The 144,179-nt window shown below is 44.6% G+C and overlaps 2 protein-coding genes and 1 long non-coding RNA gene across 6 annotated transcripts; 2 read left to right on the forward strand and 1 right to left on the reverse strand.

The window, feature by feature from the left end:
* The first annotated feature begins 38,336 nt into the window (after nucleotides 1-38,336).
* On the forward strand, nucleotides 38,337-62,265 carry LOC115153636 (adhesive plaque matrix protein-like). The gene is made up of 6 exons (XM_029699274.1): nucleotides 38,337-38,418; nucleotides 45,385-45,496; nucleotides 49,445-49,507; nucleotides 59,903-60,750; nucleotides 60,894-61,492; nucleotides 61,603-62,265. Exons 1-6 carry the CDS (start codon nucleotides 38,337-38,339, stop codon nucleotides 62,263-62,265), a joined length of 2,367 nt encoding a protein of 788 aa, XP_029555134.1.
* Nucleotides 62,266-62,515: 250 nt separating this feature from the next.
* LOC115152832 (protein phosphatase 1B) lies at nucleotides 62,516-113,557 on the reverse strand. 4 transcript variants are annotated; one of them, XM_029697685.1, is made up of 7 exons: nucleotides 112,802-113,556; nucleotides 94,161-94,290; nucleotides 81,851-82,714; nucleotides 75,923-76,040; nucleotides 73,174-73,285; nucleotides 67,637-67,694; nucleotides 62,516-62,763 (listed from the first exon to the last, which is right to left on the reverse strand). In XM_029697685.1, the coding sequence occupies exons 3-7, from the start codon at nucleotides 82,697-82,699 to the stop codon at nucleotides 62,734-62,736; spliced, it is 1,167 nt and encodes a 388-aa protein (XP_029553545.1). In that variant the 5' UTR covers nucleotides 82,700-82,714; nucleotides 94,161-94,290; nucleotides 112,802-113,556; the 3' UTR covers nucleotides 62,516-62,733. The 4 variants fall into 4 exon arrangements, with proteins under 4 accessions (XP_029553545.1, XP_029553546.1, XP_029553544.1 ...); XM_029697686.1 differs by lacking the exon at nucleotides 94,161-94,290 and having other exon boundaries at nucleotides 113,281-113,556; XM_029697684.1 differs by lacking the exon at nucleotides 94,161-94,290.
* A 9,219-nt stretch (nucleotides 113,558-122,776) lies between these two features.
* LOC115152628 (uncharacterized) lies at nucleotides 122,777-123,650 on the forward strand. The gene is made up of 2 exons (XR_003867538.1): nucleotides 122,777-123,055; nucleotides 123,281-123,650. It is a non-coding gene; the product is annotated as an uncharacterized LOC115152628 (long non-coding RNA).
* Nucleotides 123,651-144,179: the final 20,529 nt, after the last annotated feature.

Consider the following 144,179-nt stretch of genomic DNA (forward strand, 5'->3'; position numbering starts at 1 on the left):
GGGCAATTCTCTGGACGGACCAAGTAAAGGGGGCAAGGCTTAGATTTGGCTAAAAATCCGATTTTAGACACTAACTTCACATTTCATCTTTATCAAAACATTCTGTTTGATTTGGATATTTTCCAAACAGCGTACAATGTATAAACATCAGGCATATACTGGGAAAACTCTTAAAGGTACAATGTTTTCATAATAACGTCATCTCTTAACCTTTAAAAACAAATACAAAAGTTACATACATTTTAATATTCCACTTTTCGTCATAACCACCATTGTGGCTGACGGAAACCATTGTTCCAAAGTCCCTTTATTGCATGTTTAATGTTCTGAGGCCAGTTCTCCATTGTTAGGACAAAGGAATTTCTCTGTATTATGGGCATGAGGTGTCATAAAACCCCCACATCTTCAGACCCCTAGATCTCTCCTCCTCTGTTGGGGGTTTGGGAGATAATCTGTAGGGTGGTGGTCTCCTGTACCCTGACCTGATCTGGACAGTCATGACACTCTGTAGCAGAGGGAACTCTGGGTCTTCCATTCCTGTGGCGGTCCTCATGAGAGCCAGTTTCATCATAGTGCTTGATGGTTTTTGCGACTGCACTTGAAGAAACTTTCAAAGTTCTTGAAACGTTCCTGATTGACTGACCTTCATGTCTTAATGTAATGATGGACTGTTATTTCTCTGCTCAATTGAGCTGTTCTTGCCATAATACGGACTTGGTCTTTTACCAAATAAGGCTATCTTCTGTATACTCCCCCTCCCCACACACTTTGTCACAACACAACTGATTGGCTCAAATACATTAAGAAGGAAAGAAATTCCATGAAGTAACTTTTAAGAAAGCACACCTGTTAATTGAAATGCATTCCAGGTGACGACCTCATGAAGCTGGTTGAGAAAATGCCAATTGTGTGCAAAGCTGTCATCAAGGCAAAGGGTGGCTACTTGAAGAATCTCAAATATAAATTATATATTTTGATTTGTATAATTAACAGTTTTTTGGTTACTACATAATTCCATGTGTTATTTCATAGTTTTGATGTCTTCACGATTATTCTACATTGTTGAAAATAGTAAAAATAAAATCCCTGGAATGAGTATGTGTTCTAAAACTTTTGACCTGTAGTGTATATACACACTGTGATATTAAGTGGAACATGTACAATGATGACTTCACTGTACTCCTCCTGTTCCTCACTGCACGCGTCCTGCTCTTCACTGTACGCCTCCTGCTCTTCACTGTACTAGTCTTGTTCTTCACTGTACTAGTCTTGTACTTCACTGCACTCCTCCTGTTCTTCACTGTACTCCTGTTCTTCACTGCACTTCTGTTCTTCACTGCACTTCTGTTCTTCACTGCACTCCTCCTGTTCTTCATTGTACTCCTCCTGTTCTTCACTGTACTCCTGACAGTAAGACAGTAAGACTAGTTGTGTTAAATGAAAAGGTGTGTAGAATAGAGGAAGCACGTGAAAGACCAGGAAAGTAGTGTAGAGAGGGAGGGAGGGAGGGCATAATGGGAATTTGGTGGTGAGACTTAGTCTATGCTATAGCCTCACAGCCCAGCTAGCTATCTCTCAGTAGTTCACATTGACCGTGTTCCCTGTGTCGTCCTACAGCCTAATTACTACTTCGTTTGGAAATTGAACACAGGCCTGAAGGGAAGTTTGTATACAGTATTTTCTTCTCTGTTGCACAGGCCTCTGTAGGGGGACATTATGGTCACATTTTCAACAACACTCCCAAACAATGGTTTTATTTGCCATATGACTTGCACTCAATATTTTTTGTAATTAGTATGCAAATCAGGAATGATATTACAGCCGGAGCATGGGTGGACCCCATGCTATTCCCCAGGCAGCCAGCTGGGCAGGCAGGGAAGGAGGGAGGCAGGCAGGCAGGAACACTGCGGCTGCTGCAGCAGCTGCCTGGATCTCAGTCCAGCAACACCACTGGAGACAGTACACAGGACAACACACACAATCACTACACTACACTACATACACACAATGACTCCACCACACACACAATGACTACACTACACACAAAAACATAACCTTGAACTCATATGCATACACAGAGCTGCACATACTGTACACAGTGCAGTACATCAATACACACACACACACACACACACCTCACATTCAGTAGGGGACAGGACAGAGATATTCCATTTAAAGTGTGCAGGGGTGAAGGACTTGACTTGTTTTCCCTGTAATCTGAAGTGGTCTGTAGTGGCTGTGCCATTTGTTTCTGAGATGTTGAATTCAGGTGGACCCTCGTTCAGCTCTCTCAGCTGCTATTCAAACAACACAACGCTGCCTACAACACACAAACAAAAGAGACACAAACACAAGGCTAAAAGTACTCCCTCTCTTTCAATTTAAGGGGATTTATTGGCATGGGAAACGTATGTTTACATTGCCAAAGCAAATGAAATATCAAATCAAATCCAATCAAATTTATTTATATAGCCCTTCGTATATCAGCTGAAATCTCAAAGTGCTGTACAGAAACCCAGCCTAAAACCCCAAACAGCAAGCAATGCATGTGAAAGAGGCACGGTGGCTAGGAAAAACTCCCTAGGAAAAACTCCCTAGAAAGGCCAAAAACCTAGGAAGAAACCTAGAGAGGAACCAGGCTATGAGGGGTGGCCAGTCCTCTTCTGGCTGTGCCGGGTGGATATTATAACAGAACATGGTCAAGATGTTAAAATGTTCATAAATGACCAGCATGGTCAAATAATAATAATCATTGTAGTTGTCGAGGGTGCAACAAGCACGTCCGGTGAACAGGTCAGGGTTCCGTAGCCGCAGGCAGAACAGTTGAAACTGGAGCAGCAGCATGGCCAGGTGGACTGGGGACAGCAAGGAGTCATCATGCCAGGTAGTCCCGAGGCATGGTCCTAGGGCTCAGGTCCTCCGAGAGAAAGAAAGAAAGAGAGAATTAGAGAGAGCATATTTAAATTGACACAGGACACCGGATAAGACAAGAGAATACTCCAGATGAAACAGACTGACCCTAGCCCCCCGGCACAAAAACTACTGCAGCATAAATACTGGAGGCTGAGACAGGAGGGATCAGAAGACACTGTGGCCCCATCCGATGATACCCCCGGACAGGGCCAAACAGGCAGGATATAACCCCACCCACTTTGCCAAAGCACAGCCCCCACACCACTAGAGGGATGTCTACAACCACCAACTTACCGTCCGAAGACAAGGCCGAGTATAGCCCACAAAAATCTCCGCCATGGCACAACCCAAGGGGGGGGCGCCAACCCAGACAGGAAGACCACGTCAGTGACTCAACCCACTCAAGTGACGCACCCCTCCCATGGACGGCATGGAAGAACACCAGTAAGTCAGTGACTCAGCCCCTGTAATAGGGTTAGAGGCAGAGAATCCCAGTGGAAAGAGGGGAACCGGCAAGGCAGAGACAGCAAGGGCGGTTCATTGCTCCAGCCTTTCCGTTCACCTTCACACTCCTGGGCCAGACTACACTTAATCATAGGACCTACTGAAGAGATAAGTCTTCAGTAAAGACTTAAAGGTTGAGACTGAGTCTGCGTCTCTCACATGGGTAGGCAGACTATTCCATAAAAATGGAGCTCTATAGGAGAAAGCCCTACCTCCAGCCGTTTGCTTAGAAATTCTAGGGACAATTAGGAGGCCTGCGTCTTGTGACCGTAGCGTACGTGTAGGTATGTATGGCAGGACCAAATCGGAAAGATAGGTAGGAGCAAGCCCATGTAATGCTTTGTAGGTTAGCAGTAAAACCTTGAAATCAGCCCTTGCCTTAACAGGAAGCCAGTGTAGGGAGGCTAGCACTGGAGTAATATGATTACATTTTTTGGTTCTAGTCAGGATTCTAGAAAATAGAAAATAAACAAAAGTGAAATAAACAATGTACAGTAAACGTCATATTATGTCTATATACAGTGTTGCAACAATGTTCAAATAGTTAAAGTACAAAAGGGAAAATAAAAGGATCGGACTCTTTTTTTTCAATGTTCGCCTAAAATGACATACCCAAATCTAACTACCTGAAGCAAGGATATGCATATTCTTGATACCATTTGAAAGTAAACACTTTGAAGTTTGTGGAAATGTGAAGTTAATGTGGGAGAATATAACACATTATATCTAGTAAAAGAAAATACAAAGAAAAAAATGTTTTTTTTTTAATTTTTGTTCCATCATCTTTGAAATGCAAGAGAAAAACCACAATGTATTATTCCAGTTTAGGCGCAATTTAGATTTAGGCCACTAGATGGCAGCATTGTATGTGCAAAGTTTTAGACTGATCCAACAAACCATTGCATTTCTGTTCAAAATGTTTTGTCAAGTCTGCCCCAATGTACCTAATTGGTTTATTAATAAATGTTCATGTTCGTAACTGTGCACTCTCCTCAAACAATTGCATGGTATTCTTTCACTGTAATAGCTACTGTAAATTGGACAGTGCAGTTAGATTAACAAGAATTTAAACTTTCTAATCAAATTACCGCATGTTAGATCAACCGTCCCACGGGGGGGACAACGATCCGGTAGAGGATAAATCAACATAAATATGGGTTGCAATTACAATGTTTTTTGTTCTTCACTGGTTGCCCTTTTCTTGTGGAAACATCTTGCTGCTGTGATTGCACACGGTGGTATTTCACCCAAAAGATATGGGAGTTTTTCAAAATTGGTTTTGTATTCAAATTCTTTGTGGGTCTGTGTAATCTGAGGGAAATATGTGTCTCTAATCCTGCCAAATGTATGACCAAGAGCAGCTCAGTTTCCAACTCATTTTGGGGGCAGTGTGCACATAGCCTGCCAGGTCTGCCTATGGCGGCCTTTGTCAATAAAGGCTATGCTCACCGAGTCTGTACATAGTCAAAGCTTTCTTTAATTTTGGGTTAGTCACAGCGGTCAGGTATTCTAACACTGTATACTCTCTGTTTAGGGCCAAATAGCATTCTTGTTCGCACAGTATTTTTGTTGATTCTTTCCAACGTGTCAAGTAATTCTCTTTTTGTTTTCTCAGGATTTGGTTGGATATAATTGTGTTGCTGTACTGGGGATCTGTGGGGTCTGTTTGTGAACAGATCCCCAGGACAAGCTTGTTTAAGGGACTCTTCTCCAGGTTCAACTCTCTGTAGGTGATGGCTTTGTTATGGAAGGTTGGGGAATCACTTCATTTAAGGTGGTTGTAGAATTGAATGTCTCTTTTCTGGATTTTGATAATTAGCGGGTATCGGCCTAATTCTGCTATGCATGGATTATTTGGTGTTTTACCTTGGACATTGGGGATATTTTTTTAGAATTCTGCACGCAGAGTTTCAATTTGGTGTTTGTCCCATTTTGTGAATACTTGGTTGGTGAGCGGACCCCAGACATCACAACCATAAAGGGCAGTGGATTCTAGAACTGAATCAAGAATTTGTAGCCAGATCCTAATTGATATGTCAAATTTGATATTCCTTTTGATGGCATAGAAGGCCCTTCTTGCCTTTGTTCACAGCTTTGTGGAAGTTACCTATGGCACTGATGTTTAGGCTGAGGTATGTATAGTTTTTTGTGTGTTCAATGGCAATGGTGTCTGGGTGGAATTTGTATTTGTGGTCCTGGCAACTGGAACTTTTTTGGAAGACCATTATTTTTGTCTTACTGCGATGTACTGTCAGGGCCCAGGTCTGACAGAATCTGTGCAGAAGATCTAGGTGCTGCTGTAGGCCCTCTTTGGTTGGTGACAGAAGCACCAGATCATCAGCAAACATAGACATTTGACGTCAGATTCTAGTAGAGTGAGGCCGAGTGCTGCAGACTGTTCTAGTGCCCTCGCCAATTCATATATATATATATATATATATATATATATATATATATATATATATATATATATATATATATACACAGTGGGGGAAAAAAGTATTTGATCCCCTGCTGATTTTGTACGTTTGCCCATATACAAAGAAATGATCAGTCTATAATTTTAATGGTAGGTGTATATGAAATGTGAGACAGAATAACAAAAATATCCAGAAAAACGCATGTCAAAAATGTTATAAATTGATTTGCATTTTAATGAGGGAAATAAGTATTTAACCCCTCTGCAAAACAAGACTTAGTACTTGGTGGCAAAACCCTTGTTGGCAATCACAGAGGTCAGACGTTTCTTGTAGTTGGCCACCAGGTTTGCACACATCTCAGGAGGGACTTTGTCCCACTCCTCTTTGCTGATCTTCTCCAAGTCATTAAGGTTTTGAGGCTGACGTTTGGCAACTCAAACCTTCAGCTCCCTCCACAGATTTTCTATGGGATTAAGGTCTGGAGACTGGCTAGGCCACTCCAGGACCTTAATGTGCTTCTTCTTGAGCTACTCCTTTGTTGCCTTGGCCATATGATTTGGGTCATTGTTATGCTGGAATACCCATCCACGACTCATTTTCAATGCCCTGGCTGAGGGAAGGAGGTTCTCACCAAAGATTTGACAGTACATGGCCCAGTCGAATGATGCGGTGAAGTTGTCCTGTCCCCTTAGCAGAAAAACACCTCCAATGCATAATGTTTCCACCTCCATGTTTGACGGTGGAGATGTTGTTCTTGGGGTCATAGGCAGCATTCCTCCTCCTCCAAACACGGCGAGTTGAGTTGATGCCAAAGAGCTCCATTTTGGTCTCATCTGACCACAACACTTTCACCAGTTGTCCTCTGAATCATTCAGATGTTCATTGGCAAACTTCAGACAGGCATGCATATGTATTCTTGAGCAGGGGGACCTTGCGGGCGCTGCAGGATTTCAGTCCTTCATGGCGTAGTGTGTTACCAATTGTTTTCTTGGTGACAATGGTCCCAGCTGCCTTGAGATCATTGACAAGATCCTCCCGTGTAGTTCTGGGCTGATTCCTCACCGTTTTCATGGTCATTGCAACCCTACGAGGTGAGATCTTGCATGGAGCCCCAGGCCGAGGGATATTGACAGTTCTTTTGTGTTTCTTCCATTTGCGAATAATCGCACCAAATGTTGTCACCTTCTCACCAAGCTGCTTGACGATGGTCTTGTAGCCCATTCCAGCCTTGTGTAGGTCTGCAATCTTGTCCCTGACATCCTTGGAGAGCTCTTTGGTCTTGGCCATGGTGGAGAGTTTGGAATCTGATTGATTGATTGCTTCTGTGGACAGGTGTCTTTTTTACAGGTAACAAGCTGCGGTTAGGAGCACCCCTTTAAGAGTGTGCTCCTAATCTCAGCTCGTTACCTGTATAAAAGACACCTGGGAGCCAGAAATCTTTCTCATTGAGAGGGGGTCAAATACTTATTTCCCTCATTAAAATGCAAATCAATTTATAACATTTTTCACATGCGTTTTTCTGGATATCTTTGTTGTTATTCTGTCTCTCACTGTTCAAATAAACCTGCCATTAAAATTATACATACAAACATACAAAATCAGCAGGGGATCAAATACTTTTTTCCCCCCACTGTGTGTGTGTATATATATATATATATATATATATATATATATATATATATATATATATATATATATATATATATATATATATATATATATATATATATATATATATATAGAATAAGGTGGGGCTTAAGCTGCATCCCTGTCTCACCACACGGCCCTGTGGAAAGAAATGTGTTTTTTGCCAATTTTAACCGCACACTTGTTTGTGTTAATGGATTTTATAATGTCATGTGTTTTTCCCACAACACCACTTTCCATCAATTTGTATAGCAGACCCTCATGCCAAATTGAGTCAAAGCTTTTTTAAATCAACAAAACATGAGAAGACTTTGCCTTTGTTTTGGTTTGTTTGTTTGTCAATTAGGGTGTGCAGGGAGAAAACAGTCTGTCGTACAGTAATTTGGTAATAAGCCAATTTAACATTTGCTGTTAATTATAATGCAGAAGATTTTTCCCAAGGTTGCTGTTGAAGCATATCTCACAGTAGTTATTGGGGTAAAATTTGTCTCCACTTTTGTGGATTGGGGTAATCAGTCCTTGGTTCCAAATATTGGGGAAGATGCCAGAGCTAAGGATGATGTTAAAGAGCTTAAGTATAGCCAATTGGAATTTGGGGTCTGTATATTTTATAATTTAATTGAGGATACCATCAAAACCACAGGCTTTCTTGAGTTGGAGGGTCTGTATTTTGTCCCGTAGTTCATTCAATTAAATTGGAGAATCCAGTGGGTTCTGGTAGTCTAATAGTTGATTCTAAGATTTGTATTTGATCATGTATATGTTTTTGCTCTTTGTTATAGGGCCAAAAATATTGGAGAAGTAGTTCATCAATACACTTCTTTGTGTTGTTATTTGTTTAGTGTTTTCCATTTTTCCCAGAAGAGGCTTTAGATTCCATGGATTCTTCATAAATCAGCTCAATATAATTGAAGTGCTGTTCCTTCTTTTCCCATAGTGTATTTCCGTATTGTTTTAGTGATTCACCATAGTGAAGGCTCAGGTTTTCTGGGTTTCTATGTCTTTGGATGGACATGTTTCTCAATTTCTTTCTTAGGTTTTTCTATTCTTTATCAAACCATTTGTCATTGTTTTTAATTTTCTTAGGTTGTCTGCTCAAATGTTTTAGATTTTATAAGAAAGCTGAGAGGTCAAATATCCAGGTTAGGTTTTTTACTGCCAAGTTTACACCTTCACTATTACAGTGAAACATTTTGTCCAGGAAGTTGTCTAAAAGGGATTGAATTTGTTGTTGCCTAATTGTTTTTTGGTATATTTCCACACTACTTTCCTTCAATCTAAAGCATTTCTTAATATTATTCAGTTCCTTTGGATTTGATGCCTCATGATGGAGGATTGCTCTGTTCAATATACATACCCAGTGTGCCACAGAGCTGCAGGAGTTGTGACCTGTTTTTCAAATCAAATCAAATTTTATTTGTCACTTGCGCCGAATACAACAGTTATTGAAATGCTTACTTACAAGCCCTTAGGGATCGGCGTCCCGTCAACGGGACAGTTGTAAATCATGCAGCGTCTTTTGGCACCATCGCAGATTTTAGAGAAACAAATAACGGTACATATAAGTGTCTTATATCGGCTGTAAGCTTAAATTCTTGTTAATATAACTGCACTGTCCAATTTACAGTAGCTATTAATGCAAAAAAATGCCATGCTATTGTTTGAGAGCTCCTAACAACAAAACACTTTTTTCACCGCAATAGGTTTGATAAATTCACCTCTGAAGGTAAAATGTGTACTTACATTCTGAAATCTTGCTCTGATTTATCATCCAAAAGGGTTCCAGAGATAACATGAAGTGTCATTTTGTTAGATAAAATATTTTTTTATATCCTAAAAAAGGTCTATATATAGCATGCACGATCGATTTTGTATTTCCACTTGTTAAAACTGCAAAGGAATCTGAAAATCTAACCCTAAACGTTTTTTCAACCAGGCAAATCTTGTTTGTATGTATTCCTCAGAGACACTAGAACGTAACCAGACTTCACTATATCATTAGGGGTGTAGTATATCCTATAGGACACCAAATTTGGTCAGAGAGCGACGCCTTCATGGCACGCCGATGACGCGGCCAGTCTCATTTGATTGACTGTATCTTTGTCAAATAAGCACCAATCAGGGTCAAACAAAACTAGTTAGATAGCCAATGAGCTGGGCTTTACGTGAGTATCAGGAAACCCTGTGTCTGTTGCAACATGTAGGTGCTAACCTTTTGCGAAAGCATGCCTTTTCCTTTGGGACAAAAATTATAACAATATTCAGAGTTATGAAGTTCTGAAAACAGTTTTTTGCAAATGTTGAACTTATAATATGGCTACTAATACTGTAAAAGCTAAATCAAAGTCCAAGTATACAGATTTTACGATATTCTTGCAGAAAAATGTAATATGAATGCAAATGTCTCCTTCACGATTTGCCCAAATGTACTTGGGTGCCTTACACTGAATGTCATGTAGTTCACTCATACTTCAAGATATCCATCTGAAACTTTGCACGTACACTGCTGCCATCTTGTGGACACCAACATAATTACAACCAGAGTGATGGTTAGAACTCATTTGACGGTTGGTTTCTTCATTGTATTTTTATTCTACCAGATCTACTGTGTTATATTCTCTGACATTCAATTCACATTTCCACAAACTTCAAAGTGTTTCCTTTCAAATGGTACCAAGAATATGCATATCCGTGCTACAGGCAGTTAGATTTGGTATGTCATTTTAGGCGAATATTTTAAAAAAGGGGGCTATCTATAATTAACCAACAATGTAGTTTTAAGAAAAATAGATAAGTTTAAAATGCAAATCTTCTCCTGAGTGGCACAGTCTAAGACACTGCATCTCAGTGCTAGAGGCGTCTCTACAGACACCCTGGTTTGAATCCAGCTGTATCACAACTGGCCGTGATTGGGAGGCACACAATTGGCCCAGCATCGCCTGGGTTTGGATGGTGTAGGCAGTCATTGTAAATAAGAATTTGTTCTTAACTGACTTGCCTAGTTAAATAAAATAAAGGTTAAATAAAAATAATAAAAAAATATATCAATAATTAAAGAACAGCAGTAAAATAACAGTAAGCGAGGCTATATACAGGTGGTACTGGTACAGTGTCAATGTGCGGGGGCACCGGTAAGTCGAGGTAATATGTACATGTAGGTAGAGTTAAAGTGACTATGCATAGATAATAAACAAGTAGCAGCAGCGTGGGGGGTGGGGGCAATGCAAATAGTCTGGGTAGCCATTTGATTAGCTGTTCAGGAGACTTATGGCTTGGGGGTTGAATCTGTTAAGAAGCTTTTTGGACCTAGACTTGGCCCTCCGGTACCACTTGCCGTGCGGTAGCAGAGAGAACAGTCTATGACTCTTGTGGCTGGAGTCTTTGACAATTTTTAGGGCCTTCCTCTGACACCGCCTGGTATAGAGGTCCTGGATGGCAGGAAGCTTGGCCCCAGTGATGTACTGGGCCGTACACATTACTCTCTGTAGTGCCTTGTGGTCGGAGACCAAGTGGTTGCCATACCAGTCAGTGATGCAACCAGTCAGGATGCTCTCGATGGTGCAGCTGTAGAACTTTGAGGATCTGAGGACCCATGACAAATCGTTTCAGTCTCCTGAGGGGGAATAGGCTTTGTAATGCCCTCTTCACAACTGTCTTGGTGTGTTTGGACCATGATAGTTTGTTGGTGATGTGGGCACCAAGGAACTTGAATTCTCAACCTGCTCCACTACAGCCCCGTTGATGAGAATAGGGACGTGCTCAGTCCTCCCTTTCCTGTAGTCCACAGTCATATTATATGTCTTGATCACCTTGAGGGAGAGGTTGTTTTGTTGGTTATGTTGTCGTAGTTGTGCCTAGTGGGCCTTATGGGGGAGGGAACCCTGTCACATCTAGGTAGGTGTTTGTCCGCCTGTGTGCTGAGGGTGTCAGGTTCTTGTCCAGTTCTGGCATTTAAATCGCCACAGACTAGTACATGTCCCTGGGCCTGGAAATGATTGATTTCCCCCTTTAGGATGGAGAAGCTGTCTTCATTAAAGTATGGGGATAACTATTGGGGAGATTAAGGTAGCAAACATGAGGACAGAGGTCTCTCTGTTGAGATCATTTCATTTTGAATTTCTAGCCAAATGTAAAATGTTACTGTTTTGATTAATTTAATAGGATGAGCTAGGTCTGCTCTGTACCAAATTAGCATACCCCCTGAGTCCCTTCCCTGTTTCACATCTGGTAGTTTGGTGGATGGGACTATCAGCTCTCTGTAACCTAGAGGGCAACCGGTGGGTCCATCTCTTCTATACCATGTTTCTTGTTGGATGACAATTTCTGTATTTCAGATATATTTGATGAAGTCCAGGTTCCTGCTCTTTAGGCCAAAGGCAGATGACCTTAGACCTTGGATATTTCAGGATGAGATAGTGAAGGCTTTGTGTTCCATAAAGTGGCCAATGTTGTTAGTCATGTGGTTTGACCTCAGACCAGTAAGTGTGAGCAGAGCCTGCTGAGCATCTGGTAAATGCCATTGACTTGGCCTACTGTAAGAGTGGGGATTGGGCCTGTTTGCCTGCTCACGGCCTGGGCGTACGTGTGACTTTCATGTTGAGGCCCTTTTTGTGGGAATGGGGGGCATGGGGTGGGCAGGAAGGGCATAGGTCTGATCTGAGGGGGCCTATATGTGGTGTTGACATCGTTGGTTTGGGGGTGTATTGATTGGTTGGGGTGGGGGTGCGATGTAGCTGGTGGTGCTGTGGAAGCAGGTCCTCACAGCGTGGGTCCCCTATGTATAGGTCCTTGGGGGAGGGGGGGTCCCACCGGTCTGGGAGAGTGTCCCACCGGTCTGGGAGAGTGTCTCGCTGGTCTGGGTGGCTGTCTGTTGATCTGTTGCTGCTGTGTGAATTTTTGGGCTGCGGTTGAGGGAGATGTCTTTAGGGTCCTGGCGAAGGTGAGCACTGCTGCCTTGTAGAGGTGGATCTGGTTCTAAAGTATGTTCAAGTCCAGGGTGGAGTGGTGGGCCAGGGAAACATTTGGTTTTGAGGCACAGTAACAGGAAATACTTGCGTTTACCCACTGTATGGAGGCATTGTGAAAGTATTTTTCGTAGTAACAGGAACAACTTGGGGAAAGCTTTTTCAATCACTCCCTTGAGTGATGTGGCCACCATTTCCTGCTCTGCTCTCAGGTCGTCTGTGCCTGTGTGTATAATTATGTGGCCGGGTGACCCTAGTTGGTCCGCAAACAGAAGATCTTGGGCATGCTGGCTGTTTGGACACCAGAGTTTAGACACTGTTTTGGAAAAAGGTTATTTTATTAAACAGTGCATTTGGAAAGTATTCCGACCCCTTGACTTTTTCCACATTTTGTTACATTGCAGCCTTATTCTATAAATGTATACTATAAATCTACACACAATACCCCAAAATGACAAAGCAAAACAGGTTTTTAGACATTGTTGTACAAATCAAAAACAAAAATACCTTATTTACATAAGTATTCAGACCCTTTGTTATGAGACCAGAAATTGAGCTGTTTCCACAACTTGGAGTCCACCTGTGGTGAATTCAATTGATTGGACATGATTTGGAAAGGCATATACATGTCTATATAAGGTCCCACAGTTAACAGTGCATGTCAGAGCAAAAACCAAGCCATGAGGTTGGTTGAACTGTCCGTAGAGCTCAGAGACAGGATTGTGCCAAGGCACAGATCTGGGGAACATTTCTGCAGCATTGAAGGTTCCCAAGAACACAGTGGCTTCCATCATTGTTAAATGGAAGAAGTTTGGAACCACCAATACTCTTCCTAGAGATGGCCGCCCGGCCAAACTGAGCAAGCGGGGGAGAAGGGCCTTTGTCAGGAAGGTGACCAAGAACCAGATGGTCACTCTGACAGAGCTCCAGAGTTCCTCTGTAGAGATGGGAGAACCTTCCAGAAGGACAAACATCTCTGCAGCTGTCCACCAAATCAGGCCTTTATGGTAGAGTGGCCAGACGGAAGCCACTCCTCAGTAAAAGGCTGGAGAGACCTGAAAATAGCTGTGCAGCGACTATCCCCATCCAACCTGACAGAGCTTGAGAGGATCTGCAGAGAAGAATGGGAAAAACTCCCCAGATACAGCTGTGCCAAGCTTGTAGTGTCATACCCAAGAAGACTCGAGGCTGTAATCGCTGCCAAAGGTGCTTCAACAAAGTTTTTATTTTTATTTTTTTATTTCACTTTTATTTAGCCAGGTAGGCTAGTTGAGAACAAGTTCTCATTTGCAACTGCGACCTGGCCAAGATAAAGCATAGCAATTTGACACATACAACAACACAGAGTTACACATGGAATAAACAAAACATACAGTCAATAATACAGTAGAACAAAAGGAAACAAAAAGTCTATTTACAGAGAGTGCAAATGAGGTAAGATAAGGGAGTTAAGGCAATAAATAGGCCATGGTGGCGAAGTAATTACAATATAGCAACTAAACACTGGAATGGGAGATGTGCAGAAGATGAATGTGCAAGTAGGGATACTGGGGTGCAAAGGAGCAAGATAAATAAATAAATAAATAAATACAGTATGGGATGAGGTAGGTAGATAGATGGGCTATGTACAGGTGCAGTGATCTCTGAGCTGCTCTGACAGCTGGTGCTTAAAGCTAGTGAGGGAGATATGAGTCTCCAGCTTCAGAGATTTTTGCAGTTCGTTCCAGTCATTGGCAGCAGAGAACTGGAACGAAAGACGACCAAAGGAGGAATTGGCTTTGGTGGTGACCAGTGAGATATACCTGCTGGAGCGCGTGCTAAGAGTGGGTGCTGCTATGGTGACCAGTGAGCTGAGATAAGGTGGGGCTTTACCTAGCAGAGACTTGTAGATAACCTGTAGCCAGTGGGTTTGGCGACGAGTATGAAGCGAGAGCCAACCAACAAGAGCATACAGGTCGCAATGGTGGGTAGTGTATGGGGCTTTGGTGACAAAACAGATGGTACTGTGATAGACTGCATCCAATTTGTTGAGTAGAGTGTTTGAGGCTATTTTATAGATGACATCACCGAAGTCGAGGATCGGTAGGATGGTCAGTTTTACGAGGGTATGTTTGGCAGCATGAGTGAAGGACGCTTTGTTGCGATATAGGAAGCCGATTCTAGATTTAATTTTGGATTGGAGATGCTTAATGTGAGTCTGGAAGGAGAGTTTACAGTCTAACCAGACACCCAGGTATTTGTAGTTGTCCACGTATTCTAAGTCAGAGCCGTCCAGAGTAGTGATGCTGGATGGGCGAGCAGGTGTGGGCAGTGATCGATTGAATAGCATGCATTTAGTTTTACTTGTGTTTAAGAGCAGTTGGAGGCCACGGAAGGAGAGTTGTATGGCATTGAAGCTCATCTGGAGGTTAGTTAACACAGTGCCCAAAGAGGGGCTCAGAAGTATACAGAATGGTGTCGTCTGCGTAGAGGTGGATCAGAGAATCACCAGCAGCAAGAGCAACATCATTGATGTTTACAGAGAAGAGAGTCGGCCCGAGAACTGAACCCTGTGGAACCCCCATAGAGACCGCCAGAGGTCCGGACAACAGGCCCTCCGATTTGACACACTGAACTATATCAGAGAAGTAGTTGGTGAACCAGGCGAGGCAATCATTTAAGAAACCAAGGCTGTCGAGTCTGCCAATAAGAATGTTGTGATTGACAGAGTCGAAAACCTTGGCCAGGTCGATGAATACGGCTGCATAGTAATGTCTCTTATCGATGGCGGTTATGATGTTGTTTAGGACCTTGAGCATGGCAGAGGTGCACCCATGATCAGCACGGAAACCAGATTGCATAGCGGAGAAGGTACGGTGGGGTTCGAAATGGTCGGTAATCTGTTTGATAACTTGGCTTTCGAAGAGCTTAGAAAGACAGAGTAGGATAGATATACAGTGGGGGGAAAAAGTATTTGATCCCCTGCTGATTTTGTACGTTTGCCCACTGATAAAGAAAGGATCATTCTATAATTTTTATGGTAGGTTTATTTGAACAGTGAGAGAAAGAATAACAACAAAAATATCCAGAAAAACGCATGTCAAAAATGTTATAAATTGATTTGCATTTTAATGAGGGAAATAAGTATTTGCCCCCTCTCAATCAGAAAGATTTCTGGCTCCCAGGTGTCTTTTATACAGGTATCGAGCTGAGATTAGGAGCACACTCTTAAAGGGAGTGCTCCTAACAGCAGCTTGCTACCTGTATAAAAGACACCTGTCCACAGAAGCAATAAATCAATCAGTTTCCAAACTCTCCACCATGGCCAAGACCAAAGAGCTCTCCAAGGATGTCAAGGACAAGATTGTAGACCTACACAAGGCTTGAATGGGCTACAAGACCATCGCCAAGCAGCTTGGTGAGAAGGTGACAACATTTGGTGTGATTATTCGCAAATGGAAGAAACACAAAAGAACTGTCAATATCCCTCGGCCTGGGGTTCCATGCAATATCTCACCTCGTGGGGTTGCAATGATCATGAGAACGGTGAGGAATCAGCCCAGAACTACACAGGAGGATCTTGTCAATGATCTCAAGGCAGCTGGGACCATAGTCACCAAGAAAATAATTGGTAACACACTACGCCGTGAAGGACTGAAATCCTGCAGCGCCCGCAATGTCCCCTTGCTCAAGAATACATATACATGCCCGTCTGAAGTTTGCCAATGAACATCTGAATGATTCAGAGGACAACTGGTGAAAGTGTTGTGGTCAGATGAGACCAAAATGGAGCTCTTTGGCATCAACTTAACTCGCCGTGTTTGGAGGAGGAGGAATGCTGCCTATGACCCCAAGAACACCATCTCCACCATCAAACATGGAGGTGGAAACATTATGCATTGGAGGTGTTTTTCTGCTAAGGGGACAGGACAACTTCACCGCATCAAAGGGATGATAGACGGGGCCATGTACCGTCAAATGTTTGGTGATAACCTCCTTCCCTCAGCCAGGGCATTGAAAATGGGTTATGGATGGGTATTCCAGCATAACAATGACCCAAAACTCACGGCCAAGGCAACAAAGGAGTGGCTCAAGAAGAAGCACATTAAGGTCCTGGAGTGGCCTAGCCAGTCTCCAGACCTTAATCCCATAGAAAATCTGTGGAGGGAGCTGAAGGTCCGAGTTGCCAAACGTCAGCCTCGAAACCTTGACTTGGAGAAGATCTGAAAAGAGGAGTGGGACAAAATCCCTCCTGAGATGTGTGCAAACCTGGTGGCCAACTACAAGAAACGTCTGACCTCTGTGATTGCCAACCAGGGTTTTGCCACCAGGTACTATGTCATGTTTTGCAGAGGTATTAAATACTTATTTCCCTCATTAAAATGGGAATTTTGTTGTTGTTATTGTTGTTATTCTGTCTCTCACTGTTAAAAAAACCTACCATTAAAATTATAGACTGGTCATTTCTTTGTATGTGGGCAAATGTACAAAATCAGCAGTGGATCAAATACTTTTCCCCCCCACTGTAGGTCTGTAGCAGTTTGGGTCTAGAGTGTCACCCCCTTTGAAGAGGGGGATGACCACGGCAGCTTTCCAATCTTTGGGAATCTCAGACGATACGAAAGAGAGGTCGAATAGGCTAGTAATAGGGGTTGCAACAATTTCAGCAGATAATTTTAGAAAGAGAGGGTCCAGATTGTCCAGCCCGGCTGATTTGTAGGCGTCCAGATTTCGCAGCTCTTTCAGAACAGCTATCTGGATTTGGGTGTAGGAGAAGTGGTGGGAGCTTTGGCGGGTTGCTGTGGAGGGTGCCGGGCAGTTGACCGGGGTAGGGTTGGCCAGGTGGAAAGCATGGCCAGCCGTAGAGAAATGCTTATTGAAATTCTCAATTAAAGGGTCTAAATACTTATGTAAATGTGATATTTCAGTTAAAAAATATATATAAATTTGCAAATGATTTTTCTTTTGTCATTTTGGGTTATTGTGTGTTGATTGATGAGGGACAAAAAACAATTTCATCTATTTTAGAATACGGCTGTAACGTAACAAAACGTGGAAAAAGTCAAGGGATCTGAATCCTTTCCAACGCACTGTATATATTTCCTGTTTGAGTCTATAAGGAGTACCATCTGTGGCTTCTGTATGTCCTCAGTGGGTGTGTGTGTGGGGGGGGGGGGGGGGGGGTGGGGGTGTCAGGAGGTCTATCAGAGGGGCTGACAGGGGGGGTGCTCAGAGGGGCTGACAGGGGGAGTGCTCAGATGGGGTGGGCACCCCTGGGCTTTTTCATTTATCTGTCCTGCTGTGATGTCGAGGCTATGGTTAGGATCTGAGGTGGGCTGTTCTGCTGACTTCTCTGTGGGTGCGGCCAGCTCTCTAATGGACTGTTTTCTGTCACACGTCATGTTTCTCACCTTCTCCTCCAGCACTCTCACCTTCTCCTCTAGTGCTTTGTTCTTCTCCTGCGGCTGGGCCTTCTTCCGCTCAAGCTCTTTCTCCTGTTGAAGTTGTCTCACCACCATCTCGCTCTCTCTCAGCAATTCAGAATGCTTTGGTAAACTCCCATTCAACTGAATTTGAAACAAAAAGGTGTGTGGGAGTCTGTGTGTGATTATGTAAATTTGAGTATGCTGTGTGTGAAAGGGGAGAGAGAGTGGAGGGTGGACCATGAATAATAGTGTGTTTCCAGACCCCTATATCTCTGTATTTGCGTCAATGTATGTCTGAGCCACACCAATCAATTAGGTGCATGTCTGCTATATACTGTATGTAGGTGTGTGTGTGAGTGTGTGTGTGTGTAACAAGCTCTCACAGTCTCACTGCAGAATCCGATGTTTGTCCATAAACGTCCAAAGGAAATTACAAGAGCGATAGGTAGGCTCTGTTAATAGCCGCGGATATGCAGCCATTCTCAGTGGTTGAGAATATGAGGTTACGCGCCACGTTATGAGCTTCCCTCTTGCACATATTTCAGCAAACAGGTAGTACCCGCTCTATATAAGCAAGCCAAAGCCAAAGTTTTCAATGAATTGGCCATCGCACCCTGTGTTGCGCTTAGTGACAGCCCATCACATTACCCTGGAGTGGGAGATGTACCGTGCTACCGACAGAGCCCCTTTATAAGCGCCACAAGTGCGCATCTGCAACTGAAGGAGGCAGTGTCATGGTGCGTTCGTAACCAAGTGGGAAGTGGGAATTTACCATATGGGAAAAACCCACTTGAACAGCCCTCCAACTGGTAATTACAGGTGGGAAAATATTCTATGATCCTGAGCACCCACTTCTCAAACATTTATAAAAAGCAATCTATTATTGTGGTAAATTAACTCTATAATTTGTTTACAAGCATGATAGTTGTACTTTTAATTAATGGTTGACACAGTTTATTGGCTATTAGCCAATCTCCATTTCTCAATGAGTTAAAATCACATGAATGCATCCAACTGGTAATTAAGACTTCAAAACTGGTCAATTCTACATGGTCAGAGTGGAACCTGGAGAGGCCCAACATCACAATCCTGTGACAACAAACAATGCCAGGAACATTGTGAACGCTGTCACAACAGACAATGCCATGAACATTGTGAACGCTGTCACAACAGACAATGCCAGGAACATTGTGAACGCTGTCACAACAGACAATGCCATGAACATTGTGAACGCTGTCACAACAGACAATGCCATGAACATTGTGAACGCTGTCACAACAGACAATGCCAGGAACATTGTGAACGCTGTCACAACAGACAATGCCAGGAACATTGTGAACGCTGTCACAACAGACAATGCCAGGAACATTGTGAACGCTGTCACAACAGACAATGGCATCAAATGTTCCCACTGTACCGAAACTGAACATTGACCCCAAAACCGCATTATGTACCGAACCGTGAGTTTGATGAACCGTTACACCCCACGTGTGTGTGTGTGTGTCTCCAGACCCTCTCCCTCTCCCAGTGTGTGTGAGATGGTCCCTAGGCCGTGCTCCATCAGCGGAACATTAAGCTTTAGTGCTCCATGGCTCTGCCTGGGTATCGATGTGATGCCATGGCACTGCCACCACCCTTAGGGCAGACCATCCCACCCCACTGCCCTGCCTGGGACTGCCGCTGTGTGTGTGTGTGACCTCTGACCCCAGGCTGTTCGTTGAAGCGGGGATCTCAGTGGTGGGCCGGCTGTCATTGATCTGTCAGACAACAGGACAGCACTTAACACTCTGACTGGAGAGAGTGCTACACCCACACCCTCCATTAGTTCTCAACTGGAACTACAGCAGCAGAGACATCCCTCTGTCTTTCTGTCTTTATGTCAGGCTGTGACCAGCTCCCCTGTCCTCTTGCAAACCATGCATTGCACTAAACTGGTAGCCTAAATATGAAACATTAGCAAGCATCACCCTTCCTTCTCCTTTAACCCTCTACTTAGGCTGTTATATCCAACTGTACTCCCTGTGTTGCAGCTGTACCCATTGTGTTGCAGCTGTACTCCCCGTGTTCCAGCTGTACTCCCCGTTGTTCCAGCTGTACTCCCCGTTGTTCCAGCTGTACTCCCCGTTGTTCCAGCTGTACTCCCCGTTGTTCCAGCTGTACTCCCCGTTGTTCCAGCTGTACTCCCCGTTGTTCCAGCTGTACTCCCCGTTGTTCCAGCTGTACTCCCCGTGTTCCAGCTGTACTCCCCGTGTTCCAGCTGTACTCCCCGTTGTTCCAGCTGTACTCCCCGTTGTTCCAGCTGTACTCCCCGTTGTTCCAGCTGTACTCCCCGTTGTTCCAGCTGTACTCCCAGTTGTTCCAGCTGTACTCCCCGTTGTTCCAGCTGTACTCCCCGTTGTTCCAGCTGTACTCCCCGTTGTTCCAGCTGTACTCCCCGTTGTTCCAGCTGTTCTCCCCGTTGTTCCAGCTGTACTCCCCGTTGTTCCAGCTGTACTCCCCGTTGTTCCAGCTGTACTCCCCGTGTTCCAGCTGTACTCCCCGTGTTCCAGCTGTACTCCCCGTTGTTCCAGCTGTACTCCCCGTTGTTCCAGCTGTACTCCCCGTTGTTCCAGCTGTACTCCCCGTTGTTCCAGCTGTACTCCCCGTTGTTCCAGCTGTACTGCCCGTTGTTCCAGCTGTACTCCCCGTTGTTCCAGCTGTACTCCCCGTTGTTCCAGCTGTACTCCCCGTTGTTCCAGCTGTACTCCCCGTTGTTCCAGCTGTACTCCCCGTTGTTCCAGCTGTACTCCCCGTTGTTCCAGCTGTACTCCCCGTGTTCCAACTGTACGCGTATCGTATATACACACGTTGTGCTGAGTCTCACTCAAAGTCCTGTTTGCTGACTTTCATCGAAATGATCTCCTCGTCGGTTTCTTAAGTCCATGGTTAATTTAAATGGAGGTTTGATCTCTTACATCCTTACAAAGAGCCTAACAGAAATAGCCCACCTTCTTTGATGAGGATGCCACACACACTCACGCAGCCAGGTACTGTTTGTGTGTAAGTAAGTAAGGCTCTCACTATATGCCACTAGCTGCGTCTCTGAGTTGGTCTGTCTGTCAGTGGCCATATCTCCTGGCCAGAGAGAGAGACAGCTCTTGATTATCCTCTGTTATAGACTGTCAAAGCAGCTCACTAACGGAACCTAAATAATGCACATACAAAATTGGGCAATGTGCATTACCACTGGGATTGGAAGTATTCTCTATGGCCGCCCAGGGCTAATGTCTAAATGAGATGGTTCACTTGAACTGAATCGGAATCATTTTTATATCTGAGCGACCTTGTCCTTTTTTCCGCTGTGGAGGTGAAGGACGGGGGGTGGGAAAGGGGGAGGAGTCTGGCCCGAGGGCCGGTGGGGGTGTTTTATGGCCATAGAGAGGGGCAGAGAGAGAATGTGCGCGTGAGAAAGAGAGATTGCTTAATATCATTCACCTGCTTTGGCAATGGACAAATGTTTCCCATGCCAATAAAGCCATTGGAATTGAATTTTGAGTGAGTGAGTGAGTGAGTGAGTGAGTGAGTGAGAGAGACCATTCTCTATGCCTGCAGGCCAGGAGGTAAGGAGGCACTTATGTGATCTGATTGCCTGTTCGTAGAAAGGTTACTACTAACATATCCCCCATTTACATGGCTGACCCTGCTCCCTGCCTGAGAAAGGTCCAGACAAAGCCTGAACAGTCCTTGATGAAGCATGAACTCCTGTCTCGACACTGATAAATTGCTTCTACTTAAATGACTTCCACTTTTTAACGGCCAAGATGACTTCCCTCCACACCATTACTACCACAATGAAGCAGGAACAGGCTTGTCAGGACGTTGGGAGACAGAGAGAGAGAAGAGAGGGAGAGAGGAAGCAAGGAGATTCTGCCTGCTACAATGTCTCCTCCCCTGTCCACCTCCTCTGTCCTTCTATCCTGTCCTCCTACCCTGTCCTTCTATCCTGTCCTTCTATCCTGTCATCCTACCCTGTCGTTCTATCCTGTCCTCCTACCATGTCCTTCTATCCTGTCCTCCTACCCTGTCCTTCTATCCTGTCCTTCTATCCTGTCTTCCTACCCTGTCCTTCTATCCTGTGCTCCTACCCCATCTCCTACCCTGTACACCCCTTTGACCACAGAGCCAGGGAACAGGTGGGGCTGGAAACACCAGACCAAACCACACCACACCAGACCCGACCAGACCAGACCACACCTCAACACCTCAGACCAGACCACACAACACACCACACCAGACCAGACTCGACCAGACCACACCTCAACACCTCAGACCAGACCACACAACACACCACACCAGACCAGACTCGACCAGACCACACCTCAACACCTCAGACCAGACCACACAACACACCACACCAGACCAGACCACACCTCAACACCTCAGACCAGACCACACAACACACCACACTCGACCAGACCACACCTCAACACCTCAGACCAGACCACACAACACACCACACCAGACCAGACCCGACCAGACCACACCTCAACACACCACACCAGACCCCAAACAGGTTGCTACACCATAGAACTAAGTCACTAACTATACTATATTCCAGATAAAGCAACATCTGCAAAGTGGATCAAGTGGAGATACCTGTGGAGGAAATCAGATGGGTGAAAAGATGGAGGAAGAGAGGGAGTTGAGAGTAGAAGACAGACATAAAAATGGTTGTAGAAGAGTAGAAGAGGGATGAAGGGAGGGGAAATACGAGTGAGTGGTCACAGAGAAAGAGCAAGCGACAGAGGTAGAGAGCGATGAATAAGGAGGGGATTGAGTTAGAGAGCAAAGGAGAGAGAAAGAGATGAGGAAGAAAGAAAGAGAGAGAGAGAGAGAGGGAGAAAGCCAGAGCGGGCTGTGGAGACGCTTCAGCACATATGAAACAGTGAGCAGAACAATGGACCCGGCTCTGTAACCGGACCCCGTGTGCGTAATCTCTCCGTCACAAAAGAAAAGAGCAAAAGAAAGAGGGAGGACCGGCGAGAAGGGATGGAGGACTGAATGGAGGACAGGGGAGGAGGGATGGAGAACAGGGGGGAGGGATGGAGAACAGGGGGGAGGGATGGAGGACAGGGGAGGAGGGATGGAGGACTGAATGGAGGACAGGGGAGGAGGGATGGAGAAAAGGGGGGAGGGATGGAGGACTGAATGGAGGACAGGGGAGGAGGGATGGAGAACAGGGGGGGAGGGATGGAGAACAGGGGGGAGGGATGGAGAACAGGGGAGGAGGGATGGAGAACAGGGGGGGAGGGATGGAGGACTGAATGGAGGACAGGGGAGGAGGGATGGAGAACAGGGGGGAGGGATGGAGGACTGAATGGAGGACAGGGGAGGAGGGATGGAGAACAGGGGGGAGGGATGGAGGACTGAATGGAGGACAGGGGAGGAGGGATGGAGAACAGGGGGGGAGGGATGGAGAACAGGGGGAGGGATGGAGGACTGGGGAGGAGGGATGGAGGACTGAATGGAGGACAGGGGAGGAGGGATGGAGAACAGGGGGGAGGGATGGAGGACAGGGGAGGAGGGATGGAGGACTGAATGGAGGACAGGGGAGGAGGGATGGAGAACAGGGGGGGAGGGATGGAGGACTGAATGGAGGACAGGGGAGGAGGGATGGAGAACAGGGGGGGAGGGATGGAGGACAGGGGGGGAGGGATGGAGGACTGAATGGAGGACAGGGGAGGAGGGATGGAGAACAGGGGGGGAGGGATGGAGGACTGAATGGAGGACAGGGGAGGAGGGATGGAGAACAGGGGGGTAGGGATGGAGGACAGGGGGGGAGGGATGGAGGACTGAATGGAGAACAGGGGGGGAGGGATGGAGGACAGGGGAGGAGGGATGGAGGACTGAATGGAGGACAGGGGAGGAGGGATGGAGAACAGGGGAGGAGGGATGGAGGACAGGGGAGGAGGGATGGAGGACAGGGGAGGAGGGATGGAGGACAGGGGAGGAGGGATGGAGGACAGGGGAGGAAGGATGGAGGACAGGGGAGGAAGGATGGAGGACAGGGGAGGAAGGATGGAGAACAGGGGAGGAGGGATGGAGAACAGGGGAGGAGCAAGGGAGGACCGGGGAGGAGAGAGGACCGGGGTAGTAGAGAGGAAGGACAGGGAAGGAAGGATGGAGGACAGGGGAGGAGGGAGGGAGGACAGGGGAGGAGGGAGGGAGGACAGGGGAGGAGGGAGGACCGGGTAGGAGGACATGGGAGGAGGGAGGGAGGACAGGGGAGGAGGGAGGACCGGGTAGACGGGAGGGAGGACAGGGGAGGAGGGAGGGAGGACCGGGTAGGAGGGAGGGAGGACAGGGGAGGAGGGAGGGAGGACCGGGTAGGAGGGAGGGAGGACAGGGGAGGACGGAGGGAGGACAGGGGAGGAGGGAGGGAGGACAGGGGAGGAGGGAGGACCGGGTAGAAGGGAGGGAGGAAAGGGTAGGAGGGAGGGAGGACCAGGTAGGAGGGAGGGAGAACAGCGGGCTCGGCCGTCTTAATCTTGCATGTCATGGCGGGGTTGGAGCCCAGAGGTGTCATGTTCCAATTCGCTCTTGCAAACATTCCTGCTTTTTCACTTGAATTGGCAGTGTTTTGTAGCGAGCGGAACCATAATTAACACAGGGATCTTCAGAACTCAATGACTGAACATAATTACTACTCTCCTTTTCTTCTCTCCCTTTCTGGGGCCTGGGCTCTCCCGGCGAGCAGCCCCCGGGGCCAGGGTTTAGGCCTGACTGGCCAAACACAAAGGCTGGCCCAGCCATCACCCGCTGTGGAGAGAGGGAGAGAGAAAGAGGAGGTAGAGGAGAAAGGGAGGAGGAGGAAGAGGAATGGACCGGCTCCAGCCTGCTAGGGCTGCTGGATCAGCTGTCAGTGAGACACTGGCCCAGTCAGCACTATTGAGAGAGTACGCTTTGACCTTAAAACACTGCTGCAATGGCCCGTAGCCTGCACTCTGCTTGGCCCACAATTAGAGAGAGAGAGAGAGAAAGACAGACAGAGGGGGGACACACAAACAGAGACAAACTGAGACATACAGACAGAGAGAGTAAGTAAAGAAAAAGATGGAGACAAACAAAATAATATGTTAATTGTTGTCAACCATTAGCACATTTCCAAGTTTCCCTGACAAAAACAAACAGTCCTAAAGAGCCCACTTACCATCCACATACAATAAGTCAGTCAGTCAGTCACTAAACAAACAGTGCCACTGTGCTTTCTGGTACTTGGCAGGCTGTGAGTATGTTCTCCTGGGGTTGACAGAGTGACTGGCACACTTGGCAGCCACTAAATTCACAGGAAAATGGTCCCAGCGGGCCCAGAGCCCCCAAAATGGCTCCTCCATCTGCACAGCTCCCTTTGAGGGCTAGTTAAAGACATGTGCAACTGTAGGCTACATCAGAGCCTGCGCTAGCTACATTAATGTTAGCACCTCCATTAGCACCACAACACTAACTGACAGGCCACTCTGGGGTTTGGGGCCTCAGGAGAATGCCAGTGTGAGCATAACCACACTTAAGAAATGTAATGGGGTTTCATTCTAGCTGATGCTAGCTAATGGGTATGTACCTCACTGACAAACACAAAAACAACATCAAAGACAAGGTTATAAACTGATGTCAAAAATCCATGTATTTTTCTCCTCACTCAAATGTAGAGTGGAGATACACTAAAAATAAAAGTACGCTGATGGATTCCTCTGTGTGACATGATGTCATGGATTCCTCTGTGTGACATGATGTCATGGATTCCTCTGTGTGACATGTAATAGATTCCTCTGTGTGACATGATGTCATAGATTCCTCTGTGTGACATGATGTCATAGATTCCTCTGTGTGACATGATGTCATGGATTCCTCTGTGTGACATGATGTCATGGATTCCTCTGTGTGACATGATGTCATGGATTCCTCTGTGTGAAACGATGTCATGGATTCCTCTGTGTGACATGTCATAGATTCCTCTGTGTGAAACGATGCCATAGATTCCTGTGTGACATGATGTCATAGATTCCTCTGTGTGACATGATGTCATGGATTCCTCTGTGTGACATGATGTCATGGATTCCTCTGTGTGACATGATGTCATGGATTCCTCTGTGTGACATGCATTTCTCCTGAATTACAGAACATAAAACAGACATAAGTCAATAAATTAGAAAACACACAGTTGAAAGAACACACTAAGTTCAGTGTAAAAATTCATCTAAACACAAAAACTAAGACAGAAAGAACACATGAAACAAGTACACAAACATTATTTTCACAAACACATGATTAGTGGTTCCTTTCTGCTGATGCTGTTTTTGGAGGGGTGCCCAAAGCGTGCTACACAGGGTGGCCATTTATCAGCTGCACTCCCAACCAAGACACTAATCAGATAATCATCTATTTGTTCTAAAACATCATCAAGCAGCCTACATTAGGCCCGGAGGACTCCTCACCAGCCCTGTGCTCGTTGCTAGGCAAACAGCGTTGTCGAGTATTTTGAGGTGAAAAGGGACCAATAGGATGATGCGGCATGGCACTCCAGGACGTAGAACAAAGAGACACTAATTAACCACCATGCTCTAATCACTTATCTCTCTAATGGGAGGACACACACAGACAATGTGAATATACACATTACACACACACGCCCACAATGTGAATATACACATTACACACACACACAATGTGAATATACACATTACACACACACAATGTGAATATACACATTACACGCACACACACACACACACACACACACACAATGTGAATATACACATTACACACACACACACACACGTGAATATACACATTACACACACACACGTGAATATACACATTACACACACATAATGTAATTATACACATACACACACACAATGTAAATATACACACACACACACACACACACACACACACACACACACACACACACACACACACACACACACACAATGTGAATATACATATTACACACTCACGCACACAGACACAATGTGAATATACACATTACACACACACAAACACACACAATGTGAATATACACATTACACACACACACTCACACATGCCCACACACAAAATGTGCATATACACGTTACACACACACAATGTGAATATGCACATTACACACACACACACACACACACAATGTGCAGGCAGACATTTCCAGGCATCACGTATAATATGGAGAACAACTTTGCATCTCATTCCATTCATGTTGGTCATATAGTGACTACTGACTATGGCTCGCAATAGAATTGGCAGCATAGAGTTCACAGAGTATTTTAGGTATGGGTTAACACGCCAGGCCAGGTTGGAATTAAAAACCTGATGAGAAGGAAAGGAAGGGAGGGTTGGCTTCTGGGGAGGGTGACTAAAGTCGTGAAAAATCCACTAATTGTGCCAGTCAGGGGTGTGTGCTTTTAGGAGGGGTGGTATTACTCTTTCATTTTCCCTCTAATACCTTTGCAACAGAAGAAAGGAGGACTGGGTGTGTGTGGGGGGAGGGGGGGGGCTAAAGTATGTAGTCTTTGTAATTACCACAGTATTACTGGTCTAACAATGCAGGGCTCTTGGCAGCTCTGACTGGGCCACCATCATTTCCTCTCTAATCCTCCTGCTCATTGGCAACACTCAGGTTTCACCACCCCCATCTCATACCACCTACTGACCAATACCCGACCAACCATAGAATACACCAGGGGCTTTACTTCACTAGCCATTCTATTCATTGGCTATTTACCACAGGGGTACGTCTATAGTGTGTGTGTCTCTGAGAATATATATTTTTTCTAAACAGGGTTAAGACAGTTGCCTGGACACAACCCCTGAGCTCTTAACAGCCTAACATTTGTAGAAGGCAAAGCCATTTCCTCAAGGAATGAGACCAAACCAATTAACTTCAATTAAGTCAACTGGCAACTCTTCCCCACTTCTCCTCCTGAGCTACAAGGAGCCCCTCAGCTAATCATCACAGCCAACACCTCCCCCAGCAAACAGACATGCCCAGGGGTACTCACATCGCACTACACTCACAAACCATTTACTTTGCTTTTACTACAATTTACTAGATTAACTCGAGACTATGAATATAATTGGGTAAATCAATGCAGTTGTCATGTAGTCATGTAGTACTAGACACAATCAAAAAAAGCAACTTCCCATTCACAGTGACACATCCTAAGCAGCCTTACTGTGGCCCAAGCAGGAATATAAACCTGAACCCTAGTGGTGCTGGTAGCACCACGCTCTCTAACTGAATCAGTGGTTGTGTGTAGCAGTGCTGGTAGCACCACGCTCTCTAACTGGATCAGTGGTTGTGTGTAGCAGTGCTGGTAGCACCATGTTCTCTAACTGGAACAGTGGTTGTGTGTAGCAATACTGGTAGCACCATGTTCTCTAACTGGATCAGTGGTTGTGTGTAGCAGTGCTGGTAGCACCACGCTCTCTAACTGGATCAGTGGTTGTGTGTAGCAGTGCTGGTAGCACCACGCTCTCTAACTGGATCAGTGGTTGTGTGTAGCAATGCTGGTAGCACCATGTTCTCTAACTGGATCAGTGGTTGTGTGTAGCAATACTGGTAGCTCCACCAGTAGAGTGTTACACTGAGGGCTACAGAGCCTAGCCTGTTCAAGCTACAGGCTTGTCACAGAGCCTGGCCTGTTAACACACACAGGGGAGCACTAAATAACTATCACCAACGCAAGAGTTAAGAGTTGCAGTGTCAGAGAGTGTCAGAGTTACAGCCCCCAGAACCGCATGCAGTCCCCCGGGCCCTAGCCCTCCGCAATTGTCAAACGGGATACAATTAAATAGCATTCTGGCAGAGCGAATTAGCATAGTTATACAAACAGTGGCTGCTAAAGGATTGGCACAAGAGAGGACAAAAGGGGCCCCCTTAAAGCACAGTATTACACACACAGACACACAATTACACATAAACACACACTTATACATAAACACATCACTTATAAATAATCACACACTTACACATAAACACACACACACTTATACATGAACACACACACTTACACAAAGTTGATGGTATAGACGGTATAGATGGTAAAAATGATGGTATAGTTGATGGTATAGCCGATGGTGTAGATGGTATAGCCGATGGTATAGCCTTCCCTGTAGCTCAGTTGGTAGAGCATGGTGTTTGCAACACCAGGGTTGTGGGTTCGATTCCCACGGGGGGCCAGCACAGGAAAAAAAAAAAAAACACGTATGAAATTGTATGAAATGTATGCATTCACTACTGTAAGTCGCTCTGGATAAGAGCGTCTGCTAAATGACTAAAATGTAAATGTAATGGTATAAATGATGGTATAAATGATGGTATAGATTGTATAGATGGTATAAATGATGGTATAGCTGATGGTATAGAGGATATAGATGATGAAATTGATGGTATAGCTTATGGTATAGATGGTATAGCTGATGGTAAAGCTTATTGTATAGCTGGTATAGATGATGGTGCAGATGGTATAGCTAATGGCATAGATGATGGTATAGACAGTTTAGATAATGAAATAGATGGTACAGATGATGGTATAGCTGATGGTATAGACGGTCTAAATTATTGTATAGATGGTATATATTATGGTGTAGCCAATGGTATAGCTGATGGAGTAGTTAAAGGTATAGATGATGGTAGAGATGGTATTTAAAGTATAGCTGGTGGTATAGATGGTAAAGCTGGCAGTATAGCTGATGGTATAGATGGTGGTATAGATGCTATAGCTGATTGTATAGATTGTGTAGATTATGGTATAGCTGATGGTATATATGGTAAAGCTGCTGGTACAGAAGGTATAGATGATGTATAGATGATGGTATAGATGTTATAGCCAATGGTATAGTTGGAAAAGCCAATTGTACAGATGATAAAGCTAATTGTGTAGCTGATGGTATACAGTGAGGGAAAAAAGTATTTGATTCCCTGCTGATTTTGTACGTTTGCCCACTGACAAAGACGTTTCTTGTAGTTGGCCACTGGCTAGGCCACTCCAGGACCTTAATGTGCTTCTTCTTGAGCCACTCCTTTGTTGCCTTGGCCGTGTGTTTTGGGTCATTGTCATGCTGGAATACCCATCCACGACCCATTTTCAATGCCCTGGCTGAGGGAAGGAGGTTCTCACCCAAGATTTGACGGTACATGGCCCCGTCCATCGTCCCTTTGATGCGGTGAAGTTGTCCTGTCCCCTTAGCAGAAAAACAAAGCATAATGTTTCCACCTCCATGTTTGACGGTGGGGATGGTGTTCTTGGGGTCATATGCAGCATTCCTCCTCCTCCAAACACGGCGAGTTGAGTTGATGCCAAAGAGCTCCATTTTGGTCTCATCTGACCACAACACTTTCACCAGTTGTCCTCTGAATCATTCAGATGTTCATTGGCAAACTTCAGACGGGCATGTATATGTGCTTTCTTGAGCAGGGGGACCTTGCGGGCACTGCAGGATTTCAGTCCTTCACGGCGTAGTGTGTTACCAATTGTTTTCTTGGTGACTATGGTCCCAGCTGCCTTGAGATCATTGACAAGATCCTCCCGTGTAGATCTGGGCTGATTCCTCACCGTTCTCATGATCATTGCAACTCCACGAGGTGAGATCTTGCATGGAGCCCCAGGCCGAGGGATATTGACAGTTCTTTTATGTTTCTTCCATTTGCGAATAATCGCACCAACTGTTGTCACCTTCTCACCAAGCTGCTTGGCGATGGTCTTGTAGCCCATTCCAGCCTTGTGTAGGTCTACAATCTTGTCCCTGATATCCTTGGAGAGGTCTTTGGTCTTGGCCATGGTGGAGAGTTTGGAATCTGATTGATTGATTGCTTCTGTGGACAGGTGTCCCTTTAAGAGTGTGCTCCTAATCTCAGCTCGTTACCTGTATAAAAGACACCTGGGAGCGAGAAATATTTGAGATGGGGTGAAATACTTATTTCCCCCATTAAAATGCAAATCAATTTATCAAGTTTTTCTGGATTTTGTTGTTGTTATTCTGTCTCTCACTGTTCAAATAAACCTACCATTAAATTATAGACTGATAATTTCTTTGTCAGTGGGCAAACGTACAAAATCAGCAGGGGATCAAATAGTTTTTTCCCTCACTGTAGATGGTAAAGCCAATGGTATAGCTGATGGTATAACCGATGGTATAGTCAATGGTATAAATGGTGCATCTGATGCAACAGCTGATGTTATTGATGGATAGACGGTGTTGCTGAGAGTATAGCTGATGGTATAGACGATGGCATAGATGGTATAGCCGATGGGATAGTTGATGGTATAGCTGATGGTATAGCTGATGGTATAGAGGGTATAGCTGATGGTATAGAGGGTATAGCTGACGGTATAGAGGGTATAGCTGACGGTATAGAGGGTATAGCTGACGGTATATTTGATGGTATAGATAGTATAACCAATGGTAGAGATGGTATAGCTGACGGTATAGCCAACGGTATAGATGGTAAACATGATGGTATAGCCAATGGCAAAGATGGTATGACACACAGCTGTACATTTCAATGAAACATGGTGAAGCCCCAAAATTGCCCTCGCTAGAAGCCTGTGTTTCAGACATAAGGAAGTGGATGGCTGCAAACTTTCTACTTTTAAACTTGGACAAAACAGAGATGCTTGTTCGAGGTCCCAAAAATCAAAGAGATCTTCTGTTGAATCTGACAATTAATCTGGATGGTTGTACAGTCGTCTCAAATAAAACTGTGAAGGACCTCGCCGTTACTCTGGACCCTGATCTCTCTTTTGAAGAACATATCAAGACTGTTTCAAGGACAGCTTTTTTCCATCTACGTAACATTGCAAAAATCTGAAAATTTCTGTCCAAAAATGATGCAGAAAAATGAATCCATGCTTTTGTTACTTCTCGGGTGGACTACTGCAATGCTCTACTTTCCGGCTACCCGGATAAAGCACTAAATAAACTTCAGTTAGTGCTAAATACGGCTGCTAGAATCCTGACTAGAACCAAAAAATGTGATCATATTACTCCAGTGCTAGCCTCCCTACACTGGCTTCCTGTTAAGGCAAGAACTGATTTCAAGGTTTTACTGCTAACCTACAAAGCATTACATGGGCTTGCTCCTACCTATCTTTCCAATTTGGTCCTGCCGTACATACCTACACGTACGCTACGGTCACAAGACGAGGGCCTCCTAATTGTCCCTAGAATTTCTAAGCAAACAGCTTGAGGCAGGGCTTTCTCCTATAGAGCTCCATTTTTATGGAATGGTCTGCCTACCCATGTGAGAGACGCAGACTCAGTCTCAAACTTTAAGTCTTTACTGAAGACTCATCTCTTCAGTAGGTCCTATGATTAAGTGTAGTCTGGCCCAGGGGTGTGAAGGTGAACGGAAAGGCTGGAGCAACGAACCGCCCTTGCTGTCTCTGCCTGGCCGGTTCCCCTCTCTCCACTGGGATTCTCTGCCTCTAACCCTATTACAGGGGCTGAGTCACTGGCTTACTGGTGTTCTTCCATGCCGTCCCTAGGAGGGGTGCGTCACTTGAGTGGGTTGAATCACTGACGTGGTCTTCCTGTCTGGGTTGGCGCCCCCCCTTGGGTTGTGCCGTGGTGGAGATCTTTGTGAGCTATACTCGGTCTTGTCTCAGGATGGTAAGTTGGTGGTTGGAGATATCCCTCCAGTGGTGTGGGGGCTGTGCTTTGGCAAAGTGGATGGGGTTATATCCTGCCTGTTTGGCCCTGTCCGGGGGTTTCAACGGATGGGGCCACAGTGTCTCCTGACCCCTCCTGTCTCAACCTCCAGTATTTATGCTGCAGTAGTTTATGTGTCGGGGGGCTAGGGTCAGTCTGTTACATCTGGAGTATTTCTCTTGTCTTATCCGGTGTCCTGTGTGAATTTAAATATCCTCTCTCTAATTCTCTCTTTCTCTCTCTCAGAGGACCTGAGCCCTATGACCATGCCTCAGGACTACCTGGCATGATGACTCCTTGCTGTCCCCAGTCCACCTGGCCGTGCTGCTGCTCCAGTTTCAACTGTTCTGCCTGCAGCTATGGAACCCTGACCTGTTCACCGGATGTGCTACCTGTCCCAGCCTTGCTGTCCCAGACCTGCTGGAACCCTGACCTGTTCACCGGACGTGCTACCTGTCCCAGACCTGCGGTTTTCAACTCTCTAGAGACAGCAGGAGCGGTAGAGATACTCTCAAATATCAGCTATGAAAAAGCCAACTGACACTTACTCTTGAGTTTCTGACTTGTTGCACCCTCGACAACTACGGTGATTATTATTATTTGACCATGCTGGTCATTTATGAACATTTGAACATCTTGGCCATGTGCTGTTATAATCTCCACCCGGCACAGCCAGGTTCCTCTCTAGCCTGGTTCCTCTCTAGGTTTCTTCCTAGGTTTTGGCCTTTCTAGGGAGTTTTTCCTAGCCACCGTGCTTCTACACCTGCATTGCTTGCTGTTTGGGGTTTTAGGCTGGGTTTCTGTACAGCACTTTGAGATATCAGCTGATGTAAGAAGGACTATATAAATACATTTGATTTGATTTTGATTTGGTATAGCCGATGGAATAGACAATGGTATAGCCGATGGTATGGATAGAATAGTTGATGGCATAGCCGATTGTATAGCCAGCCGATGGTATAGCAGATTGTATAGATGGTATACCCAATGGTATAGTCGATGGTGTAGATGGTATAGCTGATGGTGTTGCTGATGGTGTTGCTGATGGTATGAATTGTGTAGCTGATGGTATTGACGGTATATTGGCGATGGTACAGATGGTATAGCTGATGGTATAGATGGTACAGTCTACGGTGTACCTGGTATAGCTGATGGTATAGATGGTAGAGCTGATGGAATAGATGGTAGGGCTTATGGTATAGCTGATGGTATAGATGGTAAAGCCAATGGTATAGCTGACGGTAAAGATGGTATAGCTGATGGTATAGATGGTACAGTTGATGGTGTAGCTGGTATAGCTGATGGTATAGATGGTAGGGCTTATGGTATAGCTGACAGTAAAGATGGTATAGCTGATTGTATAGATGGTATAGTCAATGGTATAGCTGATGGTATAACTGGTATAGCTGATAGTATAGTCGAAGGTATAGCTTATGGTATAGCCGATGTTATCGACAATGGTATATATAGCCGATGGTATAGTCAATGGTATAGATGGTAGAGCTGATGGTATAGCTGATGGTATAGCTGATGGAATAGCTGGTATACCAGATGGAATAGCTGGTATAGCTGATGGTATAGCCTATGGTATAGATGGAATAGATGATGGTATAGCCAATGGTATATCTGATATTATAGCCAAGTGTATAGCTAATGGTATAGCTGATGGTATAAATTGTATAGTTGATGGTATAGATAGCATAGCCGATGGTATTGATGGACCAGATAAAATAGACGATGGTTTTGCCAGTGGTATAGTCAATGATATTGACAATGATATTGACGATGGTATAGTCGATGGTGCAGCCGATTGTATAGTTGGTATAGATTGTATAGCCAATAGTATAGCCTATGGTATAGTCTATGGTATAGCAAATGGTATTTCATTTTTTTTTATTTCACCTTGATTTAACCAGGTAGGCCAGTTGAGAACAAGTTCTCATTTACAACTGCGACCTGGCCAAGATAAAGCATAGCAGATCAACAAAAACAACAACATAAACAAACGTACAGTCAATAACACAAAATAAAATAAAAATAGAAAGATCTATGTACAGTGTATGCAAATGTAGAAGAGTAGGGAGGTTGGCAATAAATAGGCCAGAGGCGGAAAAAATTACAATTTAGCATTAATACTAGAGTGATGTATGTGCAGATGATGATGTGCAAGTAGAGATATTGGGGTGCAAAAGAGCAAGAGGGTAAGTAATAATATGGGGATGAGGTAGTCGGGTGTGCTATTTACAGATTGGCTGTGTACTGACAGCTGATGCTTAAAGTTAGAGAGGGAGATATAAGACTTCAGCTTCAGAGATTTTTGCAATTCATTCCAGTCATTGGCAGCAGAGAACTGGAAGGAGAGGAGGCCAAAGGAAGTGTTGGCTTTGTGAGATTTGAGATTTGCGACGAATATGTAGTGAGGGCCAGCCAACGAGAGCATAGAGGTTGCAGTGGTGGGTAGTATATGGGTCTTTGGTGATAAAACGGATGGCACTGTGATAGACTACATCCAGTTTGCTGAGTAGAGTGTTGGGGGCTATTTTGTAAATTACATCGCCAGGTCGATGAAGACGGCTGCAAAGTACTGTCTTTTATCGATGGCAGTTAGGATATTGTTATACAGCCGATGGTATAGCCAACGATATGGATGTATAGACCATGGTGTAGATGGTATAGATGATGGTATAGCCGATGGTATAGCCAATGGTATGGATGGTATAGACCATGGTGTAGATGGTATAGATGATGGTATAGCCGATGGTATAGCCAATGGTATGGATGGTATAGACCATGGTGTAGATGGTATAGATGATGGTATAGCCGACGGTATAGATGGTAAAGCGATGGTAAATCCGATGGTAGAGTTGATGGTATAGCCAATGGTATAGCCAATTTAGCCGATGGTATAGCCGATGGAATAGACAATGGTATAGCCAATGGTATTGTCGATGGTATAGCCGATGGTATAGACGGTATAGCCGATGGTATAGACGATATAGCCAATGGCATAGACGATTTAGCCGATGGTATAGCCGATGGAATAGACAATGGTATAGCCAATGCTATTGTCGATGGTATAGCCGATGGTATAGACGGTATAGCCGATGGTATAGACGGTATAGCCAATGGCATAGACGATGGTATAGCAGAGGTATAGCTGATGGTATAGCCAATGGTATAGCTATTGGTATAGATGGTATAGCTGGTGGTATAGCTGATGGTATAGATGGTATTGTCGATGGTATAGATGGTATAGCTGATGGTATAGATGGTATAGCCGATGTATAGCCAATGGCATAGATGGTATAGTGGACGGTATAGATGGCATAGCCAATGGTATAGATGGTATAGTCAATGGTATAGATGGTACAGCCAATGGTATAGATGGTATAGTCGACGGTATAGATGGCATAACAATGGTATAGCTGATGGTAGAGCCAATAGCATAGCCGACGGTATAGATGGTATAGACAGTTAAGCCGATTGTATATCAGATGATAGAGTTGATAGTATAGCCGATTGCATAGATGGTATAGCCGATGGTCTAGACAATGGTATAGCCAATGGTATTGTCGATGGTATAGCCGGTGGTATAGACGATGGCATAGACGATTGTATAGCCAATGGTATAGATGGTATAGCCAATGGCACAGCCTATGGTATAGCCAATGGTATAGCCGATGGCAAAGCTAATGGTATAGCCAATGGTATAGCTGACTCTATAGCTATTGGTATAGATGGTATAGCTGGTGGTATAGGTAGTATATTCGATGGTATAGCTGATGGTATATATGGTATAACTGATGGTATAGATGGTATAGCAGATGGTTTAGCCGATGGTATAGCTATTGGTACAGATGGTATAGCCGATTGCATAGATGGTATAGCTGATGGTATAGATGGTGTAGATGGTATTATCGAAAGAATAGATGGTATAAATGATGGTATAGATAGTATTGTCGACGGTATAGATGGTATAGCTGATGGTATAGTCAATGGTATAGAATGTGTAGCTGATGGTATAGATGGTATAGCTGATGGTAAAGATGGAAAAGACAATTGTATATCTGATGGTATAGATGGTGTAGTCAACGGTATAGCTGATGTCATAGATTTTTTTTTGCCAATGGTATAGCTGATGGTATAGATGGCATAGCCAATGGTATAGTCAATGGTATAGATGGTATATTCGACGGTATAGATGGCATAGCCGATGGTATAGATGGTATAAATGATGTTATAGCCAATGGTATAGCTGATAGTATAGCCAAATGTATAGCCAATGGTATAAGTGATGGTATAGATGATGGTGTAGCTGATGGTATAAATGGTACAGCTGATGGTACAGATGGTATAGCTGATGGTATAGCCAATAGTATAGATGGTATAGCCAATGGCACAGATGGTATAGCTGATGGTACAAATTGTATAGCTGATGGTATAGATGGTATAGCCGATGGTTTTGACAATGGTGTAGCCGATGGCATAGATGGTATAGTGGCTGGTATAGATGGCATAGCCAATGGTATAGATGGTATAGTCAATGGTATAGATGATATAGTCGATGGTATAGCCGATGCTATAGCCAATGGTGTAGCTGATGGTATAGTTGATGGTATAGATGGTATAGCTGATGGTATAGCTATTGGTATAGATGGTATAGCCGATGGTATAGATGGTTTAGCCAGTGGTATAGATGGTATAGCTGATTGTATAGATTGTGTAGCTGATGGAATAGCCAATGGTATAGCTGATGGTATAGCCGATGGTAAAGCTGATGGCATTGCCGATGGTATAGCTGATGGTATTTTTGATGGTAAAGCTGATGGTATTGCCGATGGTAAAGCTGATGGTATTGCCAATGGTAAAGCTGATGGTATTGCCAATGGTAAAGCTGATGGTATTGCCAATGGTAAAGCTGATGGTATTGCCAATGGTAAAGCTGATGGTATTGCCAATGGTAAAGCTGATGGTATTGCCAATGGTAAAGCTGATGGTATTGTCAATGGTAAAGCTGATGGTATTGCCAATGGTATAGATGGTATGGCTGATGGTATAGCTGATGGTAGAAGGAGAGACATTATAAAGCCTGCCTATTTCCAGAGACTTGCTGTGTCCAGAGTTCTCAATGGATGGGATCTGTAGCCCTAATTCACCCAGCTCTTCCCACAGCATGCCTTACACCACCTCCTTCTAGAGCCTTATGAGAGCAAAGAGTGAAATCTACATGCATGGCCTAGCATGACCTATCCGTGACCTAGCCTAGCAAACGCCCCCAAAACCAGCCACTCCTCTCCAATCCAAACCCCGTGTCAACAAGTCTCATGTCCCCAGCTAAAACCTCTTCAGCCGCACCCAGCCCTAAAGGGGAGCCATTGTGCCTGAAAACCTTGATCCTCACAGGAAACAAGGCCAGTTAAACCCCAAAACAAGCTCCCTACAAGCCCTCCTCCTATGGCCAATACAGTGTAGAGCACCTAAGTCCACACATTTGCAGGACTAATCCACCCCCAGCGTTTTGGACTCCCATTCAGGAAGAGAAGGAGCCCAAGGATTGTGGCTTGTACTCTCCTCAGGGGAGGATTTAGAGATGTGTGATGTGGAGTGGGGGTGGAGGGGGGAAGCTAACACAGAGGCAAGGGGCACCCCCTCTTCAGACAATGAGCTTCTGAGCCTCCCCCCAACTCTTTCTGACAGGGACTTTTGGGGTCAGATGATTGGGCCTAGCAATGCATGAGATCAATTAAGAGTGGTTGAGAGGAGGGTTTGAAAGGCCCCTGAGGTGACCCTGCCTGATGGTAAGGACCCAGGGCCTGGGAGCCCCTACCTCCAGCAGCTCTACCCCGGTCTCCCTCCCCAGGCTAATCAAGACCAGAGGTGGGTCAAGGAGCCAGATATTTATCTGAACCAGTGAATAGCTCCTCCAGCTGGGATGGTACTCAGGACGTGGTGAAGACGAGCATCCTGCTGTGGTCACTGAGGGGAACAAACAGAGATGGAAGCCCCACATTCCTACCAGAGTGAGAAGGTTTCTCTTGTACCCTCTTAACCCCAGACCCTGGTCCTGGTGACAGGGACACCGCTCTAACCCCTCACTCACCCAGCTGGGCACCAGATCAACTGCAGTTACCAAAGCAGGTCAGACAAGGTTAAGCAGGTAGGATCATCAGCTCTCTTGACAAATAACAACATCTAGCCTACAGCTGTCTTTTCATGTCACATCAATCTCTGTGCAGACAGAATTCTGTACACCCTCTAACACTTAGATGTAAAGATCTTTCGGAAGTAAAGATCCTTGCTTGGTTGAATGTCACAATACATCTGAATAATTACACTATTATACTGAACGGTCAGAGTGCATTTTAGAATGACCCCTACTCCACACCAGCTAGGACTACTTGTAACTGAGATATACTAGGGTAAGGGGACCCACTGCTGGGATAGACAGCTTATTATTTCTCTCTGCTTTCAGCTCCATCAGGATAATCTGGGATGATGGTGTCTGCTGAGCTGTGTGACTTTATAAATGGGGGAATACTGGTAGGACTGGGTAGAGTCCCAGTTTATGACCTCTACAATGACCCTAGACTTGATCCCTGTGTAGCCATCTTGCTCACTGACATGACCCTCTGACCCCATAGTTATGAAGCCACAGGAATACCTAGAACTAATCAGGTGACTGTAAAAAGGGCTTGACATACACAATGAGGTACTAAGACCTCCAATCAAACACAAAGTGCCCTTATTAACTCATGGATTAAATCAGGATCCATCTATGCATGTCTACATAGTTACATACCATGATTATATTATTAACATATGTACTTTTAGATTATAATAACTGCCAAAATAATGGAAACACTTGACTAAAAGCAGGTGCTTCCATACAGGTGTGGTTCCTGAGTTAATTAAGCAATTAACATCCCATCGTGCTTAGGGACATGTATAAAAGTCCTGGGAATGCCATTATTTTGGTAACCATGACTATGCCCCAATAGGATGACAATGCCCCCATCCACAGGGCACAAGTGGTCACTGAATGGTTTGATGAGCATGAAAATGATGTATGAAAATGTACGAATAATGCCATGGCCATCTCAATTTATGGAATTTCTAATGTAATGGTGTTGCATCCCTCCGATAGAGTTCCAGACACTTGTAGAATCTATGCCAAGGTTCATTGAAGCTGTTCTGGCTCGTGGTGGCCCAACGCCCTGTTGAGGCACTTTATGTTATTTTTCTGATATCTGTTGACCCATTTTCTAAAAGACAAAAACGGAACAGGAACACAGAATGAAAAGTCCAGACCACCAGTCTTGTTCCACCACAGTCCAAAGCTATATCACATCACAACACCCCATCTTGGGTTCATTTGAGAGGGAGCTAGAACAGCGACAGCAGCTTTAGCCAATCTGTTCCTATCATCACATTGGTGGAATGCTCACCCTACCGGGTGGCAGGTATGTGGGCCTGCTAAAGGCCAGGCTGATGGGGATCACATGACCTGGCTGTCAGGCAGGCAGAGAAAGTGGCAGATCAGCTCCCAGAGTGTTTCTGGCTCTGTTGTGCGAATACTTCTGCTCTGCGCTGCCTGCTAGTGGGAGTACAGAGAGATGCGGGCCATCCCTGAGGGTGTTCCCTCTTATCAACCAACCTCTCTGATTTACTGACCATATGGTTACTTAGCCTTATATAAGATGATACAGAATGGCTGTCACCGTGACAAAACAACAGAACACACTGATTCTGTTACCATGGCACCACCTCACCTCTCCTCATTTGATGGGCTTCCATGACTTAACATAAAGCCATTTGTATTGCATGAGACTTAAATCAACACAAAAGGTGAACCTCAACCTGCCGTCAGCGATGATGGTAAAAAATAGTCTGAGTGACTCACCTGAAGTGCAATCTATGTAAATGGCAAACATTGTGTAACAGGATGTAGTCATAGGAAGGTAGTCATAGGGTACATTCACACACACTCTTAAATATGCATACGGAGGATGTACTCACAGACATTCCCTGTATTGTCAAAACCTCGTCCACTCTGATGGGCCCAATGTTATCGTGTGTGTGTGTGTGTGTAAACTGCAAGGTGCTCGGCGTACTCATAGGACAAGCATCTCAAACCCACCTGAGAAAGGCGATGTATCCTGACTGGTTGCATCACTGCCTGGTACGGCAATTGCTCGGCCTCTGATTGCAAGGCACTACAGAGGGTAGTGCGTACGGCCCAGTACATAACTGGGGCTAAGCTGCCTGCCATCCAGGACCTCTACACCAGGCAGTGTCTGAGGAAGGCCCTAAAAATTGTCAAAGAACCCAGCCACCCCAGTCATAGACTGTTGTCTCTACTACCACATGGCAAGCGATACCGGAGTGCCAAGTCTAGGACAAAAAGGCTTCTCAACAGTTTTTACCCCCAAGCCATAAGACTCCTGAACAGGTAATCAAATGGCTACCCGGAATATTTGCATTGTGTGCCCCCCCTCCCCCCACCCCTCTTTTTACGCTGCTGCTACTCTCTGTTTATCATATATGCATAGTCACTTTAACTATACATTAATCTACATACTACCTCAATTGGGCCGACCAACCAGTGTTCCCGCACATTGGCTAACCGGGCTATCTTCATTGTGTCCCACCACCCGCCAACCCCTCTTTTTACGCTACTGCTACTCTCTGTTCATCATATATGCATAGTCACATTAACCATATCTACATGTACATAGTACCTCAATCAGCCTTACTAACTGGTGTCTGTATATAGCCTCGCTACTTTTATAGCCTCGCTGCTGTATATAGCCTGACTTTTTACTGTTGTTTTATTTCTTTTATTTCTTTGTTCACCTAATACCTTTTTTTGCACTATTGGTTAGAGCCTGTAAGTAGGCATTTCACTGTAAGGTCTACACCTGTGGTATTCAGAGCATGTGACAAATAAACTTTGATTTGGTACTCTGGGAAGGAGGGACTAGCTTGTGTATTCCACCCACTGACCTCTGGCTGGGCAATCTGTCTCTGGGTCCATGAACCTGGTTCTGTTGAACAGGTTGAAGGAGGAGAATCTCCGGACAGACACCTGCTTGACCTTAGAAACAGCTGGGCAGTGTGGACTCTGCCTCAGCACCTGAGGGAGGTATCAGAACATTCTATCTAACCTAGATAGTGGTGTGGGGATGTGGCTTCAGGCTCTATTGCTTTATCCTTGAAACCTCTCAGTTCCTTCAGTAGTGTAGCCATTACCTTGTCACCGGACATCTTTAGTTCACTACTTAGCCCGTGTTGCATTGCTCAATGCAATATGCATTCATTATTTATTTATTTGGACCTTTGCCTACATGGCATGCAATAGCCTAGTGAATGAAGCAGCAAATGCCACTCAGTGATACTATCAGTTTTTTAAACGCATGAGGATATTTTTGGCAGCGGAGTGACAGCCAATTGTATTAGTGAAATGCCAATGTAAGGACAAAATTTCCTCCTCAGGTCATGCCTCACATTGTTATGGTTACAGCCCAAGTGGGACGGAGGACTGGAGAATTGTAGGTATACCCTCAGTTCCATGTTACTGTACAAACAAATAGGTATATGATGAATGGTAAATGACTGAAATGTATCTAAGCTAAAGCTGGTATAGCTAATGGTGCAATGATATTAGCTAGTTAACAGTAATGCAAAATTGATTCTGTCAGTTGATAACAAACCTATCGCAAATGTGACGATTGTTTTACCTGTCGTAGGAGAGTCCATCGTGCACGAGCCACGTCGGTTCCACAGCTAGGGTCTCAATTGGATAGGTGGTTCGTATTCATAATGAGCTCATTTTCTTTCATTTCTGGCAAAGACACAGTTGCCGATTCGTGATGTTTATACTTTTCTGGTCCACCTGCCAACTTCCCTTTCATCCTGTCTTCAGTGTTTTGGGCAAAAGCAAATACGAATCTACACGATCTCATAAACCGATTATGGCTTTGTTTATTCACAGAAAAGGACAAATACAGTGCTCTAACGGTCATTAGCCAATAAAATGCTCCGGTGCTGCTAAAGAAAGCATGCTACTTCCGTACACTTACACTTCAAAAGTTTGGGGTCACTTAGAAATGTACTTGTTTTTGAAAGAAAAGCAAATTGTTTGTCCATTAAAATAACATCAAATTGATCAGAAATACAGTGTAGACATTGTTAATGTTGTAAATTACTATTGTAGCTGGAAATAACTGATGTTTAATGGAATATCTACATAGGCATACGGAGGCCCATTATCAGCAATCATCACTCCTGTGTTTCAATGGCACGTTGAGTTAGCTAATCCAAGTTTATCATTTTAAAAAGGCTAATTGATCAATAGAGAACACTTTTGCAATTATGTTAGCACAGCTGAAACTGTTGTTCTGATGAAAGAAGCAATACAACAGGCCTTCTTTAAACTAGTTGAGTATCTGGAGCGTCAGCATTTGTGGGTTCCTCTGTCCAGTCTGTGTTCTTTTGCTCATATCAATATTTTATTTTTATTGACCAGTCTGAGATATGGCTTTTTCTTTGCAACTCTGCCTAGAAGGCCAGCATCCCGGAGTCGCCTCTTCACTGTTGACATTGAGACTGGTGTTTTGCGGGTACTATTTAATGAAGCTGCCAGTTGTGAATAGTTTTTAGATAAAACTATATTAAATATATTCATATGTCACCAAATAATTGATTAAAACACTGTTTTGCAATGAATGTCTACAGTAACCTCAACAGCACTGTCTGGGGTAGCACCATGGTGTAGTCAGAGGACAGCTAGCTTCCGTCCTAATCTGGCTACATTGACTTCAATAGAAAACCTAGGAGGCTCGTAGTACTCACCCCCTTCCATAGACATACATGGTAATTATGACCACTTCCGGAGGACGTCCTCCAACCAATCAAAGCTTTTGCAGTATGAACTGAACTGTCCATCCAATCATAGAATTAGGATCAGAGAATTAAACTAGTGAGTTGTTTTGGGATTGTGCCACAGAGCATTATGTAGGTTCTATGTGTTGAGAAGCTTGGTGACATTGTTGGATAGAGATAAAGAGTGAAAAGTGATAGTTGAGCATTTTTGGGATATTATTCAATTCCAATTAGTTTTTTCAAATTACAGGAGAGGTAGGAGGTACATTATGAATTGTTTTCTTGGTTTTAGAACTTAATTTTTGTGTCCAGTCAGTGCAATTTATTTAAATTTGCAGTGCTAACTTCAATAGCTAGCTAGCTACCAGCGCGAGTGTGCAGTGTTCTTATTTAGCAAAGATGACACAATCACTCCGGACAGACAAGCAAAAACTTCTGATATAAATGTTGCAGCAGCCTAGGCTACAGCTAAACGTCCCGCTGTACGGGATGAAAACAATACTATTTTTCAGTCTGATCAACTGTAGGCTAATAATAAGAGCAGCTGCATATAACCTATGCGCCCTGTCCATCTGGTCAGGGTAAACTAATTGGTAACGTTATGTATTTATAGTCCATTTGTGTGTCAGGAGAAAATGTGAATGTGATCAAATTTAGTTTATATTCAAAATTGGGCTGCCTATGTTTTTAATCCAAAATTATTAACTGGAATTAATGAATCAACATAATAGTGGATACAGATGTGAGCACATTGTTTGTAAGGTCAACAGTTGCATAGGCCTGCATGATGCAAACACATAAAGCAAGCAGCCCTGTGAGTTCTATTGTCTATCAGTTGTTGTCTATGTGTCTGGGTAGAAGAAATCCCCCTCCTAATCTAGTCTAAATATAATTTATATCAACAAATATAAGGTAGCTGCAGTTTGAAAGGGTTTTCATCCCCCCAGGGCCAGGAGTTTTTTTCAGGAGTTGAAACCTTATTACAGCTGATTAATCACCGTCATACCGTATAGGGTCCAGAGTAGTTTGGTTAACATATAAGGAAAAAAACTCCAGGCCCCGGGGGTAAAAATTGCCCCAACGCTCTGGGACCTATGGGGCCACCAGTCTGCTTGCAGTTGTCAGTTATCGTCAGGGCTTTATTCAGGATCGTTTCTTGAGCTACTTTGATGTGTCAAGCGGGCGAGATGCAGTCTGTGTTTGACTTCATGAATTTTGATTTGTCTGAGTTCAAGTTCATAGAGAAACTCATTGTCCAAACCTACGATGGCGCAGCTGTAATGGAATGTATCTGCTATTTGTATTTACAGCTAAGTCCCCTCCTGTTCCCTGATTATTAAGAGGTGATGACCACTCCACTACGATAGAAAATTGAGAAATTTGACATTCTCTCTGCATTGTTGGGGAGGGCCTGTAAGTAAGCATTTCACTGTTGGTCCACACCTGTTATTTACGAAGCATGTGACAAATAAAAGTTGATGTGATTTAAAGTTGTGCTTGTTGTTTTGGTAAGGTTACTAAACTAACACTGGTTGAACAAAGTAGTCATTTGACTGACACTTCGCCACTATGGCCTATTTATTGCCTTACCTCATTTGCACACACTGTATATAGACTTTTCTATTGTGTTATTGACTATACGCTTGTTTATCCCACGTGTAACTCTGTTGTTTGTGTCGCACTGCTTTGCTCTATCTTGGCCAGGTTGCAGTTGTAAATGATAACTTGTTCTCAACTGGCCTACCTGGTTAAATAAAGGTGAAATAAAAATTGTAATAAATAAACATGCAGCTCTTTACACAAATCCAGGGCCATAACCATGTGTAATCCAGGGGTGGCATCCATAGAATGGATACCAGGCAGGGTAAGCACAATGTTCTAGACACACCACTTTCTTTTACCGTCCAGAGCTGACACTTGTAGACAGAACATGAGATGTGTGAGGATTGTGTATCTGTATAGAGTGGGCAACAGATGACACTCTGCTCCTCTACAGCAGTCACCGTGTGTTCTGTCTGGACCTGACTGCCACTGGCGCCAGGAGCACCCTGGTGAAGCAGGAACAGCAGCCTGAGTAAGGCTAACACATGCCTCCCTTTGTCAAACCTGTGTGTGTGTGTGTACAGTGAGAGAAAAAAGTATTTGATCCCCTGCTGATTTTGTACGTTTGCCCACTGACAAAGAAATGATCAGTCTATAATTTTAATGGTAGGTTTATTTGAACAGTGAGAGACAGAATAACAAAAAAATCCAGAAAAACGCATGTCAAAAATGTTATAAATTGATTTGCATTTTAATGAGGGAAAAAGGTATTTGACCCCTCTGCAAAACATGACTTAGTACTTGGTGGCAAAACCCTTGTTGGCAATCACAGAGGTCAGCCGTTTCTTGTAGTTGGCCACCAGGTTTGCACACATCTCAGGAGGGATTTTGTCCCACTCCTCTTTGCAGATCTTCTCCAAGTCATTAAGGTTTCGAGGCTGACGTTTGGCAACTCGAACCTTCAGCTCCCTCCACAGATTTTCTATGGGATTAAGGTCTGGAGACTGGCTAGGCCACTCCAGGACCTTAATGTGCTTCTTCTTGAGCCACTCCTTTGTTGCCTTGGCCGTGTGTTTTGGGTCATTGTCATGCTGGAATACCCATCCATGACCCATTTTCAATGCCCTGGCTGAGGGAAGGAGGTTCTCACCCTAGATTTGACGGTACATGGCCCCGTCCATCGTCCCTTTGATGCGGTGAAGTTGTCCTGTCCCCTTAGCAGAAAAACACCCCCAAAGCATAATGTTTCCACCTCCATGTTTGACGGTGGGGATGGTGTTCTTGGGGTCATAGGCAGCATTCCTCCTCCTCCAAACACGGCGAGTTGAGTTGATGCCAAAGAGCTCCATTTTGGTCTCATCTGACCACAACACTTTCACCAGTTGTCCTCTGAATCATTCAGATGTTCATTGGCAAACTTCAGACAGGCATGTATATGTGCTTTCTTGAGCAGGGGGACCTTGCGGGCACTGCAGGATTTCAGTCCTTCACGGCGTATTGTGTTACCAATTGTTTTCTTGGTGACTATGGTCCCAGCTGCCTTGAGATCATTGACAAGATCCTCCCGTGTAGATCTGGGCTGATTCCTCACCGTTCTCATGATCATTGCAACTCCACGAGGTGAGATCTTGCATGGAGCCCCAGGCCGAGGGATATTGACAGTTCTTTTATGTTTCTTCCATTTGCGAATAATCGCACCAACTGTTGTCACCTTCTCACCAAGCTGCTTGGCGATGGTCTTGTAGCCCATTCCAGCCTTGTGTAGGTCTACAATCTTGTCCCTGATATCCTTGGAGAGGTCTTTGGTCTTGGCCATGGTGGAGAGTTTGGAATCTGATTGATTGATTGCTTCTGTGGACAGGTGTCTTTTATACAGGTAACAAATGAGATTAGGAGCACTCCCTTTAAGAGTGTGCTCCTAATCTCAGCTCATTACCTGTATAAAAGACACCTGGGAGCCAGAAATCTTTCTTATTGAGAGGGGGTCAAATACTTATTTCCCTCATTAAAATGCAAATCAATTTATAACATTTCTGACATGCGTTTTTCTGGATTTTTGTTGTTGTTATTCTGTCTCTCACTGTTAAAATAAACCTACCATTAAAATTATAGACTGATCATTTGTCAGTGGGCAAACGTAAAAAATCAGCAGGGGATCAAATACTTTTTTCCGCTCACTGTACGTGAGTGAGTGTGCACGAGTCTTGCGTACGTGTGTGTACTGTAATATTCAGAAGAGGCCATATAAAGACAAGCCATTGAAACACTGACATTGACACGCACATGCGCACTCTTCCAAGCATTACAGTACAATATGGAACATTACAGTACAGTGCATTACAGAAGAGAACATTTCCACCCCTATTTTCTCTGCTCTCTCAGGCCTGAATCTTAACTTGTGTGTAAGTTGAATTTCCGCGCAAATCCCCCATTGACATCAATGCATGATTAACAGGGACGCTCAAGTTACAGTACAGCCACTTATCTTGAGTAAGGATTAGGCCCTCACAAGTCACTGATTAGGGGATCTCTTCTGTCTCCAGGCTCCATTCCTTGATGTGCTGGGAACTATGCAAGAGCCTTCTGTCTGCCCTTGACGCTGGAAGGGGGGGGGGATGGGGGGACCCCTTGTCAGACCTCTATCAAAGGGATACTATCGCCTCCTACTGCCGCTTCTAGGCAGAGTTGCAAAGAAAAAGCCATGTCTCAGACTGGCCAATAAAAAGAAAAGATTAAGATGGGCAAAAGAACACAGACACTGGACAAAGGAACTCTGCCTAGAAGGCCAGGATCCTGGAGTCGCCTCTTCACTGTTGACATTGAGAGTGGTGTTTTGCGGGTAGTATTTAATGAAGCTTCCAGTTGAGGACTTGTGAGGCATCTGTTTCTCAAACTAGACACTATAATGTACTTGTCCTCTTGCTCAGTTGTGCACCGGAGCCTCCCACTCCTCTCTCTATTCTGGTTAGAGCCAGTTTACGCTGTTCTGTGAAGGGAGTAGTACACAGCGTTGTACGAGATCTTCAGTTTATTGCCAATTTCTCACATGGCATAGCTTTAATTTCTCAGAACAAGAATAGACTGACGAGTTTCAGAAGAAAGGTCTTTGTTTCTGGCCATTGTGAGCCTGTAATCGAACCCACAAATGCTGATGCTCCAGATACTCAACTAGTTTAAAGAAGGCCAGTTGTATTGCTTCTTTCATCAGAACAACAGTTTTCAGCTGTGCTAACATAATTGCAAAAGTGTTCTCTATTGATCAATTAGCCGTTTTAAAATGATAAACTTGGATTAGCTAACACAACGTGCCATTGAAACACAGGAGTGATGGTTGCTGATAATGGGCCTCTGTATGCCTATGTAGATATTCCATTAAACATCAGTTATTTCCAGCTACAATAGTAATTTACAACATTAACAATGTCTACACTGTATTTTTGATCAATTTGATATTTTAAATGGACAAACAATTTGCTTTTCTTTCAAAAACAAGTACATTTCTAAGTGACCCCAAACTTTTAAACAGCAGTGTATATACACATATATACGTACATATACACATATATATCAACGAATTGGTGAGGGCACTCGAACAGTCTGCAGCACCCGGCCTCACTCTACTAGAATCTGAAGTCAAATGTCTACTGTTTGCTGATGATCTGGTGCTTCTGTCCCCAACCAAGGATCTACGTAAACATAACTGGTAACGTAGAATCTGTCGGGGAGGAATGGGATGCATAGGATAACGAGCAACAGTAGTTCCGGTGTTTGGGTTTTTCGTCACTGGTTATTTGGACAAATCATGATGTCGCTGGTGTTGGCATCTTTCAAATTTCAGAAGGGCCGTAACTTGGAAAGACATCGGGTGAGGTTCTGGTTCCCTTCCTTGTTCTAGCGTCTCTTTATATTTTCTCTTAACACTTATGGACCTAGAACTTAATGGAGCAGCTCACCAATTACGCAAGACTTTAGTTCTGGGTTAACTGGGATTACCTCCTATCTAACTGACTGCAGCCCCTGATGGCATATTCTGATCAGAACCCTTCCTCCAGTAAACACAATCCGTTGACAAAAACAACCTCTGATGTGGTCATGTTGACTGAGATCAGATTAAGTCATGTAACATCCATCATGGTCACTCTCTGACCCATAATCAGTCTGGGCAAATCTGAAATGGCACCCTATTCTCTATATAGTGCTCTAGTTAGTATATAGAGTAGTGCAATGTAGATTGTAGAACACTACATAGGGAATAGGTTGCTATTATGCTACACCATGAAGAAGCCTTAATCGTCATAGCTACATAAACACCAGAACTGTGATAAGCATCCCTCTAACCTGCTGACCCAGGAGTTGCAAACAGAGACTGGCAGTGTTGATATGGCACTGTGGACTCAGGTTACAGGATAACATTAGTATATAGTGGTGTTCTCAGGCTGGAATGACAGCCCACTCCTGTCTCCATCCCTCCCCCACTCAGTGCTCGACAGCGGGCCTTTCTCCACACAGAGCTGGACCTGGACCAGCAGAAGACCAACAACAGGTGGAGGTAGAAGGAATGGAGAAAGATAACTTTTTGTTTTATACAAAACATTAAGGACACCTGCTCTTTCCATGATAGACTGACCAGGTGAATTTGGGTGAAAGCTATGATCCCTTATTGATGTCACTTGTTAAATCCACTTCAGTCAGTGTAGATGAAGGGGAGGTGACAGGTTAAAGAAAGACTTAAGCCTTGAGACAATTGAGACATGGATTGTGTGTGTGTGCCATTCAGAGGGTGAATGGGCAAGACAAAATATTTAAGAGCCTTTGAACGGGGTATGGTAGTAGGTGCCAGGCGCACCGGGTAGTGTCAAGAACTGCAACGCTGCTGGGTTTTTCCACGTGCAACAGTTTCCCATGTGTATCAAGAATGGTCCACCACCCATAGGACATCCAGCCAACTTGACACAACTGTGGGAAGCATTGGAGTTAACATGAGCCAGCATCCCTGTGGAACGCTTTCGACACCTTGTAGAGTCCATTCCCCGACGACTTGAGGCTGTTCTGAGGGCAAAAGGAAGGGGGGTGCAACTCAATGCTAGAAGCGTGTTCCTAATGTTTTGTCCACTCAGTGTAGCTCATACAAAGTTATTTCAACATGAATGTATTTGTTTGTAACTCGTGCCATGTCCAGTATAATGTCCACTTGTTTTCATAACAAAGGACCACAGATGTACTTTTACACAACTAGTCACTCATCAGTAGATGAAACACAGACACATCCACTGGTTGCTCATGGTCCCTGTCCCTCTCCTGCACTTTGGGCTCTATGACTCTGTGTGTCCAGTTGTAAAAGCTTAACCATGGTAACCACTTAGTGATAATGAGTAACCTGGCCACTAAAGCAGAGTAGTAAACATCAATAACCTCGGCAACTGTTGCAACACTGGTGAAGGCTGTGGAAACTCCACTGTTGTTTACTTGCATGACCATAGGAGAGGACCTGGATTGTTTTGAAGAGTTTGAAAGGTGCCCTCAGAACAGCCTCAATTTGTGACTGAAGTGGATTTAACAAGTGACATCAATAAGGGATCATAGATTTCACCTGGTCAGTCTGTTTCATGGAAACAGCAGGTGTTCATAATATTTTGTGTACACACAGCATATGGGTCTTTCTATAAATAAACCGGGCCAATGTGTGACATTGGGACCAACATTTCAAAATGGTTGAAACAAAAATAATGATTTTTATGCAGTTCCATGTGTACTTAGTGGTGAATATATGCACATTGTCCCAGAACTCCAGCTATACAACAACATAGGTCTAGGAGGACTATGCATCCTTTAAGCAGGGTTCATACAGACATTGGCAATTCAAATGAAATGATTTTCAGGGACTTTTTCAAGCACTTCATTGTAATTGAGGACCTCAATGTTATACAATTGTATAATTTATATAATTGTACATATAGGGCCTAATATAGAACACTCCCCCCCCCCAAAAAAAAAACATGTAGCCCATTAACACTAAGAATGAATATATGCGAGAATGTGGACATTGTGACTAAATAGATTGGATGCATACGTGGCGATTTTTCTGTAGCCTGTGGCTGACGCAGGCCCCCAAACCCATAAATAGCAGTACCAAAAAACAGGTTCCTTTTTTAATGCCAGGATTTGTTTGGATGCCAAGTTGAAGTCAACATTAGATGTTGTCATGCTCATAATAATCACGTGGTTTTACGCAACAAAGTAGCACAACACCCTTCAATTGAAGCTAAACAAAATAAAGTGGCCACATCTCTAAAAAAAAAAAACAATAATTACAAGGACTTTTCAAGCACCAAATTGAGTAAATGTCTGATTTTCAAGGTAGGCCTAATCTAGCACTTCAATTTCTAAACTCCAAATTCAAGCAGGCTACTTAAAGCCCCTTGTATTGTGTAACATGGAAAACAATGTATTTGTCGGTTTATTTCATTACCAGATCATAGTGTGAGTAAGCCCACTAGGCTATGTCATTTGTTGTCCTTATATCCAGAATAATTAATAGAAAGAGCGTTGGTTTTGCGCAATAGCCTATCCTACACACTTGTGCACAGTAGACTCGGTGTCCAATCCGAGGAACGAAAACATGAACTCATTACCTTGCTGCTTTCTCTGTTAAATCTAAGGAGACAACCACAGATGATCGACCTCAATTAGCAAGGGATATTAGATCCAACGTGGATCCAGGCAGAACTGTATTCACCTGCATAACGAATGAGATGACAAAATATTCTGGCTATTCCTCAAAAACCTTTTTCGAGCACTTGAGTTGTTGTTGCATTGCATGTGCCATCACAACAGCTGTTCGTCACTTGACTGTCATTCAGAAAATTCCTTCCTGGATCAGATGATGACGTGTGAAAATATCATGGTATAACTACACAGCTCGACAACAAATGCGCATCCAACAAGTAGTACGCACGTTAATGACAGTATCAATTTAGGTTAAGTATCAAGGTAACTCTTTCAGTTAGAAGTATTCGATTTTTCAATTGCATTTATTATTTTGTATTTATGTGCCCATGGAAATTGTTTCACCTCAAACATAAGGGACATATCAACATTTACTGGGGGGAAGGGGTGTCCAAAATAGGGGAGGGTTGTGTTTTTTGGGGGGGGACCGGAGAGCATAGTGCATTTTTTCCCTGGTTTACATTTGCTCTTCTGCTCGTATTTTCCCTATAAACAATGGCTTGACTTAATTTTGATTTTACCCTAACAAAGTTTAGAAATGTTTGTGAAGGTATGGTGTGGCTATTATTAAGCTTTGGCAGGCAAATGATATAAAGGCAGTGCGCCCGGCGGTAGTATATATATATATATATACATACACTGCTCAAAAAAATAAAGGGACCACTTAAACAACACAATGTAACTCCAAGTCAATCACACTTCTGTGAAATCAAACTGTCCACTTAGGAAGCAACACTGATTGACAATAAATTTCACATGCTGTTGTGCAAATGGAATAGACAACCGGTGGAAATTATAGGCAATTAGCAAGACACCCCCAATAAAGGAGTGGTTCTGCAGGTGGTGACCACAGTCCACTTCTCAGTTACAATGCTTCCTGGCTGATGTTTGGGTCACTTTTGAATGCTGGCGGTGCCTTCACTCTAGTGGTAGCATGAGACGGAGTCTACAACCCACACAAGTGGCTCAGGTAGTGCAGCTCATCCAGGATGGCACATCAATGTGTGCTGTGGCAAGAAGGTTTGCTGTGTCTGTCAGCGTAGTGTCCAGAGCATAGCGGCGCTACCAGGAGACAGGCCAGTACATCAGGAGACGTGGAGGAGGCCGTAGGAGGGCAACAACCCAGCAGCAGGACCGCTACCTCCGCCTTTGTGCAAGGAGGAGCAGGAGGAGCACTGCCAGAGCCCTACAAAATGACCTCCAGCAGGCCACAAATGTGCATGTGTCGGCTCAAACGGTCAGAAACAGACTCCATGAGGGTGGTATGAGGGCCCGACGTCCACAGGTGGGGGTTGTGCTTACAGCCCAACACAGTGCAGGACATTTGGCATTTGCCATAGAACTCCAAGATTGGCAAATTCGCCACTGCCGCCCTGTGCTCTTCACAGATGAAAGCAGGTTCACACTGAGCACATGTGACAGACGTGACAGAGTCTGGAGACGCCGTGGAGAACGTTCTGCTGCCTGCAACATCCTCCAGCATGACCGGTTTGGCGGTGGGTCAGTCATGGTGTGGGGTAGCATTTCTTTGGGGGGCCGCACAGCCCTCCATTTGCTCGCCAGAGGTAGCCTGACTGCCATTAGGTACCGAGATGAGATCCTCAGACCCCTTGTGAGACCATATGCTGGTGCGGTTGGCCCTGGGTTCCTCCTAATGCAAGACAATGCTAGACCTCATGTGGCTGGAGTGTGTCAGCAGTTCCTGCAAGAGGAAGGCATTGATGCTATGGACTGGCCCACCCGTTCCCCAGACCTGAATCCAATTGAGCACATCTGGGACATCATGTCTCGCTCCATCCACCAACGCCACGTTGTACCACAGACTGTCCAGGAGTTGGCGGATGCTTTAGTCCAGGTCTGGGAGGAGATCCCTCAGGAGACCATCCGCCACCTCATCAGGAGCATGCCCAGTCGTTGTAGGGAGGTCATACAGGCACGTGGAGGCCACACACTCTACTGAGCCTCATTTTGACTTGTTTTAAGGACATTACATCAAAGTTGGATCAGCCTGTAGTGTGGTTTTCCACTTTAATTTTGAGTGTGACTCCAAATCCAGACCTCCATGGGTTGATAAATTGGATTTCCATTGATTATTTTTGTGTGATTTTGTTGTCAGCACATTCAACTATGTAAAGAAAAAAGTATTTAATAAGATTATTTCATTCATTCAGATCTAGGATTTGTTATTTTAGTGTTCCCTTTTTTTTTTAGCAGTAAATATATATATATATAAATATATATACATATACGTACACACACACACACACACACACACACACACACACACACACACATATATATATACACACACACACACACACATACATACACAACTGACCCCGACAGTTGAACTTGAGGCGAGGAAGATTGTTTCAGGCCTACCAGAGTTACTCCAATAATGCTTATCTTTATAGAAAATATTCTGATCGAAAATCTACGAATTACCCTCCTTCTGTACATCTATATCTGTACTGCGTTGCTCGTAGGTGTCGTAGCATGCCACCGGCATCTCTCTTGTAAATGACTATTGTAGTTGGAAACGGCAGATTCTTTATGGAATACCTACATAGGCGTAGAGGCCTATTATCAGCAACCATCACTTCTGTGTTCCAATGGCACGTTATGTTAGCTAATTCAAGTTTATAATTTAAAAAGGCATATTGATCATTAGAAAACCCTTTTGCAATTATGTTAGCACAGCTGAAAACTGTTGTTCTGATTAAAGCAGCAATAAAACAGGCCTTCTTTAGTCTAGTTGAGTATCTGGAGCATCAGCATTTGTGGGTTCGATTACAGGCTCATAATGACCAGAAACAAAGACCTTTCTTCTGAAACTCATTGGTCTATTCTTGTTCTGAGAAATTAAGGCTACTCCATGCTAGAAATTGCCAAATATAGTTTTCTTTTAAAAATAAGGACATTTCTAAGTGACCCCAAACTTTTGAACGTAGTATATACTTTTGACTGGTACTGTGTCTATCTCTAAATCTTTTGTTGAGAGAAATTGACTCATTGTAGTATCAAAGTAGTACTAGTCACAAGGTCAATAGTACAGCCGCATGGCCAGAGACTATTCTTGCTCTATTGGTTGGTGTGAATACATTGAGTTAACATTTGAAGACTGAAGAGTGCAGTCACATTTCCCTAGAATCAGACAATTAGAACGGTGAGTGATATCTCTAGATCAGGGATGGGCAAATGGGGGTGGGGGCCACAAAAATACAGAACTCATCATGGGCTGCAGTGGCTCGCGGGTTTGCACACCCACATATGCAGTCTAAGCCGGCCCTAGCCACCTTGCAAGAAAAACATTTTAGCTGCCCCCCTAGAGGAGTTCACAGGTCCACAAAGTGGGAGTCAGACCCAAACGGACCAGAGGACAGTCAGACCCAAACCCAAATGGACCCGAGGACAACCTAGACCGACCCGTACCAGACCCGATTGGACCAATGACACAAATTCGGGCAACAAAGGGTAGATGCAGCCTAATATGGTGATGTATGGAAAGCGAATCAACTTCAAGACCGTTTTGCGTGGCTGATTGGGCTGCACGACGAGTCGGTGTTGTATGGACATGCCTACCGGCCTGAGACCGGCAGTTGCTAAGGTGGCCGTTTTTTCACCTCCCATGATTTTATTTCAAGTAGGATAGCAGCCAACACAAGAAATAACAAACATTGATAACCATCTAGATGTCTCCTTGATGCATGCACATACAGTCTACTCAATGGGGAGGGCATGAACAGCAACATCGGGACACAGTGCCCGTCGCACCCGCTTGATAATCACTATTGTCCGGCAACGGCGTGGGAAGTAGCTAGCTAGTATCGGGGTGAGTCACAGTAAGAACACGCATATGATGCATTTAGCAACAGTACACCCAACATCAGTACTTTTAATCAAAAATAAACAATTGTCAGTTTTACAACTGAACATTTACAAAGTATGTGTGTAAAGCAGTGAAATAGAACTGACTCATCCTCTGGTTTCAGAACAATAGTCCAAACTCTTGCGGTACAGTAGCTCATTGTACGGTAGTTGCATTGTAAGAAACATTAGAAAATAAACAGCTCAATCAAAACAGTCTAACCTATAGAGTGATTTGACACACCCACTACTTTCCACACACCCACACTCCAGATGCCATATTAGAACGCCACTAACCTTTTCACCAGTCGGGTCTATCAGCTGCAGTTACATAGACCTGTGGACAACGAAACAGGACCTGACCCGGACCAGAGGGACAAGTTAGAATTTCAGACCCGACCGGGCCTCGGGAATATGGGTTGCACCCAGACCCGTGAAGACCTCTAGGTCTACCTCTTGACAGCGGAGAGAAAAAAAGTTGAGTTAATTTCCTGTAATTCGTTTTGCCATGGGGCAGAGAGAAATTTCAGCAGTTTTAACTATATCTGATTGAGAGTGATTAACAAAATCAATGGGGGCCCCCAGGTCAGTAATTCAACCATGATTACTACATGTTTAAATAGCAATTCACCAAACTATTTGTTTTTGCTGAATTAGGCTAATTGAGTGTGTCAGTGACTGACATAAGGGAATAACTGCTGATGCACAACAAAATATAGAAATTGAACCTTGTGTATTTTACTATTCTAACTCAACAGTAAGTTGAGACCCGACTGCGTTTCTAAAACAAATTGGGAAAAGTTGCCCATCCCTGCTCGAGATTATGATTTGGACAATTTCTTCTGGCACAAGCTGTACCACAAAGACTATAACAAAACAGAAAAGATTTGTAATTCATATAAAGTCCCCATCTGATCAGTTTGAGAACAGGACAACCCAATATCCCAACTCTACATTTTGTTTGTGTGTGAGTGTGTACAGTCATGGCCAAAAGTTTTGACAATGACACAAATATTCATTTTCACGAAGTCTGCTGCCTCAGTGTCTTTAGATATTTTTGTCATATGTTACTATGGAATAGTGAAGTATAATTACAAGCATTTCACAAGTGTCAAAGGCTTTTATTGACAATTACATGAAGTTGATGCAAAGAGTCAATATTTGCAGTGTTGACCCTTCTTTTCCAAGTCCTCTGCAATCCACCCTGGCATGCTGTCAATTAAGTTCTGGGCCACATCCTGACTGTTGGCAGCCAATTCTTGCATAATCAATGCTTGGAGTTTGTCAGAATTTGTGTGTTTTTGTTTGTCCACCTGGCTCTTGAGGATTGACCACAAGTTCTCAATGGGATTAAGGTCTGGGGAGTTTCCTGGCCATGGACCCAAAATATCAATGTTTTGTTCCCTGAGCCACTTAGTCATCACTTTTGCCTTATGGTAAGGTGCACCATCATGCTGGAAAAGGCATTGTTCGTCACCAAACTGTTCCTGGATGGTTGGGCGAAGTTGCTCTCGGAGGATGTGTTGGTACCATTCTTTATTCATGGCTGTGTTCTTAGGCAAAATTGTGAGTGAGCCCACTCCCTTGGCTGAGAAGCAACCCCACACATGAATGGTCTCAGGATGCTTTACTGTTGGCATGACACAGGACTGATGGTAGCGCTCACCTTGTCTTCTCCGGACAAGCTTTTTTCCAGATGCCCCAAAAAACTCGGAAAGGGGATTCATCAGAGAAAATGACTTTACCCCAGTCCTCAGCAGTCCAATCCCTGTACCTTTTGCAGAATATCAGTCTCTCCCTGATGTTTTTCCTGGAGAGAAGTGGCTTCTTTGCTGCCTTTCTTGACACCAGGCCATCCTCCAAGTCTTCACCTCACTGTGCGTGCAAATGCACTCACACCTGCCTGCTGCCATTCCTGAGCAAGCTCTGTACTGGTGGTGCCCCGATCCCGCAGCGGAATCAACTTTAGGAGACGGTCCTGGTGCTTGATGGACTTTCTTGGGTGCCCTGAAGCCTTCTTCACAACAATTGAACCGCTCTCCTTGAAGTTCTTGATGATCCGATAAATGGTTGATTTAGGTGAAATCTTACTGGCAGCAACATCCTTGCCTGCAAAGCAATGATGGCGGTACGTGTTTCCTTGCAGGTAACCACAGAGAAAGAACAATGATTCCAAGCACCACCCTCCTTTTGAAGCTTCCAGTCTGTTATTCGAACTCAATCAGCATGACAGAGTGATCTCCAGCCTTGTCCTCGTCAACACTCACACCTGTGTTAACGAGAGAATCACTGACATGATGTCAGCTGGTCCTTTTGTGGCAGGGCTGAAATGCAGTGGAAATGTTTTTTGGGGGGATTCAGTCCATTTGCATGGCAAAGAGGGACTTTGCAATTAATCTGATCACTCTTCATAACATTCTGGAGTATATGCAAATTGCCATCATACAAACTGAGGCAGCAGACTTTGAAAATTAATATTTGTGTAATTCTCAAAACGTTTGGCCACGACTGTATGCACGTGCGCCCAGCAGGACTGAAAGTTAACACGGAGAGTATAATAATGACATCTAAATGTATCCATCCTTTATTGAAGATTATGGTCCGAAACATCACAATGTTATACTGGGAACTAACAGTACAAGGAGGTATGGTGAAAACTCAGGATCGACCCCTGAACCCGTCGCGACCCTCGTCACTCAGCTGACCCTGAAGAGGGAGCGGGGCAAACCCTGCCACGCCTACACACATCATCATAATCTCATACCATTCTCAAATAAATCCCTTCTCATTTAAAAGGCTAAAATCTGGAATAAATAAAATGTGGAAATTAGATCATTCTTTAGATCAATACTTGTAGATATACAAAAAACATAAAAGGAAAATCAGGATTAATGACATTGGCACTAAATTACTAAAATCAAATCCAGCCCACAAAACATCAGAATCATTCTCATTTTTCAATCGTTAGAGTTAGTAGTGATCGGGGGCGGACCAACAAATTGCTACAGTTAGGGAGGAAGTTGAGGGAGAATAAACATCTTATTAATATAATCCCATGTGGGACAATCTATACATATTCCAATGAAACACAATGAAAATTGAATGCCAAGGCAAGTTTCGTCATCAAATGACCAGGGGGAGCAAAAAGTCTGTAGCCCCTACTCTGCTCAGCAGTGTAGTGTGAAGTTGAATTACATTCAAAGCAGCCCCCCACCCCTTTAACCCAGTGTCTGCTATAGCTTAAACATACCCATTTCCCGGGAGTAACGAACCCCCCCCCCCTAATGTTATTGTAAAAATACAACCACACACAACATTCAAGTACCTAATAGTAGTATGGCAGCCAAGGCTTGTGTACTAGATCATTGTTAAATCAGAAGCCCAGGCAGGGATCCACCTCACCCCTCTAATCTCACTGACATGCTAAATCATCCTTCGGCTTCTCCTTTTAACACATTTTTTTTTTTTATACAACCAATTTTGAGAATAGAAGGTAACAACTATATTACATTATTACACAGCATTTGAAAATGTAAATACAAAAGGTGAACGCATTGCCTAGAAATGTAAATTTGCTAAATAATTTTTTTTATAATAATACAATATCGTCTGAGAGAAATTAAATAAAAGGTCAGGTGCTGCAAGTCTTTCTGTATTTTAAGGAGAGGGTGAGGAAAAACTGAAAAGAAGATAAATGAATAAGGAGAAAGATGCAAGAAGAAATTAGTAGTGAAGCATTGGTGGGCAGCTAGAATCCCTTCAGCGAAAAAACCTTGGGCTTATACACAGGTGTAGACGTCACATCATATCAGACATCTCCCCATGTGTCAACCAAGACCTCTAGGAGTGAAACAAAGACACCAGACCAGCAACTTCCTCATATTTACACACAGTAGGCCACATCTGACACCATGGATTACATGTGTTTTACGTAAATCAAAATATTCAAGATTTTATATATATTTTCTATTTTTCTTGATCAACAGCAGGCTAGAAAGCTTATGGACACAGAGAAGTGATGCTTGCAGGTTGAAGCAGTGTCTGTCAACATTAGCTGGCTCTCCGTGTTGTTTTGTTGTTGGTTGGAGAGAAAATAAAAAAAGGTGCAAAAAGTAGTCCATCTCCAAACCCTTCCACACCAGCAGTCAGTTTCCAAACCCTCCCACACCAGCAGTCAGTTTCCAAACCCTTCCACACCAGCAGTCAGTTTCCAAACCCTTCCACACCAGCAGTCAGTTTCCAAACCCTTCCACACCAGCAGTCAGTTTCCAAACCCTTCCACACCAGCAGTCAGTTTCCAAACCCTCCCACACCAGCAGTCAGTTTCCAAACCCTTCCACACCAGCAGTCAGGTCTCCAAACCCTTCCACACCAGCAGTCAGGTCTCCAAACCCTCCAAACCCTCCCACACCAGCAGTCCGTCTCCAAACCCTCCCACACAAGCAGTCAGGTCGCCAAACCCTGCCACACCAGCAGTCCGTCTCCAAACCCTTCCACACCAGCAGTCAGTTTCCAAACCCTCCCACACCAGCAGTCCGTCTCCAAACCCTCCCACACCAGCAGTCCGTCTCCAAATCCTCCCACACAAGCAGTCAGGTCGCCAAACCCTCCCACACCAGCAGTCCGTCCCCAAACCCTCCCACACCAGCAGTCAGGTCTCCAAACCCTTCCACACCAGCAGTCAGGTCTCCAAACCCTCCCACACCAGCAGTCAGGTCTCCAAACCCTCCCACACCAGCAGTCAGGTCTCCAAACCCTCCCCCACCAGCAGTCAGGTCTCCAAACCCTCCCCCACCAGCAGTCAGGTCTCCAAACCTTCCCACAGCAGCAGTCAGGTCTCCAAACCCTCCCCCACCAGCAGTCAGGTCTCCAAACCCTCCCACACCAGCAGTCAGGTCTCCAAACCCTTCCACACCAGCAGTAAGGTCTCCAAACCCTTCCACACCAGCAGTCAGGTCTCCAAACCTTCCCACAGCAGCAGTCAGGTCTCCAAACCCTCCCCCACCAGCAGTCAGGTCTCCAAACCCTCCCACACCAGCAGTCAGGTCTCCAAACCTTCCCACAGCAGCAGTCAGGTCTCCAAACCCTCCCCCACCAGCAGTCAGGTCTCCAAACCCTCCCACACCAGCAGTCCGTCTCCAAACCCTCCCACACCAGCAGTCCGTCTCCAAACCCTCCCACACCAGCAGTCAGGTCTCCAAACTTTCCCACAGCAGCAGTCAGGTCTCCAACCCCCCCCCCCACCAGCAGTCAGGTCTCCAAACCCCCCCCCACCAGCAGTCCGTCTCCAAACCCTCCCACACCAGCAGTCAGGTCTCCAAACCCTCCCACACTAGCAGTCCGTCTCCAAACCCTCCCACACCAGCAGTCCGTCTCCAAACCCTCCCACACCAGCAGTCCGTCTCCAAACCCTCCCACACCAGCAGTCAGTTTCCAAACCCTTCCACACCAGCAGTCAGTTTCCAAACCCTCCCACAGCAGCAGTCAGGTCTCCAAACCCTCCCACACCAGCAGTCAGGTCTCCAAACCCTTCCACACCAGCAGTCAGGTCTCCAAACCCTTCCACACCAGCAGTCAGGTCTCCAAACCTTCCCACAGCAGCAGTCAGGTCTCCAAACCCTCCCCCACCAGCAGTCAGGTCTCCAAACCCTCCCACACCAGCAGTCAGGTCTCCAAACCTTCCCACAGCAGCAGTCAGGTCTCCAAACCCTCCCCCACCAGCAGTCAGGTCTCCAAACCCTCCCACACCAGCAGTCCGTCTCCAAACCCTCCCACACCAGCAGTCCGTCTCCAAACCCTTCCACACCAGCAGTCCGTCTCCAAACCCTCCCACACCAGCAGTCAGGTCTCCAAACCTTCCCACAGCAGCAGTCAGGTCTCCAAACCCTCCCACAGCAGCAGTCAGGTCTCCAAACCTTCCCACAGCAGCAGTCAGGTCTCCAAACCCTCCCACACCAGCAGTCCGTCTCCAAACCCTCCCACACCAGCAGTCCGTCTCCAAACCCTCCCACACCAGCAGTCCGTCTCCAAACCCTCCCACACCAGCAGTCCGTCTCCAAACCCTCCCACACCAGCAGTCCGTCTCCAAACCCTCCCACACCAGCAGTCCGTCTCCAAACCCTCCCACACCAGCAGTCCGTCTCCAAACCCTTCCACACCAGCAGTCCGTCTCCAAACCCTCCCACACCAGCAGTCCGTCTCCAAACCCTCCCACACCAGCAGTCCGTCTCCAAACCCTTCCACACCAGCAGTCCGGTCTCCAAACCCTCCCACACCAGCAGTCAGGTCTCCAAACCTTCCCCCACCAGCAGTCAGGTCTCCAAACCCTCCCACACCAGCAGTCAGGTCTCCAAACCCTCCCACACCAGCAGTCCGGTCTCCAAACCCTCCCACACCAGCAGTCCGTCTCCAAACCCTCCCACACCAGCAGTCAGTTTCCAAACCCTCCCACACCAGCAGTCCGTCTCCAAACCCTCCCACACCAGCAGTCCGTCTCCAAACCCTCCCACACCAGCAGTCAGTTTCCAAACCCTCCCACACCAGCAGTCCGTCTCCAAACCCTCCCACACCAGCAGTCAGTTTCCAAACCCTTCCACACTAGCAGTCCGTCTCCAAACCCTCCCCCACCAGCAGTCAGGTCTCCAAACCCTCCTGACACTCCTGTCCACATGTTTGCACATTGCGTTTGTCTATCTGCGGTCACAGTAGCAATGTCCAGCCAGGCAGACACAGGCCAGTGAGTCCCTGACCCAGTGGTAGTCCCCTGTAGGGCCCCTTGTGTCCAGAAGCAGGGCCTGGGGCCAGGTCAGTTAACAGCGTTGGGGAAAAAGGCACCACAGAGCGTACATGTCCCAACTAAGGCCCCCGGCTCTTCATCAATCCACAAAAACAACAAAAAAGCAACTAAAAAGGAAAAAAACGCTCTCTTAATTTCTCTAGAATAGATTTTGTTTAAATGTTTTATACTACCATTGCAGTCGTCCTTTTCCCCTTTTTAAAAAAAATCTAAAATGGTTTGCAATCCTTTGGGTTGTGTGTGTTGAGAGTTTCAAATCTGCATTCATGGTCCAATTGATCTCTTGGTATCATAGGAAAAATAAAAAGGAAAGCAAGTGATGAAAGATGTCTTGTGTATAAAGGAGTCCTGGTGTGGGAACAGGCAGTTCTGCTGGGTTGCTACCAGGGGTCCTCAAGGTCTACTCCATTCTGTGGGACAGAGAGAGAGATGGAGAAAGGGAGCAGAGAGGAAAGGCAAAGTAAGAGAAGACATTGTGAGTAACGTCATGACTATTAAATCCATAATACCTAACGACAGACTCCTCATTAGAGACTGTCCTGGCTTGTTTTTGATAGACCAATCCACAATGGCCACCTGCACAACAAAACCAACTCCCCTCCACTCCAAGGAAACAAGTGAGATCGCTCCCTAGAACTCAGATAAGCACCTCTCCTGAAGTGCTCGACAATCACCTCTGCCACATGGCCCAAGGAGGCAGCCTATAAAACAAGTAAGATCAAGAATGTTCCAATTTGAACACTTTACCTGAAGGTTAAACTACTGAGCAAATAGTTAAAAAAGTAAGGGAGGGCATCAGTACTGTAGCTATGTATTTGTATGTGTGAACTTACCCAATGATACAGGAGGGCTGCATTAATCAGAGTGAACACACAGTTAGATCTACAAGTTTACACCAGAAAACCGTATTGTCTATCAAGAGTGTATAAAGTACGAGATTATCTGAGGAGATGCGCACATTTGTGTTTTGAATGTGTGTGCATCTGTTATGGTGACCGTATTACTGCCACACCAGCAGTCACGAGTCATGACGGCAGTCAAATTCCATGTGACCGTTTAGTCACGGTAACTAGGCTTCTCCAAGCTCTGATGCTGCTAATACTCATTAGTAACCTACCAAACTTACTGATTGTCTGCTACTCAGCACTCCATCGTCTCTCTAATCACTCTGACATCAATGCAAATGTAACCGAAAACCTAAATCGAGCACGAGCTCATGTTGCTTAACATATCTATAGGCCATGCAATTGTGTGAGAAAAGAGAGTTTTGATGGCCTCTTAAAAAGAGGATCCCATCAGCTTTCTATAGGCCATTCTACTATATTTATTTATCAACTTTCCTAATATTAGGAACATTGCTTTTCTTTACAACAGGACTATAGCCTACCTGGATGGCATGAAAATGAACCACGGGAAAAGCGACCTCCATTCTCTATTTAAGTGCATAGTTGACATGTATTTTTTCCGCTGTCCCTGTTTCGAGACAGGTGCATGATAATGGTCCATTCTAAATCAAAACTAATATCACACATTATTTAGTATATGTAAAGACAAGATTAAATCAAGAATAGCCTGATGGGTGACAATATTAGCCTATCACTTGTGAATGATGCCCAGCTTGTGCATTAAGGCAAGAAACAGCACATGCCTTTTTTTTGGTGACTTCTTCAAATCATAGTCGCACACCTCATGTAGCCTAGCCCATAAGCCTATATGTTTTGAAAAGGTTTGTATCACAACTAAAGTGGCCAAATAACTTCTTAAAATTAAGCGCATTAATCCGCTTTACAACTGGTATAGTGCAAAACTGGCATTCATAAGCTGCGAGTGAGTTTCACGTTTGGGGAAGATCATGCTCACCATAAAAATGCACCTTTTATAATAAAAGCATTACATGCATAATCGCATTTGTGGTCACGTTGGAGAAAAGTGTTTTCCTGCTAATTGACTGCATTTTGGAACATTCTTGATTATAGCCTTGCTGCACTAATAATGTGCAAAAATGACCTATTAGTTTATCAACATTTTACGCTAAAATGGCTGTATATAGCTTTTAAGTTTTTTTTAATGCGGGTGATTGTATTAAATTTGGGCTTTAGCACATCCCACAACTGTCCCAGAGTATGTTTGGAATATTTATCTATTACACAGAATGACAAAACCTTTTGTACTATGGGGGATAGTAGATTGACATAGGCTAGTGCTTTTGCTGTTCATTAGGCCTTCTCATCTTGTTGGCTGAAGGAAAGTAAATGTGGAAAGTTCTGACATCTTCAATATGTGCCTCCGAATTCCATAAGAGCGCAGTTGCGTCCCCAATGTGTCTGTGTCCATTCACTTGTAGCCTACTTCTTAGCTGAAATGCCTTTGAGAAGGACCCAGTCATGTGACACGCATTGGCTGTATCTGAGAGAGCCATTTGAGTGAGGTGCTTCGGAGCACGGCAGTCGGGAATTATAATTAGCCTATTATATTCAGCCCAAGGGCACAACGGACACGCTGGCCGCAAAAGGCATGGATTTTGTAGGGGGCATTACGGCGACACAAGGTGGAAGCCGCCGGGAAATTCGAGGCCTCGTGAGAATTTTCTCAAGAGCTTGTCAAATCGTGAATGAGAGACTGATAAAGTGTGTGCAGTTTCATATCATGTTTCTTTAGACCTGTCTAAAATAAATAATGGATTTATTGTGATGGTGTAGGTTATATTACACGGACTTAACCTTTTTAAAATGTAGATGTTCCAAAGGTCTGTGTACACGTCTTACTACGTTACACAAACAAGTCTTACATTGTTTTCTATGATGTCAGTATCAGAGAAAGAAGGCAACCAGGAGAATTCATTGAGCAGTTGTGTGTGCAAGATTTAAGAAGCAGCGCGACTTGGTAGGGTCGTGTTTCAGAGGAAGCATGGCTCTCGACCTTCGCCTCTCCCGAGTCCGTATGGGAGTTGGGACAAGACTAACTACCAAATGGATACCACGAAATTGGGGAGAGAAAAGAGTAAAAAGCTAATAAAAGCCGGCGGGTGAAGCAAATAAATGCTGGGCGTTCAAAATAAGTTATATTGTGTACAGTGCCTTCGGAAAATATTCAGACCCCTTGACTTTTTCCACATCTTGTTACGTTGCTGACTTATTCTAAAATGGATTACCTGTTTTTTAAATCCACAATCTACACACAATACCCCATAATGACAAAGTGAAAACAGTTTATTTTTTATGTTTGCAAATTCATTAAAAATAAAAAACCAAAATACCTTATTTACATAAGTATTCAGACCCTTTGCTATGAGACTGGAAATTGAGGTCAGGTGCATCCCGTTTCCCTAGATCATCCTTGAGATGTTTCTACAACTTGATTGGAGTTTACCTGTGGTAAATGCAATTGATTGGACATGATTTGGAAAGGCACACACCTGTCTATATAAGGTCTGACAGTTGACAAGTGCATGTCAGAGCAAAAACCAAGCCATGAGGTCAAAGGAATTGTCCGTAAAGCTCCGAGACAGGATTGTGTCGAGACACAGATCTGGGGAAGGGCACCAAAAAATGTCTGCAGCATTGAAGTGCCCCAAAAACACAGTGGCCTCCATCATTCTTAAATGGAAGATGTTTGGAACCACCAAGACTCTTGCTAGTGCTGGCTGCTCAGCCAAACTGAGCCATTCAGGGGAGAAGGGCCTTGGTCAGGGAGGTGACCAAGAACCCGATGGTCACTCTGACAGAGCTCTAGAGTTCCTCTGTGGAGATGGGAGAACCTTCCAGAAGGACAACCATCTCTGCAGCTGTCCACCAAATCAGGCCTTTATGGTAGAGTGGCCAGACGGAAGCCACTCCTCAGTAAAAGGCACAAGACAGCCCACTTTGAGTTTGCCAAAAGTCACCTAGATCCTTGATGAAAACCTGCCCCAGAGCGCTCAGGACTCAGACTGGGACGAAGGTTTACCTTCCAACAGAACATGACCCTAAGCACACAGCCAAGACAACGCAGCAGTGGCTTCGGGACAAGTCTGTGAATGTCCTTGAGTGGCCCAGCCAGAGCCCAGACTTGAACCCGATCAAACATCTCTGGAGAGACCTGAAAATAGCTGTGCAGCAATGCTCCCCATCCAACCTGACAGAGCTTGAGTGGATCTGCAGAGAAGAATGGGAGAATGTCCCCAAATACAGGTTTGCCAAGCTTGTTGCGTCATACCCAAGACGACTCAATGCTGTAATCGCTGCCTAAGGTGAATCAACAAGGTACTGAGAAAAGGGTCTGAATACTTTTGGAAATGTGATATCGGTTTCTATTTTTAATAAATAAGCAAACATTTAAAAAAATGTGTAAATTGATGAGGGAAAAAAACAATTTAATCAAATTTAGAATAAGGCTGTAACATAACAAAATGTAGAAAAAGGGTCTGAATACTTTCTGAAGGTTAGCCTATAGCATAAAAAAATGGGGCAACACTTAAAAATGATATTATTCAATAACATAGCATATATGTCTAGAATGATGGGCTGTGCCCATAGAAATAGTGATCCTTCTAGTTCTGTGGTTATGCCATCCCCGGTCTCCAGAACGGATAAATCTGATTAGACAGGCGGGACTTTAGTGTAGCCTTGTGCTCTATGAAATACAAATCAATTAGGGAACGCTAGACAAAATCATAAATTTAACAGAGCAAAACATACTGTAGAAAAGACAGGGGTATGAAAGAGGTTTAAACATGTACAGTATACACAGTGGAATATATACCACTGGACAAAACATTAGGAACACCTTCCTAATATTGAGTTGCAACCCCCGCCCATCCCTCAGAACAACATAAATTTGTCACTTTTTTTAATTTATTGACCTTTAACTAGGCAAGTCAGTTAAAAACACTCCAATGCTTCCCACAGTTGTGTCAAGTTGGCTGGATGTTCATCACAAATCCCCAGCAGCATTGCAGTTCTTGACTCATTTAAACTGATGTGCCTAGCACCTACTTCCATACCATGTTCAAAGGCACTTAAATATTTTGTCTTGCCCATTCACCCTCTGAACGGCACACATACACAAGTCATGTCTCAATTGTCTCAAGGCTTAAAAATCTTTCTTTAACCTGTCTCCTCCCCTTCATCTACACTGACAGTAGTGGATTTAACAAGTGACATCAATAAGGGACCGTAGTTTTCACCTGCATCCATCTAGTCAGTCTATGTCATTGAAAGAGCAGGTGTTCCTAATGTTTTGTAAACTCAGTGTAAGTTCTTCAATACATTTGAGGAAAGAAGAAAAGAGCAACCTGATACTCACCCCGTCCACTTCCCTGTGTGGGTTCAGCCGCTTGTACACTGCTTCCATAACACTGTGTCTGAGGGGTGCACACACAGTGAGAGAAGTCAACACACCCTCTAAGATAATTCACACGGGTGACAGGTGAAATCAATCCCTCTCTTTCTTCTTGACATGACCGATATATTCTTTCTGTATTTTTTTTTCCTTCACTAAACCATTTAACCCAAGGAGGACATTTACACAGGAGCTAATCACCATGTGACTGTGTGCTGTGTAACTGGGAAGGCAAAGAGACCAGAGACTTTAGACTATAGACCAGACACTATAGACCAGACACTATAGACCAGACACTATAGACCAGACACTATAGACCAGGGATGAGCTACCGGTGGCCTGTGGACAAACAATTTAAAAAAAATGACTGATGTGTAACCAGGAAGGCAGAGAGACTAGAGTGGAGACGACATTAAAGACATCGTTACTTCGGCGATGTCATTTACAAAACAGCCTCCAACACTCTACTCAGTAATTGGATGCAGTCTATCACAGTGCCATCCGTTCTGTCACCAAAGCCCCATATACTACCCACCACTGCGACCTGTATGCTCTCGTTGGTTGGCCCTCGCTTCATATTCGTCACCAAACCCACTGACTCCAGGTCATCTATAAGTCTTTGCTTGGTAAAGCCCCACCTTATCTCAGCTCACTGGTCACCATAGCAACACCCACCCGTAGCACACGCTCCAGCAGGTATATTTCACTGGTCACCCCCAAAGCCAATTCCTCCTTAGGCCACCTTTCCATCCAGTTCTCTGCTGCCAATGACTGGAACGAATTGCAAAAATCACTGAAGCTGGTGACATATCTCCCTCACTAACTTTAAGCATCAGCTGACAGAGCAGCTTACCGATCACTGCACCTGTACACAGCCCATCTGTAAATAGCCCACCCAACTACCTCATCCCCATATTGTTATTTATTTTTGCTCTTTTGCACCCCAGTATCTCTACTTGCACATCATCATCTGCAAATCTATCACTTCAGTGTTAATGCTAAATTGTAATTATTTCACCACTATGGCCTATTTATTGTCTTACCTCCCTAATCTTACTACATTTGCACACACACTGTATATAGATTTTTCTATATCTTTTTTTCAGATTATTGTGTAATTGACTGTACGTTTTGTTTATCCCATGTGTAACTCTGTGTTGTTGTTTGTGTCGCACTGCTTTGCTTTATCTTGGCCAGGTCGCAGTTGTAAATGAGAACTTGTTCTCAACTGGCCTCCCTGGTTAAATAAAGGTGAAATAAAATAAATAAGAGACTAGATTAGAGACGATAGACTACAGACTATAAAGTACAGACTAGAGACTAGACTGGCGACTATAGACTACACTAGAGACTATAGAGTAGAGTCTAGTCTCTCTGCCTTCCTGGTTAAACATTAGTCATATTTTATTATTAGTGGTCTGCGGGACACCAGTAGCTCATCCCTGGTCTCTAGTCTAGAGTAGAGTCTATAGATTAGACACTAGAGAGACTAGACTAGAGACTACAGAGTAGAAGCAAAAGTAGACTAGAGACTAAACTAGAGTATAGACTAGAATACCGACTAGTCTATAGAGTAGACTAGATACTATAGAGATTAGATTAGAGACTAGACACTAGAGTAGAGACAATGGTGTTCAGATATGGAGAGCATAGAGACTAGACCTGACACTACAAACCAGAGTATAGACTAGAGATGAGACTAGGGACTAAAATAGAGATTAGAGACTGGAGTATAGACTCACGCAATGCATATTCACGGTTATTGTCTAAGCATACATAAAACGCATTGAGTTTGTCTGGAAGAGAGGCATCGTTGGGCAGATCACGGCTGGGTCTTCCTTTGTAATCCGTAAAGGACTGTAACCCCTGCCACATGCGGTGGGCATTGGAGCCTATGGAATACGATTCCACCTTATTCCTAGATTGTCCTTTTCCTCGTTTGATGACTCTGCAGAGGTCACAGTAGGATTTATTGTACTTGTTCCTGTCCTCAGTCGTAGCATCAGGGTTGTCGGCGATAGCCATGTGTGTGGTAGCCCTGACCTTTAGTTTAGTGCCAACTTCTGTGTTAATCCAGGGCTTTTGATTGGGGAAGCAGTGAACCCTCACTGTGGGGACACACGTCGCCAATGCATTTCCTAATGAAGCCGGTGACTGGGGTTAGCTCGTCAATGCCAAAAGCGGAGTCTCTGAACATATTCCAATAAGCACCAGCAAGGCAGTCCTGCAGCATAATCCTGATTCTGATGACCATTTCTCATTGGAGCGAGACATGAGTAATTCCTGTTTGAGATTCTGCTTGTAAACAGGAATCAGAGATTTGCCGACTGGCGGACGAGCGAGGGCCTTGTATTCCTGACCCTCTCTTCCTCTCCTTCTTCACCCTCTGCTTCTCTTCCAACAGTCTCTCTCAAACATTAAATAACACACTCCTAATATTGAGTTGCACGCCCCTTCCCCCTTTTGCCCTCAGAACAGCCTCAATTAATCGGGTGTGGACTCCACAAGGTGTAGAAAGTGTTCCACAAGGATGCTGGCTCATGTTGACTCCATTGCTTCCTACAATTGTGTCAAGTTAGTTGGATGTCCTTTGGGTGGTGGACCATTCTTGATACACACGGGAAACTGTTTAGCATGAAAAACAGTTCTTGACACAAACCGGTGTGCTTGGCACCTACTACCATACCCCGTTCAAAGGCACCTAAATATTTTGTCTTGCCCATTCACCCTCTGAATGGCACACACACACAATCCATGTGTCAATTGTCTCAAGGCTTAAAAGTCTTTCTTTAACCTGTCTCCTCCCCTTCATCTACACTGACTGAAGTGGATTTAACAAGTGACATCAATAAGGGATCATAGCTTTCACCTGCATTCACCTGGTTAGTCTATGTCATGGAAAGAGCAGGTGCTTTGCATACTTGCAATTTTGCACCAATTTGCTTCATTCTGCTACATTCACAGTCCTCCTCCAGTGGTTGGCATGCTAGCTTCAAGTGTCATTGGATTAGGGTTTGCGTCCCGGCCCGGTCAGCCATACAGGGACGGAAATCATACTGTACATGGCTACTTAGCAGCCCATGTAACAGTAACCCTTCAGTGTGGTCACTCTCCAGGGGATCTCTCTTGCCTCCACTATTCATGCTCTACCCTTTTGGTGCCATTGCTTACAGTGGATGTGAGATTATTTATAGCATGCATGTCCAATGCATGGCCTCGCAGACATATGATTGGATTAGTATTGGCCTCGTGGGTGTGCCCAATGCAGACATATGGTGGGATTAGTACTGGCATCGTGGGCATGCCTAATGCAGACATATGATTGGATTAGTATTGGCCTCGTGGGTGTGCCCAATGCAGACATATGATTGGATTAGTATTGGCCTCGTGGGTGTGCTTAATGCAGACATATGATAGGATTAGTAATGGCCTCGCAGACATATGATGGGATTAGTATTGGCCTCGCAGACATATAATGGGATTAGTATTGGCCTCGTTGGTGTGTCCAATGCAGACATATGGTGGGATTAGTATTGGCCTCGTGGGCGTGCCCAATATAGTCATAAGGGATTAGTATTGGCCTCGTGGGCGTGCCCAATGTAGTCATAAGGGATTAGTATTGGCCTCGTGGGCGTGCCCAATGTAGTCATAAGGGATTAGTATTGGTCTCGTGGGCGTGCCCAATGTAGTCATAAGGGATTAGTATTGGCCTCGTGGGCGTGCCCAATGTAGTCATAAGGGATTAGTATTGGCCTCGTGGGCGTGCCCAATGTAGTCATAAGGGATTAGTATTGGCCTCGTGGGCATGTACAACGCACTGTACATGGGGCTTGTCATTTCTATACTGAAACAGGATTAGCTAAATAAAAGGCTGACATTGTCAAAATGAGTGTGTGGGTTTTCTTTTTCATTAGACTCATAGTGAGGCTAACCATGTTGAAGGAGACCAGATTAGACTCATAATGATGCTAACCATGTTGAAGGATACCAGATTAGACTCATAATGATGCTAACCATGTTGAAGGAGACCAGATTAGACTCATAATGATGCTAACCATGTTGAAGGATACCAGATTAGACTCATAATGATGCTAACCATGTTGAAGGATACCAGATTAGACTCATAATGATGCTAGCCATGTTGAAGGATACCAGATTAGACTCATAATGATGCTAACCATGTTGAAGGATACCAGATTAGACTCATAATGATGCTAGCCATGTTGAAGGATACCAGATTAGACTCATAATGATGCTAACCATGTTGAAGGAGACCAGATTAGACTCATAATGATGCTAACCATGTTGAAGGATACTAGATTAAACTTCTACAGCTACTGTACATGCCGTCATGAAATGGATTAGTGCCCAATGGATTCCGCCATAGGGCGTCGCAAAATTGGCCCAGCGTCGTCCAGGTTTGGCCGGGGTAGGCCGTCATTGTAAATAAGAATTTGTTCTTAACTGGCTTGCCAAATTAAATAAATGGTTAAAATAAAGGCCCTACCCTTGTAATGAAGGTAGGCCTTAAGGATGACATGCTCAGAAGAGAGACATTAATAGCACATATCACTATCATGAGGATGTGCAGAAAGGAATATTTTAAGGTTAATTTCATTTACAAAATATATGTTGCTTGAAATAAAGTAGCAATTTGTTTGCTTCATGTTATGCATCATCCTAGTGTAATTATACACATTCAACATTATCACCACAAGATGTCAGCACTAGCATTTTTATTTGTATTATATATAAACAAACCACTAGCGAGGTCTCGTAATGTGAGGTAAATAATACATGACTAGCACTAGCTACCGGTTCATTAAAACCACGCTATGTTTCTTAATCAAAACAATGAAGGCAATACACCTAGGTACAATAAAGCAGACGAAGAGCTAGGAGAAACAGATTGGTATAGGGGGAGAGAGATTGATAGTGGGATAATGACTTCTGCTAGCTAACTTTTGATTTAAACAATGTGGCCGTCAAACATTGGACAAGTATGCTAGCTACATTTAGTTTAGATTAATTTCTTTCTCGACAGCCAAAAATATATCTAGCTGGCTAACAAGGTAAGCTGATCTTACTCTACCTTCACATCACCCTAGTTGTGTGGTTATTTCCTGTGCTACCCAAATGTAGCCAACACCACCAGAGCAAACGGATAGTAAACACATAATAAACAGATAAGTGGGAAATAAAAAGGAAATAAACATGAATTGATTTTGTTTAGTGGTTATGGTAGCAAGTTAAGTTTTTTGGTTGGATCAAGAAATACAAACACGTCATTTTGTGCAAGCCAACTAACTTGCAGCACCGGATGTTTACTGGGGAACCTCTTGGTTGCGTGTGCATATAGAATGTGTTGACAGTTGAAAAGGTCTATAGACTAGACACTAGAGACTAGACACTAGACTAGACACTAGACACTAGAGACTAGACACTAGACTATCAACTAGACACTATAGAATAGACAGTAGAGGGAGGGGCCAGGCTCTTACTTGCTGGCGAGGCCTCCCCCTGGTGGCAGGTTGGGGATGCTCTCTGAGGACAAGTTTCTCATGACCGTCACCAGGTCAGGAATACCCTCCTCTCCTGCCTTCTCTATGATCTCTGAGAGGGGGAGACAGAGGGAGAGAGAGAGATGGAGAGGGTGAGGGAGAGAAAAGAGGGGGATGAGAATTGAAGGGATTCATTCAAGGTTAAATGTTGCTACATAAAACCACAACTGCGGCGAGACAAGTGAGTGTGAGAAAATGTTGTGTGTGTGTGTAAGACCAAGGAAGGAAGGTCAGAGCCCTGGGGCATAAGCCAGAGACAGAAAGTAAGAGTGCATGTATCAATGGAGTAGGAGACAGAGAGACAGACAAGAGGAAACCCTTGCAGCCCAGTTGGACTGGCTAGGTCCGGTGCCAGTTAGATGTCCCGCCAGAGCATTCCTCTCTGGATCAGACATTCCTCTTTGATCTGCGGGAGCCCCCTTTGGTGCTCCCCCAGATAAACATTAGCGAAAAATTACCTCAACCTTATTCCAACGCTGCGGGCCAACTCTGGGGGAAGAGTTTACATAACACCCAAAACTCTCCCCCGTTTGACAAAGTAAGTCAAATGTCAAAAATAGACACGTAAAAAGGGGAGGATAGGAGAGAAATTAGACAAAACCGAGATGGTTGGGTCATTTGTCAAGACTGAGTGAGAGAGAGCAATAGAAATGGAGAGAGCGAGAGATAGTGAGTGAGAAAGTAAAGACCTTAAATTGAAATTGAATTGAGAGCGAGAGAGCAAGAGAGAGCGTGCAAGAGAGAAAAAGAGAGAGAGGGAGCAAGAGAGAGCAAGAGTGTGCAAGCAAGAGAGGGATCGAGAAACAAAGCAAGAATATCTGACCACTGTGACTGACCCAAACTTAAGGAAAGCTTTGACTATGTACAGACTGAGTGAGCATAGCTTTGCTATTGAGAAAGGTCGCCATTGCCTGTCTTCTCTTGAGCAGGTCTGCCTATGTGCATACTGCCTACAAAATGAGGTGGAAACTGAGCTACACATCCTAACCTACTGCCAAATGTATGCCCATATTAGAGAGACATATTTCCCTCCGATTACACAGACCAACAATGAATTTGAAAACAAATCCAATTTTGATAAACTCCCATTGTGTGAAATATCAAAGTGTGTCACAGCAGCAAGATGTGACCTGTTGCCACAAGAAAAGTGCAACCAGTGAAGAACAAACACATTGTAAATACAACCCATATTTATGTTGATTTATTTTCCCTTTTGTAATTTAAGTATTTGCAAGTCTATACAATGCCTTCGGGAAGAATTCAGACCCCTTGACTTTTCCCACATTTCGTTGCGTTAGAGCCTTATAAATAAACTCAGCTAAAAAAGAAACGTCCTCTCACTGTCAACTGCGTTTATCTTCAGCAAACTTAACATGTGTAAATATTTGTATGAACAAAACAAGATTCAACAACTGAGACATAAACTGAACAAGCTCCACAGACATGTGACTTACAGACATTGAATAATGTGTCCCTGAACAAAGGGGGGAGGGGGTCAAAATCTAAACAGAGTATATGAAATGGCTGATAATCTCTACTCTGTCAGAGATACGAAGCAGAGACAGATCCTTACCAAGTACAGGCTGAGTGACCACCAATTGGCAATAGAAACCGGCAGACATATAAAGACATGGCTACCCAAAGAGGAGTGTGTATGTGGTCACTACACAACAGGGGAGGTAGAAACAGAGATGCACTTTCTCCTTTACAGTGATAAATATTCCTCACCAAGAGATTCATTATTCACAGATATTAAAGACATTTATGCCAAATTGTTACTTATTAAACCCAGAGGAAAAACAAAAAATACTCATGGGTGATGGAGCAATGGCTCCTTTTTCAGCCAAATATGTATTTACCTGCCATAGCCTGAGGGACACTGAAAAATAACATCTGCATAGTAAACAGTAACTTACTTATTATTAGTATTACTGTTATTACTATTATTGTTAATAGTGGTATTACTGTTATTACTATTCCAAATAGTAGTGGTACAGGTGATGGTAATGATAGCCATTTAATGATGGTGGTAGTAGTAGTAGTAATGACGATGGTAGTTGTAGTACTGACATAATGTGAGGATGACAGTTTTATTTTCCATGTTTAGCCTTTTACATTTATTATACTTCTACTATTGACTGTTAATAATAACACAATTTTCTAATTTTTTTGTATTCTTATTCATTATTTTATTACAATGTATATTGTATACATTGTTGCTTTGGCAATATTGATGCAATGTTTTTCATGCCAATGAAGCAGCTTGATTTTTAATTTAAGAGTGAGAGAGCAAGAGAACGAGAATCTGAAACAGGGAAAAGAGGGGGAATGTGACAGACATGAGGAAAAGGGAGAGAGAGAGACTGTTGGAAGAGAAGCAGAGGGTGAAGAAGGAGAGGAAGAGGGGAATGTGAATGAGAAAGTGGGTCAAGACATGAATGTGCTTCAATGGGAGTTGATAGGCCAGCTGGAATTCTAGCAAACGGCAGCCAGGCAGTTTTACCCAGCTGTTTAGAAAGTGTGTGAGATGGGGATTGGAGGGGGGTGTAATACATTTTGAAAGGGCCTGTGGTCCGTAAGTGGTAGGGAACGAATGCACACTTGGAGAGAAAGGTAATAGAGAATGGGATGCAGCCTGGATGAAGACAACAGTATGGAGGGGAAGAGTCATGTGTACAATGATTCTCACCTTCCACGCGAGACTCCAGAAACTTATCCAGCTCTCTATCTTTCTTCACCGCCTCCTCTGACACTTTAGGGCAGTTTGGCAAACACACCAACACAACACTCATGTTATCCCGACTTCCCTGTAGCAGAGGGAGGAGAGAGGGATGGAGTCATTACATGTGTGGGGAGGCTCTGTTAACTCTGACACTAAAATAAGAAAGACAGTTTCCTTTATACAGTGCCACATTTTGTTACATTACAGTCTTATTCTAAAATGGATTAAATAAATTAAATGAATCCTCAGCAATCTACACACAATACACCATAATGCGAAAACAGGGTTAGAAATGATTGCCAAAAAAAATCAATCAACAGAAATACATTCACATAACTATTCAGACCCTTTTGCTATGAGACTCGAAATTGAGCTCAGGTGCATCCTGTTTCAATTGATCATACTTGAGATGTTTCTACAAGTTGACTGGAGTCCACCTGTGGTAAATTGAAATGATTGGACATGATTTTGAAAGGCACACACCTGTCTATATAAAAAGGTGCCACAGTTGACAGTGCATGTTAGAGCAAAAACAAAGCCATGAGGTGCAAGGAATTGTCGGTAGAGCTCCGAGACAGGATTGTGTCGAGGCACAGATCTGGGGAAGGGTACTAAAACATTTATGCAGCATTGAAGGTCCCAAAGAACACAGTGGCCTCCATATTTCTTAAATGAATAAGTTTGGAACCACCCAGAATCTTCCTAGAGCTGTCCGCCCAGCCAAACTAAGCAATCGGGGGAGAATGGCCTTGGTCAGGGAGATGACCAAGAACCGATGGTCACTCTGACAGAGTTCCAGAGTTCCTCTGTAGAGATGGGAGAACCTTCCAGAAGGACAACCATCTCTGCAGCACTCAACCAATCAAGCGTTTATGGTAGAGAGTGGCCAGACAGAAGCCACTCCTCAGTAAAAGGCACATGACAGCCCACCTGGATTTTTCCAGGCGTGATGTTTGGCTTGAATGCCAAACATCACGCCTGGAGGAAACCCTGCACCATCCCTACAATGAAGCATGGTGGTGGCAGCATCATGGGGATGTGGGGATTTTTTTCAGCGGCAGGGACTGGGAGACTAGCCAGGATCGAGGCAAAGATGACTGGAGCAACGTACAGAGAGATCCTTAACCTCTCTAGGGACCTGCTCCGTGGACTTCCGGTTTGGAGCGAGCAGTCGCACTACGCTTCACTCCACAGGTAATATTACACTTCACTACATTACAACGGTTTGATTTGTTTGATCCGAGCAATTCTTTTCTTTTCTTAGCTAGCTACATAGCCGTCTTTGTATCAAAGATAATCGTGTAGCTTAGAGCAATTATCGAAGTTAGCTATCTTCGTCCTCCTAACGTAGTCATCACTGCTAGCTAGCTAGTCAACACTGCTAGCTAGCCAACCAGCCAACTTCCACCGACTAGCTGCACTATCTATTACATTACAACGGAACGACTTGACTAGTGTAGTGTTAGTGAGCCAGCTACTTAGTTGTCTTTGCATCTAAGATAATTGTGTAGTTTAGAGTAATTATTAGTAAGTAGCCAGCCGCGACGCCAGACGTAGTCAACACACCTAGTCATCATTAATCCACTGCTAGCTAGCTAGCCAACAGCTAGCCAACCGTTACCGACTAGCAGCGCTGTAGATACCAATACTTTACAACGGAACGATTTGACTAGTGCAGTGTTGGCTAGCTAGCTACATAGTTGTCTTTGTCATAGCTTGATAATTGTGTAGTTTAGTAATTACCGAGGTTAGCTAGCCAGCTATTGCCGTCCCCCGCGACGCCATTTTTCCTAACCCAGCCAACTAGTAACACTGTAGAAACTAAAATACATTACAAAGGAACGTCTTGATTAGTGTTATGTTAGCTAGCTACAAAGTTGCTTTTGTATCATGACAAGGTGTAGTACTGAAACTATCGAGGTCACCTAGCCAGCTACACGGTCAAACAAAGTCAACAACGCAGCCACTGCTAGCTAGCCTACTCCACCAGCCAGCAGTACTGTATCATTTTCGTCATTTTAGTCAATAGATTTTCTGCAACGTAAGCTTAACTTTCTGAACATTCGAGATGTGTAGTCCACTTGTCATTCCAATCTCCTTTGCATTAGCGTAGCCTCTTCTGTAGCTTGTCAACTATGTGTCTGTCGATCCCGGTTCTCTCCACTCTGCACAGGCCATACAAACGCTTCACACCGCGTGGCCGCTGCCACTCTAACCTGGTGGTCCCAGCGCGCACGACCCACGTGGAGTTCCAGGTCTCCGGCAGCCTCTGGAACTGCCGGTCTGCGGCCAACAAGGCTGAGATGAACTCAGCCTTGTTGGCGGAAAACTCGCCTCCCTGCGGACCTCGCATCCTTTCACTCCCTCCTCTCTACATTTTCCTCTTCTGTCTCTGCTGCTAAAGCCACTTTCTACCACTCTAAATTCCAAGCATCTGCCTCTAACCCTAGGAAGCTTTTTGCTACCTTCTCCTCCCTCCTGAATCCTCCTCCCCCCTCCCCCCCCCCCCTCCTCCCTCACTGCGGATGACTTCGTCAACCATTTTGAAAAGAAGGTTGACGACATCCGATCCTCGTTTGCTAAGTCAAGCGACACCGCTGGTCCTGCTCACACTGCCCTACCCTGTGCTTTGACCTCTTTCTCCCCTCTCTCTCCAGATGAAATCTCGCGTCTTGTGACGGCCGGCCGCCCAACAACCTGCCCACTTGACCCTATCCCCTCCTCTCTTCTCCAGACCATTTCCGGAGACCTTCTCCCCTACCTCACCTCGCTCATCAACTCATCCTTGACCGCTGGCTACGTCCCTTCCGTCTTCAAGAGAGCGAGAGTTGCACCCCTTCTGAAAAAACCTACACTCGATCCCTCCGATGTCAACAACTACAGACCAGTATCCCTTCTTTCTTTTCTCTCCAAAACTCTTGAACGTGCCGTCCTTGGCCAGCTCTCCTGCTATCCCTCTCAGAATGACCTTCTTGATCCTAATCAGTCAGGTTTCAAGACTGGGCATTCAACTGAGACTGCTCTTCTCTGTGTCACGGAGGCTCTCCGCACTGCTAAAGCTAACTCTCTCTCCTCTGCTCTCATCCTTCTAGACCTATCTGCTGCCTTTGATACTGTGAACCATCAGATCCTCCTCTCCACCCTCTCCGAGCTGGGCATCTCCGGCGCGGCCCACGCTTGGATTGCGTCCTACCTGACAGGTCGCTCCTACCAGGTGGCGTGGCGAGAAGCTGTCTCCGCACCACGTGCTCTCACCACTGGTGTCCCCCAGGGCTCTGTTCTAGGCCCTCTCCTATTCTCGCTATACACCAAGTCACTTGGCTCTGTCATATCCTCACACGGTCTCTCCTATCATTGCTATGCAGACGACACACAATTAATCTTCTCCTTTCCCCCTTCTGACAACCAGGTGGCGAATCGCATCTCTGCATGTCTGGCAGACATATCAGTGTGGATGACGGATCACCACCTCAAGCTGAACCTCGGCAAGACGGAGCTGCTCTTCCTCCCGGGGAAGGACTGCCCGTTCCATGATCTCGCCATCACGGTTGACAACTCCCTTGTGTCCTCCTCCCAGAGTGCTAAGAACCTTGGCGTGATCCTGGACAACACCCTGTCGTTCTCCACTAACATCAAGGCGGTGACCCGATCCTGTAGGTTCATGCTCTACAACATTCGCAGAGTACGACCCTGCCTCACACAGGAAGCGGCGCAGGTCCTAATCCAGGCACTTGTCATCTCCCGTCTGGATTACTGCAACTCGCTGTTGGCTGGGCTCCCTGCCTGTGCCATCAAACCCCTACAACTCATCCAGAACGCCGCAGCCCGTCTGGTGTTCAACCTTCCCAAGTTCTCTCACGTCACCCCGCTCCTCCGCTCTCTCCACTGGCTTCCAGTTGAAGCTCGCATCCGCTACAAGACCATGGTGCTTGCCTACGGAGCTGTGAGGGGAACGGCACCTCCGTACCTTCAGGCTCTGATCAGGCCCTACACCCAAACAAGGGCACTGCGTTCATCCACCTCTGGCCTGCTCGCCTCCCTACCTCTGAGGAAGCACAGTTCCCGCTCAGCCCAGTCAAAACTGTTCGCCGCTCTGGCACCCCAATGGTGGAACAATCTCCCTCACGATGCCAGGACAGCGGAGTCAATCACCACCTTCCGGAGACACCTGAAACCCCACCTCTTTAAGGAATACCTGGGATAGGATAAAGTAATCCTTCTAACCCCCCCCCCCCCCTTTAAAGGATTTAGATGCACTATTGTAAAGTGTTTGTTCTACTGGATATTATAGGTGAATGCACCAATTTGTAAGTCGCTCTGGATAAGAGCGTCTGCTAAATGACTTAAATGTAATGTAAATGTAGGGTGTGTGGGACTCTACCGTCCAACCTGGCCAACATCCGGTGAAATTGCAGAGCGCCAAATTCAAAAACAGAAATATTCATAAAAATTCATAAAACATACAAGTGTTATACATCGGCTTAAAGATTAACCTCTTGTTAATAAACCAACCGTTGTGTCAGATTTCAAAAAGGCTTTACGGCGAAAGCATACCATGTGATTATCTGAGGACAGCGCCCAGCACACAAAACATTACATACAGTTACCAGCCAAGTAGATTAGTCAGAAAAAGCAATAAAATTAATCACTTGCCTTTGATGATCTTCATAAGGTTGCACTCACAAGACTCCCAGTTACGCCATAAATGTTTGCTTTGTTCGATTCAAAACCTCCGATTTGTTGGCGCGTTTTGTTCAGTAATCCAATGGCTCAAAGGCCGTCACAACAGGCAGACACAAAATAGAAATACTATCAGTAAAGTTCGTAGAAACATGTCAAACAATGTTTATAATCAATCCTCAGGTTGTTTTTAGTCATAATATTCAACAATATTTCAACCGGACAATAGCTTCGTCAATATAAAAGAAAAACAAGAAAGGCGGTGCTCTCGGTCGTGCGCAGAAAACAGCTCTGGGGACTTCCCACTATCCACTGACTCAGAGTGGTCTTACTCCCTAATTTTTCAGAATACAAGCCTGAAACAATTTCTAAAGACTGTTGACATCTAGCGGAAGCCATAGGAACTGCAATCTAGGTCCTAGCCATTGACATACTGTATATGCAGGCAAGAGAAAAGCACCCACATCAAAAATATCCTGGATGGATTTTACTCAGGTTTTCACCTGCCATATCAGTTCTGTTATACTCACAGACATTATTAGCTTCTGGGCCTGAGTAACAGGCAGTTTACTTTGGGCACGCTTTTCATCCGGAGGTGAAAATAGTGCCCCCTACCCTAGTGAGGTTAATGAAAACCTTGTCCAGAGCGCTCAGGACCTCAGACTGCTGCGAAGATTCACCTTCCAACAGGACAACAACCCTAAGCACACAGCCAAGACAACGTAGGAGTGGCTTCGGGACAACTCTCTCAATGTCCTTCAGTGGCCCAGCCAGAGCCCGGGCTTGAACCCGATCAAATATCTCTGGAGAGACCTGAAAAAGCTGTGTAGCAAAGCTCCCCATCCAACTTGACAGAGCTTGAAAAGATCTGTAGAGAAGATCCCCAAATACAGGTGTGCCAAGCTTGTAGCGTCATACCCAAGAAGACTTGAGGCTGTGATCGCTGCCAAAGGTGCTTCAACAAAGTGCTGAGTAAGGAGTCTGAACACTTATGTAAATGTGATAAATTACTAAACATTTCTAAAAACCTGGTTTTGCCTTGTCATTATGGGGTATTGTGTGTAGATTGATGAAGGAAAAAAACAACCTAATCAATTTTTAGAATAAGGCTGTAACCTAACAAAATGTGGAAAAGTCAAGGGGTCTGAATATACCGGTGCACCAAACACCTTGATCCTTTACATTTATAAAACACACACACTAGCCTCACTGTACCTTGTGCAGGCAGGTGTCCAGCACCTGGTTGCAGACCTTCTCCAGGTCGTGGGACACCTCCAGACGGGATTTGACAAACTCACACAGCTCCTCGTTGGTCATCACGTCCCAGATACCGTCGCAGGCCAGCACCACAAACTCATCCTCTAGGGCCCTCTCGATCTCAAACACCTCGGGTTCTGGGGACACCAGCTGCTCCGTGGCACCCTTCCCATCCACACACTTGTAGTCGTAGTCTCCCAGGGCCCGGGACACGGCCAGGGAACCATTCACCCTCTGGATCATTACGGAGCCGCCTGCGTTCTGGATCCTCTCCTTCTCCCGTGGGTTGCAGGGCTTGTGGTCCAGCGTGGAGAAGCAGACGTGCGCGTTGCGGTAGAGCACGGCCCGTGAGTCACCACAGTTGATGAAGTACAGGTGCTCTGGCGAGAGCAGCACGGCCACGGCCGTCGAGCCGCTGCGGTCCATGCCGTTGCGCAGGTCAGAGAAGTTCCTCATGTGCTCGTCAATCTTCAGGAAGCCGGTGCGGATTCCCATCTTGACCGTCTCCACGGCAGGTGCAGGTGCTGGGGTGACACCCTCAGGGCCCGGGGGACCCATGCTGTGGGTTATAATGTGCCCCAGCAGGTGTTTAGAGGCATAGTTAGCCACGCGGGAGCCGGCGTGGCCGTCGTAGACAGCGAAGAAGGACCAGTTGTCCAGGCCCTGGGGTAGACCCACCGTGGCGGTGTGGGCGTCCTCCATTTCCACCCGCCAGCCCTGCATGCTGCTCAGGCCATAACGGAGACCATTGCCCTCGCCGTGGGCGTTGTGCTTCTCAGTCTTGGGCTTGTCCAGGAACGCCCCCATGGCTTAGGCCACCACCTGGCGACAGGAGGAAGGGAAGGAGGAGAGGAGGAGGAGAGAAGAGAGGAAGGGAATGAGAAGAAGAGAAGAGAGGAAGGGAATGAGGAGAGAAGATCAAGAGACTGGTTAGAGCTTGCAAAATTAGAAACACCTCATTCATTCCACTTGTGAGATGGGCCTAGCCAAACAGAGCAGCTGAAAACACAACATACTGTATTCAAGTAATGTTGATAAAAGTTTTGGCAACAACAAGTGTGAGACTAAAGCAGCACTATAGCGGTCAACACAGGATTTGCTTCCTGATACCTCCCACATTGCATCTGCTTTGGTGTCTATGGAGAACGTGCATCTTCAGAAGAGACACTTGTTTTATAGCAACCAACAACTAAACCCACACAATTATATTAAACACATTGAGATAGTTGGCTTGGATGCCAGACTGCATTCAGTATTGAAGATAAAAATGAATGTGGAGAGGTCTGAAATGTACTACTCTTATGTAGAAAATCTGCTTCCTAGCTCTGAGAGTTCATGACATTTCTAAGAGAAGCACCCACCAGACAGTGAGGGAGACAGGGAAGGGGAGAACAGTGAGGGAGACAGGGGAGGGGAAAGGGAGAACAGTGAGGGAGACAGCGGAGGGGAGAGGGAGAACAGTGTGTCAGATCTAATTGAGTAGACTTCAAAAAGAACTTCAGAACTTTTCAACTCAACAGATTAGCCTATGGAGTATTATTATTCTATATTATGTCCTGTTGGCTGGGTAGTGTTAGTATCCTGTTGGCTGGGTAATAGATTTCTGGTGAAATCATGCTGCCAGATTACAATGAGGTTTATGGTAAATTAACATTGCTTTTGCACTATGAAAATGTATCCTTTAGTGTTTTAATGGTGGGCAGGCTGCTAGCAGGGCAGGCCCCTGGATGTCTGAAGCCTGGGTCTTGAGTGGACAGAGCAGCCTAGCTTTGAGAGGCCAAAGACAGCCATCTGGTTTCACAACAGCTAACGGAGTAGGCTAGATGGAATACCTAACCAGCATGATTGCAGCAGCAATCACCTGGCTGGCCAGGCATAATGATGTGTTCCAGATGATTTATAATATAGTTTATGCCATTGAGATGATTTCTCAAACCATTCTGTGTCATATCCATATTCAAATACTTCAGCTGGGGACAATACCAGTATCGCAATACCCTTTAGTAACATGGCAAGTTAACAAAACACAAAGCAGATTTAACTTATTATGGAAACATCGTTATGTTGTCATCCACAGTCACATGTATTTCTTTTCCAAGCTACAGCACACAATATTTTACATACAGCAGGTTTTTAATGGACCAAAGATTTGGGTCTGCTTGTTGTCATTTTTTACAAGGAAAACAATATTGCATTACTGGTATCGTCACAGCCCTACAAATACTGTACCGGGCAAAGTAGCCTAAATCAAGCGCAAATATATGACCTTTCTTTGACGATCTATCCAGCATAGGCCTACACAGAGTTCAGGATGTTCCGTATGTGGGCAGTTACATAGTCTATTCCTGTTGGCTAGAGCCCAGTTCCAGTTGTAGAAGTTAGAGGGCACGCTGAATGCACTCTGGTCTCTCCCTCACTCCCACCTTTAATCCCTGCCCTGAAAGCAGAACAAGTGGGAGTAAAGTTCTGGACTGTTGTCCAGCGGTGAAAGCAGGTCACCCAGCACTGGCAGGGCCACTCACACCATAGTGCAGTCTGTCTGTTTGTCCAGCCAAATTCACATTGAGGTGTTTTGACAACATAGCTGGGCTAAATAAAGGCCGCCCCAACGGTTAGCCGACTAGGGCTAGATGGGGAATAACCGCCCCAACGGTTAGCCGACTAGGGCTAGATGGGGAATAACCGCCCCAACGGTTAGCCGACTAGGGCTAGATGGGGAATAACCGCCCCAACGGTTAGCCGACTAGGGCTAGATGGGGAATAACCGCCCCAACGGTTAGCCGACTAGGGCTAGATGGGGAATAACCGCCCCAACGGTTAGCCGACTAGGGCTAGATGGGGAATAACCGGCCCAACGGTTAGCCGACTAGGGCTAGATGGGGAATAACCAGCCCAACGGTTAGCCGACTAGGGCTAGATGGGGAATAACCGCCCAGGGCTAGATGGGGAATAACCGCCCAGGGCTAGATGGGGAATAACCGCCCCCAACGGTTAGCCGACTAGGGCTAGATGGGGAAAAACCGCCCCAACGGTTAGCCGACTAGGACTAGATGGGGAATAACCGCCCCAACGGTTAGCCGACTAGGGCTGGATGGGGAATAACCGCCCCAACGGTTAGCCGACTAGGGCTAGATGGGGAATAACCGCCCCAACGGTTAGCCAACTAGGACTAGATGGGGAATAACCGCCCCAACGGTTAGCCGACTAGGGCTAGATGGGGAATAACCGCCCCAACGGTTAGCCGACTAGGGCTGGATGGGGAATAACCGCCCCAACGGTTAGCCGACAAGGGCTGGATGGGGAATAACCGCCCCAACGGTTAGCCGACTAGGGCTGGATGGGGAATAACCGCCCCAACGGTTAGCCGACTAGGACTAGATGGGGAATAACCGCCCCAACGGTTAGCCGACTAGGGCTAGATGGGGAATAACCGCCCCAACGGTTAGCCGACTAGGGCTAGATGGGGAATAACCGCCCCAACGGTTAGCCGACTAGGGCTGGATGGGGAATAACCGCCCCAACGGTTAGCCAACTAGGGCTAGATAGGGAATAACATTTTACATTTTTACATTTTAGTCATTTAGCAGACGCTCTTATCCAGAGCGACTTACAGTAGTGAATGCATACATTTCATACAATTTCATTAAAAAAAAAATTCTGTGCTGAAAAACCGCCCCAACGGTTAGCCGACTAGGGCTAGATGGGAATAACTTATTCACTGGACAGCTCCCAGGAATGAGAGGACAAAGAAGCAACATTTTTTCCACTTATCTAGGCTAGTCCTTTACACATGGGACGTTTCATTTTCTTCTGCATATGTCTGTGCTCTTTGTCTCTTGATTATGATTCTGTTTGGGTGGCCACAATGTTACAGGTGCTATTTGGGGAAACAGGCCAAACTATCTAAATCCTTACATCTGAATTTGAGCACCATAGCAGTGCCTGCGATCTTAGCTTTGCAGGAATGTTCTCATTTTTTACATTTTACATTTTAGTCATTTAGCAGACGCTGTTATCCAGAGCGACTTACAGTAGTGAATACATTTCTTTTTTTTTTTCCTTCTTCCAGCTAGCTAAAGAGGTCCATCAGCCACTCCTTGGGCTACAAAACCTATTTTGCCAATTGGCCTGGACCCCTTTTATTGCCGACACGGAGCCCCGCCGATCCATCACGACTGCACTACCGACGTAATCCGCCCGAGGGGATTTTTCAACAGGCTCCTCCGTCACGACGTCCCCTGAATGCCCATCTGCTAGCCGTCTAGAGCATACCGGACTGTTAGCTGAAGAGGTCCATCAGCCAATTTCTTGGGCTACCATACCTATTTTGCCAATTGGCCTGGACCCTTTTACTACACGCACCCCTGCTGATCCATCACGACTGGCCTGCCGACGTAACCGCACGAGGGGGCTACAACAAACTTCTTCCATCGCGACGCCCTTCTGCTACCCCGGCCCGCTAGCTGTCTGAATCGTCATGTCTCCAGCCCGCCCAGTTACTCACTGGACCCTATGATCAATCGGCTATGCATGCCTCTCCCTAATGTCAATATGCCTTGTCCATTGCTGTTTTGGTTAGTGATTGTCTTATTTCACTGTAGAGCCTCCAGCCCTGCTCAATATGCCTCAGCTAAACATCTTGTCCCACCTCCCACACATGCAGTGACCTCACCTGGTTTAATTGATGTCTCTAGAGACAATACCTCTCTCCTCGTCACTCAATGCCTAGGTTTACCTCCACTATATTCACATCCTACCATACCTTTGTCTGAACATTATGCATTGAATATATTCTACCTCGCCCAGAAACCTGCTCCTTTTACTCTCTGTTGCGAACATACTAGACGACCAGTTCTTACAGCCTTTAGCCGTACCCTTATCCTACTCCTCCTCTGGTGATGTAGAGGTTAATCCAGGCCCTGCAGTGCCTAGCTCCACTCCCATTCCCCAGGCGCTCTCATTTATTGACTTTCGTAACCATAAAAGCCTTGGTTTCATGCATGTTAACATTAGAAGCCTCCTCCCTAAGTTTGTTTTATTCACTGCTTTAGCACACTCTGCCAACCTGGATGTCCTAGCCGTGTCTGAATCCTGGCTTAGGAAGGCCCCAAAAAATAATAACTATAACATTTTCCGACAAGATAGAACTGCCAAAGGGAGCGCAGTTGCAATCTACTGCAGAGATAGCCTGCAGAGTTCTGTCATACTTTCCAGGTCTGTGCCCAAACTATTTGAGCTTCTACTTTTAAAAATCCACCTTTCCAGAAACAAGTCGCTCACCGTTGCCGCTTGCTATAGACCACCTTCTGCCCCCAGCTGCGCCCTGGATACCATATGTGAAATTATTTCCCACCCATCTATCTTCAGAGCTCGTGCTGTTAGGTGACCTAAACTGGGACATGCTTAACACCCTGGCCATCCTACAATCTAAGCTATATATGCCCTCAATCTCACACAAATTATCAATAAACCTACCAGATACAACACCAAATCTGTAAATACAGGCACCCTCGTAGATATCATCCTAACCAACCTGCCCTCCAAATACACCTCTGCTGTCTTCAACCAGGATCTCAGACGTGCGCGTTGCGGTAGAGCAAACGACCACCCCTGATCACTGTCAAACGCTCCCTAAAATACTTCAGCGAGCAGGCCTTTCAAAATCGACCTGGCCAGGGTATCCTGGAAGGATATTGACCTCATTCCAACAGTAGAAGATGCCTGGTTATTCTTTAAAAAGATCTTTCCTCACAATCTCAAATAAGCATGCCCCATTCAAAAAATGTAGAACCAGCAATAGATATAGCCCTTGGTTCACTCCAAACCTGACTGCCCTTCACCAGCACAAAAACATCCTGTGGCATACTGCATTAGCATCAAATAGCCACAGCGATATGCAACTTTTCAGGGAAGTTGGAACCAATATACACAGGCAGTTAGGAAAGCAAAGGCTAGCTTTTTCAAACAGAAATTTGCATCCTGCAGCACAAACTCCAAAAAGTTCTGGGACACTAAAGTCCATGGAGAATAAGAGCACCTTCTCCCAGCTGCCCACTGCACTGAGGCTAGAAAACACTGTCACCACCGATAAATCCACAATAATTGAGAATTTCAATAAGCATTTTTCTACAGCTGGCCATGCTTTCCACCTGGCCACCCCTACCCTGGTCAACAGCCCTGCACCCCCCCACAGCAACTTGCCCAAGCCTCCCCCATTTCTCCTTCACCCAAATCCAGATAGCTGATGTTCTGAAAGAGCTGCAAAATCTGGACCCTTACAAATCAGCAGGACTAGACAATCTGGACCCTCACTTTCTAGAATTATCAGCCGAAACTGTTGCAACCCCTATTAGTAGCCTGTTCAACCTCTCTCTCGTATCGTCTGAGATCCCCAAAGATTGGAAAGCTGCTGCAGTCATCACCCTCTTCAAAGGGTAGACACTCTAGACCCAAACTGCTACAGACCTATATCTATCCTACCCTGCCTTTCTAAAGACTTCGAAAGCCAAGTTAACCTCTTATGGCTAGGGGGCAGTATTTTCACGGCTGGATAAAAAACGTACCCGATTTAATCTGATTATTAGTCCTGCCCAGAAACTAGAATATGCATATAATTATTAGCTTTGGATAGAAAACACTCCAAAGTTTCTAAAACTGTTTGAATGGTGTCTGAGTATAACAGAACTCATTTGGCAGGCCAAAACGTGAGAAGATTCTGTACAGGAAGTACCGTTTGACCATTTCTTGCCCTTCTTTGTCATCTCTATTCATTACAAAGGATCTCTGCTGTTACGTGACACTTCCTACGGCTCCAATGGGCTCTCAGAGCCCAGGAAAAACCTGAATGACGTAATTCAAAGCCCTGGCTGAAACACACGTGCGCTTTTGCTAAGTGGTCTATCAGAGGACAAAGGGCTTAGGCGCGGGCACTGGCCTCCCCCGCCTTTCTGTTTTTCCCTCTGTTTACAGACACGCAGATTCCCGGTCGGAATATTATCGCTTTTCTACGAGATAAATTGCATAAAATTTATTTTAAACAGCGGTTGACATGCTTCGAAGTACGGTAATGGAATACTTAGAAATTTGTTGTCACGTTATGCGCCATGCGCACGACCGTGATTTACCATTGGGATAGTGTCTTGAAACCATGAACAAAACGTCGCTGATGGAACATAACGATGGATTATTTGTGACCAAACCTACATTTGTTATTGAAGTAGAAGTCCTGGGAGTGCATTCTGACGAAGAACAGGAAAGGTAAGACCATTTTTCTTATAGTAAATCTGATTTTGGTGAAGGCTAAACTTGCCGGGCGTCTAAATAGCTAGCCCGTGATGGCTGGGCTATGTACTTAGAATATTGCAAAATGTGCTTCATCCGAAAAGCTATTTTAAAATCGGACATATCGAGTGCATAGAGGAGTTCTGTATCTATAATTCTTAAAATAATTGTTATGCTTTTTGTGAACGTTTATCGTGAGTAATTTAGTAAATTGTTAGTAAATTCCCCAGGAGTTTGCAGGGGGGAATGCTAGTTCTGAACGTCACATGCTAATGTAAAAAGCTGTTTTTTGATATAAATATGAACTTGATTGAACAAAACATGCATGTATTGTATAACAATGTCCTAGGTGTGTCATCTGATGAAGATCATCAAAGGTTAGTGATGCATTTAGCTGTCTTCTGGGTTTTTGTGACATTATATGCTAGCTTGAAAAATGGGTGTCTGATTATTTCTGGCTGGGTACTCTGCTGACATAATCTAATGTTTTGCTTTCGTTGTAAAGCCTTTTAGAAATCGGACAGTGTGGTTAGATTAACGAGAGTCTTGTCTTTAAATAGCTGTAAAATAGTCATATGTTTGAAAAATGGAAGTTTTCGGATTTTAGAGGAATTTGTATTTCGCGCCACGCCCATCATTGGATATTGGAGCAGACGTTCCGCTAGCGGAACATCTAGATGTAAGAGGTTAACAAACAAATCACCAACCATTTCGAATCCCACCGTAAATTCTCCGCTATGAAATCTGGTTTCCGAGCTGGTCATGGGTGCACGTCAGCCATGCTTCAAGGTCCTAAATGATATCATAACCTCCATCGCTAAGAGACAATACTGTGCAACTGTATTCATAGGTCTGACCAAGGCTTTCGACTCTGTCAATTACCACATTCTAGTTGGCAGACTCAACCGCCTTGGTTTCTCAAATGACTGCCTCGCCTGGTTCACCAACTACTTCTCAGACAGAGTTCAGTGTGTCAAATCGGAGGGCCTGTTGTCCGGACCTCTGGCAGTCTCTATGGGGGTGCCACAGGGTTCAATTCTCGGGCCGACTCTCTTCTCTGTATACATCAATGACGTCACTCTTGCTGCTGGTCCGCCTCTTCTGCTCTTTTCTTCGGCTTCTGATCCACCTCTAAGCAGACAATACCATTCTTTATACTCCTGGCCCTTCTTTGTACACTGTGTTAACTAACAAATAGCTCAACTAAATTGGATGCAGTCTATCACAGTGCCATCCGTTTTGTCACCAAAGCCCCATATACTACCCACCACTGCGACCTGAATGCTCTCGTTGGGACCTGAATGCTCTCGTTGGGTCCTTTGCACCCCAGTATCTCTACTTGCACATTTATCTTCTGCACATCTATCACTCCAGTGTTTAAATTGCTAAATTGTAATTATTTCGCCATTATGGCCTATTTATTGCCTTACCTCCCGTATCTTACCTCATTTGCACACACTGTATATAGACTTTTTTTCCCATTGTGATAATGACTGTATGTTTGTTTATTCCATGTGTAACTCTGTGTTGTTGTTTGTGTTGCACTGCTTTGCATTATCTTGGCCAGGTCGCAGTTGTAAATGAGAACATGTTCTCAACTAGCCTCCCTGGTTAAATAAAACAAAAAAAGCACGTATATCCTACCAACGGGACATTAAAAACTAATATCATATGTTTCACCTAGTCGTGGCTGAACAACTACATTAATAACATACAGCTGGCGGGTTATACACTATCGACAGGATAGAACAGCAGCCTCTGGTAAGACATGGGGCGGGGGCCTATGCAAATTTGTAAACAGCAGCTGGTGCACAATATCTAACTTAAATCAGTTTAACCTCATTTCTATCAGCATGTTAAATGTGCAACCTGAGGGACAAAAACTCTAGACCACCTTTACTCCACAGAGACACGTACAAAGCTCTCCCTCACCAACCATTTGGCAAATCTGACCATAATTCTATCCTCCTGATTCCTGCTTCAAGCTAAAATTAAAACAGGAAGAAGCACCAGTGACTCAAGTCTATAAAAAAGTGGTCAGATGAAGCAGATGCTAAACTACAGGACAGTTTTGCTAGCACAGACTGGAATATGTTTCGGGATTCTTCCGATGGCATTGAGGAGTACACCACATCAGTCACTGGCTTTATCAATAAGGACGTCGTCCCCACAGTGACTGTACGTACATACCCAAACCAGAAGCCAAGGATTACAGGCAACATCTGCACTGAGCTAAAGGGCAGAGCTGCCGCTTTCAAGGAGCGGGACACTAACCCGGAAGCTTATAAGAAATCCCGCTATGCCCTCCGATGAACCATCAAACAGGCAAAGAGTCAATACAGAACTAAGATCGAATAGTACTACACCGGCTCCGACGCATGTCGGATGTGGCAGGGCTTGCAAACTATTACAGACTACAAAGGGAAGCACAGCCGAGAGTTGCCCAGTGACATGAGCCTACCAGAAGAGCTAAATAACTTCTATGTTCGCGTCGAGGCAAGTAACACTGAAACATGCATGAGAGCATCAGCGGTTCCAGACGGCTGTGTAATCACGGTCTCTGCAGCCGATGTGAGTAAGACCTAGGGTTGCACATTTTGGGGAATATTCAGAGGTGGAAACTTTCTGTGGGAATTACGGAAATATATGCAAATTAATATTACCATTTAAATAGATGTTTTTGCATTGGATATATTTACCATATCATATGGAGACAAACAAACAGTTTACCTTATCATAAGTAGACAAAATTGCAAATGATTAAATCCTTCCAATCGAAATAAAAAAAACTATTTAGTTACGGATTGAACTTTAATTAAATGAGTCGACTCATTCACATGGGTTGATTTCACTGAACAAAAGGGAATATTGAATGATCCATCGCATCTCCCAAAAACATTTCTGTAAAATGATAGTCTAGAAACTAAAGCTTTGGTTGTCTTCCTCTCAGGCTTCCTTGTCTTCTCCCTGGACCTCCTCAATGTCCACCTCTTGAACATCAGACTCTGAGGCCTCATCTTCACTGTCACTTTCCAACCTTGTTGAGGATGGCTCTTTGTCAGGCTCAAAAAGCCTCAAATTTGCCCTTATGGCCACTGATTTTTCCAACCCTAGTATTGGTCAGCCTGTTGCGTGCTTCGGTGTGTGTGTTCCCACACAAGGACCAGTTGCTCTCTGAGGCGGGTAATGTTAGTGGGATTTGGAGGATGATGGAAGCAAGAGGAAAGAGCCTCAGATCCACAAAGTCCCTTCCACCAGGTGGCTGATGAGATATGTTGGCACGACTGCCCTATTGCATATCCATCCCAAAGCCATTGCTTGGAAGTGTACTTCGCCAGACTGCAAAGAACCTTGCCCTCATCCAGGCCAAGGTGGCGAGACACGGTAGTGATGACACCATAGGCCCTGTTGATCTCTGCATCAGACAGGATGCTCTTGCCAGCATACTTGGGGTCCAACATGTACGCTGCGGCGTGCATGGGCTTCAGGAAGAAGTCTTCACGCTTTTTGATGTATTTCAGAACTGCAGTTTCCTCTGCTTGGAGCAACAGTGAAGTGGGCAGGGCAGTACGGATTTCTTCTCTTACATCTGCAAGCAGAGTCTGAACATCAGACAGGACAGCATTGTCTCCCTCAATCCATGCAATGGCTACAGCTATAGGTTTCAGGAGTTTCAGGCTGCGTACCACTCTCTCCAAAAATACATCATCCAGGAGGATCCTCTTGATGGGGCTGTCCATATCGGCAGACTGTGATATGGCCATTTCTTGGAGAGACTCTTACCCCTCCAGGAGACTGTCAAACATGATGATGACACCACCCCAATGGGTGCTGCTGGGCAGCTTCAATGTGGTGCTCTTATTCTTCTCACTTTGCTTGGTGAGGTAGATTGCTGCTATAACTTCACCCTTCACATACTTAACCATTTACTTGGCTCTCTTGTGGAATGTATCCATTGTTTTCAGTACCATGATGTCCTTGAGGAGCAGATTCAATGCATGAGCAGCACCTTCTGTGGTCCAAGGTCATTGATGACTGCCTTCAGCTCAACTGCAATGTAGAGACCGGTGTGCCTGTTGTTCCTTGTGTCTGTGCTCTTGTAGAATACTGGTTGAGGGGTGGAGATTATGTAGTTAATTATTCCTTGCCAACTTACATTCGACCACCCATCAGAGATGATTGCAATACAGTCTGCTTTCTCGATGATTTGCTTGACCTTCACTTGAACTCTGCATCCAGCAAATTAGTAGATAAAGTATGTCTGGTTGGAGGGGTGTATGCTGGGCAAAGAACATTCAGAAATCTCTTCCAATACACATTGCCTGTGAGCATCAGAGGTGAACCAGTTGCATACACAGCTCGAGCAGGACATTCATTAGCATTTCTCTGACTACGTTCCTCCATTGAGTCAAAAAAACTTCTGATTCGAGGAGGACAATGAGCTGTTGCTATAAGGTGTCTGATTCATCATTTTCACCTCGAATAGAAGTAGAGGGACTTTTGTCAGAGGTTGCTGCTTGTGAGCGCTGAGGGAACTTTATGCACTTGGCCAGATGATACGGGCATTTTTGTTGCATTCTTCACATATGATTTGGCACATTACTTGCAAATGTACACAGATTTTCCTTCTACATTAGCTGCAGTGAAATGTCTCCACACATCAGATAGTGCTTGTGGCATTTTCTTGTAATTTTTTTTTAAAATGAGTAAACAAATATATACAATTCCATGTACAGATAAATAGTTCTGCAGTTAAATTAAGCAACTCCTTTGTAAGATAAATGTTTTAAAATGAAACATGTATGGAAACAGGTGAATTAACACTCAGTTAGCAGGCTCAAGCAAGCTAAAACCCACGAACTAGCAGAAATTGTTAACAAGTTAGAAATGATTTAAAACATCTGTAGGCTACTATTTACTAATTATCAAAATATCATGCATGTCACAAAATAAATTCACCCCACCCAGTATTGTAATCAATACTTACCAGAAAGCATGTAGTCCTTGGCTCAGACAGTGTAGTAGTGTGGTCTCAATAGCATCTCATTAGTGTGCAAGATCATGAGAATCAGCTGTGATGTGACGGACGAGTGTACTGCACGTGATGGAAGAATGCACTGTGCATGCAGAGAGTTGCAATTCCATTGAATTGGGGATAGTTTAACCAAAATATGCCACAAGACCTAGAATTGCCTTCTGTGTATCCCACAATTTTTTAAAAAACTTTTTTGATGAATTTAAGCAAAATTTCCCCAAATTCCTGGGCTTAACTTCCCATGCAAAACTTCCTGAAAAATTCCGTAAATTTACCAGAAAGTTTCCGACCCTTTGCAACCCTAGTAAGACCCTAAAACAGGTCAACATTCACAAAGCCGTAGGGCCAGACGGATTACCAGGATGTGTACTCTGAGCATGCGCTGACCAAGTGTCTTCATTGAAATGTTCAACCTCTCCCTGTCGGAGTCTAATACCAACATGTTTCAAGCAGACCACCATAGAGCCTGTGCCCAAGAACATTAAGGTAAACTGCCTAAATGACTACCGACCCGTAGCACTCATGTCTGTAGCCATGAAGTGCTTTGAAAGGTTGGTCATGGCTCACATCAACACCATTATCCCGAAAACCATAGACCCACTCCAATTTGCATACCGCCACAACAGATCCACAGATGACGCAATCTCTACTGCCCTTTCACACCTGGACAAAAGGAACACCTATGTGAGAATGCTATTCATTGACTACAGCTCAGCGTTCAACACCATAGTGCCTTCAAAGCTCATCATTAAGCTAAGGAACCTGAGACAACACCTCCCTCTGCAACTGGATCCTGGACTTTGACGGGCCACCCCCAGGTGGTAAGGGTAGGTAACAACACATCTGCCACGCTGATCCTCAACACAGGGATGTCAAGGGTGCGTGCTCAGTCCCCTCCTGCACTCCCTGTTCACTCATGACTGCACGGCCAGGCATGACTCCAACACCCTTATTAAGTTTGCCGATGACACAACAGTGGTAGGCCTGATCACCGACAACGATGAGCCAGCCTATAGGGAGGTCAGAGACTTGACCATGTAGTGCCAGGACAACAACCTCTCACTCAACATGATCAAGACAAAGGAGATGATTGATGACTACAGGAAAAGGAGGTGCGAGCACACCCCCATTCTCATCGACATGGCTGTAGTGGACCAGGTTGAGAGTTCCTTGGCGTCCACATCATCAACAAACTAACATGGTCCAAGCACACCAAGACAGTCATGAAGAGGGCACGATAAAACCTATTCCCCCTCAGGAGCTGGAAAAGATTTGGCATGGGGCCTCAGATCCTCAAAAGGTTCTACAGCTGCACCGTCGAGAGCATCTTGACGGGTTGCATCACTGCCTGGTATGGCAACTGCTCGGCCTCCGACCACAAGGCACTACAGAGGGTAGTGCGTACGGCCCAGTACATTACCGTGGCCAAGCTTCCTGCCATCCAGGACCTCTATACCAGGCAGTGTCAGAGGAAGGTCCTAAAAATTGTTCATGACTCCAGCCACCCTAGTCATGGACTGTTCTCTCTGCTACCGCATGGCAAACGGTACCGGAGTGACAAGTCTAGGTCCAAGAGGCTTCTGAACAGTTTCTACCCCCAAGCCATAAGACTCCTGAACAGCTTATCAAATGGCTAACCAGACTATTTCCATCCCCCCCCTACACTGCTGCTACTCTGTTATCATCTATGCATAGTCACTTTAATAATTCCACCTGCATGTACATATTACCCCAATTTCCTCGACACCGGTGCTCCCGCACATTGACTCTATACCGGTACCCCCTGAACATAGTCCCGCTATTGTTAATTTACTTTTTAAATTATTTGTTCTTCTTATCTTACTTTTATTTGTATTTTCTTAAAACTGCATTGGTTAAGGGCTTGTAAGTAAGCATTTCACTGAAAGGTCTACACCTGTTGTATTTGGCGCATGTGACAAATAAAATGTGATTTAATTTATTCTCATCTTGATAAACATAGTTTCTGATATGAATTGTGTTCCCATACTCGAAGATGTTTCCTCTCTCCCACACAGAGAAAACCCTTGCAGAGGTCGGTGGCACTGCAGTGATGTAACCACAGGACTGCTCTAGCTCTGGGGCTGTTGTCATGTGTTCCATCTCTATGGTTACTGGGCTTGGAGTGGCAGCCAAGTGGTTCCTATAGCAATGGGGAGCTCTAGCACTGCTGAACAGCAAACCCCTGACCATGCACTGTTTCTTCGCTTGAATGACAGGAGTTTTGTGGAAATAAACACTGAACACACACTCTTCAGTCGTCATCCCATTTCCCCTGATCCTGGTGTTTCGGTGTATTTGAACAACAGCACGAAGAGTAAGGTAATAACACTCCTCAGCTTGGATTAATGTCCCACCTCCCCCAATCATGATCCCTCAACAGAACATGTGAACCTCGACACAGCTTTCATCAGTAAGTCATCTGAATATCCATGCATTTAAAATCACAAAACGGTTTAATGATTTAATTGCAGTACTGCTGAGCACATTAAATTGCCATGCTCAGAGACATATCCCCAGGAACATGAAGAAGCCTGATTGGTGGGATTTATTGCCAAAGATGAATTTTGATTCAGGTCAGTGAGCCAGTCCTTGAGGGCAGGGCAGGGCAGGGCAGTGACGGCAGCTGTCAGTCAGTCAGCCAGCCAGTGAGGGCAGGGCAGTCAGTCAGTGACGGCGGGTCCGGGCAGTCAGTGACGGGCAGGTCGGTCGGGTCAGTCAGTCAGTCAGCCAGCCAGTGAGGGCAGGTCAGTCAGTCAGTGACGGCGGGTCCGGGCAGTCAGTGACGGGCAGGTCGGTCGGGTCAGTCAGTCAGTCAGTGACGGGCAGGTCAGTCAGTCAGTCAGTCAGTGACGGGCAGGTCAGTCAGTCAGTCAGTGACGGGCAGGTCAGTCAGTCAGTCAGTCAGTGACGGGCAGGTCAGTCAGTCAGTCAGTCAGTGACGGGCAGGTCAGTCAGTCAGTCAGTCAGTGACGGGCAGGTCAGTCAGTCAGTCAGTCAGTGACGGGCAGGTCAGTCAGTCAGTCAGTCAGTGACGGGCAGGTCAGTCAGTCAGTCAGTCAGTGACGGGCAGGTCAGTCAGTCAGTCAGTCAGTGACGGGCAGGTCAGTCAGTCAGTCAGTGACAGGCAGGTCAGTCAGTCAGTCAGTGACGGGCAGGTCAGTCAGTCAGTCAGTCAGTGACGGGCAGGTCAGTCAGTCAGTCAGTCAGTGACGGGCAGGTCAGTCAGTCAGTCAGTCAGTGACGGGCAGGTCAGTCAGTCAGTCAGTCAGTGACGGGCAGGTCAGTCAGTCAGTCAGTCAGTGACGGGCAGGTCAGTCAGTCAGTCAGTCAGTGACGGGCAGGTCAGTCAGTCAGTCAGTCAGTGACGGGCAGGTCAGTCAGTCAGTCAGTCAGTGACGGGCAGGTCAGTCAGTCAGTCAGTCAGTGACGGGCAGGTCAGTCAGTCAGTCAGTCAGTGACGGGCAGGTCAGTCAGTCAGTCAGTCAGTGACGGGCAGGTCAGTCAGTCAGTCAGTGACGGGCAGGTCAGTCAGTCAGTCAGTACGGCAGTCAGTCAGGCAGGTCAGTCAGTCAGTCAGTCAGTGCAGGTCAGTCAGTCAGTGACGGGCAGGTCAGTCAGTCAGTCAGTCAGTGACGGGCAGGTCAGTCAGTCAGTGACGGGCAGGTCAGTCAGTCAGTGACGGGCAGGTCAGTCAGTCAGTCAGTGACGGGCAGGTCAGTCAGTCAGTCAGTCAGTGACGGGCAGGTCAGTCAGTCAGTCAGTCAGTGACGGGCAGGTCAGTCAGTCAGTCAGTCAGTGACGGGCAGGTCAGTCAGTCAGTCAGTCAGTCAGTCAGTCAGTCAGTGACGGGCAGGTCAGTCAGTCAGTCAGTCAGTCAGTCAGTCAGTGACGGGCAGGTCAGTCAGTCAGTCAGTCAGTCAGTCAGTCAGTCAGTCAGTCAGTCAGTCAGTGAGGGCAGGGTCTTGGCAGAGGGAGCAGAGCAGGCCCAGGTGCCGTACAGTAGAGCTCTGTTCGCTTTGTGCACACGCCCCTCTCGTTATTTAGGAGAAATGAAAGAAACGTCATCATGTCAGTGCTGGACCAGAGGGCTGGGCCGGGCAGGGTGAGCCGGACTGGGGCTGGCTACAGGACAGGGTCCACCTTGAGGCCCTGCTGAGGGATTATGACTGAGTCTTGGTACTAAGAGCACCCTTAATAGGATTAATGAAGTCATGATGCAAAATAAGTCTCTCACAGTATAGGGAGACTTCCCTCTTCTATACACCCTGGTCTTTTCATTCCCACTCCCTAAACAAGCCCAATCACATGCCCATCACATCCCCACCAGGGTCATGCAGACCTAGGCCGATGACATTTATAACTAACCCAATATAGTTAATTTGTGACGTTCTTAATGGGAGCAAATGAAGCAGTGGGCAGAACAAGCAAGGTGGGCAGAGCCAAGCACGAGCTAGTGAGATCCTATTGGCCCGTTCTAGCATGTACTTGCATATTTCCGTTAGAGAACACATTCTCTGAAGTGCGAGTGTGCAATAACTCAAAATCACCCTAACACTCACAACTTTGGAAAAGGGTCACGTCTACAAAACTATATTGCGATAGGGCTTTTCTTCAAATGAGAAAATCAGCAGAATGTCGGCAGAGTGCCATCTCGCCTCATATTCTACCACTGCCAGCCACTGGGCTTCCTCTCATCACCATAGGTGGGGAGTGGAAATTCCAACCGGATGCTTCACATTTATACATCCGGTGAAACAGTCTCCTTGTTCTATCTGCACCTAGGAGATAGTTCTATGCCATATTATGGGAATCCATTGTAAACAGAAGATAAACAGAGGTGTTGCCAAGCAACTATCAACCTTGCATGGCATCATCCAGGCTAGCAGTGCCATCAACACCATGTGATGTGACAGTGAGCGCATCCCATGACGAGACAGGGCCACGAGTGACCCACATCCAGCTCCCACCCCCTGGGGTGGCAGGCACACGAAGGGTTCCAAGATATGAAGAAGGACCTCATAATAGACCTTGTTGGGTTGCGGTCCATTATCCATGACTTTGTCGTTATGTGTTGGTCCCTCTTCAAGCGGTTAAGTTCCAGTCCATTTCCTTGGTGCAGGCACATCTTACGACCCATGAACTGGGGTAGACCAGACCGTAAACATGGAATTGTTTAACCCCCCTCTGACAGTGACTGTGGATTCTGGCTGAACTACTGAGAGACATTCTGCTGAAGTCATGGATTGACAGCGTTTGGGATAGTTCAGTTTCTCTCTATTTCCTCTGAGTCACATCACGTCTGTGCTGTTTTCTTGCCTGCTCCGTCTGTCCAACTCACCCAGCCAGCACCCATGTCACAGCCATTCAAATCCACCACCTCAGCCATCCCTCTCATTCAAATCATCCACCACCTATCTCTCCCATATCGGTCCCAAGACAACAATAGACATTCACTGTGTGCCGTACACAGACAAACACAAAGCAAACACATCCTCTTGTGTCATTGACAGCAGGAATGTTAAGGGATCATGTTCTGGTTCTCCAGGAACCTATCAGAACAAGGAGCATCTTTAAAATGTCCACTTCCTGTCGTGGACGAATCAGAATTAGTTGGGTAACATAGATAATTAAGATGTTTTATTAGTATAATATGCTTATTTGAGGTACTTGTCATTAGAAAGTGTCCATTGGACTCTGGTGTCTTTTCAGTTACACATTTCCCTTAGCTGGGGCTCAGACACTGTGGGCGCAGAGAGGGGAAGAGGTCAGACTTGTCTTTTACTTGTCTCTGTTGCTCTGCAGAATATCAGCAAGAGAGGAGGACCGAATGAAATATTGTCTTCATATGTGAATGTCTCTTTACCTATGCTTAAACCATGTGAAGGGATGGCGTGATTACTGGTGAACCAATGACTTGTCTCCACAATGTCTGTGAGCAAGTCACACCCTCCTTTTCCTTATTGTGGGGAGGTTTATGGCAGTGTCTGGGACCATGGTCTCTTAGATCTCACACTTATCCTGTGATAATATATGGCCTAGAGGCTCACTCCCTCCAGTGAGCCTGTCCAGGAGTGGGGTCAAGAGGGGGTTTGCTTGAGATGGGAGTATCTAGAGTTGACAATTGATATATGCCATTGGATGAAATGGTGTTTTCGTTCTATACCGTACCTGGGAGGGACAGTTCTAAGGAGACCAGATACTGGGCTATATAATGAACCAGGTTGACATAGCAGTTACTGTCTGATGTGTTTTATGGATATCTGTCATACAAAACGTAACCTTTGTGAACTGTTACTAAGTATCTGTGGTTTGTCAATGTACGTTGAAGGGGCTGTATCGTGGCTATAAAAGATCCCTGAGCCATTCTGTAAGCACCTCATTAAATGATTCATTCGAGAGAATGCATTGGTGGGGTCAAGAACTTTTGCAAAAGTATCTTAAGTATTAAAGATGTAGTTTAACTCGGACTGGTGTGTTTTGTAACTCCTCATTTGGTAATGCAGAAATTAGCCACCACATTCCTCACTAGAATTGGGAGAAGAAGCCAAAATCTCCAGACCGTTTTACACGGGACAAAGGGACTTCAGAGGGTCTTAAAAAGGTAGCTATACTGAGGTAGCATAGGCCCACCCACTTGGCAACTAGGCCCACCCAATGGGGAGCCAGGGTCAGCCAGTCAGAATGAGTTTTTACCCACAAAAAGGGATTTATTAAAAGACAGAAATACTCCTTATCACCCTCCCCTCTCAGACAATTGCACAGGTGAAGAAGCCAGATGTGTAGGTCCTGGGCTGGCGTGGTCACAAGTGGTCTGCGGTTGCGAGTCCTCTAAAGTTCTCTAAAACGACGTTGGAGGCAGCTTATGGTAGAGAAATGGACATTAAATTCTTGCAACAGCTCTGGTGGACGTTCCTGCAGTCAGCATGCCAATTACACGCTTCCTCAAAACTTCAGACATCTGTGGCAGTGTTGTGTGAAATAACTGCACATTTTAAAGTGGCATTATTGTCAGGCACAAGGTGCACATGTGTAAGGATCATGACGTTAATCAGCTTCTTCATGTGCCACACCTGTCAGGTGGATGGATTCTTTTGGCAAAGGAGAAATGCTCACTAACAGTGATATAAACAAATGTGTGCACAAAATTTGAGAGAAATAAACTAAACTATGACCTGTTCACCAGATTTATCTGCTGCTCCAGTTTCAACTGTTCTGCCTGCGGCTATGGAACCCTGACCTGTTCACTGGACGTGCTACCTTGTCCCGGACCTGCTGTTTTCGACTCTCTCTCTACCGCACCTGCTGTCTCGAACTCTGAATGATCGGCTATGAAAAGCCAACTGATATTTACTCCTGAGGTGCTGACCTGTAGCAACCTCTACAACCACTGTGATTATTATTATTTGACCCTGCTGGTCATCTATGAATGTTTGAACATCTTGGTCATGTACTGTTATAATCTCCACCCAGCACAGCCAGAAGAGGACTGACCACCCCTCCGAGCCTGGGTCCTCTCTAGTTTATGGCCTTTCCAGGGAGTTTTTCCTAGCCACCAAGCTTGGGATGGATGAATGGCACTGCTCTTCCCTAGGCATGCATTGAAGTCAATGGGAGACTAGCCTAACTGAAAATTCGATGTAGATGGATGTTAGGATTGGTGTAGTCAGACCCACCATTGAATACCACTAAGAACAGAAAAAGTAAGGAGAAGTAAAGGTGGGCAGACAGATAAGGCTGCATGGCACTGTGGGGGCTGTGTACTGTTAAGGCATATATTATGACGACACTAAGGTTGTTTGTTTTGGACTTAGGTGACGGCTTTTTCGGCTGTTCGGGCACACCATTTTTTTCCGAGGCAAACCTAAGTTCGGAGCCAAAGTCTTTGCCCCTTCATCGGTGATTAGTCAACAGTAGGGATTCTTCAATAAAGTATTTGTTGTCTTTCAACGAGAGACGACTTGTCATGCACATTTATTCCATTGAGAAATACTGCACCAAACATCTTAGTTCAATGTAAAATTGCGTGACTAAGATCTCTGCAAAAACGTCAAATATTTATGACGTAGATTTATTGTGACCATTTTGAGTAAGTGTATACTGACTACGACATCTCGAGATGGACAAACAGTACTATTGCCACTGTTTTCTAGTTTTTCAAGCTAACGTCGGCTAGCTGCCAGCTGAACTGAAGGATGCTGACTCCTTTAGCCTAATTGATGGGAATCACAGCCTTTTTTCCCCCAACAGAGCAAACACATCATCCTCATTCTAAGATGGAGAATGCCATTTCTAAATCCTGAGTCAGTCCTACAAAACAAACACCTCTTCAGGCTACTGAGTAGCCTAATCATGAAATTGTAGTCTGGCCTTAGATGAAGATTGGATACTAAAGTCATCATCCACAAATAGGCCTATACACACATGCACAAACAAATCCACAGTCAAACATCTCACACTGACTGAACTCCTCCCAGTTGTCATGACGTTGGCCTCTTTGGGTACAGGAAGGACAGTTGACCTCCTCCCATTTGTACCATCACCCAACCTACCTTCCCCCCAACCCAGGGTTGTAAAAATTCCAAGAGGAGAATCTACTACCACATGTTTCATAGAGAGACAATATAGCCATATTACCATAAAACTGTTTATATAATAGCCTCAGCGATGAGACTGGCATCATAATGGTTGTATAAAATGTATTAATAAGGATAAAGCTATTTGTAATACATTGAGATGCTATGTACTGATGTTAATGTGATAGAATTGGATTTCTGTAACCAAGTCTAACTCAGTCGTAGGCACGCCCCCAGGGACACATACAGGACCAGGCGTCATTTGACAAGCCTGTTCTATGGGCACTATAAAACACCCCCTGATTTACATTTCTTCAGACCAGGCCTGCACTCCATGGCCATTAGGTTTTATCATCCAAGTACTCTACTGAAAGTGAACCATACCACGTGATTAACTTTTAGACTATCGATATCGACAGAATAAGAACAAGTCTTTGATATTAATTATTAGTCTGCAGCTAAGTAAATTATATCATCGAACGCGAAGACCAACGAAACATCCATTCTATGACGACATTAATGAATGTCGCTCTGAAAGATCCATTCTAACCGAGAGAGAGAGAACGCGGACAAAACTCTCCATCAGAACATAACTCTTCAAAAGGGATCCCGACGACACGAGCGTAAATATATATTGATTGCAATTGTTCCCGAATGAGTGAGCCTTCAATTGTCAATTGTTAATATTAAATGAACTCTGTGTAACTTCTCAGCTGACCGTTTATGACCCATTGTCTAACAGACCAGCCATGCTTGTTAGCCATTAGGGCACATTACTATACCAATCCTTTGTGACGATAATTACTGTTTGTATGTTTTCTGTTAATTACTTAGTGTAGTAAATAAATGATTTTAAGACAATTGATGTATGGATGATTTTAGTAAAGACTGGGTTCGTGCAGATACAACAATTTACGACGTTTGGAATGAGACTGGACGCGAGGTAAAATACACCATTCAAACCAGAAGATAATCGGCCTATATTATAATATAGGAAAGTTATATTAGGAAAATTATAACTTTGTAATCTGAATATTTTTCTTGGTGCCCCGATCTCCTAGTTAATTACAATTAAACGATTAATCAGTTTAATCGCGTGATAATAATTACAGGGAGTTAGGTTTATCAATTATCTTCAGTTTAATGGTACCCAAAGACACGACACAGTGGTTCAGTCAAGAGTTCCCAGGAATGACCGGGCCAGAGGCGTGTTTCTCTCATCTCTCTGGAACCATTTCAACTGAATTTTACATGGAATGTTGTTCTGGGGGCAAAAAGTAAAACCAACAATTCTAATAATTATTATCTTTGGGAGAGCTTGGGTCTTTCTTCACTGCAAAAGGGTGTGAATATCAGAGTGACTCTGCACACCAACTCAAATTGCACATACAACACACATATGCATAGGTGGTGCAAAACCCTCAAAGCAAATTAACACACTGCATGTGTTCAGTTATCCACTTTATAATGATTGAGTTCAGTTATCTGGCCTCTCCTGACCCGTTCAGTCCCTTTCCCCACAGATACCCTGTTCAACGTTACCAGTGGACACTTATTTAGGTGTCATTCTGAGCCCTCCAGTCAACAGTGTGCCGACATCTGGACAGGGAGACAGGGTTTATCACTCAGAGGAAAGGATAGAGAGCCAGCCAGAGTGGAGCAATTCACGGTTGACACCATTTCTGTTGGTGACATCATTAACGGTCACGTCAGTCAGTAATTGGTTCCCAAATGTTTTTGCACCATGACCCGGCTGAAGCCTTTCATATTTTCTTGTGACCCATCCAATAAACATTAATATTTTTGGCCACGACCAAAAACGCATTTGCAGACACCGAATTCAACAGGACTCATGGTTCACGGTGGTTCACATACATTTGATACTGCCATCCCACATTGTTTATGAAAATGTATAACACTCCAAAATATACCGTAACCCTAAAGATCTTTATTTATTAAATGCATTTAAGTTGTGTTCCTGAGTGTGACACTCAGGAACATAGGCATAAAACATACTATGACTTCATTACTGACACAGAAATACACGTCACTGATTGGGCTAGTACTCTCTGCATCCCACACACATCCATAACCCCCCGCACACATCCATAACCCCCCGCACACATCCATAACACACATCCATAACACACATCCATAACCCCCCGCACACATCCTTAACCCCCCCGCACACATCCATAGCACACATCCTTAACCCCCCCGCACACATCCATAGCACACATCCTTAACCCCCGCACACATCCATAACACACATCCTTAACCCCTGCACACATCCATAACACATCCATAAACCCCGCACCTAGAGCTGCAAACTCATTGGCCGAGACACACATTTTACTCTCTTCTCACACCACATATTTCACACATTGAAAAGTACTGAATGTATTTTTCTAAATTAGTCCATTGTATAGTCAGCACGTTAACCTTTCAACTGTGCTCCAAATCGTTTTGAAATGGGAGCATCTGCGCCTTCAATTTACCATCAGGAGCGGAACCTCTATCATTGTCCTGTCTTGTCACAGCACTGTCAACCACGGCACATTGAAGCATATGATTGGTCTGGATATGTAAAGGGGCCTCCCAAGTAGCGCAGCAGTCTAAGGCACTGCATCACAGTGCTAAAGGCGTCACTACAGACCCAGGTTCAATCCCGGGCAGCGTTGCAGACGGCCACGACGCTGGAGACCCATGAGGTGGCGTACAATTGGCCCAGCGTCGTCTGGGTTAGGGGAGTGTTTGGCCGGCTGGGACGCTCTAGCAACTTTGTGGCGGGTCGGGCGCATGCGCTTTGGTCGCCAGCTGTACGGTATTTCCTCCGATACATAGGTGCGGCTGGTTTCCGGTTTGAGCGAGCAGTTCGGCTTGGCAGGGTCGTGTTTCAGAGAAAGCATGACTCTTGACAGTCACTTCTCCCGAGTCCAAACAGGAGTTGCAGCGATGGGACAAGACTAACTACCATATGGATATAACAAAAATTGGGGAGAAAAAAAGGGTGTCAAACAGATTGCGAACCCAAAAGTGTAAGTTCAATTCTAGAGGGGGGAAAATAATACAAAAATGATTTGGTAAGGGTGTAGGGGCAGATTATGTAATCTTGTCTTCTGGAGATTTTATTTATTTGTGATCAGTGGAACAATTCTCATTCTTAATGGGCTAAAATACTGGGTCATTACTGTGCTTGTCAGCAACAACACTACTGTTATTCCCCACAATAATAGCATTATTCCACTTCTCCCCAATTCTGCCAGTGTAATCATATATTGGAAATCTGATATGCCTACTTGTGTCTTTTGAAAATGTATGTTTGCAGCCATTCATGGACAGTTTTGAATACGTCATACAAATACCCATTGGATATTAAATGCTCCAGGAATCAAATATAATTTGACGTTTGATTTTAGTATTGTGCACATGCTAGGCAGAGATGGTAGGGGGAAACAACAGCGCATTTGGAAAGTATTCAGACCTCTTAACTTTATCCAAATTTTGTTACATTAGAACCTTATTCTAAAATGTATTCAATTGTTTTTTTCCCCCTCATCAATCTACACACAATACCTCTGGAGATGGGATAACCTTCCAGAAGGACAACCATCTCTGCAGCATTCCACCAATCAGGCCTTTATGGTAGAGTGGCCAGACAGAAGCCACTCCTCAGTAAAAGACACGACAGCTCGCTTGGAGTATGCCAAAAGGCACCTAAAGGACTCTCAGGCCATGAGAAACAAGACTTTCTGGTCTGATGAAATCAAGATTAAACTCTTTGGCCTGAATGCCAAGGATCACATCTGGAGGAAACCTGGCACCATCCCTACAGTGAAGCATGGTGGTGGCAGCATCATGGTTGGGGATGTTTTTCAGCGACAGGGAGACTAGTCAGGATCTAGGGAAAGTTGAACGGAGCAAAATACAGAGATCCTTGATGAAAAACTGCTCCAGAGCGCTCAGGACCTCAGACTGGGGCGAAGGTTCACCTTCCAACAGGACAACGACCCTAAGCACACAGCCAAGACAACACAGGAGTGGAGTCTCTGAATGTCCTTGAGTGGCCCAGCCAAAGACGCCCAGCCAAAGACCGGACTTGAACCCGATCAAACATCTCTGGAGAGATGTGAAAATAGCTGTGCCGCAACGCTTCCCATCCAACCTGACAGAGCTTGAGAGGATCTGCAGAGAATGGGATAATATCCCCAAATACAGGTGTTCCAAGCTTGTAGCGTCATACCCAAGAACACTCAAGGCTGTAATCGCTGCCAAAGGTCCATCAAACAAAGTACTGAGTAAAGGGTATGCTGCTTACTGATTATTGTAAATGTGATATTTCAAAAAAGCATTTGTTATACATTGGCAAAAATGTCTAATAACCTGTCATTATGGGGTATTGAGTATAGATTGATTAAGGAAAATGTGGAAAAGGGGTCTGAATACTTTCTGAATGCACTGCATTCAGATGAAGATGATGGCAAGGATATTCAACTAGTAAGCCTCAAACCACCTGAAAATGTATATTTATTCGATTTTTCTTTAAGTTTTTGGTGATTTTGTGAAATTAGCCCCATTCTAAGAGACCGGTTAAACGAAAATTGAAATGGTTTGTCTCATTACCTTTAAAGCAGTCTATCGACAAGGAGACCACAATCTATGATTTGGTTAACCACTGCCATTAAATCATTAATATGAAAATGTCCTGTGCAGAGCATTGGTGTAGTGGTAACACTCCCCGACACGTCTCTCATACAACTTTCCACCTGAGAACAGGGATCAATCCCTGCTTCCAACCTTCCCAATGTTTTTCCCATTTACCCGTCTTCTCATTTCATTACTGTCTGAATAAAGTACCAAACCACCTAAAGAATATGTAAAAATAAATAAATAAGCATACTTTACACGTAATCCCCCCAAAATTTCAAAGTAGTCGAATTTTGTGTGTTCATTTAATGTTCAAAGTATCCTGAATACACCGGACCTGTGGTTTTATTCTAACATGTTCCACCCTGGTCATAGGCCTAAGCCATAGAAGCAGAGAGTACTGCTATACTATTCAATGAACATGTCAGACGTTCTGGATGGCTTTCCATCTCCCATTAATGAGACCAAATGTCTGAGCCGTCCAACATAAACACCAGCTCTACAACTGAGTGGGAATAACAGGCTGAATGAGCAGCTGGGTTGTGTTCAGTTCTGCGCAAAAAAAGGATGACATGTTTTCAAACACAGTTAACAGAACAAGCCTAAGCCTACTAAAACTTACCCAATAAGAACCAGGACCAGGAGTCAAGAACAAAAAAAATAAAATCCAGACCACTACTTTTTTCCCCCAACTCCCCACCCTCTATTCAGACCATCAACCCCACCACCACCCATGAGGTACTGAGACCAAGGATAACAGGATGTCATGACACCCTGAGGCCTCAGAAGCACTGATTCTCTATGGCAGTCGAGGCGACGGGCTCAAAACAAACAGAGAGCTACCTTCCTTCCAAGAAAGTGAGAGGCTCGTTCTTGGAAGGAGACATCACTGTTGGTTTTGAGCCCGTCACCACCTCACCTGGTCGTCTGAAGCCCCATGACTGCTAGGCCTAATCACTTTATCAGAGAAACTCGGTCATCATAAGTGTCGCCCATCTACACAAACATTAAAAAAAAAAGTATATTTTGGGGCTACAGGAGTAAATCATAGTCCAGACGCGATAACTATGTCGCAATGGGCCGCCAGACTACGCAGCTCTGAGACCACAGGCCAAACGTGCACCTCCACACAATTCCCAACTAACGGGGCTCCGATACACATCTATTCATTTCAATGTGTTGACAGTTGGAGAACTTGCTGTGCTCAGAATTTGAAAATATGAAAGCCAACAGCCCAATATTCTAGAACACTGCTGTGTGTACAAGTTTTAGACTATGATGGATGCTTAAGACCTGTGGTGCTCAGGTCACTTTCAGAGCAGCAGAATGAATGAGCCCTCAGGCTTTGTTGACCTCCAGGCTTATGTGATTTCAAAACATGTCACTATAGTGAACATTAGACTTCTCTCTCTCCATTCCAGACCATGAACGCATCACCTACTTATCACTCCCTCTCTGTGTGCATATGTGTGTGTGCATACGTTCTACACTGTCAGCAACTCCTTGGGCTAATTTTCCTTTCTCTCTTTTCTTGTAAGTGACCTCTGTATAAAGGATGTTAGACTAGGCCTACTTCTTGTAAGTGACCTCTGTATAAAGGATGTTAGACTAGGCCTACTTCTTGTAAGTGACCTCTGTATAAAGGATGTTAGACTAGGCCTACTTCTTGACTCATGTAAGGGCAAGTGGATTCAATAAGATAATATTCAATGTAATGGCTCCCATCTGAAACACACAACACTTGTTTGAAAGTCTGCCAAATTAACAGCTTTGTCTTGGAAAGGTGCAGGCTACATCACATTTTTCAGTTGACACGAAGACCAAACAGAATTCTACTTAGTTGTTGTGTTGGCAGGATGGCACTGGTTGGTCACGTATTTACATCTAGAGCAAGGATGTTAAGAGCTTCTGACCAACAAGTGTCTTTCGCCTCGGGCTGAGAGAAGTGATATTTACATTGGGACAGGGGCAGCATTTTGCACCAATGTGTCAATATAAACATGTCAATAGCTAGGTTTCCACCTAATTGGCGACAGATTGGATTGTCACATGAATATTGTAAAATCCGCATAAAAACAACATGCACATTTTCCCACCAGAGATGTTTCCATCAAATTGACTTGTTGCTGATAAAAAGGCTGTGCCTGTTGACGTAATGCACACAAAATATACTTTTGCTTAACTTTGTACAGAAAAATATTATAAAATGTCAATGCTTTTCCATCCTATTTTAAACTCTACCAATAGTTGTGTCACAAAAACAGTTGTGTTAAATGGCAAAATGTGCCTACTCTGGTCTTGGCAGATAGCGCTCTAGTCAGCGCTCTAGCCAACAGCTCAGCGATACAGTGCGGGTAGGCTGTGGAGGTAGGCTAGTCTACATGATGAGATTATTATGGATAAGAGCAAGAACATGTTTGTCAAACAGCAGTCAAGCATAGATCATCATGTCACCAGAGTAAGACCCTCAATATTAATTGGAAAGGAGCATCAAGCTCACCGTGCACTTTCACCACCCTGTGAAGTTCATAAGTTACACTACATGACCAAAAGTATGAGGACACCTACTCCTCAAACATCTTATTCCAAAATCATGGCCATTAATATGGAGTTGGTCTCCCCTTTGCTGCTATAACAGCCTTCAATCTTCTGGGAAGGCTTTCCACTAGATGTTGGAACATTACTGCGGGACTTGCTTCCATTAAGCCACAAGAGCATTAGTGAGGTCGGGCACTGATGTTGGGCGATAAGGCCTGGTTCGCAGTCTGCGTTCCAATTCATCCCAAAGGTATTCGATAGGGTTGAGGTAAGGGCTTTGTGCAGGCCAGTCAAGTTCTTCCAGACGGATCTCGACAAACCATTTCTGTATGGACCTCGCTTTGTGCACGGGGGTATTGTCATGCTGAAACAGGAAAGGGCCTTCCCAAACTGTTGCAACAAAGTTGGAAGCAAAGCATTGTCTAGAATGTCATTGTATGCTGTAGCATTAAGATTTTCCTCAACTGAAACTCAAGGGCGTAGCCCGACCCATGAAAAACAGCCCCAGACCATGATTCCTCTTCCACCAAACTTTACAGTTAGCACTATGCATTCGGGCAGGTTGCGTTCGTCAAACCCATATTCGTCCTTCGGACTGCCAGATGATGAAGTGTGATTCCAGAGTCCAATTGCAGCCGACGCTTGGCATAGCGCATGGTGATCTTAAGGTTGTGTGCGGCTGGTCGGACATGGAAACCCATTTCATGAAGCTCCCGACAAACAGTTGTTGTTCGTTGCTTACGTTGCTTCCAGAGGCAGTTTGGAACTCAGGAGTGAGTGTTGCAACAGAGGACAGATTAATTTTACACGCTACGTGCTTCAGCACTTCTGTTCTGTGAGCGTGTGTGGCCTACCACTTCAGCGCTGAGCCGTTGTTGCTCCTAGACATTTCCACTTCACAATAACAGCACTTACAGTGGACCGGGGCACCTCTAGCAGGGCAGAAATTCAACAAACTGACTTGTTGGAAAGGTGGCATCCTATGAGGGTGCCACATTGAAAGTCACTGAGCTCTTCAGTAAGTCCATTCTACTGTCAATGTTTGTCTCTGGAGATTGCATGGCTGTATGCTCTATTTTATAAACCTATCAGCAACGGGTGTGGCTGAAATAGCGGAATCCACTCATTTGAAGAGATGTCCACATACTTTTGCATATATAGCGTATTTCATACGTAGCTTTAAAAACTGCGTGTTTCCCAAGAAGTAGTGGAGGACCACAAACCATATCACAGCATGTCTCCAAGCTTACATCGAAATAATGGTTATTATATCAATATTTGTGCATAGACATTTCCACTGCCATGCCTCGCATAATACATTTTACAGACACAAAAAGATCACACCATGTCGAACGAACAAAGTATGTCAGCATTTATAAAATTGTACCGAAACTTCCTGTTTCCATCACAGCTGTCATGTTGTTTTTTTTAATAGTGTGACTTTATTCGCATTAAAACTGTGAATGGAAACATGGCTAATGATGATGCAATTTCATCTACACAGCTGACTCTCCCCCAGGTGTTGGTAGTCAGTAATAACAACACAAGTCATTGTCATCTCTACTGAAACCTGAAGGGGGACCCATATGGTGCACCCAGATAATGTAAGCAGGTGTGACTGTTCAGATCACACAAAACAGACATAGAGAGGAGTGAGCCTTCAACTGAAAATGTCTCGTCCTGCAAGTACTTGCACTTAGCCTAATAGCCATACACTGTCTATATATAACTTCCAATAAAGCCTGAACTATTTGACTTTAGCTGGACCTGATTGTTTTTTACGACTAATACTTTCCCTCTGAGTTGCATACTATTGGAATGACTGGACCACATCTGTGACATAAGTGCAGTGCACAATTATTGCATAACTGGGAGGTATTCACCAGGAACCAAACAGATCTCAGTAAACATGTTCCATTGCAAACCGTTTCACTACAGTATCTGACTAATAAATACACCCATCGCAACAGGAGTATCACACAAACTACTAAGGGGAACAAGTCAGACAAGGATACAGAACACACCATGTCAGTTTACATATGGTTATAGTCCTGGCTTAGCTAGTTCTATCCACCTGGAATGGCACTGTTGATCGTGGGATAGCTAATGAAGAACAATCAAATCACTGCTGTTAAACAACTTCCCAGAGGCTAAATAAATATAGACCTCTGTATAAAGAGTCTTGCAGATTCGGTCAACAATGTTTGTAGCTAATGTTGTCGTTTCCAGTGACGTTATTGGACACTGCCAAATGTCACTCACCTATATAATGTGACTATAAGTTAATATAACGTTAGATAGTATGAACCCAATTAAAACTAGCTTGCCGGCGGTCTTGGCCGCTCGTATATTATGGATAACGACCAAATTAGCGTGTATTTCTAGTTGGCCAGCTAGCCATCTGTAGCCAAGAACAAGTAAGTGGCTGGGCCAGTGTGGCTTCTGTGTTGAGGAGTTACAGTAGCTAAACAGTGTTGTGCAAGCGTGGGGAAATGTGCTACACTGTCAACAACAACTGCTAGCGTTAGCGAAATTCCGAAAGGCTACCGTACAAGCAAAGGTCGACTTCAATCAATGTCCATTTAATGTTACCGTTTTCGCTAGTTAACTATATCATGTAATTAGCTTTTATGCCATAACTAGCTAACTACACAAATAACTAGCACATATTTACGCTGAAAGACGTGATTTAGTATGACTGCAATGTGACTAGCTAGCTAGTCGTAACGTTACGTCTTTAGCTAGCTGGTTAACGTTAAGTCTTAGCTAGCAAGTTGGCTAATACCAATAACCCTGAAATAGTTATCTACTTACGTTTTCGGAGAAATGTACTCTTCTGGTTGCAAGGGAAGATTGATTTGCTTGTCTATCAATTTCTTATTTTAACTAGTTTTCTTGAACTAGCTAGCTACTTATCTGACCAGAATTAAAGCTAGATAGCTAGCGCTTACACGAATTCCCCTTTCAACATTTCTCGGCACTGACTGTGGTCTTTTTTAATGCATGTTTGGCACCAAAAAGAGACAGCGCTATGGTAATAATGGGTTGAGAGATATAAAATACTTGCTAGCTAGTTATCATGGAATAACTGATCTGATGTTGGCAGCTAAATGTATGAAACAGATGACGTTCTTTCCCCCATTGATGGGCTTAAAGCACAGAAGATCCCTGCTCGAAGTCCAGCTCAAGGGAAGTGACATTCTCTCCACTCCTTAGTCATTGGTCAAAGTATACTACAAACTTGAGCTAAGATTGGTACTTATATTTGTCAGTCAAGTTACATTGTGACCTACCCTCTGAGGCAAAATATTGTTGACATTTTTTTTTTTTATCGCTTCGGTACTGTTTTCACTTGCGTCACTTGAGTGGGTTAATTAAGTCACTGACGTGATCTTCCTGTCCGGGTTGGCGCCCCCTCGGGTTCGTGCCGTGGAGGAGATCAGCCTTGTTTCAGGGTAGTAAAATTGGTGGTTTGAAGACATCCCTCTAGTGGTGTAGGGCCTGTGCTTTGGCAAAGTGGGGGGGTTATATCCTGCCTGGTTGGCCCTGTCCGGGAAGTTCGGGGCCTGGCTCAATGTAGGTGGAGTCAAACGTTTGACACCGCCCACGTTTGACCCCGCCCACTTTTTTGTCCATCTGAGGTTTGACAGTCACACACTGAATACAAACACACACGTTTGCGCAAGGCACACATTGAATACAAACGCATTTCATTTTTGAAGATCTTAAGAAATATTATATAAAGTACCAGCAGATGTGTTGTAACACTTTTTGCTTCATGCTATATTTGAGACAAGCAACTGATATTGTTGTAGTGAACAACAGACGTGTTATGTATGTCATGTAATGTTAAAATTGTGTTGATAAATGTTATATCTTTGTAATTATATTATTTAATTGAGCATATATATATATATATATATATATATATATATATATATATATATATATATATATATATACACAGTTACTACCTATCCTGATTTATAATGCTATTTACTTTCGTCATGAGAATGGAGACAGACGATACCATATAGACATACTGACAGGCTGAATGTGCTTTGTACATTAAGTTATACCAGCTCCAGTAAAGAGATCAGAGACTCGGGTGACTTTTACGTCATCTTTACTAAACAACATAACACAATTAACAATTGAAACAATTAACACAGCAGACAAAAACAAGGCTTGACCACTCCTCAAAAATGGCTTCACTCCTGCTCCTCAAAAGATGCAAAGACAGTAATGTTCTTGTTGTCAACTGCCTCCACATAGAACATCTCATAATCTCTCTGTAACATGAATTGTTCCTTGAGGAGAATATTTTCCTCTTCATCCAGGCCATCATTCAACTGTAGTTCTTTAAGGGCTGTAATACGGGTTTCCCTGTCCATCCCAATTACACTAGGGAGGGAAACAGTGCCTTTAAATGTTTGGAGTTCACACCACCTTGCTGCCTCTAGGGTGTCCCTTAGAAAAACATCTGCTTCCTTGAAGAAAAAGGAAGAATAAGTATTAAGAGTAGTGCCTCATTGAGTGATCAAGACAAATTCCACCCCACTTTCACAATACCACCATGCAAACAAAAGCCACTATTACATTACATTTTAGTCATTTAGCAGACGCGAGCGACTTACAGTAGTGAATGCATACATTTCATATTTTTTTTTTCCATAATGGTCTCCCGTGGAAAACGAACCCACAATCCTGGCATTGCAAACACCATGCTCTACCAACTGAGCCACATTACTAAAGGGGTTTTCAGTGATATCTATAACTACTGAACAAGTCATCACAGCTATTATATCTTGTCATGCATCAAGCCTTCAGCATTAGTTTTTCATATTTAACTTCAGTTCGCAGTGTTGACAAGTTACAATGACTTTTCTTGACTTGCCATGTATGTTGGGACCAGGTGATTTCATTATTGTATATACTATGTGTAGGCTGTGTAGACTCGCTATGTGTAACTAAGGGAATGGCATCAACGATACTCATTTAGAGCCAGCCAAACACAACAAGCCGTACATTGAAGAAACACAGAAAATCAACGGTCAAATCGATTACATAACTGTACATGTAAATCAAGGCTTACTGCTAAAGTAGGCACATTTGTCCAAATAAGATTCCCTCATTGTGAGCAATTAGCAAGCTCACATGCAAATGGGTGCTAATTAATGCTATGCTAACATTGGTGCGGTAGTTGGTCATATAAAAATATACCACTGCACTGGTATAACATGAATATTACAAAGTCCATTATGCATAATGACAGTCTCACTTACTTCCATGGTTTATATTTTTATCCATGTAGGTTAGGTTAGGTTAGGTTCGATAAAGATTCGCTTTCGTTGTCGTTGATACCTTCAACGTTTACCTCAACTTGGGTGACCTTGAAGGAGATGGGAAGGGTTCGAGTTAAACGTGTTTGACTCCACCCACATTGAGCCCGGCCTGACGTTTGACTCATTGACTCATTAGCAAACGGCTGGAGGTAGGGCTTTCTCCTATAGAGCTCCATTTTTATGGAATGGTCTGCCTACCCATGTGAGAGACGCAGACTCAGTCTCAACCTTTAAGTCTTTACTGAAGACTTATCTCTTCAGTAGGTCCTATGATTAAGTATAGTCTGGCCCAGGAGTGTGAAGGTGAACGGAAAGGCTGGAGCAACGAACCGCCCTTGCTGTCTCTGCCTTGTCGGTTCCCCTCTTCCCACTGGGATTCTCTGCCTCTAACCCTTTTACAGGGGCTGAGTCACTGACTTACTGGTGTTCTTCCATGCCGTCCATGGGAGGGGTGCGTCACTTGAGTAGGTTGAGCCACTGACGTGGTCTTCCTGTCTGGGTTGGCGCCCCCCCCCCCCCCTTGGGTTGTGCCGTGGCAGACATCTTTGTGGGCTATACTCGGCCTTGTCTTCGGACGGTAAGTTGGTGGTTGTAGATATCCCTCTAGTGGTGTGGGGGCTGTGCTTTGGCAAAGTGGGTGGGGTTATATCCTGCCTGTTTGGCCCTGTCCGGGGGTATCATCGGATGGGGCCACAGTGTCTTCTGATCCCTCCTGTCTCAGCCTCCAGTATTTATGCTGCAGTAGTTTATGTGTCGGGGGGCTAGGGTCAGTCTGTTACATCTGGAGTATTCTCCTGTCTTATCCAGTGTCCTGTGTGAATGTAAATATGCTCTCTCTAATTCTCTCTTTCTTTCTCTCTTTCTCTCGGAGGACCTGAGCCCTAGGACTACCTGGCATGATGACTCCTTGCTGTCCCCAGTCCACCTGGCCATGCTGCTGCTCCAGTTTCAACTGTTCTGCCTGCGGCTACGGAACCCTGACCTGTTCACCGGACGTGCTTGTTGCACCCTCGACAATTACTATGATTATTATTATTTGACCATGCTGGTCATTTACGAACATTTTAACATCTTGACCATGTTCTGTTATAATATCCACCCGGCACAGCCAGAAGAGGACTGGCCACCCCTCATAGCCTGGTTCCTCTCTAGGTTTCTTCCTAGGTTTTTGGCCTTTCTCAGGAGTTTTTCCTAGGGAGTTTTTCCCAGCCACCGTGCTTCTTTCACATGCATTGCTTGCTGTTTGGGGTTTTAGGCTGGGTTTCTGTACAGCACTTTGAGATTTCAGCTGATGTACGAAGGGCTATATAAATAAATTTGATTTGATTTGATTTGACTCCGCCCACATTGAGCGTATCATCGGATGGGGCCACAGTGTCTCCCAGCCCCTCCTGTCTCAGCCTCCAGTATCAATGCTGCAGTAGTTTATGTGTCAGGGGGCTAGGGTCAGTCTGTTATATCTGGAGTATTTCTCCTGTCTCATCTGGTATCCAATTTCTTTTTAAATAAAAATTATTTGTCACATGCATCAAATACAACACCTTACAGTGAAATACTTACTCACAAGCTCTTAACAAGCAAAAATAGATAAGTAGAAAATAAAAGTAACAAATAATTAAACAGCAACAGTGAAATAACAATAGTGAGGCTATATACAGGGGGTACCAGTACAGAGTCAATGTGTGGGGGCACCGGTTAGTCGAGGTAATTGAGGTAATATCTACATGTAGGTAGAGTTAAAGTGACTATGCATAGATAATAAGCAGAGAGTAGCAGCAGCGTAAAAGAGGAGTCTAGGTAGCCCCTTGATGAGCTGTTCAGGGGTCTTATGGCTTGGGGGTAGAAGCTGTATAGAAGCTTTTTGGACCTAGACTTGGCGCTCCGGTATCGCTTGCCATGCAGTAGTAGAGAGAACAGTCCATGACTAGGGTGGCAGGAGTCTTTGACAAATTTTAGGGCCTTCCTCTGACACTGCCTGGTATAGAGGTCCTGGATGGCAGGAAGCTTGGCCCAGGTAATGTACTGGGAGTAGAGAGAACAGTCCATGACTAGGGGGGCAGGAGTCTTTGACAAATTTTAGGGCCTTCCTCTGACACTGCCTGGTATAGAGGTCCTGGATGGCAGGAAGCTTGGCCCAGGTAATGTACTGGGCCGTACGCACTACCCTCTGTAGTGCCTTGTGGTCGGAGGCCGAGCAGTTGCCATACCAGGCAGTGATGCGACCAATCAGGATGCTCTCGATGGAGCAGCTGCAGAACCTTTTGAGGATCTGAGGACTATATGCCAAATCTTTTCAGTCTCCTGAGGGGAAATTGGCTTTGGCGTGCCCTCTTCATGACTGTCTTAGTGTGTTTGAACCATTATAGTTTGATGATGATGTGGACACCGAGGAACTTGAAGCTCTCAACCTGCTCCACTGCAGCCCCGTCGATGAGAATGGGGCATGCTCGGTCCTCCTTTTCCTGTAGTCCACAATTGTCTCCTTTGTCTTGATCACATTGAGGGAGAGGTTGTTGTCCTTGCACCATACGGCCAGGTCTCTGACCTCCTCCCTATAGGCTGTCGCATCGTTGTTGGTGATCAGGCCTACCAATGTTGTGTCATCGGCAAACTTGATGATGGTGTTGGAGTCGTGCCTGGCCATGCACTCATGAGTGAACAGGGAGTACAGGAGAGGACTGAGCACGCACCCCTGAGGTGCCCCCGTATTGAGGATCAGTGTGGCGGCTGTGTTGTTACCTACCCTTACCACCTGGGGGTGGCCGGTCAGGAAGCCCAAGATCCAGTTGCAGAGGAAGGTGTTTAGTCCCAGGGTCCTTAGCTTAGTAATGAGCTTTGATGGCACTATGGTGTTGAATACTGAGCTGTAGTCAATGAATAGAATTCTCACATAGGTGTTCATTTTGTCCAGGTGGGAAATGGCAGTAGAGATTGCGTCATCTGTGGATCTATTGTGGCGGTATGCAAATTGGAGTGGGTCTATGGTTTCTGGGATAATGGTGTTGATGTGAGCCATGACCAACCTTTCAAAGCACTTCATGGTTACAGACGTGAGTGCTACGGGTCAGTAGTCATTTAGGCAGGTTACCTTAGTGTTCTTGGGCACATGGACTATGATGGTCTGCTTGAAACATGTTGGTATTACAGACTCAGTCAGGGACAGGTTGAATATGTCAGTGAAGACACTTGCCAGTTGGTCAGCGCATGTACGGAGTAGACGTCCAGGTAATCCGTCTGGCCCTGCGGCCTTGTGAATGTTGACCTGTTTAAGGGTCTTACTCACATCAGCTACGGAGAGCCTGATCACACAGTCGTCCAGAACAGCTGATGCTCTCATGCATGCTTCAGTGTTACTTGCCTCGAAGCGAGCATAGAAGTAATTTAGCTCGTCTGGTAGTCTCGTGTCACTGGGCAGCTCGCAGCTGTGCTTCCCTTTGAAGTCTGTAATAGTTTGCAAGCCCTGCCACATCTGACGAGTGTCAGTGCCGGTGTCGTACAATTCAATCTTAGTTCTCTATTGAGGCCTTGTGTGTTTGATCGTTTGTCGGAGGCCATAGCGAGATTTCTTATAAGCTTCCGGGTTAGAGTCCCGCTCCTTGAAAACGGCAGCTCTACCCTTTAGATCAGTGCAGATGTTGCCTGTAATCCATGGCTTCTGGTTGGGGTATGTACGTATGGTCACTGTAGGGACTGCGTCATCGATGCACTCCAGGACCTTAATGTGCTTCTTCTTGAGCCACTCCTTTGTTGCCTTGGCCGTGAGTTTTGGGTCATTGTCATGCTGGAATACCCATCCATGACCCATTTTCAATGCCCTGGCTGAGGGAAGGAGGTTCTCACCCAAGATTTGATGGTACATGGCCCCATCCATCGTCCCTTTGATGGAAGTTGTCCTGTCCCCTTAGCAGAAAAACACCCCCAAAGCATAATGTTTCCACCTCCATGTTTGACGGTGGTGATGGTGTTCTTGGGGTCATAGGCAGTATTCCTCCTCCTCCAAACACGGCAAGTTGAGTTGATGCCAAAGTTCTCCATTTTGGTCTCATCTGACCACAACAATTTCACCCAGTTGTCCTCTGAATCATTCAGATGTTCATTAGCAAACTTCAGACAGGCATGTATATGTATTCTTGAGCAGGGGGACCTTGCGGGCGCTGCAGGATTTCAGTCCTTCATGGCGTAGTGTGTTACCAATTGTTTTCTTGGTGACTATGGTCCCAGCTGCCTTGAGATCATTAACAAGATCCTCCCGTGTAGTTCTGGGCTGATTCCTCACCGTTCTCATGATCATTGCAACTCCACGAGGTGAGATCTTGCATGGGGCCCCAGGCCGAGGGAGATTGACAGTTCTTTTGTGTTTCTTCCATTTGCGAATAATCACACCAACTGTTGTCACCTTCTCACCAAGCTGCTTGGCGATGGTCTTGTAGCCCATTCCAGCCTTGTGTAGGTCTACAATCTTGTCCCTGACATCCTTGGAGAGCTCTTTGGTCTTGGCCATGGTGGAGAGTTTGGAATCTGATTGATTGATTGCTTCTGTGGACAGGTGTCTTTTATACAGGTAACAAACTGAGATTAGGAGCACTCCCTTTAAGAGTGTGCTCTAATCTCAGCTTGTTACCTGTATAAAAGCCACCTGGGAGCCAGAAATCTTTCTCATTGAGAAGGGGTCAAATACTTATTACTAATAATATGCATATTCTAGTATCTGGGCCAGAGTAGTAACCTCTTTAAATTTCGCACGTTTTTCATCCGGTCGTGAAAATACTGCCCCCTAGCCCAGACAGGTTAATCCCATAGAAAATCTGTGGAGGGAGCTGAATGTTCGAGTTGCCAAACGTCAGCCTCGAAACCTTAATGACTTGGAGAAGATCTGCAAAGAGGAGTGGGACAAAATCCCTCCTGAGATGTGTGCAAACCTGGTGGCCAACTACAAGAAACGTCTGACCTCTGTGATTGCCAACAAGGGTTTTGCCACCAAGTACTAAGTCATGTTTTGCAGAGGGGTCAAATAGTTATTTCCCTCATTAAAATGCAATTCAATTCATAACATTTTTGACATGCATTTTTCTGGATTTTTTGTTGTTGTTATTCTGTCTGTCACTGTTCAAATAAACCTACCATTAAAATTATAGACTGATCATTTCTTTGTCAGTGGGCAAACGTACAAAATCAGCAGGGGATCAAATACTTTTTTCCATCACTGTACATCTCATTGAGTGCAGTCTTAGTGCCAGCATCTGTTTGTGGTGGTAAATAGACAGCTACGAAAATTACAGATGAAAACTATCTTGCTAAATACTGTAGTCTACAGCTTATCATGAGATGAGACCATCATGAGACCTTAGGCGAGAAAATCCTTGAGACTTCTTTAGAGTTCGTGCTCCAGCGATTGTTTACAAATATACATAGACCGTCACCCCTTGTCTTACCAGAGGCCGCTGTTCTATCCTGCCTAAAAAGCTTAAAACCCGCCAGCTGTATGTTATTCATTTCGTTGTTCAGCCACGACACGGTGAAACATAATAGATTACAGTTTATAATGTCCCATTGGTAGGATTTACCTGATCGTAGTTCGTCTATTTTTTTATTGATTGATTGTACAGTACGTTGGCTAATAGGACCGATGGTAAAGGTAGATTACCCTCTCGGCAACGGATTCTTACAAGGCACCCAGATCTTCGTCCCCGATACCTCCGTCTCCTTCTCCTGTGAATGACGGAGATGAGGGCCTTGTTGGGCGTCTGAAGTAAATTCTTCCCGTCCGACTAGTTGAAGAAAGGTATTCCTCGATTACGGGGTGAGTAATCGCTGTCCTGATATCTAGAAGCTCTTTTCAGTTATAAGACACGGTGGCAGGAACATTATGTACAAAATAATGTATAAATCACATGAAAAAACATAGACAATAGCACAATTGGTTATGGGATCGTGTCCTGTGTGAATTTAAGTATGCTCCCTTCTAATTCTCTCTCTCTCTCTCCCTCCCATCCCGGAGGACCTGAGCCCTGGGGCCATGCCCCAGGACTACCTGGCCTGATGACTCATTGCAGTCCCCAGTCCACCTGGTTGTCCTCGATTCGCTCTCTACTGCACCTGCTGTCTCGAACTCTGAATGCTCGGCGATGAAAAGCCAGCTGACATTTACTCCTGAGGTGCTGACCTGTTGCACCCTCTACAACCACTGTGATTATTATTATTTGACCATGCTGGTCATCTATGAACATTTGAACATCTTGGCCATGTACTGTTAATCTCTAATCTCTACTCGGCAAAGCCAGACGAGGACTTGCCCCCCATCAGAGCCTGGTTCCTCTCTAGGTTTCTTCCTAGGTTCCGGCCTTTCTAGGGAGTTTTTCCTAGCCACCGTGCTTCTACATCTGCATTGCTTGCTGTTTGGGGTTTTAAGCTGGGTTTCTGTATAACACTTTGTGACATTGGCTGATGTATAAAGGGCTTTATAAACACATTTGATTGAACATTTGATTGATGTATGTGGTAAAAATTTAAACAGGTCATCAAAAAGTCAGCTTCAATTGACTACGTGCAACTCACAAAATCAGACAGTAACTTTTTCACCAAACCTAATCAGTGTTTCATCCAGAAATGCCTTTTAATGTAAAGTAATTGCTTTTCACAATACAACCATTTGGTGAACCTATAGTTTTTAAACTGGTTTGTCTACTGTATATGGAATTTGAGAACTACAGAAATAAAATGTGTGTTTGCATAGTATAAAGGTATAAATTACATGCATGATACACAATAACCATACGTAAAGACTGCTTGTTATTGCTAATTGATTTCACATAGTGCTAACCACAATTAACGGGGTGTGTGAACATTTGCAATTTCTTTCAACATGGAGCAGGATAGACAGCAAGGGAGAGGAAGAAAATCAAAGATCTCGTGGGCATGGGCCCCGCAAAGAGGTGGACATGGGCCCCATCAAAGCGGTCAAAGAGGTGGTTATGGGCCCCGTCAAAGAGGTGGGCATGGGCCCGGTCAAAGAGGTAGACATCAGCGAGAAGGAGGCAAAGTCTGCAGGATATGCACTATGCTTTACCATTACATTTACTGTAAATTATATATTGTAATCCATGGAAATTTACAAAACATGATACAGTATTCTTACAGTATGATTTATTGACAGTATACTCTGTTCTACCCTCAGAATTGACAGAAGACCCCATGGTGGTGGCCATGTGCTGACTGACCAGCAGGAGTGGGCAGTGGTGGAACTGGTGAGGGCCAGGAATAACATACGGTTGTCCGAAATAAAGCAGGCCATTGAGGAGAACGATGACACCTTTGCCAATGTGGCATCCATCAGCCTTCCAACAATCACCCACCTTTTGAAGAGGCACCAGGTATCTACAGTATGAAACACATTTACCTGGTGCCTTTTGAGAGAAGCAACGACCAGGTGAAACAACTGCGGGGCGAGTATGTTCAGGTGCAGCACAATATACTGTATTACTGTTACTATTTGATGCACATGCTACTTGACAATATAATATTGGAACTATACTGTAACAACTGACCAAAATATATTTTTAGAGGGTGACTGTGCTTGATGCTGCTGTGAACCATCGTAAGTTTATCTTTGTTGATGAAACTGGCTTCAACCTGGCTCAAATTTGGCGCTGTGGGCAGAACCTCATCACCCAACGGGCGACCGTCCAAGTGCCTGGAGGGAACATCTCCATGTGCAGATGGTGTGGTAGGTCATTACTTGGATCCTACAAAGCTGCACACTTCATTGTGTTTCTTAATAAAATTGAGCAGGCCTATCAAGGGGAAGAGGTCACCTGTGTCATTGTGTGGGACAATGTCAGGTTCCACCATGCAGAGGTGGTCCAGGCATGGTTTCGGGCCATCCTCGATTCGTGACCCTATACTTGCCCCCATACTCCTTTCCTCAACCCTAATTGCTGATTTTTTTCAGCATGGAGTTGGAAGTTATACGATCGCCATTCCAATGAGCGTGCCACCCTCCTTCTGGCCATGGATGAGGCATGCGACGACATCAATGCAGACCAATGTCAAGCTTGGATTAGCCATGCCAAAAGGTTTTTCCCGCCGTGCATGAACAGTGAGGACATTTACTGTGATGTGGCTGATAATTTATGGTGAAATGCTCAAGACAGGCTTGATGCAAATGCTGAATGCTAAACGTTGTTTTATTTGATTTCATATAATTGGTTACATTTGATTCAGTACACCTATGTTGCAATTATATCAGGATTTAAATTTTTGCATGAATGATTGTAGAGGATGTCTTCATTGATCACACCTTTGATTACACATTGGAAAGATATTATGGAAACTATAGATTTTCTGTAAATTGTGTTGGGTAATGTGAACTGTAATTTACAGTACTGTAGCATTTTACTTTCAGGGTGATTTGAAATCAAATCAAAGTTTTTTTGTCAAATACAACAGGTCAAATACAACAGAATTTCACCTTACAGTGAAATGCTTACTTACAGGCTCTAACCAACAGTGCAAAAAAGGTATTAGGTGAACAATAGGTAAGTAAAGAAATAAAACAACAGTAAAAAGACAGGCTATATACAGTAGCGAGGCTATAAAAATAGCGAGGCTACATACAGACACCGGTTATTCAGGCTGATTGAGGTAGTATGTACATGTAGATATGATTAAAGTGACTATGCATATATGATGAACAGAGAGTAGCAGTAGCATAAAAGAGAGGTTGGCGGGTGGTGGGTGGCGGGACACAATGCAGATAGGCCGGTTAGGCAATGTGCGGGAGCACTGGTTGATCGGGTCAATTGAGATAGTATGTACATACAGTATGTACATGAATGTATAGTTAAAGTGACTGTGCATATATGATAAACAGAGACTAGCAGCAGCGTAAAAGAGGGGTGGGGGGGGCACACAATGCAAATAGTCCGGGTAGCCATTTGATTACCTGTTCAGGATGCGTAGCTTGCATTGTTTAATATTGGATTAACTGGTAGTTAAAATTACTAAATTGAAAAGATGTGTTTTGGTGATTAAATATTCTGCTTACATTTCAAAAAGTTATATTTTAAATCAATGGTTTTGTGATGAGAGCTGTTTACAATCCAAATGAATTCACAATGACAAGTTTTGAATGACTGGCTGCATTACAAGTGATCAGTTTGGAGTCTTGTACTAAGAGCTGTGAAAATTGTAGCAAAGTGATAAACTGAACCTTTTTGGCTTTTATATTGTCCACAACTCACATAACAGAATATATATTTACTATGGTAAAAAAACAGTTTGTAGACACATTTTTTATATAGGACAATAATACTATCATTTTCCTGACCACATCAATTTTAAAATGGTTGTGTGCCTTACCCTGTGCTTAGTCTCCCTAGGCAGACTTGATGCCTCCCAGCCCACATTAACAATGTGCTGATTTCCGAGACTACACTGTGCGTTACACTAAAGCAGTGGTATTAAAACTTTTTCAGTGGGGATCACATTTTTTCAGCCAGAATTTCTGGGGACCCCACCCCAAATCTCATGACGCAACCTTAAAATCTATAAATTTACAAATAACCTTCCATTCATCTCATACAAACCAATAAATACATTTACTCATCTTTCAATTGATCTTTCTCAAAAACATTTGTATATTGTCCCATACAATAATCTGAACTCAGCACACGAGTGCAATGCAGCACATTAGTGAAATTTTTTGTCACAAAATGGGTGGCTCCATGTAATACGCACGTAGCACTTGGGGGCAGTGTTATGTAGAGACCATGAACTTCCTTGATTGCAATCAAAGGCAGAAATCCAAACAACATTGTAGCCTTATTAGAATCCCCAAAAGGTATTTAGTTAATTAGTCGAGAGCTGCGTAGACCCAGGGAGCCATGTGGAGGCCCCGGTGATGGTGAGCTGCGTAGACCCAGGGAGCCATGTGGAGGCCCCGGTGATGGTGAGCTGCGTAGACCCAGGGAGCCATGTGGAGGCCCCGGTGATGGTGAGCTGCATTGACCCAGGGAGCCACGTGGAGGCCCCGGTGATGGTGAGCTGCATAGACGCAGGGACAAGAAGCAACAGTGTTTGTGACAGCTGTGGCACAATGGAGGGGATCAGTCTTGGCTCAAGCCAGGGGGAGAGGAGTGGGAGTGACAGGTCAAGTTAAATTGTATTTGTCACATGCTGAATACAACGGGTATGTAGACTTTCCCATGAAATACTTGCTGACGAGCACTTCCCAACAATGCAGAGTTAAAAAAATATTTAAAATAAAATAGTAACACTAGGAATAAAATACACAAGAACGAAGCTATATACATGGATTACCAGATCAATTTGTAACTATATACAGGGAGTACCAGTACCAGATCAACATGGAGCTATATACATGGAGTACCAGTACCAGATCAATGTGGAGCTATATACAGTACGTGGAGTACCAGTACCAGATCAATGTGGATCTTTATACAGGGAGTACCAGTGCCAGATGAATGTGGAGCTACAGTGGGAAGAAAAAGTATGTGAACCCTTTAGAATTACCTGGATTTCTGCATAGATTGGTCATAAAATTGTATCTGATCTTCATCTAAGTCACAACAATAGACAAACACGGTCTGCTTAAACTAATAACACACAAACAATTATAATGTTTCATGTTTTTATTGAACACACCGTGTAAACATTCACAGTGCAGGGTGGGAAAAGTATGTGAACCTTTGGATTTAATAACAGGTTGACCCTCCTTTGGCAGCAATAACCTCAACCAAATGTTTTCTTTAGTTGCGGATCAGACCTGCACAACGGTCAGGAGGAATTTTGGACCATACTTCCTTATTAAACTGTTTCAGTTACACAATATTCTTGGGATGTCTGGTGTGAACCTCTCTCTTGAGGTCATCCCACAGCATCTCAATCGGGTTGAGGTCAGGACTGACAGGGCAACTCCAGAAGGCGTATTTTCTTCAAGCCGTTCTGTTGTTGATTTACTTCTGGCTTTGGGTTGTTGTCCTGTTGCATAACCTAACTTCTGTTGAGCTTCAATTGGCGGACAGATTGCCTTACATTCTCCTGCAAAATGTCTTGATAAACTTGGGAATACATTTTTCTGCCGATGATCGCAAGCTGTCCAGGCCCTGAGGCAACTAAGCAGCCCCAAACCATGATGCTCCCTCCACCATAGTTTACAGTTGGGATGAGGTTTTAATGTTGGTGTGCTGTGCTTTTTTTTCTCCACATATAGTATTGTGTGTTCCTTCCAAACAACACAACTTTAGTTTCATCTGTCCACAGAATATTTTGCCAGTAGCACTGTGGAACATCCAGGTACTCTTTTGCGAACTTCAGACGTGCAGCAATGTTTTTTTTGGACAGCAGTGGCTCCTTCCATGGTGTCCTCCCATGAACACCATTCTTGTTTAGTGTTTTACGTATTGTAGACTCGTCAACAGAGATGTTAGCATCTTCCAGAGATTTCTATAAGTCTTTAGCTGACACTCTAGGATTCTTCTTCACCTCATTGAGCATTCTGCGCTGTGCTCTTGCAGTCATCTTTGCAGGACGGCCACTCCTAGGGAGAGTAGCAACAGTGCTGAAAATTCTCAATTTACAGAGAATTTGTCTTACCATGGACTGACTATTAAAGATACTTTTGAAACCCTTTCCAGCTTTATGCAAGGCAACAAATCATAATCTTAGGTCTTCTGAGGTCTCTTTTGTTCGAGGCATGGTTCTTCTCAGGCAATGCTTCTTTTGAATAGCAAATGCACATTTTGTGAGTGTTTTTTATGGGGCATGGCAGCTCTAACCAAAATCTCCAATCTCGTCTCATTGATTCGACTCCAGGTTAGTTGACTCCTGACTCCAATTAGCTTTTGAAGAAGTCATTAGCCTAGGGATACACATACTTTTTCCAACCTACACTGTGAATGTTTAAATTATGTATTCAATATAAACTGCTCAAGAAAATAAAGGGAACACTTAAACAACACAATGTAACTCCAAGTCAATCACACTTCTGTGAAATCAAACTGTCCACTTAGGAAGAAACACTGATTGACAATAAATTTCACATGCTGTTGTGCAAATGGAATAGACAACCGGTGGAAATTATAGGCAATTAGCAAGACACCCCCAATAAAGGAGTGGTTCTGCAGGTGGGGACCACAGACCACTTCTCAGTTCCTATGCTTCCTGGCTGATGTTTTGGTCACTTTTGAATGCTGGCAGTGCTTTCACTCTAGTGGTAGCATGAGACGGAGTCTACAACCCACACAAGTGGCTCAGGTAGTGCAGCTCATCCAGGATGGCACATCAATGCGAGCTGTGGCAAGAAGGTTTGCTGTGTCTGTCAGCGTAGTGTCCAGAGCATGGAGGCGCTACCAGGAGACAGACCAGTACATCAGGAGACGTGGAGGAGGCCGTAGGAGGGCAACAACCCAGCAGCAGGACCGCTACCTCCCCCTTTGTGCAAGGAGGAGCAGGAGAAGCACTGCCAGAGCCCTGAAAAATGACCTCCAGCAGGCCACAAATGTGCATGTGTCTGCTCAAACGGTCAGAAACAGACTCCATGAGGGTGGTATGAGGGCCCGACGTCCACAGGTGGGGGTTGTGCTTACAGCCCAACACCATGCAGGACGTTTGGCATTTGCCAGAGAACACCAAGATTGGCAAATTCGCCACTGGCGCCCTGTGCTCTTCCCAGATGAAAGCAGGTTCACACTGAGCACGTGACAGACGTGACAGAGTCTGGAGACACCGTGGAGAACGTTCTGCTGCCTGCAACATCCTCCAGCATGACCGGTTTGGCGGTGGGTCAGTCATGGTGTGGGGTGGCATTTCTTTGGGGGGCCGCACAGCCCTCCATGTGCTCGCCAGAGGTAGCCTGACTGCCATTAGGTACCGAGATGAGATCCTCAGACCCCTTATGAGACCATATGCTGGTGCGGTTGGCCCTGGGTTCCTCCTAATGCAAGACAATGCTAGACCTCATGTGGCTGGAGTGTGTCAGAAGTTCCTGCAAGAGGAAGGCATTGATGCTATGGACTGGCCCGCCCGTTCCCCAGACCTGAATCCAATTGAGCACATCTGGGACATCAAGTTTCGCTCCATCCACCAATGCCACGTTGCACCACAGACTGTCCTGGAGTTGGCGGATGCTTTCGTCCAGGTCTGGGAGGAGATCCCTCAGGAGACCATCCGCCACCTCATCAGGAGCATGCCCAGGCGTTGTAGGGAGGTCATACAGGCACGTGGAGGCCACACACTCTACTGAGCCTCATTTTGACTTGTTTTAAGGACATTACATCAAAGTTAGATCAGCCTGTAGTGTGGTTTTCCACTTTAATTTTGAGTGTGACTCCAAATCCAGACCTCCATGGGTTGATAAATTGGATTTCCATTGATTATTTTTGTGTGATTTTGTTGTCTGCACATTCAATTATGTAAAGAAAAAAGTATTTAATAAGATTATTTCTTTCATTCAGATCTAGGATGTGTTGTTTAAGTGTTCCCTTTATTTTTTTGAGCAGTATATATAATAAAAAGACAATAATGTGTGTGTTATTAGTTGAAGCACACTGTGTTTTTCTATTGTTGTGACTTAGATGAAGATCAGATATGATTTTATTTCAAATTTATGCAGAAATACAGGTAATTCCAAAGGGTTCACATACTTTTTCTTGCCACTGTATATACAGAGAGTACCAGTACCAGATAAATGTGGAGCTATATGCAGGGAGTACCAATACCTCAGGATCTCGTCACGGTATATCTGTGCATTCAAATTGCCATCAATAAAATGCAATTGTGTTTGTTGTCCGTAGCTTATGCCTGCCGATACCATAACCCCACTGCCACCATGGGGCACTCTGTTCACAACGTTGACATCAGCAAACCCTCGCCCATACGACGCCTGCCATCTGCCCCGTACATTTGAAAGCTGAGCACTTGCCCTCTGAAGTTGGTTACGACGCCGAACTGAAGTCAGGTCAAGACCCTGGTGAGGATGATGAGCATGCAGATGAGCTTCCCTGAAACTGTTTCTGACAGTTTGTGCAGAAATTCTTTGGTTGAGCAAACCCACAGTTTCATTAGCTTTCCAGCTGGCTGGACTCTGTAGGAGAAGAAGTCGGATGTGGAGGTCCTGGGCTGGCATGGTAACATGTGGTCTGCGGTTTTGAGGCCAGTTGGACGTACTGCAAAATTCTCTAAAACAATGTTGGAGGTGGCTTATGGTAGTGAAATGAACATTACATTCTTTGGCAACAGCTCTGTTGGACATTCCTGCAGTCAGCATGGCAATTGCACGCGCCCTCAAAACTTGAGACATCTGTGGCATTGTGTTGTGTGACAAAACTGCACCTTTTATAGTGTCCTTTTATTGTCCCCTGCATAAGGTGCACCTGTGTAATGATCATGCTGTTTAATCAGCTTCTTGATATGTCACACCTGTCAGGTGAATGAATTATCTTGGCGAAGGAGACAAGCTCACTAAAAGGGATGTAAACAAATAATAGTATGCATGAGGAGGGACAAGCAGGCAGAGTTACACAGCTTAGGCCACAGTGGAGAGCAGAGGGTTTTGTGGAAAATAAAGATCTTGAAACTATACTCCACAGTTTCTATGGCAATGAAAGGCTCTCACTCCATGGTCTCCATAGCTATGTCTGTTTAATGGCAGTCGCTAACGGACCCCACAGTGCACGATGTTCATCTGGCTGTAGAAGGAGGAACATGGAGAGTACCAGACAAGAGAGACAGGCATAGATACAACATTGAGACCTACTTTCCTATGGAATGAGAGAGTAAGGGTTCAATCCACATTCTTGGTCCCTGCCTCTTCACTTAGCCATACAATGCAAGCAGAATCAAGAGCTCCGCAATTGACAAGCCACCTTGGAACTAATGCTGGGGTTGGGGATATATACATAGCCTACTTACATGGAGGACGCATGACCAATTCAATGCCAGAAGGAAAGTTCTGAAACTACCCTCTGGCTACACACTGGTTGAATCAACATTATTTCAACATAATTTGTCAACGTATTGTGATGTGGAATCATCAGCCCAGCAAAATCGAACACAGCTTGTTTCCAAAGCTAAGTGGGGTCCATAGAGGTAGGCATCTGGATGGTAGCCTCATTCTCACTGAAGTGCATTACCCCTCATATACCGTTAGGAGTCACTGTTCAGGCAGGAGTCATAGGACTGTGGAATCCCAAATGCGATTTCAATATACCTATTTATTTAGGTTGATGACATTGAAACAATGATGTTCATTCAAACATACCATTTTACTATCAACAACGAAACAAGGACAAATAATGTATGTCTAATTCAATTCTACATTATTTCAACTACCCAAAATATATTGAATACAGGATGGAAAAGATTTTTTGGTTTCTGTGTGGAATTTTCAATGCAATTTCAACGTATATGTAGTTGAAATTAGAGTGATGTAACAACCTGTTAGTCAAGTTAAGTACATTTATTGTACCCTACTTGTTTACAACGCTGGTTGAAATGAGGTGAAAACAGTACTGGTTGATTACTTTTTTCAAATCCAATGTATTTTACACATTGATTCCATGTGACAATTCGTTGACAAACTACGTTGAAACAACATTGATTCATCCAGTGTCTGCCCAGTGTGTATAATACATGCACTGGCCCTACACTCCAAAACATAAGAGCTTCAGATTGGGAGGATTTTGCTTCAGGTTGGGAGGATTTTTCAAACATTTTTTTGAGTCAATTCATTATCATCCCATTGCCAGAGATTCAGATTAATGTTAAAGCAAGAATTCGCAATTGAAACAATAACAAAGCGGACACCCCGTCTCTGTTTTGGTAAAAAGCTGAGCGATGGGCCTGGAGAAACGTAACCATTCTCAAATTCATAGACAGAACTATGGATGCAAGGACTGAACATCCATTATACCAAACGTATAGTTTTAACCATGTTTTGAGGCTATACAGTGTTTATTTACATTTACTTTGTTTACAAACATTGGACTAAAACAGGCTTCTATTTTGGGTTGTGAGGGGGTACAACTGTTGAACTAAGCTCATGAGGCATTTACATTATAAAATATATACCTCCCGGGAAAACAAAAGATTCTAACTTGAAAGCTTTTGGAGATTTATGTTTTGTAATACAAGTGTAATGATGTTAAATTCATTGTAAACACTGAATGAATGCTATTTGCATTATAAAAGCCTAACCGCAACAGCTTCTCTCTCTCTCTTTCATGTAAGACCGTAAGACACTAGCCAGAGTGGCATCCTGATTACTTTCTGTCTGATCCTCATGTAGTGGGATGGCACCCAGGTTAAGCAGACACAGACAGACAGGCAGACAATCAGACAGGCAGACAGAGAAGGGAATAAGCTGCAGTAGTAGTCATATGATACATTGACGAACAGACAGGGAGACACATAGAGAGGGACAGATAGGGAAGGAGAGCAGAGAAGGCCTATGTTTGAGCCCCTTTGTGGACATACAAAAGATTCTCTCTCTCTTTCTTTCTGTATTTCATTCTCTCTCTCTATCTCTCTTTCTCTCTCTCAAGTTACTGGACAGAGGAGCCCTGTCAGACGCACCCCAATGCACATCCTCTCCCTAAGAACCAGGATGTTGGCACTGCCATAACAACACTCTTCACTCTACGAACTTCCAATGCTCATCCTACATAAACCACAGACAATAATATCTTTCATTTTAGTAGGAAGGAAATTTCAAGCCCCAAAATTGCCTACCCTGGAAGCCTGTGTTTCAGACATAAGAAAGTGGATGGCGGCAAATGTTTAACTTTTAAATTCGAACAAACAGAGATGCTAGTTCCAGGTCCCAAGAAACAAAGAGATCGGTTGTTGGATCTGACAATGAATCTCGATGGTTGTACAGTCGTCTCAAATAAAACTGTGAAGTACCTCTGCATTACTCTGGACACTGATCTCCCTTTTAATAACGAACATACACAAAATATTTGAAGAGCATCTTTTTCCCATCTTCGAAACATTGCAAAAATCGGAAACGTTTTGTCCGAAAATGATGCAGAAAAGCTAATCCATGCTTTTGTCACTTATAGATTAGACTACTGCAATGCTCTACTCTCCAGCTACCTGGATAAAGCACTAAATAAACTTCAGTTAGTGCTAAACACGGCTTCTAGAATCTTGCCTAGAACACAAAAATTTGATCATATTACTCCAGTGCTAGCTTCTCTACACTGGCTTCCTGTTAAGGCTAGGTCTGCTTTCAAGGTTTTACTGCTAACCTACAAAGAATTAAATGGACTTGCTACTAGCTATCTCTCCAATTTGGTCCTGTCGTACATACCTACACGTACGCTACGGTCACAAGACGCAGGCCTCCTTATTGTCCCATGACGTGGCCCTTTCTGGGTGTAGATCGTGCCCCCCCACTCTCTCCCTTACACCCAGGTTTTGGTATCTCAAGTCATAAATTCCTGAGATACCAACCATGAAAGACTTTGTGACTTCAATGAAAGTTAACCAGAGAGACTCTGTTGACTCTCTCCAGCAGATGGACCGCAGATTCCAACAGAGAAGACAATAACGACACGTGGGCGTAAAAATAAATTGCAATTCCTTTTCGAATGAGCGGCTGTTCATTGCTGTCTTTCCCGCTCTTTCTCAGTCCACACCCCCTTTCCTTTGTCTATTAAGCCATCAAATCGCCTTAGCCCACTAGGGACTCTTTCCTATCATTGTTAGTAACCACTATCTACTCTTTTTTTGTTATGTATTTCTATGATTATTTAGTTAGTAAATAAATAATTAAGCCAATTTGTGTGTTGCTGATTCATAGTAGAGGCTGGGTTCGTGCAGATAAACAATGATTTTACGACGTTCAGATGAGGCTGATGGAAGGTAATGAAAATAAGACTAATTGATCAGATATTAAAATATCTGAAGAGTTATATTCGGAAAATGATGACTCTGTAAACCAACATTTTCCGTGGTGCCCCGACTTCCTAGTTAATTAAATGTACATGATTAGTTTAATCATGTAATAATAATTACAGAGAATTGATTTGATAAAATAACAGTCTTCACATTTAATGATAAGTCAGAGACACGACATAGGCAAACAACTGGAGGCAGGGCTTTCTCCTATAGAGCTCCAATTTTATGTGCTGGTCTGCTGATCCATGTGAGAGACACAGACTTGGTCTTTACTGAAGACTCATTTCTTCAATAGATCCCATGATTGATGGTAGTCTGGCCCAGGGGTGCGAAGGTGAACGGCAAGGTACTGGAGTGACGAACCATACTTGCTGTCTCTGCCTGGATGAATCCCCTCTCTCCAATGGGATTCTCTCCCTCCGACCCTATTATGGGGGCTGAGTCACTGACTTGTTCACGCTCTCCAATGCCTTCCCTAGGAGAGGTGCATCATGTCGTGCCAGGCTTTTTTTGCTATACTCAACTTAGTAGGTTGAGTCACTGATGTGATCTTCCTGTCCCGTTTTGTGCCCCCACAGGCTCGTGTGGTGGGGGAGATCTCCGTGGTCTATACTCAGCCTTGTCTCAGGGTATTAAGTTGGTGGTCTGTTGATATCCATTTAGTGGTGTTTAATTTTTTTATTTATTTAACCTTTATTTAACTAGGCAAGTCAGTTAAGAACAAATTCTTATTTACAATGACAGCCTACCAAAAGGCAAAAGGCCTCCTGTGGAGATGAAAAATTAATTAAATTAAAATATAGGACAAAACACATATCACGACAAGAGAGACAACACAACACTACGTAAGAGAGACCTAAGATGACAACACAGCAGGGTAGCAACACAACATGACAAAAACATGGTAGCAGCACAACATGGCAGCAGCACAAAAAAGGGCACAAACATTGTTGGGCACAGACAACAGCACAAAAGGCAAGAAGGTAGAGACAACAATACATCACACAAAGCAGCCACAACTGTCAGTAAGAGTGTCCATGATTGAGTCTTTGAATGAAGAAATTGAGATAAAACTGTCCAGTTTGAGTGTTTATTGCAGCTTGTTCCAGTCGCTAGCTGCAGCGAACTGAAAATACGAGCGACCTAGGGATGTGACTGGCAGAACGGGTGTTGTATGTGGAGAATGAGGTCTACAGTAGATATCTCAGATGGGGGGAGTGTGGGGACTGTGCTTTGGCAAAGTGGGTGGGGTTATATCCTGCCTGGTTGGTCCTGTCCAAGGGTAACTTTCGAAGGGGCCACAGTGACCCCTGACCCCCCCTCTCAGCCTCCAGTAATTATGCTGTAATAGTCGGGGGGCTAGGGTCAGTCTGTCCAATCTGGTGTAATGCTTCTGTTTTATCTAGTGTCCTGTGTGATTTTAGGTATGCTCCCTGTAAATTCTCCCATCTCTCTCGGACAATGCCTCATGACTACCTGGCCTGATGATTCCGGGCTGTCCCTGTCCCTAGTCCACCTGGTTGTGCTGCTGATCCAGTGTCTGCAGTTCTGCCTGCGGCTATGGAACCCTGACCTGTTCACCGGACATGCTACCTTGTCCCGGACCTGCTGTTTCGACCCTCTCTCCCTCTCTCTACCGCACCAACTGAAATTTACTTCTGAGGTGCTGACCTGTTGTACCCTTTATAACCACTGTGATTATTATTTCATCTATGAAGATTTGAACATCAAACATGCGTGTGTGCGTGATTGGGGGGGCAAGCTGTAATGGGATTACACACATTAACCAGCTGTTTGTAAAATGACATCACTCTGTGTCATTCAGGACCTTTCTGTTCTGTAAATCAGGAGGCTGGGTGAGGACGGGCTCCCCACGACAAATCACATGCTTGTATGTCACATCCACTAACATGTTCTTACACACCCACTACTCTTAATATGCTCTCATAAAATGTGTGTGCCTTTCTCTATATCAAATCAAATTTTATTAGTCACATGCGCCGAATACAACCTTACAGTGAAATGCTTACTTACGGGCCCCTAACCAATAATGCAGTTTTAACCTGTTTAGGATAGGGGGCAGTATTTTCACGGCCGGATAAAAAACGTACCCGATTTAATCTGGTTATTACTCCTGCCCAGAAACTAGAATATGCATATAATTAGTAGATTTGGATAGAAAACACTCTAAAGTTTCTAAAACTGTTTGAATGGGATTCTTTCTTCCGGAACGGATGGAAGTCACCTAAAGTATGTATGTTTAAGGAGACATAGGAGAACACGTCTACATGTTTATTAAATGCCTGGGATTAAATATCACAGATTCCTTACACTGAGAAATGTACTACATTTGCGACAGAATTTTTTTTTTTGCATTTAGTGGGGTAACAGGAACAATCTAAGGAGAAAAAGCTATCGCATATTTGTTGGACATGGGTCTAGTAATGATACCAGGATAATTGTATCTAAGGGTAGCGCATGTTCAATTAAGTACATATAAACATTGAGGAAGTTTAAAACTAATGATTAATGATTTGAGGGGGTACAATGTAATTATCATTATTTTTAGGTTTTGTTTGTAGTTAACTTTTGGGTTTCTGAATCGGTGTAGTATAATGAAAGCTGACGAAGTGTTTGTGTTTATTCTAGCTTTTCGGTGAAAGCACATTTTGCAATATTCTGAGTACATAGCTCAGCCATCACAGGCTAGCTAATTTGAAACTCACCAAGTTTGGGGCAATCTAAACTCAGAATTACATTTAGAAAAATTGGATTACCTTTGCTGTTCTTCGTCAGAATGCACTCCCAGGACTTCTACTTCAACAACAAATGTTGTTATGTTTCCAAATAATCCATAGTTATATCCAAATACCTCCGTTTTGTTCGTGCGTTCAGGTCACTATCAAAATATTCTATTACCGTACTTTGAAGCATGTCAAACGCTGTTTAAAATCAATTTTTATGCTATTTTTCTTGTAAAATAGCGATAATATTCCATCCGGACAACGTTGTATTAATTCAAAGACTGAAAGAAAAAAATTGAGAAGTCTCGAGAACGCGCATCTCAGTCTCACTGTCCCCAGGCAGGCCACTTACAAACTCTGCTGCTGTACTTTGCCCAGAGACAGGAGACACGTCATTCCACTTTCTGAACGCTTTAGAGAGCCAATGGAAGCCTTAGAAAGTGTCACGTAACAGCACAGATGCTGTAATATCGATAGAGATGCAACAGAAGGACAACAAATTGTCAGACAGGGCACTTCCTGTATAGAATCTTCTCAGGTTTTGGCCTGCCATATGAGTTCTGTTATACTCACAGACACCATTCCAACAGTTTTAGAGACTTTAGAGTGTTTCCTAACCAAATCTACTAATTATATGCATATTCTAGTTTCTGGGCAAGAGTAGTAACCAGTTTAAATCGGGTACGTTTTTTATCCGGCCGTGAAAATACTGCCCCCTAGCCCCAACAGGTCAACTACCACTAATCATTTCGGACCCGTCTTTTACTGTTCTGAGATCTGTCACCCATACTTATGTAAATAAGGTATTTCTGTTTAATTTAATACATTTGCAAAAAAAAGCAGTTTTCACAGGTTGATGAGGGATTTTGTTTCTATATCAATTTTAGAATAAGGCTGTAATGTAAAAAATTTGGAATATTACTATTTGGCCTCAGTGCCAAGTGTCACTTCTGGAGGAGCATCTGCTAAATGACGTAAATGTAAATGAGGAAACCTGGCACCATCCCTATGGTGAAGCATCATGCTGTGGGGATGTTTTTCAGCGGCAGGGACTAGGAGACTAGTCAGGATTGAGGGAAAGATGAACGGAGCAAAGTACAAAGAGATCCTTGATGAAAACCTACTCCAGAGCAATGAGGATGTCACGTCCTGGCCAGTATAAGGGTTAATTGTCATTGTAGTTTGGTCAGGACGTGGCAGAGGGTATTCGTTTTATGTGGTTCGCGGTGGGAAATTGTTCTGTGTTTAGCCTTGTGCCTTGCCAGACTGTTTTGTTGATCGTTCGTTCTTTTGTTATTTTGGTGTTCATTTTGAATTTATTAAACGTCAAGATGAGCATACACATACCTGCTGCATTTTGGTCCTCCTTTACCAACGACAGTCGTGACAGAATCTCCCATCACCAAAGGACCAAGCAGCAGAGGAAAGAGCAAAGGGATTTCGAGTTGGACTGGCGGGAGAAATGGACCTGGGAGGAAGTTCTGGACGGGGCTGGACCTTGGCACCAGGCTGGGGAGTACCGTCGTCCACGGGAGGAAATTGAGGCAGCCAAGGCAGAGAGGCCGAGGTACGAGGCCTTGGACGTGCTGAGGGAGAAGCACGAGAGGCACCCCCAATAAAAATTTTTTTGGGGGCACACGGGTAGTTTGGCTAGGCCAAGGAAGAGCCGGAAGCCAGCTACTCGTGGTTATATGGAGGAGCGTATGAGGTGGAGGGCGCCATGTTTCGCTGAGGTGCGCACTCTCACCCATACGCACGCACAGTCCGGTGCGCGCCATTCCAGCCCCGCGCAGATGCCGTGCTAGAGTGGGCATCCAGCCTGGGAGGAGGATGCCTGCGCAGCGCATCTGGTCGCCGGTACGCCTCCTAGGACCAGGCTACCCAACTCCCGCTCTACGCACGGCAACCATCAGGCCCCTGCACAGCCCAGTCCGCCCTGTACGAGCACCCCGCTCGTACAGGGCTACTAGTTCCATCCAGCCAGGACGGGTTGTGCAGGAGGTAAGATCAAGACCGCCTGTGCGCCTCCATAGCCCTGGGTTTCCAGTTCCTGTCTCTCGTGCGGACCCGGAAGTGCGTCAGCCCAGTCCGACTCGTCCTGTTCCCGCTCCCCGCACTAGCCTGGAGGTGCGTGTTCCCAGTCTGGTACGTCCAGTACCAGCACCACGCACCAGGCTTCAAGTGCGTCATCCCAGTCCGACGTCGCTAGAGCTGCCCGTCAGTCAAGAGTCGCCAGAGCCGCCCGTCAGTGAAGAGTCGCCAATTAACTGTTTAATTGCTGAGTCTGCATACAGGGTGGAGAGGTGGAGGTCTGCCCATGATCCGGAGCAGGGGGAGTCTGCCTACGGTCCGAGGCTGATCGGGTCGGTCGGCACTCTGGAGGACAATAGGCCGGAGCCTGAACCACCACCTGCATAGGTGGGTTGGGGAGGGGGGGTGTAGCACAAGTGCTGTCGGTGACGGCAGCCACCCTCCCTTCCCTCCCTTTAGTTTAGGGGGATTTTTTTGTTGTTGTTTGGGGTTTTGTTATTCTTGAGGTGCTTCCGGGGTTAGCACCTTTAGGGGGGGGGTACTGTGACGTCCTGGCCAGTATAAGGGTTAATTGTCATTGTAGTTTGGTCAGGACGTGGCAGAGGGTATTCGTTTTATGTGGTTCGGGGTGGGAGATTGTTCTGTGTTTAGCCTTGTGCCTTGCCAGACTGTTTTGTTGATTGTTTGTTCTTTTGTTATTTTGGTGTTCATTTTGAATTTATTAAACGTCAAGATGAGCATACACATACCTGCTGCATTTTGGTCCTCCTTTACCAACGACAACCGTGACACAGGACCTCAGACTGGGGTGAAGGTTCACCTTCCAACACGACAACGACCCTAAGCACACAGCCAAGACAACACAGGAGTGACTTCGGGAGAAGTCTCTGAATGTCCTTGATGGCCCAGCCAGAGCCCGACCTTGAACCTCATTGTAGATCTCTGTAGAGACCTGAAAATAGCTGTGCAGTGACACTCCCCATCCAACCTGACAGAGCTTGAGAGGATCTGCAGAGAAGAATGGGAGAAACTCCCCAAATACATTTGTGCCAAGCTTGTTGCGTCATCGCTGCCTAAGGTGCTCCTCAAACTACTGAGTAAAGGGTCTGAATACTTATGTAATTGTAATTATGTAATTTATATATTTATTTTTGTCCAAGAATGTCTAAAAAAGTTTTTTTGCTTTGCCATTATGGGGTATTGTGTGTAGATTGATGAGGGGGGAAAAAACTATTTAATCAATTTTTAGAATTAGGCTGTAACGTAACAAAACGTGAAAAAAGACAAGGGGTCTGAATATTTTCCGAATTCACTGCATGTTGGCCAATCAGTGTGGAAAAAGCTCTGCTTTTCCTATATGCACCACAGCTATCAAAATCACACCATAATTTTACCAAATTAAAATGTCACTAATTATAATGTGACTATGATCTGACTGAACGTAATGGTGACTCCTTTGTGGCTCTGATCCCATTGTGGCTCTGTGAATGAAACCAGCCAGACCCTGAAAGCAGAAGTGTATCTGTATTTACAGTCAGTCTTACTTCCATAACTCACACAAGGATACATGTATCTAAAGTGTAGGACATGTGTGTCCATAAGTGTGCTAATAAGTCAGCAATGGCATCCTGAACCTTGGTGTGGTCTGCTGAATATGAGAATCTAAGCTTTACGCAGTTCTCTGCTGCCATTGAGTGGAACAAATTGCAAAAATCACTGAAGCTGGAGACTCATTTCTCCCTCACTAACTTTAAGCATCAGCTGTCAGATCAGCTCACAGATCATTGCACCTGTATATAGCCCATCTGTAAATAACCCATCCAACTACCTCATCCCCATATTGTTTTTGTTTTTTTTATCCTTTGCACCCCAGTATCTCTACTTGCACATTCTGCACATCTATCACTCCAGTGTTTAATTGCTAAATTGTAATTACTTCGCCACTACGGCCTATTTAGAGCCTTACCTCCCGTAACCTCATTTGCACACACTGTATACAGATTTTTTCCTATTGCGTTATTTTTTCCTATTTCCTATTGCGTTATTGACTGTATTTTTGTTAATTCCTTATGTAACTCTGTGTTGTTGTTTGTGTTCCACTGCTTTGCTTTATCTTGGCCAGGTCGCAGTTGTAAATGACAACTTGTTCTCAACTGGCCTACCTGGTTAAATAAAGGTGAAATAAAAAATAAATAATAATAATAATATCATGACATCACCATCTAGTGGCACAAGGCAGTACTGCCATGTATGCCAGTACAGTAGTGTAACGGTTACCTGTTCTAATTATGTTTCAGCACAGGGTTGATGGAAGGAGATGGCCAGGACAGGATGGAGATGACCAGGACAGGATGGAGATGACCAGGACAGGAAGAAGATCACCAGTACAGGAAGGAGATGACCAGGACAGGATGGAGATGACCAGGACAGTAAGAAGATGACCAGGACAGAAAGAAGATAACCAGTACAGGAAGGAGATGACCAGGACAGGATGGAGATGACCAGGACAGGATGGAGATGACCAGGACAGGATGGAGATGACCAGGACAGGAAGAAGATGACCAGGACAGGAAGAAGATGACCAGTACAGGAAGGAGATGACCAGGACAGGAAAGACAGCAAGGTGAAGTGATGAGCAGGAGTAGGATGCCATGGTGACCTGGGGAACTCAGCGTCTCCACTACTCTGACCTGTACCCATCTGGGCTTCTCGGACTGAGAATGGTTTAGCCGGAAGAAATCATTTAACAAAGCAAGGGCAGCCTTTTTCCCTAAGCATGCACAGGAGCACCTCTGTCTCACCGTGACATTCACTGTGTATTGATCTGGACAGGAAAACACACCCGATTTGTTTGTCTGCAGGGGGATGGAGAACTGGGCGAGTTCAGGGGGGCCGTTGGAGATGTAAAGGGGATGACAGAAAAAGGAGTAGAGATCCAGGAGTAATTGGGTGTGAAAGACGGATACAGTGTGTGTTCTCCAAGGAATAGCTACTAGAGTCTGTCTTCTCTCATAGCAGTAACATTGACCCTTGGGTGGAATGGGGTGGGACAGTTTTCAACTTAGCAGACGCTCTTACAGGAGCAATTATGGTTAAGTGCTTTGCTCAAGGGCACATCGGCATATTTTTCACTTAGTCAGCTCAGGGATTCAAGCCAACAACCTTCCGGTTGCAGGCCCAACGCTCTTAACCTCTATGCTACCTGCCTCCCCACAATGTATGTTAAACTATGTCAAACTGAATTCTGCTCTTAAAGTTCTGAAGGTAGTAAAGTAGTTGGGCAAAACTGAATAAAATATTCACCCTTTTTATACTCATGGTAATCCCTTAGGTAATCTCAGTTCATATTATAAAATATGTGCTGCATTTATGGAGATATAGATACAGACGGAAATACAAATGCAGACATGTTCTCCTTGTGCATTCTTCATGATTACATAAAACATGCAAAGGGTTGGCATCCTGTCATCTGTCACAACTCCCTTAAATCCAGAGCGGTGAGTGAGCACTCTGAGGGTCCATGGTTGGTGCACAGAGAGCCCTTAGCCATTGAGACAAACAAGGCTGACAAACTGCAGTTTGACCCACATAGAGTGGGTTCTGAGATGAACCGTCTCCATTCTGATCTCAGCCTGCATTGCCACTGATAGGGCTCTGTCCATTATTGATGATGTCATTTAAGTATGCACAAGGACAAAACAGGCAAGGTGGTAGAGCATGTTTCACCCACTGTGTCAGTAGCACTTGCTGACACAGAAGGTAGCTCCTCCTTCCCTTTTCATTCCCATAGCAGTTAGCTCCTCCTTCCCTTCCATTACAACAGCAGTTAGCTCCTCCTTCCCTTCTCATTCCCATAGCAGTTAGCTCCTCCTTCTCTTCTCATTCATTAGCAATTAGCTCCTCCTTCCCTTCTCCTTCCCATAGCAGTTAGCTCCTCCTTCCATTCGCATTCCCATAGCAGTTAGCTCCTCCTTCCCTTCTCATTCCCATAGCAGTTAGCTCCTCCTTCCCTTCCATTACAACAGCAGTTAGCTCCTCCTTCCCTTCTCATTCCCATAGCAGTTAGCTCCTCCTTCTCTTCTCATTCATTAGCAATTAGCTCCTCCTTCCCTTCTCATTCCCATAGCAGTTAGCTCCTCCTTCCATTCGCATTCCCATAGCAGTTAGCTCCTCCTTCCCTTCTCATTCCCATAGCAGTCAGCTCCTCCTTCCCTACTCATTACCACAGCAGTGATGAGAACTGAAATAGCAGAGGATGAGAGACCCTGAAACTTCCTCTTTTAAATTCTGCTCCAACACAATGATAATTTCTCTATAATTGGAGACTGTGAATTATTGTAAATTACTACTTTTCACATATGCTCTTTCTTTGTTTAAGGTGTAGTCAATGTGTTGATCTGACTGAAGGAGTGATGACTATGAGGGGATTTACGTGAAGGAGTGATGTCTATGAGGGGATTTCTGTGAAGGAGTGATGTCTATGAGGGGATTTCTGTGAAGGAGTGATGTCTATGAGGGTATTTCTGTGAAGGAGTGAATTCTATGATGGGATTTCTGTGAAGGAGTGATGTCTATGAGGGGTTTTTTGTGAAAGAGTGATTTCTATGAGGGGGTTTATGTGAAGGAGAGATGTCTATGAGAGGGTTTCTGTGAAGGAGTGATGTCTATGAGGGGATTTCTGTGAAGGAGAGATGTCTTTGGGGGGTTTCTGTGAAGGAGTGATGTCTATGAGGGGGTTCTGTGAAGGAGTGATGTCGATGAGGGGGTTTTGTGAAAGAGTGATTTCTATGAGGGTGTTTATGTGAAGGAGTGATGACTATGAGGGGGTTTCTGTGAAGTAGTGATGTCTATGACGAGGTTTATGTGAAGGAGTGATGTCTATGAGGAGGTTTCTGTGAAGAGGTGATGTCTATGAGGGGGTTTGTGTGAAGGAGAGATGCCTTTGGGGGGGTTTCTGTGAAGGAGTGATGTCCATGAGGAGGTTCATGTGAAGGAGTGATGTCTATGAGGGGGTTTCTGTGAAGGAGTGATGTCTGTGGGGGGTTTATGTGAAGAAGTGATATGTATGGGGAGGTTTACGTGAAGGAATGATGTCTATGGGGAGGTTAACGTGAAGGAGTGATGTCTATGGGGAGGTTCATGTGAAGGAGTGATGTCTATGAGGGGGTTTATGTGAAGGAGAAATGTGTATGAGGGGGTTTCTGTGAAGGAGTGATGCCTATGGGGGGTTTGTGAAGGAGGGATGTCTACGACGAGGTTTATGTGAATGAGTGATGTCTATGAGGAGGTTTACGTGAAGGAATGATGTCTATGATGAGGTTTATGTGAAGGAGTGATGTTTATTGCCAGTTTTATGTGAAGGAGAGATGTCTATGAGGGGGTTTATGTGAAGGAGTGAAATCTATGAGAAGGTATATTTGAAGGAGTGATGTCTACGAGGGGGTTTATGTGAAGGACTGATGTCTAGGGGGGTTTATGTGAAGAAGTAATGTGTATGGGGAGGTTTGTGGGAAGGAGTGATACCTATGACGAGGTTATGTCTTCACATAACCTCGTCATAGGTATGATATCTATGGGGAGGTTTACGTGAATGAATGATGTCTATGAGAAGGCATATCAAATCAAATCAAATGTATTTATATAGCCCTTCTTACATCAGCTGATATCTCAAAGTGCTGTACACAAACCCAGCCTAAAACCCCAAACAGCAAGCAATGCAGGTGTAGAAGCACGGTAGCTAGGAAAAACTCCCTAGAAAGGCCAAAACCTAGGAAGAAACCTAGAGAGGAACCAGGCTATGAGGGGTGACCAGTCCTCTTCTGGCTGTGCTGGGTGGAGAACAGAACATGGCCAAGATGTTCAAATGTTCACAAATGACCAGCATGGTCAAATAATAATAATAACAGTAGTTGTCGAGGGTGTAACAGGTCAGCACCTCAGGGGTAAATGTCAGTTGGCTTTTCATAGCCGATCACTGAGAGTATCTCTACCGCTCCTGCTGTCTCTAGAGAGTTGAAAACAGCAGGTCTGGGACAGGTAGCACGTCCGGTGAACAGGTCAGGGTTCCATAGCCACAGGCAGAACAGTTGAAACTGGAGCAGCAGCACGGCCAGGTGGACTGGGGACAGCAAGGAGTCATCAGGCCAGGTAGTC

This window comes from Salmo trutta, chromosome 18 (genome assembly GCF_901001165.1).
Source record: "Salmo trutta chromosome 18, fSalTru1.1, whole genome shotgun sequence".
Taxonomy (NCBI): Eukaryota; Metazoa; Chordata; class Actinopteri; order Salmoniformes; family Salmonidae; genus Salmo; species Salmo trutta.

Excerpts from the sequence above, each read along its gene's own strand:
- LOC115153636 (XM_029699274.1), top strand. The coding sequence starts at position 38,337 with ATGGTAAGGACCCAGGGCCTGGGAGCCCCTACCTCCAGCAGCTCTACC. Across the intron at positions 45,497-49,444 it reads AAGCAGGAACAGCAGCCTGA|TGCTCGACAGCGGGCCTTTC; the intron begins GTAAGGCTAACA and ends TCCCCCACTCAG. Across the intron at positions 60,751-60,893 it reads CCTCCCACACCAGCAGTCAG|CAGTCCGTCTCCAAACCCTC; the intron begins GTCTCCAAACTT and ends CTCCCACACTAG.
- LOC115152832 (XM_029697686.1), bottom strand. The coding sequence starts at position 82,699 with ATGGGGGCGTTCCTGGACAAGCCCAAGACTGAGAAGCACAACGCCCAC. Across the intron at positions 67,695-73,173 it reads GGGGGAGGCCTCGCCAGCAA|ACACAGTGTTATGGAAGCAG; the intron begins GTAAGAGCCTGG and ends TGCACCCCTCAG. Across the intron at positions 62,764-67,636 it reads CACACAGGGAAGTGGACGGG|AATGGAGTAGACCTTGAGGA; the intron begins GTGAGTATCAGG and ends TCTGTCCCACAG.